The 144,179-nt window shown below is 46.2% G+C and overlaps 1 protein-coding gene across 1 annotated transcript; it reads right to left on the reverse strand.

Moving 5' to 3' along the window:
- Window positions 1-30,266: 30,266 nt before the first annotated feature.
- Window positions 30,267-79,663, reverse strand: SSR3 (signal sequence receptor subunit 3). The gene is made up of 5 exons (XM_069618432.1): window positions 79,324-79,663; window positions 60,508-60,634; window positions 58,419-58,517; window positions 50,320-50,451; window positions 30,267-30,483 (listed from the first exon to the last, which is right to left on the reverse strand). Exons 1-5 carry the CDS (start codon window positions 79,454-79,456, stop codon window positions 30,417-30,419), a joined length of 558 nt encoding a protein of 185 aa, XP_069474533.1. The 5' UTR covers window positions 79,457-79,663; the 3' UTR covers window positions 30,267-30,416.
- Window positions 79,664-144,179: the final 64,516 nt, after the last annotated feature.

The raw sequence follows: 144,179 nt of genomic DNA on the forward strand, positions 1-144,179 counted from the left end.
AAGGTGATATTCATGCCAGTAATCCAGTAAATGATATGTCCCCCTGAATGGGTTGGCTCGGGGTTCAGTATTTTGAAGTTGGTGGCATCTAGTGGCTTTTCCTGCTTCCAAGCATCCTTGTCACTTGCCACCCCAAACCACTGATTCATATCAGGTCCCAAGCATCCCTGTCACTTGCCACCCCAAACCACTGATTCATATCAGGTCCCAAGCCTCCCTGTCACTTGCCACCCCAAACCACTTATTCATATCTCCAAGTATGATAGGTGAGCTGTTGGGGGGTGTTGAGTGATGCCAAAATGCTCAGTAGTTTCTTGTTAAAATGTGGCATAAAGTCAGGTTAACGATACACAGGTACGAAATTAATGGAGCAATTAGTATTAGGCGTGAACTTTAGGGGAATAATGTCACAGCTAGTAAATGGGTACCTTATAAACTTGCCATTCTGACAACAAGAGCTACCCCTCCCCATGACCTTGGCCAAGAATCTTATTGAAAGGATGGTAGCCCGATGGTACAGCAAGGCTTATTTTAGGGCCACATGAGTCAATGACCCAGGATTCTGTAAAGCACAAAATATCAAGGTTATTTTCTACTGTATAGTCATGGATGTCGGTAGCATGTTTTGGTAACACCCTCGTATTTAATAAGGCGATTTTGATGGTATTGGGGGTTGTAGGAGGGCACACAGGTGGGGGTGACTTATTTGTAATAGTCGGGGCACCCAAAACAGGGGCCTCCCCTTTCACGCCATCTATTTGGTTACCATCTACACCGCATAGGGTAGAAACATTTGCAGCAAGGAGTTGTACATTAGGGCTGCCCGCTTCTGTCTCTCCTAGTTCAGTTAAGGTCAAGCAGGGGTTTGCCTCTTGGAGCTGTCTCCTAGGGTCCATTAGGGGGAGGGGGTCCTGATGTTATGAGGGGCGGGTCATGGCTAGAGAAGGTGGTAGGATTGTTAATGACAGTGCTTGTCTCCTAGGCTAGCATTTCCTTCATCAGTGCCATCTGGGCCAAGAAGTTAAAAACTGCACGTATGCGCAGATGTTTCTGCACATTGAGAAGCAACATATATTGTGGAAGTCGTCCCATGATGAGCACAGGGGCCTACCTGACAGCAAAGGGTACGGTCTCCGGGGCGCCGCACGTCCGGCGCTGACCAGGCTTGACTCGGGTGCGCCGGTGCTAGTGCACCTGGTCACCCGATTTGTAAGATGCTGGGGCTGCTGGGGGATGTAGTTCCCTGACCAGCACAATGTGTCTATAGCTGGAGGTAGGAACTTAAAAGCTGCATTAAAAGCAAGTTTCCAGCGGCTCACATGCCGCAAAAGCGTATATATTTCAGTAACAAGCAAAAGAGGTGTGCTAAGCAACAGTAAGTATTATTTCAAACACGCTACAATAGCACCTGCGCACAGTGTGAGCACTCAGGAAATGACAACCAGATTTTGCACGCACACTTCCCTTCTGCAAGCAGGTTTCTATATACAAGGTTGGCTGTCTATGGCACGCACAATAGTTGCTTTCGTGCTAACAAAGGCTTCCTTCCTAAAACCACATGTCTGGTCCACCATCCGTCTTCTCACATACCTTCATGTTTTGTCAGAGATGGAAGTTGTCCCCTTCTTCCCCTCTTTGTTCTGGGGGCTGCCTTCAGTCCCCTGCTGCAATGATCACATCACCCCAATGCTCATATATCCACAAGATTCAGCGCACAATTGCTCAAGCCAGTACAGCAGGCATGCACGGCCAACTATGGCATCTGAAGATGCTGGGCAAATACAAGTTCTCCATATCCAGTGGTGCAAGCCATCTGCACAGGCAATACAAATAGCAGAAACCCTTCAATGATCCTTCACCAGCTTGGTCTCAAAATGTTGCACTCTCTTCTGGTATCATTTCCTAGAAGTGCCAAACCAGTAATTCTGAAATCTCAAGCTCAGTTCAGGAAGCTCTCAGGTGATAAGAAAAATGCTCATACCAATAAGATACATATTTTTTTTAATTGGTTTTTATTGGCTTTTGTTAAAACAAGAGCAGGGGGCCAATTGCCCAACAATATGGGCCGAAGTTCCCCGTAACATTTCAAACAACAATAAACCCCTCCATCATTCAACCCCCTCAGCTCCCCCTCCCCGCCTGTCAGGGGAGCAGACCCAGGAAGGACGGACCTGGGAAATCTGTAAGTAATTGAGTCTCGTGGGGCATTGGCTGGGCTCTTCAACCACCAATTACCTCCACTGTGGTCCGCGTATGAAGACAGAGTCAAAATAAAATGTCTGATGGGTCCGGGTCCGAATGTCCATCCAAAGCCCACCTCAGGGTTCTGTTGTACTGAAGACCTCCAAAAATTGGGACCATTCTGCCTCCACGGGCAGGCTGCTACTCTGGGTGGCTGCTGTAATTCTTTTCCATCAAATATATTTCTCTGGCCGTCCCCACCCATTTACTCAGTGTTGAGAGCGCCAATCACTTCCAATGCCTGGCCCGGCGGGCTCTCGCCGCTAGAAGTAAGAAATGTGCCAGGGGTGGGAGCTTTCTCCATTGTTCCTCTCTCCTCTGTAGGCCAAAGAGTACTAGGATCAGATCCAGGCTATAGCCCCCCCCTCCTCCTCCACGTCTCGGATCCACCTCAAAACCTCTGTCCAGTACAACTGTACCTTACGGCAGGACCACCACATATGCCAATATTCCGCTCTCCCCACACCCATGCCAACAGTGGGGGTCAACTGCCATAAACATCCTAGCAAGCGAGACTTGGTCGTGCTGCCATCTGTGTAAAAGTTTTATGGCGTGTATCTTATATTGGCAGGCTAGCGTTGTCTTGAAGGTCCTCCCGCAAATCCGAGCCTAGAGTCCATCTCCCAAATCCATGCCCAGGTCCCTTCCCCATTTAAATCTAATACTTCTGGTTGCAACTTCTCTCTGTACCAGTAATGCCCTATAAAGCACTGAAATAAGACCCCTCATATCAGTGTCGGTGTCTAGGACTTTCGCCACTGGAGTGAGGTCTCTCCGAATCCAGGGTTTCAACTGTACGGACATGAGTACCCCTTTGACTCGACGATAAAGTAGGGGAGAGAGGGTACCAATGCCCAGTGCTTCCTCTAGGTCCTGGATGCCTATAAACTCCTCACCCCGAAACAGTTGGCCCACTCTAGCGAGCCCCGCCTCAAACTAAGCCTGATATTGCCCCACTTCAGGGATAGCGTCTCTCACTTGTGGGGACCAGGTATGGCTCAATGGTGAGGACCAGGTCATAATCTGACCCGTTCTACCTCCTTCCCCTAGGGCCTTCCACATAGTCCTCAGGTAAGGGTGTTCTCTGATGCGTTCGGCAGCTTGGGGAGAGGGACCCACAGCCATTCCCCCCACCGTAACAGGGCAAAGATGGACATTTTCAAGGTAGACCCATTGCTTGTCCTGGTCTTCTTCAAGATGAGGGATCAGTGTTCTGAGTTGTGAGGCCCTATAATACGCCTGTAGGTCTGGGAGGCCTACCCCACCCTTTTCCTTAGGGAGCGTTAGTATCTCATAACCCACCCTGAGTTTCTTGCCCTGCCATATAAATCTCCCTATGTGTCATTTGGCTTCTTTTAAGTAGTATACCGGGCCCCCAAAGGGAAGCACCTGGAAAAGGTAAAGCACTCTGGGAAAAAGTTCATTTTGACTACGTTGAGTCTACCCATCCACGATATCTGACCTCTGCTCCAGTTTTCCATCTCCTGAAATAATCTATAAAACAGCTGGGGGTAATTGGCTTGACCTATATCTCTAAAGGGTCATACTATATTCACACCCAAATACTTTAACTCCTCTGTTTGGATGTGAAGGCCCAGGGGTTCCAATTCCTCCAAATCTCTGGCTGGATCGGGGGCAAAGGGAAAAATCACTGATTTGCTCACATTGACCTTAAACCCAGAGAAACCACCAAATCTACGGATTACCTGGAGGGCTGCCGGGACGGACCGTGCTGGGTGGCACAGGTGGAGCATTATGTCATCCGCGTAAAGGCCAATTTGAAAAGTTCTGTCTCCCAGTTCAATACCTCTCACCTCTATCGCCCTCCTAAATTCTTCCACCAACAATTCCACGGTCAAGGCAAAAAGAAGTGGGGACAGTGCACAGCCTTGTCTCGCCCCCCGATGGAGTCGGAATGAATGGGAAAAGTGCCCATTAACCGTGAGCCTAGCTGATGGGTCCTTATAGAGGGCCCGGATGGCCTGGCGAAGTCCCAACCCCAATCCAACTTTCTCAAGAACCTTATGCAGGAAGTCCCAGGCTACCCGATCGAAGGCCTTCTCTGTGTCTATGGCCACCAGGACCAGGTTACCCACGCCACCCACTGACTCCCTCATGAGATGCAGGGTCTTTCGCATTGTGTCGGCCCCTTGCCTCCCTCTTATAAAACCAACCTGATCCAAATGAATGAGCTTCGGCATCCAGACATCCAGTCTTGTGGCAATTATCCTGGTAAACAAATATGCATCTACGTTCAGGAGGGAGATGGGTCTATAGGACCGGCAGTCGGAGGGGTCCTTCCCTTCTTTAAGAATTAACAGTAATTAAAGCTTTACCAAACGAGGGGTGAGCCCTCCCAGGCACCATTATATAGGTGAATAATCCGGCCAATAATCCCATCAGCTGGCCAGAGAAGGCTTTATAAAATCCTGGTGTAAAACCATCCTCACCCGGGGCTTTTCCCAACTTCAAACCCGCTATCGCTACAAGGACCTCCTCTGCTGTGATTGGGGTGTCCAACGTGAGGGCCTCACCATTCACCAGCCTGGGCAGGGGTATCCCCTCCAAGTAGTCATCCATGGTCACTCCGTCGGGTCTGCCTTCTGCGGCATAGAGGGATTAATAGAAATTGGCAAATTCGCCAGCTATCACATTCGGTTCTGACTCCAACCTGCCTCCCTCCCCCTGGACCCTATCAACCCATATATCTGCCCGTTGACCACGAAGCCTAGCTGCCTGCATAGCATCAGCCTTATCCCCTTTCTCCTAATATCGTTGTCTCAAATACTGGAAGCTAGAGATTACTTTCCCCATCTCTAATTCCTTCAGCTTGAGTCTCTTACCAGTGGCAGTCTCCCGGTCTCTCTTTCTCTCCTCCAACCCCTTCCCCTCTGCCTTTTCCAGGTTGCGTATCTCTCCCCTCAGGTTCTGTGCTATAAGTGACCTAATTCTCTTCTTCGCCGTTCCTTCTCTTTTTAGGGTGCTCCGCCAGGTTGCTTTGGCCGCATCCCATACCATCCCCTTCTCAACTTCCCCTGTGTCATTAATGGCAAAGTATTCCCTGTTATTACCTTCCATCTCCTTCTTAAAGAGCGGGTCCCTCAGAAGGAGATTGTTGCAGCGCCAGAGTGACTCCCTGGATTTTAGCCCGGACATTATTTCTACCCCCACCAAATCGTGATCTGACCAGCTAACCGGTTGGATCTCTAATCTAGCAGCTTACTGGCCTGTTGATGTTCCATAAAGAAGTAATCTATTCTCGTGTTGGTACCATGGGGTGCGGAATAGAAAGTAAATCCCCTGCTCGTCGCGTGGTTATCTCTCCAGACATCCACCAGGCCCTGGTTCCACATGAAGTCGACAAAATCGTGGTTCGCCCGCCCTTCTCTACCACCTGGTGAGGTGAATCCATCACTATGGTCTATCGTCCAGTTTGCCCACATGTTAAAATCACCTCCCAATACAAGAAACCCCTCCACCCTTTCCAGAATCTCCCTCAGGGTCTCCTTCGGAAATTGCATCTGGCCTACGCTAGGACAGTATAGGGCTGCAAAAGTTATCCTGAAACTACCAGCGCCCTCCCATCCGCTCTGCTCCAGGTCGACACTTCTGAGAGTCTATGCTTCTGCCGGATTAAGATCCCAACCCCCCCACCCTCTTAGTAGGGCCTGAAGCCCTGAAAGTTTGGCCCACGTGGGGCCTGGAATACGCCTCTCCTCCCCCGCCACCAACCTAGTCTCCTGGACGAAGAGGGCGTCCAGGCCTGCATTTATCATTTCCCTACCCAGCAGGGTGTGTTTCGTGGGTGAATTGAGGCCCTTAACATTAAGAGTCCTGACCTTAAACATCTTGGCCCGGGCCATCTTTCTCAGAAGCAGCCATCACGGAGCACTAGGTTGTAGAAGTCTGCGCCAGACATGAGTTGCCCCTCCTTTTCAGGCTCAGTCCCTTGTCCATCGCATGTCCTGTTCCAGGTTCCCTCCCCATCCCCACCCACCTGCCTCCCTCCCTCCCCCCCTGTTTGAGACGCCTGTCCAAGAGCAGGCCACCATGGGTCTCGGAACAGTGGTCCTCAGTCGTTCTCTCTATCTCCACTTCTCCCCCACCAGGGGTCCATCTTTTCTGGCTGTGACTATGGGAAGCTTTCCGGGCTGCCATCCGTACCTCTTAGTCCATTCCATCTCCATGTGTCGACATATTAGGTTTCTTGAATTTTCTCTTCCCCTTCAACTTCTTTTTGAGGGCCCAGGGGCCTTCCGGGGCACTGGGAGGATTGAGTGGCATGGGGCGTTGCCCCCAGTCTCCCCAGGGTGGTCTTGTTGCCCCTGAGGACCAGGAGCACTTGCATAGCTTCCTTCCCACTCGTTACCCTGTAGTTGACTCCATTTCTTTCAAAGGACAGGGCAAAGGGATATGACCACCGATACCTGATCTCCTGTCCGGTGAGCCACAGTGTGAGGGGGCGGCATTCTCTGCAGCGGGTGAGAGTTAGGGTTGAAAAGTCCTGATAGGTCTTGATTCTATCCCCTATCCCCTTCGTATGCAAAGCTGTCCAACCTCCTTGCTTTCTTAAGTACCACCATTTTTTCTCTGTAACGGAGGAACCGCACTACTATGGAGCGTGGGGCACCCCCACCTCCGGCCCTATTGGCCCTCCCGAGCTGGACCTGTTTGCCCCCCTCCATGGTAAACAGTTGGTTTATTAGCCCTTGAACCTTCCTTCCGACCTCTGCTGCCGTCTCTCCCCTCTGTTGCGTAACCCCAAGGATGCAGAGATTATTACGGCGTTCCCTATTTTCAAGGTCATCCATTTTTAGGACCATGTCCTCCTTTCTCATTTCTAAATCAATCAGCCTTGCCTCATACTTCATGTCCAGGAGGACTGTCTGGAGATGATTGTTCTCCATTCCCTCCATCTTTTCTTCCAGTGTACCCACCCTCCCCCTCATCACATAAGGAGGCTTAATGTCGGTCCTGATTGTCTTGATTTCCTGTAGTATGTCCTTAATGTCATCTCTGGTAAGGGCAGGGGCCATGGGAGCGTCTGCTGCCAACATATTGGGAGCTCCCTCCCTCTGCGAGATACCGAGGCCAGGTGGAGTCCTCCTAAAGCACTGTAAGGACAGGAGTGCCTGGGTGGGGGCCCTATAGTCTGAAGAGACTGTGGGCCCCTGCGCCAGATACACCGGATGCATTGCCAAGTCCCTCCAATGGCTTGGACCAGATTCCGGATCCCTCTGTTTGGGGTATCTACCCCCACGTCATTCGGCTGTCATCTTGTTAGATCATATGAAAGCGCAGTGAGGCCACCGAAAGGGCGGCAGACTCCGCTGCATCAGAGGTTCCTGGAGCAGTGCACCGGGGTCCCCTCAGGGAGTCAATGGGCTTGACCCGCTCTGCCTTAGGGGCAGAACCTTCTCTCATCTGTCCCAATCCACCAGGTCCTTTGCCTCTGCAAGGAGATGTCAAGGTTCAGGGGCATTGAAAGTCTCACCCTCTCATAGGGCTGGGGCACAAGAGAAATCTGCAGGGGATTACGGCTCCCCCTACGTTCGTGCCCTAGATTTTGCTGTGGGGGGGCGATTCAATTATAGGAGGTCGTGTGCGGGGTCAAGGCCATTTCACATCCAACAGGAAACCGGGGCTGCGCACAGACCCCCCCCAACCCCGGCCGGCGAGCGATCCCATGTCCGGGGAAGCTTGCGTACTTGAAAGTCTTCAATCACCCCCTCACAGGCAGTCCGTTGGCCCAGACGACGCCTCCAGTGGCGACGGATTCCAGCTTCCCCCCCTCTCCGTACCTTCTCACGCTGTTGTGTTGTCCGCTCCATGAGGAGGGAGGGGGGGACCGCACCCACTTCAAGGAGCCCTGCGGCGGATCTCCCAGTCTGCTCGGGAGGACATGCCCACAAGGGAGGGCCCAGCTGCGCTCCTCGCCACAAACTCTGTGACGTTCAACGTCGATGAGGCTGCGGCACCCCTCTCCCTGGGGGGCTCCGCGTGGTTCAGGTCCTCGTTTGCCAGGGGCCCTCGGGCGAGCACAGAACGCCTGGTGCCACAGATCAGAATGATGGGACCCCTGCTCTTCACAGTGTGCTGGGGGTGTTCGGGGACCCACTCACGTCACACCGGTGATGCAGAACCTGCTCCGGGTGCTCCAAAAGCCCAGGGGGAGATTCGCTCTGGCTCTCCCTGGGCCCCCTTCAGCAGAGCACAGGCCGTGGAGCAGGGTCCGCGCACTCCTTGGGGCCTGCAAGGAGCCCAACAGGGCTCGGTCGCCGCTCTCCTATCTGTAGACTCCGGGGGAAGGCCACAGTAGCCTCATGCCAAGACGTGACCGGGATAACCAGATTCACCATCACAGCCGCACTGGCTCCTCTCCTGCAGTCGGAGGGGGGAAGGCTACCCCTGCCTCCACAACCAGCCCCAAAGGCAGGCGGGGGGTAGACTCAGGCAAAGCGTTGTTTCAGGACCCCCACTGGGAAATACATTGCACTGTAGGCCCAACAGAGGAGGACGGAGCTAGGTCCTCACACGCCCACCATCCTCCGTGCCCCCTGGCGCTCTCCACCAATAAGATTCTTAAAGAGAATTTCATGCCAGATTCTGCCAGTTTCTAAGTACTAAAACAATATATTACTTTTACATGGTATTCAATTGATCAACCTTGAGAGGAAGGGTCGCGGGCCCAGTTTGGATACGGACATGGCAAGTGCACACTGGCCCTTTCTTAGGAGGGTGCTCAACTTGGGAGGTATTAAACCATATCATGTCTGTATCCCTGGGATTTGTTTTGATCTCTTAGATCTTCATGAATCTACAAGTGTCTAACCTGGCAAAGTGTGGCAAATTCAATCTCGCCTCAGTTAAAGCTAATCATAGACCCCACCAGTGCATGCTCGTCAGTTCTATGTGTGGACTATGAAAACTATTCACTGGCCTTCCAAATTCATCCCTGTTAAAGAAAGAACTTCATTGCCCTGCCAAACGGGGATCAGAGAAAAAAAGAAACACGGTCATAATAACCGAACTAAAACAGTTATACCACGTGCTTCATCTCAACTGAAATTGGCCTGCATGCCACAAAATAGTTGACCTGCCCAAAAGACTTTACATGGCAGGTAAATTGGAACTTTTGCGAGGGATCAGCAATCTAAAGGGCCCGGCTGTTCAGGTATCAGAGCAATCGATAACCTCTGATGCTCAAAAGGGGATTTTCCAGCTATTTATATTGTTATTAGGCCAGAAAAAGCAGTTGCCTTGCTTTCCATGAATTCAAATACAGTGCAAAAGGCTGCACTGTTTAAGTTATCATTTTGTGTTATTCAGTTCACATCATTTTGCCCAGCTATCTGTTGTATCAAATGCCAGTTTCATGCTTAGCAGTTGGGCTGGGGAAGCTGTGCTTCCCTCGCCACCAAGATCCAGGTCCTCTTGAGAAAACGTAGTATCCCAGCACTCTGGCCCACTATTTGGCAACCACTTAAAATGTGAAACAAGCCCACACAGCCCTCTCCCAAAAATCCACTCTTCCAAAAATTTAAATAATATTAAGAATATAAATGATGCCCCACGCCCCATCACTTGTACACCCCTTTAAAAATCTGCAACTTGTTAACGGTGGGTCCTTCAAGTGCCAGGATAAAACTATTACATTTGACTTCTTTTAAACACAGTCTTGGGGTGGCCTAGGACACAGATATTAGTAATAATACTAAGTGTATTACACGGTCCACGGTAGCGGCCATGTAGTTATGGTTAAGTTGCTAAACTCATAGGAAAAGCACTTTTGCGGCTGCTCATAACTTTGCTCCCCCTGGAGGAATCCTCACCAAACTTTGCAAAAAAAGTACATGGCCGGCTCTGAATTTTTACACCAAATTGGGTGAGGTTTTGTGCAGGAGGGCAAAGACATAGGAGGGGTCACAATTCTTTTTTTCCGTAGGCTGAATGGGCAAAAACATTGCGCATGGTTACAGCCCAAATGGTTGGAAGGCTTTGCACCAAATTTGCGGCAGGAGCAGGGGGGTCAGAAAGCTTGCTTTTGTGTGTTTGGTGGAAATCCGATCAATACTTTTGTTGCTAATGACTGAAATGTACGTCTCTAAAAATTATTGATAGCTGGGTCCACTCCGTGGACCCATTTTCCTGTTCGCTCCACGGACCGAAATCTCATTGGCCTGCAGTACGCCGTGCTGTCGGTGAACATTGGACGCGGCCGGTGGTTGGCTGGAGTGAAGCATGCTGTGCATCAGAGGTTTTGGGAAACACTGCCATGGTGTATCGGAGGAGAGTGCCCCGGCAGAAGGGTCTGGAAAATATACTGTACGCCATGTGTTGGCGGCAAGAAGGGAGGGAAAGGGTGGGGGAATGAGAAGTGGTTCATGTAAGATATGTTAATAGGTGGAAGAAGACGGAGGAGTGGCTGCAGCATTTGCAGCATTTGTGCATATTGCGCCAAATCACGGGTACCTAGACAGACAACTACTTTGTGTGGTAATTGAAGGCAGCTGTCGTAACGGCCCAATAGCTTGTGCCGTGACCTGTTTGCGCGGACCTCTTTCTGTGGTGAGTGGAGTGATTTGCACATGACATAGGTTGGGTGGGAGCGCGGGTGGCTATGCTAATGGATTGCGGTAGTTGGGCACATGGTGGCATGCATGGGTGTATGAAGTTGCGGTGAGTCTGTTGAAGGGTTAGACTATCGGGTGCATGGCAGAAGGCCGTAGGCCATGCAATGAAGAGCCTAGGGCTTGAGCACACTCATGGCAGCAATGCATGTCTGACTCTGCATTCGGTAGAGGGTGGGGATTCCATAGTGTGGTGTGTGCAGATAGGCTGGAGTAGGGTCAATGTTGCGAACAGTATCTGGGTAGGTTGGCAGTGACAGAATACTTTATGAATGGAAGTGGGTACAACCATAGTATGTGAATGAAAGTGCACAGGGGTGCAGAAGACAGTGGTTTCTTTCTACATTATGGCAACGGTTCTACTTTTTTGCTGCATAGCTCCATGGTGGTGCACAGGTTGGGTAGGAGTGCTGGCGGCAGTGGTGTGTATGTGGATTGTCGTACTTGGTGACATGCATGCTAGCATTATGTTGCGGTGGGTGTGTTCAAGGCCTAGACTATTGGGTGCATGGCAGAAGGCCATAGGCCATGCAATGAAGAGCCTAGGGCTTGAGCACACTCATGGCAGTAATGAATTTGTGACTCTGCAGTAGAACGTGGCAGGCCAAGCACTCAAGAGCCTAGGGCTTGAGCACACTCACGGCAGTAATGCATTTGTGACTCTGCATCAGTTAGAGGGTGGTGACTTGTACGAATTGGTTGTGGAGCAGATTTCAGACACAATACAGCAGCAGAAGTGAGCTGGCATGCGCGTACGTTTGGTTGCGCAGGTGAGGTCACTGTTAGAACATGTTTTTCATGTGTGGTTGGAGATGGTGCAGTGAAAAGTCACGCAGTGTGGGCACTGGGTGTAGTTTTCCTACTGTCAGTATGGAAGAGGGTTTGGTTGAAGTGCACCTTATATGTGTTTGGATAGTGTGCTGTGTGCAGATTGCTTGGAGTAGGAGCAATGTTGTGAACAGTTTGTGGTTAGGTTGGCAGTGACAATACTTTGAGTGGAAGTGGGTAAGACCATAGTATGTGAATGAAAGGATGTAGGGGTGCCGGAGACAGTATAATGTTTGTAGAATATGGTAACTTGCATTTAACGCAGTATAGCTCTATTTTGGTGCCGGTGGGTAGGAGTGCTGGTGCCAGTGGTGCGTATGTGCACAGTGGTAGCTGGTGACATGCTGACATGCATGGATGGATGGATGCATTACGGTGTTGGGAATTTTGGCAAGGAGCACACCCACTGCAGCAATGCAGGTTTGACAGTGCATGAGGCGCAGGGTGGTGATCTTTGGAAAATGGATGTGGAGCACATTTTAGCCGTGCTACAGCAGCACATGGTTGTGGTGATAGTTGCAACAGCCTACAGTATTTGGTGTGCGGCAGGAGATGGTGCAGTGAGAAGGTGTGCATTGTGTGCAGTGTTTATATAATAAGAGTATCGAAGAGGGTATGGTCGAAGTGCATCTTATATGTGCTTAGTTAGTGTGCTGTGTGCAGATTTATTGAAGTAGGCCCAATGTTGTGAAGCTGATGTGCTTAGGTTGCCAGTGACACAATACTTTGTGAATGGCAGTGGGTATGGGTGGTGCAGGCTGTGGTATGTTTGTGGGTTCTGCTAATTGGGACAGGTTTTCGTGAATGGATGTTCTATGGTGTGGGGGGAGTTGGGTTGAAGTGCCAGTACATATGTTACATTTTGCATAATGTTAGCGGCCCACATGGTCACATGCATGTATCCATGGTGTTGTGGTGGGTGTGGGCAAGGGCTGCACTGTTGTGTGCATGGCCAAAGGTGTGCTGGGTGTGCCGCAGGATCTTTGGTTATGCTGCAATCATGCATTCGTTAGCAGAAGTTTCTGGTGGAGGGGTTTTGGAATCAAACGGAATGTGCACTGACAGGGTGTAACGGTAAATATGGAGTGGTGTACAGAAATGATAGTGCGCAATGCAGAGTACTGTGATTGCTGCATGCATGTTTAGGGCGGTACCATATCTTCCCAATACTGTGTTGTGAGGATGGTGGAAATGGAGAAACGCACAGTGTTTATCGGGCATGCTAGCCATGCAAATGGAATTGTGGGAAATAGGCAATTAGGTGTTCAGGGTGTGGTTGCCAGGAAGGGGCGGTACCATATCTTCCCAATACTGTGTTGCGAGGTTGGTGGAGATGGGAGAAACGCACAGTGTTTATCAGGCATGCTGGCGATACCTTTGTGCGCCATCTGCACAGGTGTTGTGTGCAAAGAGGCGTTGCTCGTAATTTCGGGTTGGAAGGAGCAGACGCTTTCTGGGGCTGTCAGGGTGACTTCAGTTTTGGTGGGATGGTTCGGCTTTGCAGATGTGTGGCCTCTGTCACAAACGTAGACTTTGTCGTGGTGCACTAGGGAAGTGTACATTTGGGTTACATGTCATGTGGACGTTTAATCCGTCACCTGAAGAGGTTGCTGAACGCAGTGATGCAAATGTTTCCTACTGCAAGGTCGTTTTCTGATGCACAACACCAAGAGGAGAATGGGCCCATGCCGGTGCAAATTGTCCCCAGCCAGAGGTCGGAAGGTGCGTTATAAACAGCTGCATGTGTGAATTTATGCAGACTGTTGGCATGTTCTCCACCCACTATGAGATCATGAGGTGGCAAAATATGCAGTTGTTCCGTAGAAATGGCATTTATTTGAGCGCCATTGACAATGTCATTTTCTTTTACACTGTGCAAGAAGCATTGACCAGAATGTGGTAAAAATGTGAGAGGCAAACAGAAATGCATATAAAGAGGAAAAACAAAAAAGCTGCACGTAAAAAAATAAGAAAAAAAAACATTGTACTTCTACGATGGAAGATTCAATCCCCTACCCAGCTTGATATTGCTTCCCCCGCCTCCCCTGTCACTATCACGAAAAGGTAGTGGATTGTACGGTACCCGTGCCACATCCTCGGTGGCCATGTGGATGTATGCGAATGGAGAAAACGTGCATACTTTTACTGAAGTTTACAGTGGACGTGCTTTGGAATGGCACGACACTTGTACTGTAAATGTGTAACGGTACATTTGAAGTGTTGCACAGGAGTGACAGTGATGGATGATAGCGGCTTCAATGCGATTGGTGGATGTGTGTGTGCCTATTTACGCGTAACCCAATGAGGTAGTACTGCAGAGAAGATAGTGGAAAGGTAAGGAGGGCTGCTCCAGTTTTACAGGGGTACTTTGGGAGACACACATGCCACAATTTGCCATTCCCACCATGTTGCCCAATTGAAATGGGACTGTGGGGAATGTCCAATCAGGTGATTAGGGTGTGCGGCAATAGGAAGGACTCCTCCTGCTCCACTCAAGCCCGGCCCTCGCCGTACTTGGGGGAAGCACACGTGCCACATTCTGCGCTTCTCGCTATGCTGGCCTATGGAAATGGGACTGTAAGGATTGTCCTATCAGGTGCTTACGCACCAATAGGAAGAAGGTCTCCCCCTGCTTCACTGGGGTGCGGACCTTGTGCTAGTACAGAAAGCGCACTTGCCACATTCTGCCCTTCTAAGCATGCTGTCCAATGGCAATATGACTGTGGGGATTATCCAATTACCTGCTAAGGTTCTGCTTCATAGGAAGGGGCGGTAACACTTTCTTACATTACTTCATGCACTCAGACTGGCAGAAATGGAGAGACTTGGGGTGCTGTTACTGGGTGATGCCTTTGACGTGCATTGCACAGGTATGCCCAGGAAAGAGTTATGGGTTGGAAGGAGTGGAGGCATTGTGGTGCGCTGCCGATGTCTGCAATTTCGGCGTTGTCCTTGACCTTCGCAAAGAAGTGATCTCTTTCATGCCATTTCATGTTTTCGTGGTACAGTACGGAGCTCAGCATTTGGGTTACGCGCCTTGTTCATATGTGTTGCATCAACTCAAGAGATTGATGAAAGCAGTGAAGTGTTTTTTCCCACTGCAAACATTCTATTCTCATCTATACCACCAAGAAGAGTATGCAACTGTTCTATTGCAGTTTGTTCACACCCAGAGGACCGAAGGTGTATCATCAATGGAAGCAGGTCTACTTTTTTGTACGATGCTGCAGTGTTATTCTGCAACAATGACATTGATTCGAAAAATGCAGACTTATTCCATGACAATGGCATTTCTTTGTCCAATATTGGCAATGGTATTTTGTTTGTTCCATCTACAGGTTGTGGTGAAGAGCTTACTCCAAGAGTGGGCAGGGTGCAGAAAAAAAAAAATCTCTAAAAACCACAAAAAGAGCATTTCCTTAAAAGCATCTAAAAAAACAAAACCACAGTATGCTCTTTTTAGAGCCACCACTACATATGGAATCCGCTGCCCTGTCCCGGTTGATTGACACTGTATTCCTTCCGGGATTTCACATGCCACATCCGGCCCATTTGCAGAGTGGCGCACATGGAAATGGGTCTGTGGAAGCTAGGAGATTGTGCAATAAGGCTTATGGGTGTTGTATGAGCAAGAATGTGTTGAAAGCATAACATTTGCAAAATAGTCACCAATTAAATATTATAGAACTGTATATAATCTTGCTAACAGGTAATTGCAATGGGTGGGCACTGATGCCATCACATGTGCCTTTAGTTTGTATAACAAGCCTCCACAAGGGATTGCTAATAGAATGTTGCCACAAAACTATCAGGGGTCATTGGGAGAAAAGTCATGTGATACATAATTCAATATCCAATCCATTGCTATAAACACAGTTGCACTACAGACTTCTTTCCAGTATAGCAACCACCTCATCCAGAAACGTAGTCATTGTCTTCAGCATGCACCATAGGTCCAATATTCAAATTTTTGCCATGTGACATAGTACAATGCTGAATGCTTTATTTTCAGTGTTTCATACTGTGAAACATGTAATAAGTACCTAATAACCCCTCACTTACTTCATATTTGTACTACTACACACAAACATAAAGAGAGCACAATGCACACAAATATGCCCGCATATCGGGAAGGTAAAGAAAAAAAAAAGCAGCTGTGTTGCCAGAAAGTGTTCATAACCTAACTGATTATCTTCATGCACATAAATGATTGCTGTTTTTCAGGCCTGCTTCTTCCCGTATGTACATGTATCACATGATGTGACTTAAAGAGTGTAAGGACATATGAGACATAGTAAGGTCTACAAATATAGTACATTTTGAATGTTCAGTTCCTGCCTGTCAGTGAATAAAACCACCTGCCCTACATATGTCTGAACAAAAGAAATTTAAAAAAAGCGAACCAGACATGTGATGGCATCAGTGATGTCATCAATGACATTTGTGATGTCATCTTTGAGGTCATGGGTGTTAGTCCTTGCAGTTCACAGTGGTAGCGCAAGTTATGGTTGCGTACCTTACCATAACTGGCAACTTTCTGGGGGTTTTCGGTTTTACTTGTAACCATAACGTCCCTGTAGCATTGTTTTTCCATTGAATTTCATAGGTTTTTTAGTAGTGCAACTTAACCATAACATCCCTTTAACAACGTTTTTAGTAGGGCAGTGGATCCATAAAGTTAATTCAGTATAGATTTTTCAGTGAAGGTGACAGGTTTTTAGTAGCGCAACTTAACCATTACGTCCCGTTAACAATGTTTTTTGCTGGTATATATATACACCAAGAAAGTTATGGTGGGTTTAAAAAGGTTTGGGGAAGAAAAAAAAACCTTTCCCTGAAATGTGAAAGGGAGGAAAATCCATGTGAGCCAAGTCACACACTCCACCACGCCCCTAGTAGCCATCACTGGAAGTTCGCCTCCAGTTACAAAGAACATTTCCTGGAGAAAAGCTTTGCATTTGGGCTATTTTGCATACCCACAATGCCTTGCTTTTGTGGCTCAGAACTGAAGAAACTTCCAGCGATCATTACTAGGGGTGCTGCGGAGTGTGTGACTTGGCTCAATGGATTTTCATATTTATATTCACTATAAAACATAGTTAAAAAGGCACATTATGGTTAAGTTGCACTAATAAAAACCTATGAAATTCAATGTAAAGGACATTATTGGTTACAAGTAAAACCGAAAAACCTCAGGAATCCGCCTGTTCTGGTAAGCTAAGCAACCATAACACGTGCCACCACCGTGCACTGCTAGGACACCCAGGACATCAAAGATGACATCACATATCTGGGCCACTTGTTTTTGTTTACTGACATGATTAGGCTAGTTTTTTGTTTTTACTGACAATGAGAATGTCCAAAGTTTAAAAGATGCTATATATCTACACATGAACCTTTTTGTGTTCTTAAAGTACTTTCCTTAGGGTTTGGTCTCCACTCACGGTGCACATACATAGAGAAATAAGCAGGCCTCAAACAAACAATTCATTTGTATACATGAAGATAAATATTTTCTGGTGATGCGGTTTCTTTCTTCCTTACTTACGTTAGTTTCCCTGGATGTGCCTCTGATTTGCATGCATTCTGGATCTTCGTATGTATTGTTTGTACTAGCACAAGGCTTGAATTGTTAGCTATTGACTACATGTTAAGTTATTTTGCATTTATATAGCGTCTTATATACTATTGGTATGGTCTGAAGGCGCTGGTAGGTTGAACGCCCTTGGGAACCGAAGTTAGGGTCAGTAGAGAGAGTCCAAAGGTGCGTGTGCACACCAGGTATGTGTGCAGCTGGTGCGGAATTCGTGTAGTAGCTGCTTCATAGCGGTAGGTGTGGTGGTTGAGAGATCAGGAGTATGTGTTCGCCCTGGCAGGATTTATCCAGACCGAGTGTGGCTGCGTTAGGCCTGAGGAGAACGCCTGGCCGGTTGTAACCAGCAGTATTACATAGAGTGATGGGGAGTGAGCGGGAGATGTTGATATGAGAACAGTTATACCAAATGGTGTCATAGTATCTCTGTGTTCTAGTTGAGTGGTGGTGTAAAGAAGAGAGTAAGCGTGGGGTGTGGTATGATGGGATATATGCTCCTTCAAATGTTCCCTGCATTCCAAGGCATATTACGTATGTTACGCAATTCTATGCGATCAAGTCCGTTCTATGCACTTTTATTCGTTTCAGGCATTCGAGATCAGGCGTCTCACTCATCCACTCTGTACGCTCATCCGTTCTGTACGCACATCCGCTCTGTGCACTCATCCATTCTATACACTCATCCAATCTATACAATAATCTAGACTGCACACTCATCCGCCCCACACACTCATCCGCTCCACACACTCATCCGCTCTACGTACTCATCCGCTCTATTTAATCATCCGCTCTTCGTGCTAATCCACTCCACGTACTCATCCGTTCTTCGTACTAATCTGCTCTATACACTCATCCGCTCTACACACTCATCCGCTCCACACTCTCATCCGCTCCACACACTTATCCGCTCTACACACTCATCCGCTCCACACACTCATCCGCTCCACACACTCATCCAATGTTTAACATTACTAAAAACAAGGTAGCATTCATTATTTCACCATCCAAAATTACAAGATTACAAATATTGTACTTCCATGGTGCATGCTGCAGCCATTGCATATGAATGATTAGGTTTCTGTATTAACGGCACGCCAATATAATGTTTTGCTTAGAGGAGTACATTCTTTAATAGATTCAGTAATTCATGATAGGTCCCCCGATCGATCACCTGTGACGTCTTGTTACCAATATTATAAACACAACCCCTTGTAAGGAATTTAATAAAAATGAATTACATATGGGATGACATTTGTGATGTCATCTTTGATGTCCTGGGTGTTCGTTTTAGAAGTGCACCATGGTGGATCAAGTTATGGGTGCTTAGCTTACCATAACTGGGGAATGTCTGAGGTTTTACTTGTAACCATAATGACCCTTTAACAACGTTTTTTCAGTGAATTATATGGGTTTTTACTAGTGCATGCTAATTTCCTACAACTCATACTTACCCCAATATAGCAACATCTTTGTCCAATTTAGAAAGTTGCACCTGTCCCACCTTTTACCAACATTTTTAACACTTCCAAACACTTTTTCCACTGTTTTTGCATCTGTCTGCGAACGTCTGAAGTCATTGCAGACTTTCCAGACAGTCTCACGTGTCCTCACACACACAGCATGACATGTTCGCAAACACATCTGCACTTCTCAATTGGGTCGGTGCTTCACGGACAGTTTGGAACTGCACTTTCAGCTGATCTAGCAACTTTCAAGCTCAGAATGTACTCCTGCACAGCTCCTACACTTATTCTTACTCATTATCCATGAACAATCTAGTACACAGCACATACCTGTAGGAATATTAGCAAAACTGCTATTTATTTTAAAAATATCAGTTATTGCCATCCCTCCTCCCCAAGAGCCACCACCAGCTGGAGTACCTAGACAACAAAAAAAGCACAGTACTTCCAAAGACAATGAAGAGGACCAAGAAAATGAGAGAATCATGGTGTGTCAGTTCTTTACCACTGTTGGGAATGTACCAAACGCTAAAGCTGACAAAGTGAAATTCACTGAGTGCAACATACTCTGTCGCGGACTACCTAGACAGTACTCCTATGGGACCGCCACACCCAATCCAACCACTGCAATGCTCTCAGCAAGGTTATTCCTTTCTTAGCAAGTAGTAGGCCATCTCCCTCCACCTCATCTTCCTCAACCAATACTGTAATCACACACCCTACTCCTCTGGGGACACAAAATCCCACCAGCTACATTGCAAGCAATAAAAGAGGCTGTTGCTCCAGATCTTTCGAAGACAACAGTCCTCTGTATATACTGCAACACACCACTCTGCAGGTGAGAGCAGTTTTGAAGTGCTTTTGAAGCTGTAATCAAGGAGCGTGAGAAACACTGCCCCCTACCTTAGATCTAACACACACACACACCTTCCCGTCCACATTAGAGCTTTTGTGCCTCTTCCCTCATTTCCTTCCCCACTTTACTTTCTAACCTCTCCTGCAAAAAAAAAAAAAATACAAACAGTTCCTTTAAGAACCACCTTTCACAATAAAAAAAATAGAACAAAAAAAAATTAATAGACTTCATCTACTTTACATTTCTCAGTAAAGTACACAGACTCAATAACATTTTCCACCATTTCCATTAGCATTTTCCAGAGACTGTAACATGGGATAACGGCCCAGGAGAACAAGTTATCGGTCCTATCAGTCCAAGCGAACCAAGCGCGTATAACAAGGGCTCCATACAGTTGTCCCCTGTTCCAACGGGCGATGAAGGCCATTAGCACCCCAGGTTGCCAAAGCGGTAACCGTACAGAGCCCATGTTCCCTTTCCATGGCAACCTGCAGAAGGCAAAGAGAGAACCCTACGACAATATTAAGCTACCACACACCAATTGCCATGTACAATCTTTTACAAACCTTTACCATCTACATTTCTCTTACTTATCCAAAAGAATTGTACACAATGTTCCTATAAATGCACATGTGCATTATGCAGTGAGAGAAGTGCATAAATAGAAGAGGCAGTACGGATGGGCAAGTGCTCATGAGAATCCACGAGGGAAATGCCAAGGTGGGACGCCACTGGGTAATTATTGGAGCAGAGGTGTCCCAAGGGTGGGATGCATCCTAACCAGAACATTCCTTTACCAAACTTTTTCTGTCAATTTAATAGATTTTTATAAGTAAAGGTTTTTCATGGTGTTACATCGCTGTATATAAGTTTTTAATAATTCCTCTTTTTACATACATGAAAGAGCTACAAAGCTCCTTTAAGAAACATATTTTGTGCAGCCCATGTCTTATCAGCAGTGCATGCTGGGAATGGAAATCATCGCTCAATTGCCTATGGCTTAAGGCTGCACCCGGACTCCAGCCGAACCAAACCATCCCTATTTACTACACCTACCCTGCACCCTAGTTCAGTGTCCACTATACCATAATAATGCAACCAATGGCCAGTGCTCATGGGCAGTCTCCAAACCCATTGCTGGTCCCTACTGGTCATGCCATGACCCAAAAAATCAGGCCACTGCCCATGGGCACAGGCTATATCTCAGTCACCAAAAGATAGATCACTATTTTTGCACCTACATTATGATACCTGTCAAAAAATAAAACATGGAATTTGCAAAACTATGTTTTTGGGTGCTTGCCAATGCTCCTTACACGAGTTTGCTGGAAATCCGCCCAGGTTTTATTTTTTCAAGTGTCAAAATATAGTCCTATGACTTAGACCCCACTTGACAAAATCATTTGCAAAAACATTCATGGTTGGGTGTATAATCTTTTAGAAAACTTTTCTCCATATTCACCAAACGGCAACAAAGTTATAAGCCAAGAATGTCGAGACCCCTTCTTATTTAGCCCCCTTTTGACAAATTCCCACCAAACTTTAAAAAAAATGTATATATAAACATACATCTAAAATCTTTCGGAAAACATTTGTGCAGATTCGTCACATGGCGCCACATTTATAAACCTTTACAATATTTTGGGACCCCTTCTCCAATTGTCTTCACTCTTGACAAAACAGCACCACACTTTTCAGCATCATTCTGGGTAGGGTCTAGAATTAAATTCCAAAATTTCACACAGTTTCAATGAGTGGTGCCAGAGTTATAAACCATCGAAAAACTGCTTTTCACCAACACTGTAATGAACAAATAAGCACAGATGCACCCGTTTTCTGGCTTTTTAAGGCCATTTCCCCTCCCATTCTCAACACCCCTTAGCTCCCCAGAGATTGTTTGATAAGTTTGACAAATGCAATGTTGTGTTTTTTCGTATGTTGTTTACCGCAAAGTTCACGGACTAAGGGCGCTGTCCGTGAATCCAACATGGCAGTAGTTTCCTGGCACACCTCACGCTTTTCACCATCCAATCAGCCGGCACGTCAGATGTCCACGGAACTCATGTCGGCCCCTGAGCCAGTCAGCGGTCCCGAAACCAGATATCACAGTTCTTTTTTTGCCTACTTTTAAGTCATTTAAAAAAAAATACTACTGGACGTATTCCACCAAATTTACAAAAGCACGCTTTCGGGACCAAGCGGCCTCTCCTGCCGCAAATTTGGTGAAAATCCGTCCAGTTTTTTGGGCTTTAGGTGTGAGCAAACATTTTTTTTTCCATCAAGTCTATGGGGAAAAACCACACATTTTGGCACCCCAACTTTGCCCCTCCCCTTGACAAAACCTCACCAAACTTTCCAGAATAAATCTGATGGGGCCATATACTTTTTTGGCAAAGTATCATTAGGATTAGTCTGGGGGGCCCAAGTTATAAGCCACCCAAAAAGTGCTCTTCCTATAGGTTGAGCAACTTAACCATAACTACAGGGCCACTGCTACAGGCCCCGATATTTATTTATATATATATATATATATATATATATATATATATACACATATATTTTATATATATATTAATTTTCTCTCTCTCTCCCCGCTCCCCCCCTCCCCCCTCCTCCCTTCTGTATGTTTTTTTGTATCATAACTTCCTATTTTTGAAAAATTGCAAAATCGCTAATCTCCCGGAATCACCTATACTCACAGCACAGGGCTGGAACCCAAACTGTGCCGGGTGATTGGGTGGGTCTGGTTAGATTTCACAAACGCCAGTAATCCCAAGACTGTTATGCCGACCTCTGGCCGAAGCCCACCAACTGTTATTGTTTGGATTTTCACAAGTTTCATACCTAGTCTTTTATCATTGAACATATTAAATCATAGGCAAAGTATAAAATGTATGCCCCATGAAGCACCAAGCCATTGTGGCCTAGCAGTTAAATGCTGGGCCTCGAACTCTGGCAGAGCAGGGTTCAAGGCTGTAATTCTTTTTATTTTTTATTTAACTCATTTAATTAAAAGAAAAGAAACAAATGTGGGAGGTGGCGAAGTTTGTTGCAGTGCAATCCTGTGATCTTATTTAGCATGAGGGAATTTAGATGTGGCTACAGTGTCAGCCACGTCCAAACATCCATTGGCCAAAATAACTGCGCGGAATGGCTTTCGTGCCAAAAAGGGCTTGCCGAAATGGGCGCTGCAGTGGCATGGGCGTGCCAAATCAGCCCACGCTGAAAATGGGTGTAACCAAAGTGTGTGCTCCATGGTAAATAATTTCATCTCACTGCGCATTGCATAAAAAACACTGAGTACTCAAAGCCTGCAAACTGAAGGCCATAGCTAGTGGACTTGTAGCGTTTTAAAATGAACATTGGTCAAAGACCATGCCAGTGGTCTGAAGCGTTCTAAAGTCTATGGAATAACAAAACCCTTTAAATTCAAGGAAAAAAACTTAGTTGCAGCAACGTTGAGTTGAGCAGTACTTTTGTAACCAAGCCTTTGCAATTCAAAGAAAAAAAAAACCTTAGTTGCAGGGACATTAAGGTGAGAACTTAATGCGACAAAACCCTGGAAATTCACCACCTTAACTTCGCACCCCCTGTTGCGCAGACTATGACTGCAATGAAACATCACTAATTACATTACAACGGTATTAAGCATGGCCTTCAGTCATGGTCAGTGAGCACGGACAAATATATTTTAAACACATAAACGGGTACTAGCCATGGCCTTCAGTTATGGACAGTGGTCACAACCCATGTGCACTGAATATTTTAAAACCCTAACAAGCTACCAACCATACATGTTGGGCTTTACCAGTGGATGCAGCTTTCAACAGTGTCCCCTGTATATTATATACACACACTAAACAGGCACTAGCCATGGACTGAAGCACAATACTGGCCAGTGGCCATAATCTTTGATTGGCCCACTATATATTCTAACATCTAAATGGGTCATTAGCCATGGCCTTTGACCTTGATCAGTTTGTACATCTTTTTGGCCATGTTCATGGTTTTAAATGATAAAATACAATAAGCAATGGCCTTCGGCCGTGCCCACTGTGTATTAAACAACACTAACCAACCACTAGTCATGGCCTTCGACCGTGCCCACTGTATGTGGCTACGGCCTTTGGCTGTAACGACTGTATATTCTGACGTATTGATGGGCACTCGCTATGGCCTTTAGCCATGGCAACTGACTACAGTTTTCAACGTTGCCCACTGTATATTTTATAACAGTGACGGGCTACTATGCATGGCTTTTAACCATGCACATGTGGTATTTTTGAACAGTAACAGACCACTAGCTATGGCCTTTGGTGCTGGCCAGTGACCTCAGCCTTTGTCATGGCCAAGTCCAAAGCCTAAATTGTTATTAAGGCAATCAATTTTTTCATGATCTAACTTATAATTGATGTTATGTCTAATTCCATTATTGATGTAATCAAATGTAATTAGTGTGGTCACCAGTAATATCATTGTGGTTATAGTTTCACAAAAGCTTGGCTACGCTGGTCAGGTCTAACATGGCGACATATTTCTTCTGACGAATAAGTAATAAGAAGTGTTTCTTTCTGTTGAATTTTACTTTTGGACGCGTCCCCTTGGGTAGTGGTTAAGCCAAGTGAAAACCACATGTAAAATGGTTAAGGCAAAAAAGAAGAGTCCCAGTTTTGAGACTGCGCCCAATTTTTAAAACATAATTTATTAGTTAAAGGCCCTTTCGGATGACACGTGTTTCGGTCCTTTATGGACCTTTTTCAAATCAGGGCTTATTTTCCCTTTAATCAATTAAAGTAAATGGTAGTCGCTCTTCTTTTTTGCCTTAATCATTGTGGTTATAGTCTGCGCAACAGGGGGTACGCAGTTAAGGTGGCTTTAGCTGAATATCCAGGGTTTTGTTGCATTACGTTCTCACCTTAACGTCCCTGCACCTAAAGGTTTTTCCATATATTATATATATATATTTAGATGTGACATACATTACCTACCGTAATCATATTTATGATGCTTGTATCTGCTTAGATTCACATGCTATGCATGGGCCGACATCTAGTGGTAGTCGTGGAGTATTGAAAGATCTGCTTTCGAAACTCGAAAAAAGGGACGTCGACTAGGCGCGTTAGTTCCTTAATGTATTGAGGTCCCTCAGAAGGTTTTGTTTCTGACATGAGGCTGCATGAAGTGCAGCGTGAGTACAGAGATAAGAGAGCAGTAAAAGTAGTCCTATGCACCTTCGACCAAAGGGTGAGCGTATGTGAATCTAAGCAGATACAAGCATCAGAAATATGATTATGGTGAGTTGTGTATGCCTTCTGAGGACTGCAGATCTGCTTAGATCACATGCTATGCATAGATTAGCAAGCAGTACCCGGAGAAGGAGGTGGGTTGTGCGATGGTACAGCAGCAAATAGATGTTTTAGCACTGCTTGTTCCACCTGCGAGTCTGCTTTAGAGTGTCGGTGTCAATGCAGTAATAGTATGTATGGAGCTCCAAGTAGCTGCTTTGCAAATTGAGTCTAAGGGCACATTTGCAATAAATGCTAACGTAGCTCCTGTACCTCTGGTAGCGTGAGCTCTTGGTGTAAAAGGTAGAGTCCTTTTTGACAGTGGGTAGCAAAGCTGTATGCACTGGACCATCCATTTGGAGAAAGCATTTTTTTTAGTTTTTTTTTTAAAATATGATCTCCTTCCCTACTGGGTGCTATGAAAACAAAGGCTTGGTCTGTTTTCATTAGGGGTTCAGTTTAATGTAGTACAAGACTTCCCTCGAGTTACATGGTTTTTGGAAAAAAGTAGGTAGTTCAATGGACCGCTTAACATGAACTTGTTTCTGAATTTAGGTGAGAACCTAGGGTGTATTCTAAGAACCATCTTGTCCTTGTGGATGACAATGAAAACGTTGTGTACTGATAGTGCCTGTAGCTCACCGACTCGTCTTTTAGAGGTGATAGTTAATAGAATAACTAAGTGTTTTAGGCTGGACTTGTGCATTGGCCCAAAAGGCAGATCCATGAGCTTTGAGAGTACCACATTAAGGTCCCAACGTGGGGGAGGGTTTGCAATGGGAGGGTATAGTCTCTTTATTCCTTCCATGAATGCTTTGATAACAGGTACCTTCCACCAAGGTACTTTCTTTTAAGAAGTAGTGTAAGCAAACAGGGCAGCTAGGTGTACTTTGATGGAATTAAATACTAAACCAGAGTCTACTAGGTAAAGTATATAGTGGAGAATGTTAGATGGTGAACATTCAATTGGATTTAAGTGTTGTGATATGCACAAGACAACAAACCTTGTCCACTTGTTAAAGTAACAGTGTAAAGTATTGGATTTCCGTGCTTCCTTGAGGATATCCATACAACTTTATTGAAAGGTTTAAGTGCCCAAACTCTATGACTTCAGGAGCGAAGCTGCCAAGTTCATAGACTGAGGGTGTGGATAGAGTGTTGTCCCCTCCTGCCGGGACAGCATGTTGAAGGGGCACGAAGTTTGATGAGTTTGCACATTGCTAGTTTGAGTAGGTGTGGAAACCATGGTTTTTGTGCCCACATTGGAGTGATTGGGATCAGAGTGACTTGTCCCTGGTGCACCCTGTGCGCTATCCTGCTGTGGAGTGGTGTTGGTGGAAAAGCGCAAGCAAATTTCCCTGACCAGAGCATTCACAGGGCATTCCCATCGGACCCTAGTTGGGTAACCCTGGATACACAGTCTGTGCATTTAGGTTTGTTGAAAACAAATCTAGAGATGGTTGTCCCCACCGGGTGAAGATATTGTGGATTTGCCACTCTGTTCCTCGGGTAGAGAAAGAGTGTTTCCTAGAGCATCGAGTTCTCCTGGAACTTGTTGAGAGACTAGGAACATGTTCCGCTTGAGTGCCCACTTGCACATTTTCAGGCTAGCCTGGACAGACAGTGTGTAGATAAAACATGACAGTGGTGCTGTATGTGAGGACTTGCACTGGTTGACCTACTAGATGCTGTTGAAAAGCTTGCAGTGCTAAGAGTACTTCTAGGAGTTGCTTTACTTGACTGGGGACGAGACTTGATTGGTTGTCGTTGATGGAGAATCCCAATTGGAACAGTAGATTATTCTTTGGGTGTTGTATTTGCATATTTGAGGAGTCTCTCCTGTTATTAACCAGTCATCTATATAAGGGTACACTGGGGTTGACTTTCTGTGTAGGAGCGCCGCTACCACTGCTAGTACCTTTGTGAAAACTGTTGGAGCTGAGGCTTTAATGAAGGGAAGTACCTTGAATTGGTAGTGTTCTGCTGCTATTTGGAAGCGCAGATACTTTCTGCGCACTGGGAACATTGAAATATGAAGTATGCATCTTTCATATCCAATTTTGCAATGAAATCCTGTTTTAAGAGAAGAATTACCTCCTGAAGCATTGTCATGTGAAATGTTTGTACATGTACGCTGTGTGCAGGTTCTAGTGCAGGGTGCATGGTTAAGTCTTTCTTTGGTCCAAGGAAGTATGTTAAATAGATACTCTAGTTTGCTGGGACTATTTCTATGGTGTCTTTTTCCAGATGGGTCTTTACTTCAAGTAACAAGTTTTTCTTCTGGTGTACATTTTTCTGTGTCTTGGCAGATGGTTGAGTGGTTTTCTGGAGAAGTACTATGCAGTACCCTCCTGCCACGGTGGACAACACCCATTTGTCCAAAGTGATCCCCTCCCATGCGTGGGTGATTTGAGAGAGGCGAACTCCTACTGGAGTAGCATTGGAGGGGACCTGAAGCAGGGCATTATTGTTTGAGGTACTGGAGCCTCTGGTGGTGGAGGCCCTACCTCTAGTCCTGAATATTTTATATCCTCTTTGAAAGTCGCCAGGAGACTGTCCCTGTGAGTTACCCCACAATGGTGACTGGTTTCTCTGATCATAGTTTGAGAAGCATTGTGGAAGAAATCTTCTAGTGTTAAAGGCCCCTCTTTGGACAAAGGTTTATTGGACAGTTGATTTTAAAGTGTCATATTCTTCATTGGCACTTCAGCGCATCCTCAACTTCCTTGCCAAACAAAGCATTAGGTTCAATGAGCAGGTTAAGTAATGCGGCCTGTGTTTTCAGCTTGAAGCCTTCCTGCCTTAACCAGGCACAGCGTTTAATCAAAGTGCCTGCACTGTCAGCAGCGTCCAAACGATTTTTTAGAAAGCAATTGGCAATTGCTTTTGCAAGCTGAGATTTGAGTGGCTTGGGGACAGCTTCAATCTGCTGTTCTAATGAGTCCCAAACATGACAACCAAAACTAGTTAGAACAGTGGTATTATTGTCGATTCTGGTTTGATAGGCAGCCAAGGATGCCACTTTCCTGCCGAAGGTATAAATATTTTTACTTTCTTTGTCATATGGTGCCTCAGCAGAATCCAGGGGTGTGCCTGCTCTCTTCCTGGTTGTGGTGACGACTAGGGAGTCTGGTTTTAGTTGACCTCAGATATACAGTGGGGGGGGGGGGGGGGGGTGGGTTGAGTTGTGTTGCAGACTTCTCGTCTCCCAGAATGTCGTTCAGAAACTCTTGAGTATCTATTTTGAAGTGTTTGGCGACCCTCAGAAGCAGCTGGTTATTCTGGAGCTGATTATCTGTGGTTGAGTCAGTCACTGGTTGATCCCAATTGCCTGGGGACTGGATGATGTACATATTGGTCCTGCTATACGGATCACCATGGGCATCTGAAGGGTCCACAATCTACAGATCTTGGGGAGGGGAGGAGAGGGGGGGGGGGGAGAGAGAAGGAGGGAAAGCCAGAACTACTATGCAACTTGCGACCGACTAAGACAATCTAAGGGACCCCAACGCGTGAAGGACCATCGGAACAGTAGATGTCACACTAGGGATAGTATTACTAACATGCACAGTCGAATTCCCTTTGAGTTTCGAAAGCAAATCGTGTAATACTCTGTGACTACCCCTAGATGTCAGCCTATGCATAGCATGTGAATCTGAGCAGATGCAAGCATCAGAAATACAATTACAGTGAGTAATTCATATATATATATTTTTTTGTTTATGTTCAGAATTGGCTCCAGCCCCATAAGAGTTGGTGGGCTTAAATCATGTAATATTCCACGACTACCACCAGATGTCAGCAGATCCACAAGCCTCAGAAATGTATAGATTGGAGCAGCCTACCGTTCCTTTCTGAACATCAGGTGTTGGGGGGGGGGGACATACAGAGCAGAGTGTCCCTTCATGCAAAGTCCTGCTCCCCGGGAAAAGAGGCCCATGATGCAACCTTCTTCGGCTGTGTCTGTTGCTCTTTTGGGAAAATAAAGTCAGGAGTCCTTCTGGCGGGGTATAAAGTGTGGAGAAGGGCAAGTTATCCTAAACACCCGAGATGAAGGAAACATTTTCTAGTGAGATTCATTGTTTAACAACTTAATGCAAGGAAATGGCTGTCCACACTTTGGCTAGCTCCGTGTTGTACAGGATGTGAATGACAATGTCCAAGCAGCACCTGTTTTGATTGTGGCACCACAGTTCAGGTAGAAGCTAGGCATTTAAAACCAACACAGATATAAAAACGAGCCTGGCGGTCTTGTACTGCAATGCACTGAAGAAGAAAAATTCTTGGAAAGATTTAACAATTGCATATCTCCAGAAATATTGCAGTACGGCTGTTTGCAAATAGAAAGATTCCAGCACAAAAACAGTAATAGAAGCACCACAACTGACTTGCTTTGCAGAGACATTGCCTATTAAGAGATCTAGAAACAAAGCAAATATAACAAAAGACACAAGCCACGTGAAAAGAGCACAGACACCACCTGCAACTGCACGGTTGAAATTAGCTGATGGGCCTCGTTTAAGTGCAAAACCTTTACTCACTCTTCGGTGCATTCAGTCGGACAAAGATGTGGACAGCTCATTCACGGGCATTGAAGAAAATTAGGAACTGTAAACTTTTCAGAAAGCTGTGAAGAAATGGTGCTCAGAATATCCCATTTTGCTTAATCTACTTCCTTACAAGCACTTTCACCGACTAACCCAAAGTGGCCCGAATCGGTCAATATGCAAAGGAGGCAGACAGACCCTGAAGTGTATTCAACTGGAATGGCTGCATTTGGAGAGGATGTCTGTCTTTTCCCCCTTGCCAGCTGCTCTAAACGCCTGAATGCTATTATTGTTTTCTGCCTTCGAGGCTCTCCCGTTGGTTCAGTTCATCACTCACACTTCTGCCCAGCAACTACCACTTGCTTTACCTCTTCCAACGTGCACTCTCCCTTTGCCCTTGTCACCAACTATGATCTGAAGGGACTAAAACCTGTGAATAATCAACTCTCGATTGCCCACCTTTGTTTTGGCTCCCCCTCCCCACCACCATCTCAGGGGAGTCACAAAGTAACTTTTTTTTTGCAGAGGTCACTGTACAAATCAACAATCTGTCAAAAGGTGTGTACATTCCCAAAAGTGTAAAGTAGTGTGAGGGTACAACATTTTGCAATGTGCATTTTATCCAGCTCCATAATTAGACTGAATCCAGGTAAAGTGTCATGAAGAGTCTCTGAAACCAGCATCATCGACCATCGTAATGTATCTTTTGCACCACACCTCCCTTCTCTAAACACAAACTTCTCAATTAAGACAGTCCGTGCCCAGGTGCTCATTTTCCTACTATGAAACAGGAATGTTAGGTTTGGTAGATACAGTAATTAAATTTGTAGCAAAAAAAACTTAGGTTTATTGAACAACTTCAGTTGTTAAAAAGAGCCCTCAATTTACAGACTCTGGAAATCCCTGATGTTGTCAATGGGAGATCTCCAGTACATACATGATCCACAAACACTTTTGCTGGCATTGCTTCAGTCTATTTAGATCCAGTAGAGAGTAGAGCGATTAATCCCGAAGATGCACTGATTGACAGGATGTAGTTTCTGCAAAAATTTGTGTTAAGGCAAAAAGATTGTTTAGCAAAGATAACAAACCTACTCAATTTCCCATTCCCACGCACCTCAGTCATGGGTAACAATGGGTTCCCACATATACCAGCAAATAGGCATTTCCTAAAATATCTCCTTGTACCATTTTGGCCTTGCATTACAAAACAGCACACACACAATGTTCTCAAACCATCAGTGCGAGTGCGCAGTGTTTACAAATCATGCTCCTATCCATAACAAGGCAGCAGAACATTCCAAAATGGTACATAATTAATGGGCACAAAAGATAATGTCAGAAGTGGTTTAATGTTCCCTGAATTCAGAATTAGACAGTATACTGTACTGCAGCAGAGTCCATGCTCTTAGGATCTTACAAAGATGATCAACGTTGGATATGTAGAGATCAGAGAGTAGAAATGGAAGCTGTAGTGAATTGGGGATAGTGTGGCTCCTGACAATACTGTTGCACTCAACTTTTCAGACATTTTTGCATATCTGGAGGAACTTGAAAATGTCAATAAGGAGCCAGATGTTCAAATGGAAGTACATTTATAAAAACACACTACCTTGGGGGCACTAATAAAAGACAGAGGATTGTAGTCAGTTCTAGATAACTTTTCATTTTGAAATGATTGAATAAGAGGACTGCTAATACGTTTGTATTGTACCAACAGATTGGTACATGGACAGTACAGAACTAGAGACTACTGTTTCCCTTCAGCAGGTATGTTCCAGCTAGTAGTTTTTACATATAATGTACCCAAGAGGTGCAAGAATGCTTAAAAAGGAATATTTCTCAATGTTTTGCATTCTCAAATAGATTGGACAAATAAAAAGACTGAGCAGTGTAGTCCCATAGCCAGAGTGACCACAATAAATCCAGCATTCATTACAACCATAAATAATTTTGATACAATCAATAAGTGGGGGTGGTGGGGGGGGGTGAAAGTCATGAATCCTAAATCACAATTTAGCTTCATTTATCAACCATCTAGTGACTAAGACACTACTGCGTGAATTTAAGCCTGTCGATGGTTCAGCTGCTTCAATATGCAAAAGAGGTATCTAAATGAAGTAAATCATATTTTTGAGATACTTAGCTAAATGTTATCTTTGTATGAACTCAGAAAAAAATAAAAACAACATCTTTGATTAGGATATATTATTTTTCGTAAGATGTATACAACTTTTTTTTTCCTTTTTTATTAGAGGCGTAAAGGATTTCACTTTTTTTAGACTGAAAAATCAATACCTTTCTAGTAGCAAGCTAAAGAGCAGAACGGCCCCAATGATACCCCACTCAGGCAAGAAGAGCTCATCAACCGAGGCACCTCTTGAAGTGGCACAAGATGCCAAGGAGTTTACTGATCTAATCAGGACAAAAGAAACAAGATACTGACGTTATAAAGAGGCACTCGTCCCATTCCGGTCATTGGCAAGAGTGCAAAATCTCTCTTGATGGTAAGAAGTTGGAGCGGCCAGGAACACCTAGAGAACATGGCCTCATTAGCTAAATTAACATCAAAACTTCGTGGAATTATAAATGTGCCTGGCATTAAGGCCAAAAGAGCAGTGTCCCAAACTGTATCACAGCTGCATCTCTAGAACCCCATCATCGAGAAAACCTATTCAGCCAACGGCGCAGGGATCCACCATGAAAGGTAAAACTCTTCTTCCTAGTGTAATCTGGAAGTGTGTGTCGAGTATAGACATGCTGATAGACCCCTCAGCAGCTTTCAACATGACCGATCACCAGGACCGGTTAGATAACTTGCCACAGACAGACGACTAGACTCCAGCACAAATACATGAGTTTCATCACTCTTTACATAACCGGACATCCATTGTAAACATTGAAAGCTATGAATCTTTCTCCGGAACAGTTGTTGGGCCCGTCACCTATGCTGTTCAATCTGTACATCAAGTACCTCGAGAATTGATTGGCTAGTTTAGTGAAAAAACTATGCCGATAATACCCAGATCCTTTTACAATAAGCATGCAACTCGGAGGACAACGTGGAGCATATTCGAATTATCTTCAACCCTATTGATACATGGATGAGAGAAACGATTTATTCACCCAATCCAAAACCGAACTGCTCCTTGTATGCACTGACCACTTAAAATGTAAGATGTCCTCCATCTATACCTTTATCCCTCTCCCCAACGGGAATTTCTTTTCTTTTAAAACTAGTCAAATCACCTCGTGTCATGTTTGTTGCCACCCTGTCAACGACCCTGCACGTAAAAACTTTTGTAAGCCCCCCCACCTACGCCTATCTTGTTAAGACAAAATCAGGCCTTTCAATCTGAAGAAAACTGTGCCATCATTATCCAGGAATTATCGGTGCCAACCTTGACCACTGCTGAAAGGTCTTATTTGTAGACGTAAACAAGACCATCAACAACTTTAGTCCTTTTTTAAAATGCTGCAATCACTGTATCCAACGCACTGGGGCGGCACACATCTCACCAATCCTCAAGAGACTCACTGGCTCCCAGCACTGGCTGGTGGTTATTTATAACAAGCTTGATACCCAGAGGTTTCTAAGCGCGGACACGAGGATTGAACCTGTGTTGCTCCGCGTCGTCTTGCTACCAAGGCGCGCGTTGCCCCGTAAGATATCCTCCCGAGACGTTATGCACAAAACCCTCTATGGTCGTGCCATGCTACACACACAAAAGATAGCTTGACGTGTGCTGGTAAGAAAATGGAGTAAACAAATTTAGTCATCTTGCCTCGTTATAAATGCAAAAACAAACGTAGGTTTCACTTTCCAGGTATTGGCTTCATCGCTCTGAAACTCTTTGCTGCTAGAGATTCTTAACATACGCTTTGATGGCCTCCCGAAAGAAATTAAAGACCACCTTATTTCACTAGCGGCTTCCGACGAACCCGACTGCTCTTCTGAATTTAGTGTATACTACTTAAAAACCTATCAATAGCGCAAGGCAAATCAAACCTATGCTTGGGCTGGGAAAGGTCTATAGAGTAATTGCCACTACTAAGAGGCAGATTTTGGAACTAACTGCTATGCAGAGGATGATTTATTAAAAACCACTAGTCACGAAAAGGGAAGCATGCATTTCTTCAGCTAGCCAATATGACCGACTACCAGGATAAATATAAAAGGGCACCTGGCTATGTCCTGATAGGCCCAGGAGGGTAAATAATAATAAACAAAAAACAAAAACAAAATAAATCAGGATGGGAAATCAACACAACCAGGTTTTGGATTAATTTATTTAATCTCATATAGTGGCATAAAATGTATTTTGCTAAATCATAAGTAAACAGACAACGGACATGATTTTGATTAACAGTGAGAGATACTGCCAAGTACCACCCTCTTAGATGTGTGAGCGTATTATCTACAACATGGTCGCAATCTCAAAAAACACATTTCGGACATTTTAGTACAGACAGAAGTAAGTGCTGCCCAGGACTGCTAATGGTCCCTGGGTTTTATACAAGATAACACAAAACAACAAATGTGAACATAAAGATGACACAATGGTATTGTGTCATTGATCGACACTGTAGTGTTTCGGCCAACTGTAGCGGTTGCTGGGAGCAATTGTTGGCGTGGCCTTCTTCAGGACGGGGTTGAAGGGTAACACTGTCCGTGTGGAATCGTCCAAAGAACGATGCGGCGGTAAAGCTTCTCACAGTTTCCAAATGAAAAGTAAAGTGGAGCTTGTTGGAGCGGTGTGTTGAGTACACTGCCCTGTGGACGGGAGTGCAAATCACTTCGCCGATATGGGGTATGATTGGTAATTCAGGATACGGCAACGCCCATAAATGGCGTGTATCTCTCAGTAGTCTTGTAGGGACTGCACTGTCCTCTCGGTGTCACTCACCGAAAGTGTAATGATCTGAGATTGGGATGTTTGTGCTTTCTGGGGGAAGACTGTGTAGGGAGGGAGAAATGTCATGATCTGTGTTAGGAGTTCTTAGTAGAACCTTTAAGGTTCCTGGAACATGAGCATGCTCAGGCTTCTGAGATGTGAGTGTGAGAGAGATAGAATATATGGGATACATTACTCACCGTAATCGTATTTCTGATGCTTGTATCTGCTTAGATTCACATGCTGTGCATAGGCCGACATCTAGTGGAAGCTGCGGAGTATTACAGTTTGTTTTTCGAAACTCGAAAATGGGCGTCGACACAGGCGTGCCAGTAATACTATCCCTAGTGTGACGTCCACTGTACCCAAGATCCCTCACGCGTCTAGGATCCTCAGATTGTATTTTTTCTGACATGAGGAAGCATGAGGAGTAGCGTGAGTACTGATAATCCAAGCAGATAAACAGAAAGGTAAGACTACCAGCAATCATGCGCCTTCTCTCGGAGGGGAGGAAGGGTGGGTCGCATGTGAATCTAAGCAGATACAAGCATCAGAAATACGATTACGGTGAGTAATGTATCCCTTCTGAGGCTTGTGGAATCTGCTTAGATCACATGCTGTGCATAGATTAGCGAGCAGTACCAGAAGAAGGAGGTGGGATGTGAGAAGAGTCATGAGCAAACAGGTGTCTCAGAACCGCTTGTCCCACTTGTGTATCTGTCTTGGAATGAGTGTCAATGCAGTAATGCTGAGTAAAAGTGTGAATAGAGCTCCAAGTAGCTGCTTTGCAAATGGTGTCGAGGGGAACATTTGCAATGAAAGCCAGAGTGGCCCCAATGCCTCTAGTAGAGTGGGCTCTTGGCGTAAAAGGCAGAGTTTTTTCAGAAAGAGAGTAACACAGCTGTATACAGTTGATAATCCACTTCGAGATAGCGCCTTTAGAGACGCGATCTCCCTCTCTGCCTGTAGCTACAGAGACAAACAGTTGATCTGTTTTCCTTAGCGGTCTGGTTTTGTTTACATAGTAGAGGACCGCCCTACGCACATCTAGGGTGTGTAGTTTCACCTCAGCCGAGCTTTGCGGGTTCTGGAAGAAAGCCGGAAGCTCGATGGACTGGTTTACATGGAATTTAGATATAAATTTAGGTGAGAACCTAGGGTGTGTGCGTAAAACCAGTTTGTCTTTGTGGATAGTAAAGAAAGGATCCTGCACTGACAGAGCCTGAATTTCACTGACCCTTCTTATAGAGGTAATGGCTACTAAGAAGGCCGTTTTATAAGTCAGGTGTTTGAGACTACTTTTATGCATGGGTTCGAAAGGGGGGCCCATGAGCTTAGCTAGCACCACATTGAGGTCCCATCCTGGCGGTGGGTTCGAAATAGGAGGGTGAAGTCTCTTTACTCCTTCCATGAAGGCTTTAACTACTGGTACTTTCCACCACGATACCTTGTTATGGGATGTGGTGTACTCCGAGAGGGCTGCCAGGTGTACTTTCAGAGAGTTAAAAACCAAACCTGCGTCCAGCAGGTGGAGCATGTATGTTACAACGTTGGAAGGAGTGCAATCAACTGGGTTGATTTGTTTATTCTGGCACCAAATAACGAATCTCTTCCACTTGTCAAAGTAACAGTGCCTTGTGTTTGGTTTCCTGGATTCTTTTAGGATGTCCATGCACCTCTGTGGTAAATTGAGATGCCCAAACTCTATGACTTCAGGAGCCATGCTGCCAGGTTCATTGAGTTGGGTTCCTGGTGCACTGTTTGACCTTGTTGCTGGGACAGTAGGTTGTACCAGGCTGGGAGTTTGATGGGCTCGCACACCGCCATCCTGCGTAGGTGTGGAAACCATGGTTGTCTCGCCCACATGGGAGCAACTAGGATGAGCGTCATCGATTCCTTGTTCATCTTGTACACCACCTTCCTGATGAGGAGTTGGTGGAAAAGCGTACGCAAACATCCCTGACCAGTTCATCCACAGGGCGTTCCCTTGGGAGTCTGGCTGGGGGAACCTGGATGCAAATCCTGGGCATTGTTTGTTTTTGCTTGTGGCGAATAGGTCTATAGTGGGGAAACCCCACTGAGAGAAGAGATCTTCTACGATATCTCTGTGAAGGACCCATTCGTGTTCTTCTGGGAGGGAGTCTCTGCTTAGGGCATCCGCTAGGGAATTGAGCTCCCCTGGAACATGTTGTGATGACAGGAAGATGTTCCGTCTGAGTGCCCATATCCAGATTTTCTGGGCAAGCTTGGACAGATTTGGCGAACGAGTCCCTCCTTGTTTGTTCAGATAGAACATGGCTGTTGTGCTGTCCGTCCGGATCTGCACCGACAAGTTTAGCAGATGGGGCTCGAACGCCCGAAGCGCTCGGAATACTGCCAGAAGCTCCAGCAGGTTGATGTGGTTCTTGGCTACTGAGTGAGACCAGAGACCCTGAGCTGTGTGGTGGAGATGGTGAGCTCCCCACCCAGTCAGGCATGCATCTGTAGTCACCACTGCTTGTACTTCGGGATCGTAAAAGGGTTTTCCCCTTGCGAGATTCTCTCTTGTCCACCAGTGTAAGCTCTGTACGAGTGTTGGCGAAACGACCACTAGATCGTCCCACTGACCACTTGCCTGAGACCACTGTTTCGCCAACCATTCCTGCATGGGACGCATGCGCAGACGCGCGTGGGGGACCAGGTAAATGCATGACGCCATCATGCCCAGTAACCGCATTGCTTTGCGTACCGTTATTTGTTGACCTGACTGATAATGTGGAATCTGCAGTAGTATATTCCGAATTCTCTCTTCCGAAGGGAAGGTCAACCCTTTCTGAGTATCTAGGATTGCTCCTAGGAACTGTTTTGAGGTGCTTGGCACCAGACTTGACTTCTTCTCGTTGATCGAGAAGCCTAATTCGTGGAGGAGGTCGATAGTCCTCTGAATGTTTGACCTGCAAATTCCTGGGGTTTCCCCCGTTATGAGCCAGTCGTCCAGATAAGGGTACACTGGGATTGCCTCCCTGCGTAGGTGTGCAGCTGCCACCGCCAGTACCTTGGTGAATACCCTTGGTGCTGAAGCTATCCCGAAGGGCAGTACCTTGAATTGGTAGTGGCGACTGTTTACCTTGAAGCGCAAGTATTTTCTGTGGGCTGGGAGCATGGAAATATGAAAATAAGCATCTTTCATGTCCAAGGTTGCCATGTACTCCCCCCTTTTTTAGGAGGGGGATTACCTCTTGTAGCGTGGTCATACGGAATTTTTGGGGCTTGACATACTTGTTGGCAGGCCGTAAATCCAATACTGGGCGCATTGTCAAATCTTTCTTTGGCACAAGGAAGTAAGTTGAATAGATACCCTTGTTTACCTGGTGTCCTGGGACGAGTTCTATCGCGTCCTTTTCTAGCAGAATGGCGATCTCCTCGAGAAGGATCTTCTGATGTTCTAAGGAGTGTATTCTTTGTCGTGGAGGGTGGTTCCGGGGACGCTGCAGTAATTCTATACAATATCCTGTGGACACTGTTGACAGCACCCATCTGTCTGAGGTGATCCCTTCCCAAGCCTGGGTGAAGTTGGAAATGCGTCCCCCTACTGGGGTTGCGTGAGAAGGGACCCTGAACTGAGCGTCACTGCTTTGGTGGAGGCGTGCCCCCTCCCTTGTTGGGGCTGCCTCTGCCTCTTCCACGACCTCTCTTGTTACCCCTGCCGTAACTTTGGGTAGACTGCTGGTTGTTGTTCCATTGTGTACCCTGTCCTTGGGCATAGTTGCCTCTTTGTGAATTTTGGCCGCGTGGGCGACGAAAATTACTGTTCCCCCTCTGGTTAGGGGGTTTGTTGGTAAGCTGGCCAAGGGATTTGAGAGTCTCGTACTCGTCCTTGGCATTCTTAAGTGCGTCTTCGACCGCTTTCCCAAACAATAGATCGGGTTCCACCGGCTTGTCTATTAATGAAGCCTGGGTTTCTGTTTTGAACCCCGACTGCCGTAACCACGCATGTCTCTTGATAACAGTACCTTCTGCTATCAATCTTCCTGCGTTGTCCGCGGCGTCGAAAGTTGCTTTTAATATGCAACCAGACACGGCTCTCCCTTCTGCCGAGATCCGAGCCAACTGGCCCTTTAACGGTTCAGGAGCAGAGGCTATGAGCGCCGCGACCTCTTCCCATTGATGGCAGTTGTAACTTGCCAACAGGGTGGTGGAGTTTGCGATCCTTGCTTGGTAGGCGGACGTTGAGGCTACCTTCCTGCCAAACCCGTACAGTCTTTTGCTCTCCTTGTCGGGAGGAGCTTCTGACGACGATAAGGGTATCCCAGCCCTCTTCCGAGTGTTGGTAACCACTAGGGAGTCTGGTTTAAGATGTCCTCTTATATAAAGAGGGTCAGACTGGGCTGCCCGAAAAAGTTTTTCGACTCTGGGGTTGACGGCTCTGGTGAGGTTAGGATTCACCAGGGATGGATCTATTCTACGTTGGATGGATTTAAGGATAGGGATGGTCTGAGCGACCGGCCTCCTCTCTCCCACCAACTCTTCTGCGAAGTCCCTTTCCTCCTGTACACCGTGGGTGTCGATGTGAAAATGTTCTGCTGCGCGAGCGAGAACTTCATTAAGGAGGGGCTGATTATCAACTGGCGAGTCGGTAACTGGGGCTTCGCTCTCTACCGGGGAATCTACTCTGTAAATTTCCTGCTCATCTTCTACCTCCTCTAGGTCCTCATCATCCGCATAGTATTCAGTCCCGGTTTGTTCCTCCATAATTGTAAACTCCTTGTCCCCTTCAGGGAAAGGCTGTCCTTGGTATCTGGGGTATGGAGTAGAGTATTGAGTAGAGTAAGGCTGCACCTCGAAGGGTTCAGGTCTTTCGAACCGGGCCTTTTTACTTAGGGGGATAGGATCAGAGGAGCCTGAGGGTGTGGCCCCTTGAGGGTCATATGAAAGGAAATGTTCTGGGTTTTTGTCATAAAAATCAGCTAAGGAAGACATCCTTGACATGACCCTGTCTATGTCTTCACTGGACCATTCTTTGGAACAGGGTATGACTTTAGTAGGCAACTTAGGGGACTTATCAAGGGTACCCTTGCTGGATGTTGATGTCCCAGTAGATTTATGTGTGTCTGTCTGCTTAGGGTGGAAGGATGGTCTTACAGGAGTGGAAGGCTGTGCTTTCCGCTGTTTCCCCCCCCTCCCCGTGCGTGGAAAAATGTTTTCCCTGCCCCTTGGAGGCCCCAGAGACTTTCGACGCCTGGCGTCGGGAGAGGTATCTTGTTTCGAGCGTGGGGCCTCGCTGGTGTTAACTGCGGCCTCGGTCTCCTGGAGCGCGGCCTGGGGGTGGAAGTCGTCTTCGTCTTCCGACGATCGAACTTCCGTTAATCTAGGGAGCGAGGCACTCTTGGCAAGAGTGGATGATTGCCTTGCGTCATGAGGCGATCTCGATCGAGAGCGCCCAGAGGACACCGAGTCGGACCGTTCTATCTGTACCTCTTTCCGAGAAGTCGACGTCGTCGAGGTTCGGTTGGGCTTAGTGTGTTTAGTGTGTGTAGGGTGTGTAGCGCTTGCGTCGCCGGGGGTCTTCCCCATAGCCGCCCTGCCAGACAACCTTCCGAGGTCGGGGACCTGCGCTCGGCAGTCTTTCGATGCCGTAATGCCCTCGCCGTCCGAAAGTACGGCGTCGCTGCCATCGCTGAAGGCGCCCTCCGCTGCCATGGCCGCCTGCCTGGCGTGGTGGGCCCAACGCTTTGCCGAACGGTCCTTAAGTGTCTTAGGCTTAAACCTACTACACGCTCTGCAGTTCGCTTCGGGGTGGTCCCTCGGCACGCAGAGATTGCACGTGGCGTGCCTGTCGACCCAAGGGTATTTGCGGTTGCACTTGGGGCAGAATTGGAAAGGGGTACCCTCCATACGCACCTTGAGGCAGCGGGCTGGTAAGTGTAGGAAATATATAAGGTGTACCTATATACCAAGAGTGAAGAGTATGTACCACCCCCCACTCTCCCTACTTGCAGGGCCGAGGCCAGCGGCCTACTAGGCCCGGGCCGAGGCCAGCGGCCTTCCGAGGCCCAGATCCGTCGTGCAGCAGCCGACGGTCGATGTCTTCTCCAGCCGTCGTCGAGTGTCGACGTTGGGGTGGGGAAGGATGTCAATAAATAATTTTAAACTTCAATAATTAGCAAAAGTATGGCTAAGGCCAGGGGACTCCGCAAGATGCTTCCGACCAGTATGGCGGAAAAAAACAATCTGAGGATCCTAGACGCGTGAGGGATCTTGGGTACAGTGGACGTCACACTAGGGATAGTATTACTGGCACGCCTGTGTCGACGCCCATTTTCGAGTTTTGAAAAACAAACTGTAATACTCCGCAGCTTCCACTAGATGTCGGCCTATGCACAGCATGTGATCTAAGCAGATTCCACAAGCCTCAGAAATATATATATATATATATATATATATAATGTGTGTCCTGGTATTCTTCCATCTATGTGACTTATCAATAAACCCACAATTATAACTTACCTTATAATAGTTAAATCAATATCACTCCGAGCCACTGGTGGGCGAGACTGCTCTCTCAGTCAAGCGGACTTTGCAGCTGTTGGCATCTCCCAACAGTATTTTGCCCCTTGGTGCCGTGGGAAGAAAATGTCTCAGTAGGCAGCCAAGAGACATGTCCCGCATTCTTGGGCAATGCCTGCAAACAGCAGTGTTATGTTATTTGGTTTTGTACCGTGCTCTGCTGCCAGGTGCCCTGGCAGATCTGAAACAGGAGGGATGGGGGTTTTGGGGGGTGGCGCTTGTTAGTGGGATTGAGAGGGAAAGTGCAAGAGCTTTGATGTGCTGTTGTAGCTTCAGTTACTAAAAACCAGACACGGTGTGCTCGTTTGTGATCTTTGGCAGTTATATTGTGCTTGGTTTGTGTGTGGGGCGGAGGGTGTAGTTTGTGTGGCTGGCTTATTCTTGTTTGGTGTTGTGTTTGTGTATGATTTGTTGTAGTTTTTTGAAATTCTTAGGTTTGCTTGTGGTAAAGGTATGTTGTATATTGTTTAGGGTGAGTACGCAAAATATTTGAGAGTGGTTAGTGGGCATGTAGACAGTTCTTCCAAATCCGATATATTGGCTACCCTTCAAACACGATTCTTCTTAGTGCAATACATGGGTTAACCTACACAATTCTACAAAATGCAGAATTCTGGCTGACCTACACAATGTTGTACACCAATAAAAAGGCAAATGCATCAGAAGTGAGAACCATGGTCCGACATGTTCGTTTTAAACTGCTCTCAGTTTGAGGTCTGCAACCAAGTCTGTAAAGGCAGTGAAGGTGACTCAATACCTGCTCCTTACAGGATAAAGCCTAAAGTAGGAGTGAGAAATGGTAGGGAGGTATACAAAGGTCTCTGGCACATTATAGACAACATCAAATACCAACTTGGTGAAAGCATAGGTGAGAAAAAAAGATATATACGCATTGATTGCTCAGGATGTGCTCGCCAGCCACAGTGCCAAACATTCTGCCACCCACCAAGAAGACTACCAGAAAATTAAAGAGTACCTTTGAATCTTTAAATTTACAAATTCAATTTTTAGCTCCATTTAGTTCAGAATGTTTAAGAATAGGGTTGCAGGGTATTGCCGTGTACCTGGGACTATTCAAACAACTACGAAACAACTTGAAGCTAATCAGCCTTATTTGCACCTTTCTGCAGTTATATTTATAATCAACAGTCCAGGTTTTAGATGTGAAATCCATTTTTTGGGGGGTTCCTTTTGCAAACCTGAACAGCCCTGGACATTTTGGTTTCCTAAGCTTTTTTGTCAGTCATCAGGAGGATATCTACCCAGTTCCCCCTGCAGCTGTAAAACATTTTTATGGTGTGCTGCCCTTACTGCCCCATGTGACCCCGAGGAATGGGGAGCTCACAAAGCACCCCATTTGCTCCCTGGTTAAGTTCTCAAGCAGTCTGCTGGCAGCCCCAGGATTTACTATGTGCTACACCACTCAGCCTTTTTACTGTGTTGGTAGCCATTTGTACCTTATGGTGGAAACACAACTACCACTCCATGCTGTGAAATCTAGCCACAAGCACTCCCATCCCACACCAGTGCTGGAACATCCATGTCTACAGCCTCTGCAGTTGTCATAGTGTTGGCATTCATCTGTAGCATTTAGAAGAGTTGAAGTGGGAGCCCATGCTGCATGGTTGGAATCCGAGTTGTCCATTACTGCTCTGCCAATGTTCATGCTCCATCGTGGGACATCCTGACTCACACTTGAATGCTTCCATGATAAGGAACGACTGCAAGTCGCCACATGAAGCTTCCATGATCTGCCTGAATGCAATCTTGTTTCCATAGTAGTCTCGACCTGCAAGTGGAGGCAGAAGATCTCAACTAAGAGACTATATTTCTAGTTTGAAAACTGACGAAGCAGGTTACAGTATTCTTGCTTTCAAACATGAAGTACTCTATTCTCGACATTATGAGAGAGATGACGAGTGTTCTGGGTGGGAAGGTGAGAAAGTGTAGTTCCAGTGTGTGTAGGAGAAGCATTTCTTCACTACTACGTTGACTTGGGGTTCTAGTATCAGGTCACTGTCCATAAATGTTCAGAGATTTTTTTTGTATTACTTTCGATGGTTGCAGTGCGTTTCCCATTTTGGTAGGCCATAGAACGTACTGTTTAATGGAGAAGTTGTAATTTCTGTTTTGTCCAGTTTGAGGATAAGGTTGTTGCTGCTCAACTATCTATTGATTTGTGAGAGGCAATTGGTCAGGTTTGGTCTCTCTCCTCAGTGGCGTTTATTTTGTAGAGGATTGTTAGACTGGAATTCTACACTTTGGCCAGGTGAACAGATGTGTAGGAGGCCTACCTAATCAGGGAACGGGGACAACTCTACGGAGATGTAGCCAAACCAATCAAGGCAGCATGAAGAGTGGTCAGTCTCGGGAAGGTGTGAGCCTGATAAAGGGTCCACAAGGTAAGTAATCAAGGATTACACTTGGACCAGTAGTAATACTATATTTATGGCCAAGCACACACTGTGAAAATGACCATACGCAGGTAACAATATCACACAACATTCATGATAAAATACATATATACAGCCCCTGTAGCAAGTGCAATAAAACCACATAGCCCCCACTGCAATATACTGTAAGGAAAGGTAACCCAACATTAGATTTGCAAAGGGAGTCCAAAGGAACACAACCCTAACATTAGAAGTCCAATTCTAAGTTGTCTGCGGCCTTGTGCCCTGAAATTTCATAAAGTTCCAAAATGTTTTGGACGCTGGGAAAGTTTAGAGGAGGCTCTTGTGGGTGGAGAAAGGTTCCAAAAGCCAAGTAGAAAAAGTAAAACTTTTTTAAGTGTTCAAAAACTTTTACAAATGGAGATTGGGGGTTCGAGGGCGTAAGTATTGCTGTTACCTACCCCGCACTCCAGTTTCTCTTCAGACTTGGCAGGTCATCAGAGGTTGGATTTCCCACTGTTGATTCCAGTCATAGCCCAGAAATCTCAGCTGCAAGAGATGTCCCAGTTAGATCCAGAACTGGTGCAACCTGTTCTGGTCGATAAATGCAACTCACAGCGATACAGCACTCCCTCTAGGCAGTGGACTAGATGCGCGGAAGTTGGTTTCGATGATAGTCACCCGTGCACGGCAACACAAAGATACACAGCTATCGCAGTGTCTCCCATCTCGGGTCCCATTGAAGCTGGAATGCCAGTATTTCACGTGTAACTCGTGTAGCACAAGCTGAGGGTCTCCAAAGTTCCAAGCAGTGCGTTTCCCATTTTGGTAGGCCATAGAACGTACTGTTTAATGGAGAAGTTGTAATTTCTGTTTTGTCCAGTTTGAGGATAAGGTTGTTGCTGCTCAACTATCTATTGATTTGTGAGAGGCAATTGGTCAGGTTTGGTCTCTCTCCTCAGTGGCGTTTATTTTGTAGAGGATTGTTAGACTGGAATTCTACACTTTGGCCAGGTGGACAGATGTGTAGGAGGCCTACCTAATCAGGGAACGGGGACAACTCTACGGAGATGTAGCCAAACCAATCAAGGCAGCATGAAGAGCGGTCAGTCTCGGGAAGGTGTGAGCCTGATAAAGGGTCCACAAGGTAAGTAATCAAGGATTACACTTGGACCAGTAGTAATACTATATTTATGGCCAAGCACACACTGTGAAAATGACCATACGCAGGTAACAATATCACACAACATTCATGATAAAATACATATATACAGCCCCTGTAGCAAGTGCAATAAAACCACATAGCCCCACCGCAATATACTGTAAGGTAAGGTAACCCAACATTAGATTTGCAAAGGGAGTCCAAAGGAACACAACCCTAACATTAGAAGTCCAATTCTAAGTTGTCTGCGGCCTTGTGCCCTGAAATTTCATAAAGTTCCAAAATGTTTTGGACGCTGGGAAAGTTTAGAGGAGGCTCTTGTGGATGGAGAAAGGTTCCAAAAGCTAAGTAGAAAAAGTAAAACTTTTTTAAGTGTTCAAAAACTTTTACAAATGGAGATTGGGGGTTCGAGGGCGTAAGTATTGCTGTTACCTACCCCGCACTCCAGTTTCTCTTCAGACTTGGCAGGTCGTCAGAGGTTGGATTTCCCACTGTTGATTCCAGTCATAGCCCAGAAATCTCAGCTGCAAGAGATGTCCCAGTTAGATCCAGAACTGGTGCAACCTGTTCTGGTCAATAAATGCAACTCACAGCGATACAGCACTCCCTCTAGGCAGTGGACTAGATGCGCGGAAGTTGGTTTCGATGAGTCACCCGTGCACGGCAACACAAAGATACACAGCTATCGCAGTGTCTCCCATCTCGGGTCCCATTGAAGCTGGAATGCCAGTATTTCATGTGTAACTCGTGCAGCACAAGCTGAGGGTCTCCAAAGTTCCAAGCCAAAACACTGAACCACAACAACTATACTGCGGTAGCCCAAAAATTGGTGAGTCCACAGGATGGTTCCAGGAACGCTTCCAAAGACGCCAGGAATGGTTGGTGCCACCACTCCAAGGGTTGAAGTACCACAAAGGCCTTCTAAAGATCACTGACCAAACAGGGCTCCTCTGAAACGGCATAACAAGTTGGTCGCTAGGCCTTCTTAGGATGGTCCATGGGTCTTTCACAGTCTTCTCAGCTGGGCAGGATACTTGCTCCTTGCAGGATTTCTCTAGGATCTCTGGGGCATGGCTGCAGGACTTCACATCTTATGCAGAAACTAGGCTCACCCAATGGAAGATCTGCTCCTCTCACCAGCCACCCCCGTGGTTCAATTAGGACCGCTGATGGTGAAACTCCTGAAACCAGTTTGTGGCTTTGGGACAGACAGACACCAACCCACTTCCTAGGAGAGAGAGAGAGAGAGAAAGAGAAAAAAAAAAACACACACACACAAACACGTAAAACAAGGCTTACACGAGCAGTGCACAAACCTAAAACTAGTTTCCTGACCTGACAAATCAGGAAAAAGGCCACAGAACAAGATGGCCAAAAGAACATTCAAAAACCTCGTGGCACGGCCATTTTGGAACACTAGCCACAGTTAGAAACCAACCATGGTAAATGCAACAAGGCTAACAAATAGTATTGCAAAAATAGTAAAACTGTAACTGCTGCCTCTAGCTTGTCTTTAGGCACACTTAAAGTAACCAAAGAAATCCCTTTGAGTGTAGCCTAGGGTCATACAAAAGAAACCCCTTTGCACATAAGATGCATTGTTACCCAGAAAATTGATAACATGTATAAAGAAAAGAGGAAGTTTCCCCAAGACTGACTGTTTCCCAATAACAATGAGCAAATGTGTAGTGGAGTGAAGCTGAAGGCTTCACAGCACTGTAAAAAGTCAAGACAAAGCACAAAAACAAAACCACAAAGTGTGGTGATCCATAGACATTGAGGCATGTTGCTAAAAAGAGAAAACTTTCCTTAGTTGTGTGCCATCTGCATAGTTGTGGCAAGCGGGACCATGTCCCATGAGGAGTTTCGTGAGGGAGGTCATGTGGATGTTGAATAGTGTTGGGGGTGGGAGGGATGAGCCTTCTGGAACCCCCACAGCTGAGTGTGAGGTGTTGAGCTGAAGAATTGCAACTAGGTGGTTGCCATCGTGGCAGGAATAATTTTATCCAAAGTAGGTCAGTGTTGCTTAATCATATTTTTTTAATTCTTTTGATGAGGGTTGCATGTTCGACTGTGTCAAAAGCTGCCGAAGGGTCTAGTAGAATCAGTGCAGAAGCAATGTTGGAGTTAATTTTTTGATCGTCCCAGATGGAGAGTAGTGCTAATTCCATTCCCGTCATAGATGGCTTCTACATGTGTCAGAATGTATCCATGTACGTGTCTTCTAGAACTTGACCGGGTAGGGGATGTTTGAAATAGGCCATTAGTTGGTGGGGCTGTCTGGTTCTTTGAGAAGTTGTTTCATGTGGGCCATGCTGTAAGTTCCTCCTTGGTAGGGTTCCTGTCGCCAATGAGTGGCCCCTGAGGTAGGGGATATATTCTGCAGGTGTCCCTTTGCAGAGTATGTCCTGGGGATGTCTTGTGGGCAAGGGTCTACTAGCGATCCAGCTTTGTTGCTTTCCTTCACTAGCTCAGTGAAGTCTTCTGTAGAAATCGGTGTGAAGTAGTCCATACTTGCCTCTGGTGTTGTGCCATTGGCAAAGTTGTTGCGTGAGTCCTGGGGCATAACGTTGATGACTTGTTGGATGTTCATGACTCAGTGCTTTGTAAGATCACCACATGGTTTCTGAGAGGGAGTATGTGTGCTATTGCAGGCCTTCAGGTTTTTTAGCTCATGAATGATGTTGAGAATCTCTATTTCTATGTGGGGCTTGCTCTTGAGATTCTTTTGGCATAGTGTTTTTTTCTCTCTCAAAATGTCAGCTTTATCGAGCTGCTTCAGTTTCTGTCATGAAGAACTACTATCTGGCAGCCATTTTCTTTCATGGCGGGGAAAGGTTTCTTCGATGCAACAGCATCAGAATCAGAGCTTCGGTGATCCATTTTTGGTGTGTCTTAATTCTTTCTTCTGTTGGGGGTGTCCAGGAGGGCATTTGGTGGTAGTTTTCTAGACACCAGTGGAAAACCTGGTGTTGAGGAATTGGCAGTTTCTTTTCTGGCTAGGAGTTATGTGGGAGGTCTGTACTCATGTTGCAGTGTGGATCACGAAAGGGATCATACGGTGGTTGCTCCAACGTGTAATGGGGTGTAGTTGTGGCTAGGATTTTGGCAGAAAACTGCGTGCCAGGCATGTACACGCAAGTAGGTTGCTTCTTTCACAAATTGTTGTAGATGCATCATGGATAGTTGTGATGTTAGTGATTTGGCAGAGTTGCTGTATTATTCTTCAATCAGATATTAACATCTCATAAAATGATCAGCAATGCTGGCTAGGAAGTCTACAAATGTAACTGTAAAAGATTAATTGTAAGTGGATGATACTTAGACAAGTAGGAATTAAAGATTGGTTTGATGGTCCGTACTAGTGAGTCACAATTCTGGATATTTAATGAGCGTGCCCTTGTGATGTTCAGGTGGTCTTTGTATGCAACAAGGCAAACTACTCTATGTCCTGGTCTATTTGCTTGCCTGAGATTGAATTTGTTTTGGAACGGCCTTGTGCTACCTTGACGTACTCAATTAGGCAGGTTTCTGGGAGGACGAGGTTGTCAGTTCCACATTCTGTCAGCCCCCTGGGGCTGAACCTCCCACAACTCAGACTTTCCCTCTTCCTCCCCCTCCTCACCTGACAAATAGTCCAGAACTGAAGAAATCTGCGGTCAGCGGGCTCGATAATCCTGCTTCTTCTTCTCTTTTTTTTTTGAGTAAGAGTCTCTCTCCTGGAAGGAAGCCACAGTGCTATGCTGTTAACTAGCACCACCTGTGGCCCCTCTCCCGAAAGGGACGGGAAGGGGAAAAAGCCTGCAGGGCACAAAAAACCCCAACTGTAGGTAAGCAGTAGCTGATGTCCGTTCTGGAGGATGCAGAGCGGAATGCGGACTCCAAGGATGCCGTGGACAGGGCCAGGAGCCAGCGGAGTGTTGACACCAGGTAAGGGAACCAACCAATAGCTCCAGAGAGCAAACGGGGAAAGGGGTATGGAAACCAAGCGCGGAAGTACGGGAACAGAGCGAGGGAAAGAGGCGGGGTAGAGACCCCAGAGAAAGAGAGAGTATTTTGTAGCGGTGCCTAGAGGAGGCAGTACCCAGAGAGAAAGCACAGGAAAAGAGATAAACTAGCGTTGTAGCAACCGAGAGAGAGCAGCCGCAGGGAGGCTGACCGAAGCGGGTTGCAACGCACAGTCAACAGGGAGGGCGTGGCTAATAAGCCTCCCTGTCCGCTGTTGCCGCAACGCTAGACCGCTGCCGTCAACGTCGGAGAAACGTGACGGTCAATTCAATGGCGGCCTGTAAGCCGCAATCTGGACCCCAAGGTCCACGGAAGGCGGCGGCGCGTGACACATTCACAAACATAGTACATCTATGTGCTGCGTTTTGACATTGATCTGACATTAACCAGGTTGCAGTGAATCTTTTTTTCAGTATGTGTCCGTCCTATGAAGGTTCTAACGATGTGCTGATATGCGATTGGTTTTTACTTTTGTTGGATCCTGTGGTGGTCTTTGGTGAGTTAGTTGCAGTGAGGGCCTCAATTGTTTCCAGTTCCTCATTTGAGTAGCTCAAGTAGGTTGCACGTCGATGTCGTCGAGGGTGGCTGTTGGTTCATACTGTTGAATCTGTCAGTTCACTAGTTTCTGGTTATCAACAGTGAGCGATTCTATTCCACTTCTTTGTTGCGAGTTAGATCCTTCAATGTTGTACGCTTCGTCTCTTCCTCTGTGGTAGAAATGCATTTGGATTGCTGGGTGAGATGATTTGTACTTAGACGGTACCGGGAAGGCAGAGATTTTGGTTGTGTTCTCGCAAATGGGCGGTTTTCCATGAAAATATTTTGTACAGGATTTCTCTGCGGTTTGTGGTGGTTTCTTGTCTTGCGGTCTTTCTGGGATTGAGGCATTTTGGTGAAGTTTGTGCGGTTGCCGGTGTGTCGTCAATTATCTTTTTTTGGTTTAGGGTGTCTACATTTTTCAGTTAACCTCAGTAAACCTTTGTGTTCTCATCTCCATCAGTTCCCTCCCTCCTACGATAGGAGCCATACTGCTTGGCCATTTTCACCACGGGTTTGGACTAAATTAATGCAAGCCATGTACACACACACACAGATGGTCTTCAACACTGCACCAGAACCCCAAACCATCTCCACACCCATTACAGTGGAGAAAGGGTTGGAAATGCTTTAAGCATTGCAGGATTCCATGTGCTGGAACAATGGGGAGAGCGCATAGGTCTATCACTTGGATCTGTCTGCAACTTTTAAGCAAGTCAGCAATGACACAGATATGCATTCTGGCCACAAGCAACTGGTTGCTGATCTTTACTCTCTCGATGTATTCATTAGAACTAGTTGGTTTAGCCCAAGGTTAAGCATGTCACCCATATCATACAAAATATCAGAGGGTTCAAGTCGGTCCCCAGTGCTCTTTAACATCTACATGAAACTGCTGTGAATTGTGTGTCCGGTTGGCCATCTAGATCCGGTAATAAGCAGATGCCACTAAATTAACCATACTGTCATCTTTGGTGGATATTCATTGCTTATGTGTCTACCCCACAATATTAAGGACTTGATGTGGTAACGCTCTTCGAAACTCTGTTGCATTAAATGTTCTCATCTCCCTTCTCCGACTTACTCTTTTCCTGTCCAGAGCTGGCCATCTCATCTTTTAGCATTAGATAGCTGCACAATGTTCTCTGCCAAATCAGTTGGGCACACAGTTTCAAGGTGTGATTACACCCATCTTGGACATTGGAAATACAGTTATAGGTGGTTCATTTGCCATTTCCTTGGTATGCCTTAAGGGTACCACACAATAATTAACAAACCACACAATAAGTTACAAAGCGAATTAGAAGTGTGTAACTAGTTTTACAAAAAGGATACACAGTGGGATTGAAGTTCCTCAAAAGAAAGAACGACGCAACGATGACCAGGACCAGGAAAAGCGTGTTGTTATAGAAGATGGAGAAGGTTGTGGCCTCATAGTCTGCAACTTCATTCTTCTTCCAGAGAATTCTAAATATTGGAGAAAGAAAAAAGATACAAGTTTAAAAAAAAAAATAAATAAAAAAAAAAAAAAAAGGGTGAGCATGACATTCCAATTGCAATTTGTAAGCTACAGACTGAGAACGTTCACTGACCCCTGTTCAGTAATGTGCCTCTACAAAAGTACCATTTACCCATCTGTAGTTATACAATAAAAGGTATCTCTTTATCCAAAGTACACCGTACTTCAGCCATTCGGCATCCTACTACCCCCTCAACCCCTGTATCAAGAGTCAACAGCAGACTAACAACGTGACATAACATATATGAAAACAACATAGAATGGTGGAAAAACATAGCAAAGTCAAATCCTTAACTGGGAAGCGAGGAATGACAGGCGAGTGGTATTTTGAAGTGCACAGGTCTGTAAGCAGGCGTTTCCACGTCTCTTACTACATGGCCACCTGCCCACTAAGGTTAGAAAGCCAGAATCAGCAACTCTGTGGCACCTACCTTTTGTCCAACAGGTCAATAGAATGCATTTAGCCACTCAACAAAACATTCTGCCCCTGAAATCCAGGAAGGCATGGGCAGAGTCCTGCACTTACAACATTTATGAACAGACCCAGGCCCTCTTCAATGTACAGCCTTCATTGAGCCAATTACTGTAGCCACAAATGGAGCAGACAATTTAGCAGCACGACTGCTGCTCAGTTTACAATCTAGCTCTGGAGGCTCAAGCTAGAGGGGGCTAAAGGGTTGTCATGGCATGTCCCTTATTGCGCCCAATGGAGGGTGGGACTACAGCACAAGCCTTTATGTATAAGGACTCAAGATGACCCAAGCAGCTAGGGAAAAGGAAGGTATGTACTGCGGAGTGGCCCTCCAACCCCGACAACCAGTCTCTCCAATTTTCTCTGACATCTACAAGCAAAAAAGTATTGATCATGGATAGGAATGGTTTAGTTCTGTGTGGTTGTGGGCGGGGAGGACAGGAGCAAAGAGCACAGTACTTCCCTAGGATCTCTCTGCCATGTCGTGCATGGTACCTCTTCGGCCCACTGTTAAGGCCACAATCTTCCAGTCTCAACCTCTAATTTTCAACCAATTCCACTCTCAACCCAGATTTCTAGGGCCACACCTAGAGATTGGTATTCATTTGAAGAACAGGGATGTCAATTTTACTCAAAATTAATTACAATAACACATTTACGGATGGCAGAGGCATTCTCACTAAGGGTGCCTGTACCATAGCACAAAGTTGATAGGAAGAGGAGAGCCAGTTTACAAGGGTGTACATTTTTTTAAAGGGCATATACCTGTGATGAAACAAACAAAAATGATATAAGAAAAGTGACCGTGTAACATTAGTGACCGTGTAACATTATATTAGTGACCGTGTAACATTAACCAAAGGGGGCAATTTCTTCAAACTAAAGAAGAGGGCTGCATAAATCGACAAAATTCCTGTATAAGTGGTGGGGTAAAGAAGGGAGGTAGGGGGTGGGAGGGCACACATGGACTTCCTCCTTAGCAAACAGGTGAGGTTTCAGCCGAGCTTTGAAGAGATCCAGTTTTGCTGGCTTTTAATCTTTTTGAGCAGTGGATCCCAGTAGACCGCTGCACGCCTGGAGAAAGAGCAATAGTGAGAGGAGGCATAGGGGTTATGGGAGGTTGATTGCCGAGAAGGATCAGAGTAAAAGAGATGGTGAATAAACGGAGACTAAACTGGACAGATACTGAGAATCAAGACTATTGAAAGCTTTGTACACTAGGAGAAGTAACTTTGAAAAGAAAGCCGTTCTGCATGGAGAGCCAAACAGAATGTTGTCCGTAGGCAGAAGTGGGGGAGGATCTGGGTAGTTTGTAGACAGTGCGGGTAGCTAAGTTGAGGACTTTGTGGAGAGGGAGGAAGGAGTAGAGAAGAAGGCCAAGGAGTAGGCAGTAGTCCAGTATGCTGAGCATGAGCGCGGAGATTAAGAGTTTTTGGAGAGTGCTTCCAGAGTGCTTCGTAAGAAAAGAATGAACATTTCAAATGTTGGAGGTTAGTATGAGCAGTAGAGGTAGGAACAGTGATGAATTGGTGCAGTCTGATGTGATCACGAATTGCAGTGCAACCATTTGTAATCTGTTCCAAGATGGTAGGCGTCAAGGCAGGAGTGGAAATGTGTGTGCGTCATCAACAAAAAGGTGATGGTGAATGCCAAAAGGACGAGATAAAGCCTTCCTAGGGCAGAGGTACTGAGGATGAAGAGCAGAGTTTCAAGCACTGATCCTTGGGTGATGTGGACAGGGAGAGGTTTGGGGGGCGGGGGCTGAGGGGCTCAGAGATTTGTGTGTTTAAGCAATTATAAAGTATCACCCTTCCAGGTAGGGGGCGATGCAGGCAAGAGCAGATTTGAGAAACCCCAGGTCCTGGAGAGTGAGAAAGAGTGGGGTGTGGTCAACTTTGTCCAAAGTGGCAGATCGGTCCGAAAGGATGAGTACAGAAGAGTTTGGAGTAGTGAGCATTAGAGAGGGGATCCGGGGAAGGGGATGGGACGGTATCAAGGTGTGAGCAGGATCGGGTTGTCATATGGAGTCAAAAGTGCAGAAGCGCATAGAGAAAGTCACAAAGCATTGTTCATGGAGGTATGAATAGGGGAAAGAGAAATGCGAAATGCCCTCACATCAAGGTAAGGGGCAAGTGTATCTGGTCTGAATAGAGGGACAAGATGTTAAAGCAAACAATAGATTGATCAGAGAGCGGGGTCGGAGGAGGAGAGCCAGAGAGAGAGACAATATCAAGAGTTTCCACAAGAGTGGGTAAGCTGGTTGTGGAGAGAGTAATGGTAGTGGTCAGATAGTAGGGAGTGAAGTTCGAGCTATGCGACTACAGACGATTTGGGAAGTTAAAGTCCCCAACATGACAATAGGGATGTCGGTTGGAAGTGACTCAAGGAGAAAGTTCAGATCAGGGAAAAAGTTGAGGACCAGGGGCTGGGAGGGTGAGTCCATTGAGTCAGAAATGTAAGAAATGTAAGAAGAGTAAGAGCGAGGTGTTGAATGGTGGCATATTCAAAAATGGAAAAGGTGAGGTCCGACAGGAGTAGATTGACATTGTTGAGGGCCTTATTGAAAGTAACCCCACACCGCCACCCTTCCCAACAGGTCTGGGAGAGCGGGGTAAGGGAGCAGAGTCACTGGAGAGCTGCTAGTGCAGCAAAGCCATTAGGAGAGATTCATTTTTCTGTGATAACAAGAAGAGAAAACTGAGGAGAGTAGTCGAAGTGGACAGTGATGTGGGAAGACTTGTTGCAGAGGGGTTGTGCATTCTAGAGGCCAAGTAGATATTTAAGTTCCTACTGTGCATGTTACATACAACCAACATTATAATGTTAGGGAACTTTTATCACAGATCTCTGGCGAGGGGTGTAGAAATGCTTCGTCTAAACGGAAAACAAGGTGTCGAAGTTAGAACAAAACTTTGATTGGGTAGAGCTACGCTGCAATAGACACAGACACATACCGATGTATTAGTATTGCAATATGGTCAAAAGCACAGTCAAATAAGCAGTTGGGAAGAATACATCACAAGGGGTTAGTATGTAAATATACAATAAGGAATGAAAGCATTGGTTCTACAACACTCACATGACATAACATAGCAGGATAACCAGATAGACGTACAAATTAGGCAGACAGGGATTAATGCAATTAGAAAGCAGGCCCAGAGACAGTACTGGGCCTGGAAAAGCCCCAGTTCAGTCTTAAAATCGGGAAGATACGTTTTACACCATCCACTTGTGGAAACTATCAATTGCTAGTGAACAGAGTAAGCTTCAATGATTTATTATAATAACAGAATAAATGAGTGGTACATTTTAAAATTCTAGTCTTTGCTCTTATACTCTGGGGCCCTTGTGGGGGCACCATGAACAAATGCTGCAGTTCAGGTCACTTTACTTACAAGGAGTTTGTAGATGTTCTAAACGCTGTTCCCCTGGAAACAATGGGGCTAAATCCCCAAATCCTGCCGCGGTTTTGGGTAAGAGTAAGAAGTCCTCTTATACCACAGACGCAGCATACAGAGGAACCAGCAAAAGGGACACCAGAGGGAAGGCCCAGTAGTTCCAGGCCAGGGTTTGAGAAACAACAGGCCAGGAAGAGCTGGTTGGAGAGAAGACAAGAGGCCAGCTTGAATCAATGAAAAACCAGTGTAGAAATAAGAACTATAAAATCCCCAATACTCCCAGACTCAGGGGACGCTTGAAGTATAAACTAAATATCTCTGGATGTGGGGACAAGTACTCGCAGTGCAGATCATAGCAGTTTCACCTTGAAACGGCAGGAAACTCAGGTACGTACAGGAGTTTTTTTTATAGCAGACTAGTAACAGTTGAACAGTCTGGGAGAAAGGGACTTAAACCAGCGAGGAGTACTGCGGGAGAAGGCTAGGAAGAGAAAAGGATGGGATTCCAGCAGCATAGTACAAAAGGGGTAGCCAGTGTCGAGCCAATATGAATAAAATAATTCCTCAGCAGCAGCCCATCAACAGGAACAGGGTTTCCACAATTCAGGTAAAAATCTGAAGATTGATGGGACCTTCACCCAGGACAGCCCTCTAATCACACCACAGAGCAGGCTACCCCACATAGGAGGAGTGTTGGGGCTGAAAACAAGGACAACTTTTTAAAATGCAAAGGAGGGTGCAGGACTGTGCACAGAATGAACTGGTATCAGCAGAGCAGCCTTTGTAGGCCTGCCTCGTGGGCCACAGAGAAAGGGGTGGCTTCACAAATGGCTGTGAGCAACTGCGGTACTAGTACCCCAGCGGCTACCTTTTAGCAAAGTAAACTGGTCTACTAAAGAACGTCTGCACCCTTGGTGAAGCACAAACTAAATTACACCTACCACCAGCCTACACAAAAACTAAAACACACACCACACACAGCGTGCATTGATGGAATTAACTTGGGATTTAAATGCGGCGCTAAAAAGGCACCAATGGGCAGATAGCCATATGGCCTACTAGGGCAGCATATTAGGAAAAGAAAATGTCACAAAGGCGGGGAATCTGGAAACATTTTTAGGAATCCACACAGCTGGTTTAGAGTATGCCAAAAATGCAGTTCTGCCCCGACATATTATCAAGTTGCGCCTTTCCCCCTTCTGCTTCCCCCTCTTCTTTTTCCCCCTCTTCTTTTTGCCCACCAGAACACTGGAGCAGCCTTGTGGCATTAAAAGCCTTATAAAACAGCAAACATTTTAACATGACCCCCATGGACATCATTTCACCAAAATGCCAGGGGTAGCGGAAGTGACATCACACGAACCTTGACCCCCTGATGACATCACAGGAAGTGATGTAATTTGACCCCACCCCGAAGTGATATCACGGGAAGCGATGGAACTCAACCTTTCACCGGTTGACAAAACAGGAAGTGGCATCACATAGTATTGTACACTCCAAAAAATATGGTGATATCACTATAATGTGATGTACATTTCATACAAGAATGGATCGCCATAGGTATCGTTAAGATCAGCGTGTATAGGCCCATAGTACCAAATTACTGCGAATGCAAGCAGATGTCCATGGCCAAATGATAATGATGTGTTAGTATATAGCACTTACGTTTAGGCGCTTTATATAGAAAAAATATACACCTAATATCACCCAACCTGTGTTGGTACTCATTTATCGACCTCAAAAGGATGAAAGGCTAAAAAAAATAAAAAATAAAAAATGGATGAAAGGCTGAGTTTAGGTATTTAAGACCAGACTAAATCAGTGACTCACCCCCTGAAGTGTGCCTGAAATAAACCTTTAATGAGTCTTGCAATTATTGTGTAGAATTCCAGAAAGACACACTATTTGGTATTCCTATTCTTTCTTATTTAGGGTTAGTGCTGAAAGCGTTAGACTTGTGGCACTCCTGTTCTTATTTTTTTTACGGGACCTGAACAAGAAAGCCAGCCACTCCAGAAGTAAAGAGCTACATGGTGCTGGCCACAGCCCAGGAACTTGCATTCCCAAAAAACAAAACAAAAAACAAAAAAGACTCGTTTTTTTTCAATTTCTTTTTTTTTTTTTTTTGAGGTCGCAATGGAGACCACAGAGGTCTCAAGGGAGACCCCTAAATGACGTCCCTGACGACCCCTACTGTCAGGTACCCCGCCCCCAAAGAATTGTATTCAGAGAAGTTTGAATATTATATCCACCCAACCAATCAACCATACCACCTTTGTGACCTTGATGGGGGGGATGAGGGAAAGGTCTGCAGATGCACAATGGTTGTGTGGGTATACAATACATTATTCGCCTGTGTTTTAAAGGCACTTCCCACAAACGGTTGTGTCTTAGAAGGGTTTGGTCTGCACCCTTACATGACAAGGAGCCAGTAAATCTGTTTTGGAAGTGAAGGTGATTTAGCCCTACCACGATTCTGGCCTGTTCATCTGGCATGTCAGTTTACTTTTTATTGTTTTTATTTTTATTGCAAGACCCAGGTACAAGAAGCAATGAGCAATTCAATACTATTAATGCTGTCATACCATAATGTCAAAATGGATTCCACCATAAATTGTGCCGGCATCTCTAAAACATTGTTGATCCAGATGATGGCCCTGCCACTCCAAATCCATCAGCAACCCGGTGGAATGAAAGGATGTATCCTGTGGCCGTTCATGGTACTCACCAAATCTAAAATACCTTAGGAAGCAATCACAGTACTCGAAACAAACAGGGTTTATAGAAGGAACTAGGGTTTTAATGTCATACAACTTATGAAAAAAACTGGACACATTTAATTAGAAACCAGAGCACAACAGGTCCGAAAAAAAATGTAAGATCTTAGATTCTTGCCATCCTTTGCTAGTGTTTTTACAGAAATAAGAAGTACTGACAAAGGATAATTCCCCATTGCAAGATTGAACAAGTACTAAAGAGGAAGAAGATCCTGCACAAAGTCCGCAGGGATACATTTTAAGGATTCCCTGGTTTGCAACATTGCCCTCGTTTTTTTCTAGGTATGCCCCAAAAACTCTCAGACAGGACATTTCATTAGTATCTAGTGTCCATGGGAGCAGTGATACTGCCCAGGGTTTTAATAGACCAAGGTCATTTGCACCTTGGAGGGCTCGGACCATAAGAAAAAAAATGACTTTTGGTGAGAATATCACCAGAAGGTTACAACGGCTCCGTGATAGGAAAGAAGAGTTCCTCGAAACATTAGAGTGCCCGAGTGCCCTGCATGGAGTACCAGACAGATCCCTCTGTCCAACGGAAATAAGCAAAAAGCGGAATACAGTAACTGAATTGTATGGTATTATGGGACCACATTGGGATGCCAATGCAACGTCTATGCCTACCTTTCATCTGGTCAGAGGTTAGCGTATTTTCAGTTAACTTGCATAACATTTATAACGCAGAACTGATAGACAAAACACTGACTATTTGCAGCGCTTCTGGTGTCTCTGAAAGTAGAGTTCTCATTTGCTTATTGTGGTTTCAATGGTTATATGTGATTTTACTGACAGACACAGAGTGGTACATTTCATTGCAGTCAAAATTTTAGTTTATTATTTAATTTGGGGGTCCCTCCAAACCTCCAGATTTTCCAGCCAGCCCAACCGCATACTGACCCATTTTAACTCATTACCCCACTACCCTTTATATATTTAATGTTTTCGGTGTTCTAGTGTGCGGTGAAATGTACCACTCTGTATTGCCATGTCAATAGGTAAGAGTACATGATATCAGTTCTTGCAATTCCGTCAGCCCAAACCTTACATGAGATTATTTCACATTAGGAGTAAGTGTATCTTTCGCTGGCTTGAGTGACAACTTTCTCCAGGCACAAGTCCCTGTTTCTCTGCAGGTAATTTGGGTTTATAAATTTTGGGTGATTAATTGGCACTTGGCAAGAAAAGAAATCGGCCCCTCCTCCGCTGAATCGCTGACAGGAATGGAGTGTCAGAACAGCAATCTACAGTACAGCAAACTAGCCAATTACCTTTCATCCTTTTCTTTTCGAGACATCTTCCGGTTGTCAGCCTCAGAAAGCTTGCGAGTCACTTCTTTGGAAACTGCATCTTCTCTTTTCTGCGCAACTCTAATTTGGTGAAAAAAAAAAAATGTTTTCTTGTGGAGCGGTAAGTAATGAGGAAGGAGAAGCACAAGAAAGGCAGTAGATGGAACATGACCAGGAGAGGGGTTAAAAAAAGTCGGAGTACATGGGAAAGTGTGGCAACCATTCACAGTACAAGCGAGTATGGTCTCAAATGTGAGATAGAAGATGTGAATAAAATACGCACAGGTCAATAAAGCATTTATTTTCTCCTTGAGAGCAGAGCAAACCTACTCGCACTTCAGACGTAATATTACCAACTGGATCAAAGAAATTACTGCTAAATATTTTATACCCAGCATTGTATATTCCTCTGCATTTGTGAATATATTACTTTTCGACTCCCAACCTGCCTGTATATAATACAAGATTTTTTTCACTTCTCAATTGTACCTGTAGAAAATATGCTGACTGTATTCCATTGTATATATAAAGCGTTGTATATTTTTCACAGCCCTGTAACCTAAGTTGAAAAATGTCTCGTTTCCTCTGCAGCCTGACCTTGGGTCTGGCACGCATTATAAATAATAAAACAAACATTTAAGAATGAAGATCAAAGCAAAGTTAATTTTCAGAAGATGCGATAGTTCATGATTGTTTTCAAACATGAAACGGCCACATCTCAACTCCTGAGAAATAGGTTATAGATTTCTTCTATGGAAAACATATTGCCGTTTATTCTAGTTAATCTTTTCAAACCTTCGGCATTGCTCACTATGGGGTGTGATGCTGTATTGCAAAAAGTCCACCTCAAAACCAGTGCCGTTTTAGTTTGTGGCCCTGAAAGGGTTCAGAACACAGAATAGCTACTTCTTGGCCTCCATTTAGGGTGATATACACATAAACGGTCCTGTGCTAACCGGGATTAGCGAGAAGACCGTTGGGGTGGGGAGCACAGGTTCACACAAACATGACAAATAACTGCCAAACCTTGTTTATCATCTTTCTAACATTAAGAATACGTTCTACGCCACCAGGAAGGAATTTTATAATGCACCGCCACCCGGGTGGATGACGATAAAGCTCTAACGAGATTTTACACCACGGCTGGGCAATCTTGCTCTGTTTGGCAAAGCATTTCTTCTCGCCAAACCCAACTGGTACATATGGTGCATGCATTAACGCAGATGTGTTGAAAGGGGGCACTTGGCATTTACTAGTGTTTGTACTTCTAGATGAAAAGTGCACAAAAGAAAATCGTGGCCGTGTTAATCCAATTTGTAAAAAAAAAAAATAATCTAATCTCACGAGGATCTATGTGGCTTTGAATGCTCGTGCATTATTCCATCTCGGCATATTTTCAGTTAGTCCAATAAAAGAAATCCAAAAGGAGCGATTTTTTTTTTTTTCACATCAGAAGGCAAATTCCAAGAGTACTACAGAGGGACTAGTTAGATGGACCATTTCACTCCAGTTTAGCTTACTATCAAGGTAAAAGGCGCAGATGGAGTGCCATTTATTGCAGTCTGTCATTTGAAAGAGAAACCGAACTAACAACTTTAGCGGGAAAGAGAATGAAGGGTTGTAATGGCAAAAATGTATGTAATTTCATAATGACTTAACAGTTATTGATTAAACATATACACAGGTCTGAGACACTAACACAGTGACTAAACACTGAAATCTATCTAAAGACTGTCCTCATTACAAGGTCCTTCCAAGTTTGGGTGGGGAGGCGAACTCATTCTTAATGTTACTGCTCAGGTGGCCGACAGGCAGATTTGATCTCAATGGTGTGGTGATGCAGTAATAAGGCATTGCTCTGGGAAATGATCTAGTGAATCTAGATCTCTTGGTGGATCTCAATGAGAGGAAAAACAAGTTTACATGCATTTCACAAATAAGAATGTTGAATGTTCTCGGACGCACACAGTACACATAAGGGATCTCTGGGAAACTCATACCCTGAATAGTTTTCTGAATATTAAAAGATTGACAGGAAATACAGATTTAAACATGCAGCGGCCACACTTACTTGTGCTTGAGAACAAACTTGACATTTTTGTAGGCGAATGCTACCAGATAGGTGCTGACTAGAGTCATGACACCGTACAGAACTGCAGACTGGACGAGATCCATGTGCCATATCCTCCAGTATAACCCTTGAGGGAAAAAAAAGATCATTAAAACTCATGGTGGAGAGGGAAGTAAAGAAAATTGAATACAAATGTTCATGGACGTTATACAGAGGATGTAAAGAACTTCAAGCATAACAAAGTGAAGTATGCCCTTTACACAAATGAAAAGGTACAGGAAAACGCAACATTCTCAATTGTGACCTCCATAATGGGGTGAAAGGCCCGACTGAAAGGAATCCCTCGTGTAAATTCACATTAGTCAATTTACCCCTTAGGCCTTTCACCAAGCTACGCCAGACCATTGATTTTGACAAATTTGAGAAAAAGAACGGACAATCGTTATGTAGTTATATAGTTAATAGTTCAATTTCATTGCCTGCTGCCAATTCAAAATTATGTTTATTTAAATTATAATTTCAGCAATACATAACAACTGAAGAGCTTGTACCTGGAGACTTACCACTAACAATTAAGATGTAATTGGGGTGAGGCACTCCAAGAATCGAATTAATTCGATCTTCAAACGACATTGTCATTCCACCAAAAGTAAGTCAGAACCTAGATATACTTAACCAAGGAATGCAGACCAAATCCAAAATATTAATGAGTTCAATTCTTGAAATTATATTTTTCAAAAGGATGGCTGCATTCCTGGTTTGGTCATTTTTTAACCTTCACGATTATTAGGATTTCTTTTTCCACTGCAAGTGTCCAAGCTCCCTGCTGTCATATTATAAAGTTGGTGTTTAAGAACCAGTGCTTTAAGGATCACTGCTTGGTACAAGTTGCGTATCCATAATTTGGTTTAACTGCACAACAGAAATATGAAATGGTAAACTAGACATACTGCGAAAATGCAAGTTGCCGGTTGCTGTAAACCATGGGTGCACAACATACGGCCCGCGGGCCAGTTGCGGCCCGCCATGCCCTTTTGACCGGCCCGCGAGGCACAAAGACTTTCCTAATGGAGGGCGGCCCACGGCCGCCCTCCATTAGGAAAGTCTTTGTTGTCTTCCGGGCCGGTGAAAACACTGGCCCTCATTGACTCAGCACACACACGCATCACGTCGCTCCTACGAGCCACGTAATGCGTGTGTGCTGCACCAATGGAGGGCCAGCACTACGGCTGGCGTGGCCCATAAGGCTTGATGCCGGAAGGCATTTCAGCCTTGGACCATGCCAGCCGTAGTGCGATTCCAGCGACTTCCAGCTTGCCTGCCTGCCTGCCTTCCAGCACGTCTCCGGTAAGTGGTCTGTTTGTGTTTGTGTGTCGGGTTTGTTTTGCTTTATGTTTGTGTGTATGAATGTTTGTGTTTGAATGTATTTTGAGTGTATGTTGAGATGTGGGGGTGAGGGGGTGTGTCGGATGTGTATGAATGTTTGTGTTTGAATGTATTTTGTGTATATGTTGAGGTGAGGGGGTGTGTATGAATGTATTTTGTGTATATGTCGAGATGCGGGGGTGAGGGGGGGGTGTCGGATGTGTATGAATGTTTGTGTTTGAATGTATTTTGAGTGTATGTTGAGATGCGAGGGTGGGGGGTGTGTCGGATGTGTATGAATGTTTGTGTTTGAATGTATTTTGTGTATATGTTGAGATGCGGGGGTGAGGGGGTGTGTCAGATGTGTATGAATGTTTGTGTTTGAATGTATTTGGGTGTATGTTGAGATGCGGGGGTGGGGGGGTGTCGGATGTGTATGAATGTTTGTGTTTGAATGTATTTTGAGTATATGTTGAGATGCAGGGGTGAGGGGGTGTGTCGGATGTGTATGAATGTTTGTGTTTGAATGTATTTGAGAGTATGTTGAGATGCGGGGGTGGGGGGGTGTGTCGGATGTGTATGAATGTTTGTGTTTGAATGTATTTTGAGTGTATGTTGAGATGCGGGGGTGTGTCGGATGTGTATGAATGTTTGTGTTTGAATGTATTTTGTGTATATGTTGAGGTGAGGGGGTGTGTCGGATGGTGTCCAGTCATTTGGTAGACTGAAAACTGGTCGAATGACATTTGGTCGACGCAATTTGGTCGAAAACCAAATGGTCGAATTCTTTTTTTTATTTATATATTTATTTTTCGGGTTTTCGTTTTTTTAAAAAAAAGGGGGTCAGGGGGGACCCCCCCAAAAAATTTAAAAAAAGGGGTGAAAATAAAAAAAATAAAAAAATTCGACCATTTGGTTTTCGACCAAATTGGTTCGACCATTTGTCTGGTCGACCAATTTTTTTCGACCAAATGTCTGGTAACCGTGTCGGATGTGTATGAATGTTTGTGTTTGAATGTATTTTGAGTGTATGTTGAGGTGGGGGGGTGTGTCGGATGTGTATGAATGTTTGTATTTGAATGTATTTTGTGTGTATGTTGAGATGCGGGGGTGGGGGGGTGTGTCGGATGTGTATGAATGTTTGTGTTTGAATGTATTTTGTGTATATGTTGAGATGCGGGGGGGGTGGCGGATGTGTATGAATGCTTGTGTTTGAATGTATTTTGAGTGTATGTTGAGGTGGGGGGGTGTGTCGGATGTGTATGAATGTTTGTATTTGAATGTATTTTGTGTGTATGTTGAGATGCGGGGGTGGGGGGGTGTGTCGGATGTGTATGAATGTTTGTGTTTGAATGTATTTTGTGTGTATGTTGAGATGCGGGGGTGGGGGGTGTGTCGGATGTGTATGAATGTTTGTATTTGAATGTATTTTGTGTGTATGTTGAGATGTGGGGGGTGTGAATGTTTGTATTTGAATGTATTTTGTGTGTATGTTGAGATGCGGGGGTTGGGGGTGTCGGATGTGTATGAATGTTTTGATTTGAATGTTTTTTGTGTGCTGAGTTGGGGGGTGGGGGTTCGGGTCTGTATGGGTGCTTGTTTGAGAGTTTGCTGATTTGGGGGGTTGGGGGGTTCGGGTCTGTATGGGTGCATGTTTGTGTGCTGAGTTGGGGGGTGGGGGTTCGGGTCTGTATGGGTGCATGTTTGTGTGTGTGCTGAGTTGGGGTTCGGGTCTGTATGGGTGCATGTTTGTGTGTGTGCTTGCTGAGTTGGGGGGTGGGGGGTTCGGGTTGTATGGGTGCATGTTTGTGTGTGTGTTGATTTGGGGGGTGGGGGGGTCGGGTCTGTATGGGTGCATGTTTGTGTGTGTGCTGATTTGGGGGGTGGGGGTTTCAGGTCTGTATGGGTGCATGCTTGAGTGTGTTTGGGGCATAGTGTTTGGTTGGGGGTGAGGGGGCCATGGGGCATAGTGTTTGCTTGGGGGGTGAGGGACAGGGGGCATAGTGTTTGGTTGGTGGTGAGGGACAGGGGGCATAGTGTTTGGTTGGTGGTGAGGGACAGGGGGCATAGTGTTTGCTTGGAGGTGGGAGCCATGGGGCATAGTGTTTGGTTGGGGGTTAGGGGGTGAGGAGGCCATGGGGCATAGTGTTTGGTTGGGGTGAGGGAGCCATGGGGCATAGTGTTTGGTTGGGGGTGAGGGGGCCATGGGGCATAGTGTTTGGTTGGGGGTGAGGGGCCCATGGGGCATAGTGTTTGGTTGGGGGTGAGGGGGCCATGGGGCATAGTGTTTGGTTGGGGGTGAGGGGGTTACGGGGCATAGTGTTTGTTTGGGGTTGGGGGCCATGGGGCATAGTGTTTGGGGGTGAGGGGGCCATGGGGCATAGTGTTTGTTTGGGGTTGGGAGCCATGGGGCATAGTGTTTGGTTGGGGGTGAGGGGGCCATGGGGCATAGTGTTTGTTTGGGGGTGGGGGCCATGGGGCATAGTGTTTGGTTGGCGGTGAGAGACAGGGGGCATAGTGTTTGCTTGGGGGGTGAGGGAAAGGGGGCATAGTGTTTGTTTGGAGGTGGGAGCCATGGGGCATAGTGTTTGGTTGGGGGTTAGGGTGGTGAGGGGGCCATGGGGCATAGTGTTTGGTTGGGGGTGAGGGGACCATGGGGCATAGTGTTTGGTTGGGGGTGAGGGACAGGGGGCATAGTGTTTGGTTGGGGGTGAGGGACAGGGGGCATAGTGTTTGATTGGGGGTGGGGGCCATGGGGCATAGTGTTTGATTGGGGGTGGGGGCCATGGGGCATAGTGTTTGGTTGGGGGCCATGGGGCATAGTGTTTGGTTGGGGGTGAGGGGGCCATGGGGCATAGTGTTGGTTGGGGGTGAGGGAGCCACGGGGCATAGTGTTTGGTTGGGGATGGGAGCCATGGGGCATAGTGTTTGGTTGGGGGTGATGGGAGCCATGGGGCATAGTGTTTGGTTGGGGGTGAGGGGACCATGGGGCATAGTGTTGCACTCCAAGAGTGAACTCAATAATAAAGCTAAAAACAGGCACAGTTAGGAGATGTACATCCTTTGCTTTTTTGGGGAAACCTGACTCAACGAAGGCCATACTCCTCTTGGGTAACCCAAACAGCAAACTATAGCAGTCCAAAATAACGGAATGTCCAATCAAGGGTCAATAAAATATATATAATTTAATTAAACAGACGATATACAATAACTAAATCAAAATAAATGATAGCAATGGAAAATGTGTAGTACAAAATGTAAGTTTGAAATGCAATAAAAATCGTTACCCCTCAAAAACATTTTTTTCCATGTGTTTATTAAATTGGGGGTTGAAAAAGCCTCCTGACATGTCCCGCCTACCGCCCCGCCCACTTTTCGGCCCACTATAGCCCTCATGTAAGGTACTTTCGGCCCTCTGTCAAAATCAGTTGTGCACCCCTGCTGTAAGCAGTCAATGTACTGATGAACCGCCTATTGAGCGTGGACAACGTGGCCATTAAATATTTTCTTTTCCAACAGGACTGAAAACGAAACTGAAAATTGGTCATCTTATTCTAAATCAAACACTGCTTTCTTCCACAACCTTTCAATTCAAATTCGCAAAAGTGAAAAATGAGGGAGCGGTCAAGCATGTGTTGTCAGACCAGGTGGCAAACCTTTGAAATGCTTGCTCAGTCAAGGCAAGACCTACAGTGAAAATTCAGGAATCTATTGAAAATCAAACTGTCACAATTGAGTCAAGTTATTCTGCGTTTCTGTGTACATTTCCCTTGGCACTAGCACAGAGACCACATATGTGACAGTTGATCTTTAAAAGTACTGGTTGACAGAGCGTGGTAGGGGCCCCATAGGCCATAGCCTTTCAAAACACACAACAGCATTATCTTTGTCGAGTGACCAAATTTACAAAGATCAACAACACCTCGGTGGCAGGGTCTGAACCTAGTGGGAAACAGTAAACTGTTAGACCAAGTTGGGATATGTGGGAATGGACGGTTGTTAATTTTCTTTATATGGTTGCACAAGGACCAAAAGCATCATGGCGGAGAGAATTTGAAACATTTCAGGATCTAACATGTATTTGGGTTTACACGTGGATCCCCCCCCCCCACGTGTAAACACAAGTATCATGCCAACCTGCAGTCATGGTTTCGCATCTCTGGTCTGCTCTGCAGGGTTCAAAATTACAGGGCGCTAAATAGCTCCTAGTATAGTTTATTCAGCGCCTGCCAATGATGTTTTAAATTGCATGCAGGAGTCGTTATCAGCGCCTAGCGTTTTACTGACTGTTTCCACTAATTTATTTGCATTTATAAAGCGCACACACAGCCCAAGGCATCGAGGTGCTGTTACAAGATATTGATTTATAATACATAGAAAGGCGGCTAGGTTACATTAGCTCAGAGATAACATGGCTTGGTTGAATTACTTGGGTAGGAGACTACGTTACATTAGCCCATACCCAAGTTTGGATCTGAAGGATTGTTTACAAATGTGTTAGTGCAGCCAGGGTTACATCTTGAGCTGCAGATCATGCTTCATTGTCAGTAGGATACAGTTGTTTGGCACATGACAAACGTAGTTCAATGTCAATAGGATACATTAGTTTGGCATACATATAGCGGTCGCAGGGTAAGGGCCTTAGACCCGGTGTCAAATGTGCAATGCTTGAAGCATACAGATCTGCTTTAAATTTAGATTAAAATGCTGAAGTAAATTTGAAAAAGCTGTGCTGCACTGGTGCATCGGTCAATTTTGGCCACAAAAAAAAAGGAATGATGACTTTGCTCAAGAAGCATTGCCCATGGCTAATAGCTGTCCACTGTGTCTCCCATAGACTAGAGTTGGCTGCGAAAGATGCATTAAAACATACTTTGAAATTGATGAACTCCAACTATTTAGATTTTACTTTTATGAAAAGTCTCCAAAGTGCTAGAGAGAAGAGTTTCTGAAGCACGAAACACTTCCTTAAAAAAATTCAAACAATCCCTTGGGACTCGCTGGCTTACACACAAGAGGGATTCCATACAAGCTTGTTGCATAATTATGGGTCCATTCTTGGCCACTGGGATGAAGCTGCCAGTGAACGCAGACGGGACATTCCACAAGCAGATAAGGCAAAGAAGATGGCCTGGAAGAAGTAGTTAACTGACTTCCCAGTTTCTTTTATTCTCTCACTTCTACCTGGATGTACTAGTTCACATGTCCGATATCTCTGGGGCTCTCCAGCAAGAAGGCCTCTCACTCCTATTCCTGAAGGATCTGGTCAAAAATGTTCTTGTTGAGAAACTTACTCAAAAACAAATGGCACCAGACTTGATGCATTCCTAAAACATGCAATTACTGGAGGAGGTGATGCTTATTTTCATGACGTGCAACTCACCAAAGTGAGCAATGCATTGGCAGCCCTACAAAAAGAATGGGAGTAGATAATCCCAGCATGGATGGCTTACCTCAATCAGCGTTTCTCGATGACCCCTTGTTAGGCAAAGTTTGCATGAAGTACCCTTGGGGAACACTACAAACAACTACGACTACAGGTATAGGCAACCCAACCTTTGGTATAAGCTTGTACTACACAGTTTTGGTAGTGTGTTGAGCAGCCAGGCTTATCTCAAGAGGGGAAAATGTGAGCTCTAGTGCAAAGATTCACAGTTACAGGTATTTAAAATAACTCTTACACACTTGCATAAACAATAATGTATTTATCAGTCAGTTATAAAGCCTTCTTCAGAAGGGAGCAATAGAATAGTAAGACACAAATATACTTCAATACTGTACACTTTGAGTTTCTGAATCAGACAAGGCTCTTTTGGGATGGCCCACAGACAACCTACACCCACAGGTGACTTCAGTAACAAGGGTGCTGGGGACATTAATACCTTACTGTTGGCATTCAGAATACTCTAAATATTCATAAGCGGGGCAAATACTTTTAAATATCACTGAGAAGAGTAATTCAATTCAATAGGCTAAGCCAAAGTCAATAGGCCAAAGTCTTTGTATATGATGCAGCACTTCAAGTAAGTAAATGGAAAAGTCTTTGCACAAGTTCTTCTGAGTCTTTGATAAAAAGAAGAACCAAATGTAGGGCCAAAAGCTGATTCGACTTGTGAGTTTCAGAAGTTACAAGCACTTCCACAGTAAGAGGCAAGTTCTCTTAGTAGTAACCTGTAAAGAAGAAAAAGATGCAGCTGAAGACTTCTGTTCCTGTACAGCTCTGGAGATCACACTGTTCCTGGGCCTCAGTCATGGGGACAAGAGGGAGGATGTCAAGGGGCTATAGCACTTTACTGGCACTGTCAAAGCTGCTAACCGGAAAACTTTACTTTCAGTGGATGTTTCGCGTTTCAGCTCCTTGCGGTTCAGCAAATAGCAATAAGTGCAGTTCCTGGCTGTCAAGTTAGACTTTCCTCACATTTGAGGTCCGCACTCGACTGAGGGGAGTCAGGCTTGGTCAGTCCTGCTTCGTGGGAGTCCAAAGAATCTTCCAAAAGCTTTAGGGCACCTAACAAGCAACGCAGACAATCTGGTGTCCCTCTCCCGGGCTTTTCGGTTTCCTGCAGCAACTCTGAGGAAATTCAACCAGCTCCGAGATGAGTGTCCAGGGGGCTTACTTGGGAGTTGATTGGTCCCACCAACTCAAAGGGAGAAGTCGTCCTTGCAGGGCTTCTCTGTCGAAGCGAACTTGGCAATTCGGACCTACAGCAGGGCTTCACTGGGCAAACCAACGGTCCAGGAGTTGCAGCAGCCATCCTCTTCAAGCTCTTCAGTTCCTTCGTCCAGTGGTCGACTGCCTTCCAAGCCAAGAGACTCGCCTTTTATTCAGTTCTCTCCCATTCATTCCAGCCTAGCTGCCACTCACCCAGCACGGTAGCTTTACTTGCTGGACAGTCAGCCAGCCAATCGTCACAGAGTGCATTTGGGTCTCCTAGGAGACTAAGCATCGGGCACCTCCCTCACTTCCTGCCTACCCCAGACACTCTGGAGCCAGGTGGTGGGTTTCACTCCTGAAGCCCGCCAAAGGCGAATGAACAAAGAGACCAAACCTAGTTTGGCGTGCAGGGAAAAACTCTAGAAGGACCTTTCCACAAAGATATGGCGAAAAAAGAAGACCGGGCACCATTTTAACAACGATGGCTCAGCACCATTTTGAGAAACATGGCCCCCGCGATTTAACATTACCCGAGCTGCGAACCGTTCACGGTCGGGGTAAATCATGGTAGTTCATTGCAAAACCACTGCCACCAGACATTCTGAGAGGAAAGGGTATCATACAAGATTTTACATGAGCATTTAGAAACAGGGGATACTAAGTAACCCCTCCAGCACTCTATTGTAAGATGGGGTGTGCTGGGTCTAGCAAGTACAATGCTAAGTAGAGTCAATCTCACTGTACTGCTCTGGGAAACGGTAGTTTACCCCAGAGAAGGTATTTAAAGCTTGGGAAACCTGAAAGACTTCCCTGTGTCACTGCACCAAAGGTGTTTTGTGGCAATTATAAAAGATGATGCCTATGGAGTTTGTTAGACTCCATAACCAAAAAGAAACAGTGTATAAAATTACATAAAATACATGAGAGTGGGAAAAGGGTCTCACTCTCTCCAGGTTAAAAAAATGAAGTTCTCAAAATCCAGCAAAGTTGCTGGTGGTCTCCAAGGTAGAGGGAATTAGCACATTTTGAGAATTCTCCTTAACACCCCTTGCTAGACAAGAGCTGTGTATTTGACACAGCTATTTGACCGGAAAATGAATCCAGCCCCTCTGCCTACGGTAATGAGGCTTTGTTTCTCCCAAATCATTTTTCTGCTGTAATCAGAGAATGGCTGTGACAAACCATGTAATTCAAGAATAGAAGCTGCTAAAAGTAAATGTATGTACGCACCACATTAAAATCCCATTCCTTGAAATGGGGAGTCTAGTGTTCCAAAGGAAATCTCACTTATTTCCAAATAATTTGCATATCAATCACTCTGGTCTACCCTTTACCTAACATGCGAGAGAGCTTTCCCATACATGAAGAGAATCTTTTCTGATTGGATAGCTAATCTAAAGACCAGCACTATTGAGCATTGCTTCCGATTTCCATGGCGGGTCCAAATCCTCAGGAATATTGTAGCAATTCCATCAGTCAAAGAGGGACTTGTAGGTTGCCAAACACAACATCGCCATTTTGCATATGGCATTACTCCCCAAACAGAAATTATTACAGAAGATTCTGATGATTAATATCCGAGCTTTCTTCCTCCCAATTCGCATGATGAAAGTCATAGCCTTCCTCCTGAGCCTAACATCAGCTCCGTTCCATCAACATCTGATGTAGTCATGGCCACTCAACTTGCCATTGATGCAAAGTGATACAACTGAGGCAAGCCTTCCCACTCCGTTAGCCCTCTGAAGGAAGCATGTATAAGCGATGATCAGTCCAAAATAATGCAATATTTTTGTCCCATCATCCTAGTTCAGAATTACTTCGGGTGCTTTGAAATCTGTGTCGTGTTGCAATCTTCCCTTAAGCTTGTGAGCCCACTTCTCATACAAGTGCCCAACTCTGGTGCCCATCATCAGAGCAGTCTTAACTTGAACGAGCTCAGGATTAATAATGCGGCGAGTTTCTACCTCCATGAAGACGTATTTTGTGGAACTTGGTATTGAGGTTCCAAATGCCCTAATTTACTAACATGGCCTCGCTGCTGCTATGGTTACAAATAAGAGTTTCAAGGTTTTTCTAACACCATGTGTAAGCACTGTTATTTTAAAAGGTCATTTAATTTAACAAGTTCAGGAATTGGTTTCACCTCTTTGCATCTATGAAGTTTGTTTACATCAACTGACCTAATGCTAAATGTGGTTAATATTGTTTGCAGTTGCTGTACCATTTGAATATTTTAAAAAAAGTCTACATCCAACTGAGGATACCTCAGCAACCCCTGCACAAAGTGCCTGATAGCGTTGACCTGTTGTATGGTTGAAGGAGTTTCTAGAAAATATACAGTATTTTTTTTTAAGCCGATTTGTTTTGATGTGGTCATTTCAAAGCATGTGGTGTGGTTATTTCATGCTTAGGCAGGTTTTCTCAAGTAAATTTGAATGACAAAATCGCAACACAAAAAATGCAAAAAAATAAAAATAAAATCCATGTGTCTTTTCTTCCTTTTGTGCTGATCGTGTTGCTTCTTCACCAAGACGAAATATATACAATGTATTCATGGGACTGAATTTAATAGCTCCTGGTTAAGTCATGTGGCTCCTGGTCGGAGTAATATTCCAGACAAACCAGAAATTGCTTTCAGCTCCTGCTCTATGAATCCCAATTCCGACCCCTGCGCTCTGGTTGATCAAAGGTGGTGCCAGTGTTAAGGTGCATACGATTAGAAATGCTGCTGACAGATCCGAGACAAACTATTTGGCTGAAGTGGGTGCATTCAACTACCCGCAGTCCTCTGTACACCATTAATGCCTACACACTATTACATCTATGGTAAAAGGGGGGGGCAACCCATCATAAAGAAGGTATAAGCAGCTTCATAAGGATAGTTCTATACACTTTTCTCCCTCTCCCCATTGTATCGCCCTTCTCCCATTTCCTCTTACACCCACACTTACTGGTATGTTCAGCAGATTCCCACATTGGAGAGCATGTCCCTCTCCAAAGCAAGTAGTGATCGATTTGTTTGGTTATGTGAGCACTGCTCTTGATTTAGTCTAATCTTTAATTACCTTCCTTTACCCCATTGTCATCCATGTTAGAATAAGACTCTCCTAAATTAGTCTGTTTTTTGCATTAGAGATACTTTTCTGGCAGGGGCCGCCAGAAAGGGTGACCATTCTCACAGGGGGTGGGAGGAGCAGCTGAGAATCAGATGCTCGCAATCATCTGCAGTTGGCACGTGAGCAGAAGATACAGTCACTGCAGACTGTACGAGCAGAAGGGATCACTGTGGCATCAGGAGAGACGGCTCTGGTCAGGTCGGTGGCCCTTTGCAGCTGGGACCGATTCCCAGGCACCCGTCGAGCGCAACAGCAGAGTGGGACAGGAGCAAAGTGGCAGCTCTTCTCCTCGAGCAACAGGCAGCCGGTAATCGCTCGTCAGTGCACATCACAAGTGCACACCTACAGTCAGTGCTCACCGCCCCCCCCCCCTGACTCCCCACCCCCAAGCGACTGCAGGAACCGAGCAGAGTACGGGCTGAGCAGTGGCGGATCCATCGAGTGACAGTTGGCTGGCTTCTGGCTAAGCAGATCACAGCCCATACCAGTAAAGGTGGGCTGCAGCAGCTCAGCTCAGCCCCCATCCCCATGCAGCAGGAGACTGCACTGCAAGTGGGGTGCAAAGCGTTCTTCTGCCCCTCTCCCCATCCCCATCAGGAGAAGGATCTGGGTGGGGTGCAGCATCATTAAGGATCAGCGTCCAACAAGTGGTTGGGCCTTTGGATCTTCCCAGAACCACCAGCTCCATGGGAGGTGGGCTCATGGCAGGAAGCCACAGCTTCACAACGTGGGGTGGTGAAAGAGCAGGAAGCAAGCTACCAACCCTCCTCTGATCCCTTGGGGTTGGAGGAGTTAGGGGTGGGGGTTCAGCCTCAACAAGCTGCATCTCCGAGCAGGAGCAGCAGAGCCGAGTGGGCAGAGGGAGCGGAGGTCAACATGATGACCGGGAGGGGGGAAACTTTTTTTTTTTAAATACTTTTTTTTAAATTAAATACCATTTAAAACAATCACCATCAACCTCCACCAGGTCATAGAGCCGTTGTGGTTAGCCATGGCCCTACATGGCACGGTTGTCTGCAGTGGTGGCTTGTTGAGACAGACATGGTGGATGCCATGCCAACACAGCCACCATTAAAAAGCATGAAGCAGCCTAACAGAAAATGTGCAGCTACAAGCCTCTAAACAGCAGAAAGATCAACGCCAGAAAGCAGTAGTACACTCCCGGCTACTAATGTCACTGGCCACAGTGGTCAGCCCACGGAGCTTGCTGCGAAGATGGCTCCAGAAACACAGCAGGCGATTGGGGCCACGACAGCTGACCAGGAACAGAAGATGAACGCGGCCCAAGTTACAGGTATTGTGCTACAATGCTTACTGGTGTGAGGCGGCAATGGTAACAGGGGGCAGAGTGGGATTCAAATGATTAATATTAATTCTTTTAACAATAACATGTTTAACAGGGGTTGCGTTGAGGGGGCAGGGATGTCAGCAGAGGACAGGCTGGGGTCAAAATGCAGTACCATAACACCACCTGTAACAGGCGCTGCTGGGGCGGATCTGACCAGGGAGGCCCATAAGGAGAAGCGTGCATGGTAGTAGCCATGGGAACTCCTTAGTGAGGCATATACAGTTACAGGTGAAGGGGAGGAGATAGAAAAAGAATGTATGGATATCTACACGCTGTTGGAACTAGAGCAGGAGGGGTTGAATCTTACCCAACTGACCAAGAAAGATGAGGAAAAGGAGAAGAGAAGAGAGGCCTAAGAAGGAAAATAACATTGATAATTTGTTTGATAAGTTCCGCATGTTGGCATAAGTGATTGTTGGCTGATGCCTGGTTGCAGTATGGCCTAGGATTCAGATTTAAAATGCATATTTGGCCCAGCATGTTGTTGGACGACTAAATCATCTCTGGGAACATTCAACGACCGCGGCTAGGGAAGCCACCCTCCCGGCTGAGGGGTGCGTTACCAATAATAAGCATGACCCATCCTTTCGCACTAAGGAAAGGTCGTAGTTGTACAACAAAATACAGTGGCTCGGTCAAGAGCAGGTGGGTAGGGGGTTGATTGGTACCACGTAAGTGAACATTAGCAGACGATTTGAGCCGGTTTCTACAATTTTGTGGGAAACTGTAAATTCAAGCATGCTTGTGCAAACTGCGGGGGGTGGGGGTCCCATGCCACGGGAAATGCAACCAGAAGCCCAACGGAGGAAGCTGTAAGGGAAGCGATATGGCCAAGCAGCCCTAGTGCAGGCAGCCCGTCCACAACTATGGATCAAACTCTGGTTAACGTTCCATGCTTGTCCAGCTGTTAGATATCATAATAAAACTGCTGCATGCACATTGTGGGATGGTTTTTCCTCACGATTTCCGAATCCCATACAACGGCTGCAGGGAGGCTGAGAATTTGATAACCGCATTGGAGAACCACTGCATTGTCCTAAAATAATTTGCAAGGAACTGGGATTAGGCAGGAAGGCAATTTTGGGGTTCCACCATTGGCCAGCTATTTTTCCTGGTATGGGGTGGTTTCCACAAAGGAGCTGGGTGCATTCTCGCCGATTAACATCTCGCCTTCTGGTAAAGGGACTTTGTGACTGAACGGCTGGATGAGGGTCTTTCCACAGTGAACTATGCCTCGTTTAATGATGCAGTGCATTTGGTGAGAATGGCCGGGTGCCGTGCACATTCCGGCTATTGGCCGTTCACTCCAAATGCTTCAACCTCCTAGGCTTGAAGTGTGCGCGAGTCTCGTACTTAAAATTCATGCCAATGAGATGCTCACTTTCATGCACGCACTTTATGAGATCTTCGGCACATTCTTGGATTGGGTACTGCATGCCATGTGTTCAATACATTACCTGGATGATTTTCTTTTTCTCATATATGCTGGCACAACACACGTTCAAACAAATGGCTGTTGATTTCGGAGTCCCCTTAGAAAGTGAAAAAAGAACGTGACCATGTAGCACGTTGACATTATTGGGTATCGGAATTGACTCAGCAGAGGGCGAAGGTCTGTGGCTTCCGCAGGTCCATTGCAGCACTAGTTGGGAAAGAGAAAGCCACAATGAAAGAGCTGCAGGAAGTTATGCTAAAGATGAATTTCATGGACGGGTTATCCTGGCCGAGAGAGCCTATGCCAGGTGCTAAAAGCAGTCAAACTGCAACGCAGCCATCATACCTGTGGCTGGGGAATGGGATCAGGGCTGTCCTCGAGATGCGACAGAGATTTCTGTTAGATTTCAATGACGTGATCATGTGGAAAGATCTGTGGTTTGAGCGACACTCTGGCATTGTTCACAATAGGTAGGGAGGATTTTGTTGCAGTGTTGGGCACAGAATGGTGTGCACAGACTGGGCAAGGAAGCTGGGAAAGCTGCAGCCTTCCAACAAACACCACCTTGCTGGAGCCTTTCCCAATAGTTGTGACTTTTCAGCTGTGGAGAACCCTTCAAGTTGTGGTCAGAAAACTGAGCGGTGGTACAGGTGGTGAATTCAGGTTCCACATCTTGCACCCTCATCCTCACGCTTTTACAACAATTGATTTGGCAAACGTTGACTTTGAACACCGAGATAAGAGCTAGGCATATTCTGGGTGTTAAGAACAGTGTGGCTGACACCCTTTCTCATTTTCAGTGCGTCAGGTTCTGGAAACTGGCATCATAGCCATGCGAGAAGATGACACGTTCCCCTGGAAGCTAAGGGGCATGATTGGGGCGATTGGAGCTGCCTCATCAGTATGGCCCTAGTGCCGACCACAGCCTGGCGATACAGAAAAAACTGGAAGAACTACCTTGCCAGCATCAGCTCAGTAAGCACCTGCGGGGTGGAATTCTTTGGGGCCTGGGCATCCCACAAGGGTAAGACCAGAAACAGGGCAGCTGCACAATTCTGCAAGCTTCACTGGTCTCCTGACCCTAACAAATCACACAAAGTAAGAATGGTACTGAAGGGATGGGAAAGGCTGTAGGTGAAAAAAGGTGATGGTAAGCGTCCCATAGATCTTCAAAGCAGCAATCGCCCTGGCTTTCTTTGGCGCACTCAGGCTGAGCCAAAGATGGTGAGGGACAGCCAGAAGATGGGCACCTCTGGAGGCTTGGGCGCTTCAGATGTTGACTTGAGCTTGCAAGGGCTGACCCTGTCAATCCGGCACTCAAAGACAAATCAGGACAGTCGAGGGGCCTGAGTCAGCATAGCTAGTTTGGAGGAACCCAGCTGTTGCCGAGTCCAGCTGGTGCAGCACTACTCCTCCGATGCCCCGTCCACCTCCAGCGCTTTCCTGTCGCACCACGACGGGACGCTTCCTAGTCGCTTCCAGTTTCAGGAAGTCCTACGTAAAGTTCTGCGGGATCGTCAGCCTGATTAAAAGCATGGACAACAAGAACATCACAAAGCTGGGTAGATCGCATTACAGGAGATACACGAGGATCCATAAGATATTACTGCAGGATCAAGGAAGGTATGGATGATTGGGCATTCCTATGCCGGACAGAGGGGGAACTCGAGCCAGCATATTATGCAGCAAATTTGGCACATGGCGGAAATCTGATGGATTGGCAGGCCCGGCATGCTTTGGCATCAGCTCGAATAATGCATCTTCTCCCTAGTATGCAAGAAGGGGAAGCCTGGTATCTTAGTGGTGCACCTAGGGGGCAAAAATCTAACTACCTTGGGGACAGGGCCCCTTATGGGGTCACAAACCAGGATGGCGGCTGATTTGGGCTACAGGGGGTTGGTATGGTCCGAGCTGGTGCCCAGGGCATCATGGCATGTACACCCGAACGTTGAAGAAATCATGAAGAAAAGTGAACAAGGCAATGGCCCTTTTTTGTGAAGGAACAGGTTTCACCAGCATAAGGGACAGGCTGATAGACTACCCAGGCTACTATGCATCGAACCGGGTGCAATGATCCAATGTTGGGTTGGGCTTGTTTCTGCATGACATATTTGGGGTCCTGGACAGTTAAAATAACAGTTAAGGGAACAGGGGGTGGCACGATAGGGAGAAACCCCCCTTGTGGTGTGGCAGTACACAAGCGACCAGTATGGATTACGTACTTTTGACACAGTATGGGGCAGAGGGTACGCCCACAACGCAAGCAAACTGTTGATACCCCTTTGTATGCTCACGGCTAAGGGGTGTGAGGAGAAAGAAAGGCTGCTCCTCCTCCCGTCATTCAGAACATACAGCACTCCTTTAGCCATAGCAGATGTTTCACACCAACAAATGCATGTCAATTTTCTAAGCAGTTTTGGCCTATAAAAAAGCATGGAAAGGGGAAAGCAAATGGAGCATGCAGTTGGATAGAAATACCTGTGCTCCCCCCCTCCCACGTGACAGGGCGGGAGGGGAGTTAATGTTACTGGCTAACTGGTTGCTTGCTTCACACCCCTTTTTTCTGCAGCATATGTTGATTTATTGTCAGTTTTTGGCCAAAACATTCTGCAGCCTGTTTTATCCGATGTTATTTCTACGACACTTATTTCAATTAGTCACTTTGGTGGAATAAAGTTGGGATACTGCATGGGGTATGGGTAAGAACATTTAAGTAAGCAGGTCATGGAGGGGACGAGTTATTTGTTTTGTAACCTTGTATTGTGCTACCACAAGACCAGCTGCGCCTATAACAGTATCCATCTAATAATTATTTATGTGTGGTGAAAAAAAAAAGCACAGTATGCTTTTAAATACTCGAATAGCAGAAAAGTGCAATCTATGGTGGGCTAGTATCATTTTTAAAGACGGGACTAGTTAGAAAATGAGCACTGAAGAAGCAAATACTTTAGCTTTATGCAATAAATGGCTTCTCTTTGTTCACAAAAGCACACGTATAGGGGTGCAGATTTACCTCCCGATTCTTGACATGCATTGCCCTTACTATAAAATCCAAAACATGCATGCAAAGCTTAAATACAACTGCTCATTCTTCTGGGCAGTTTCCTATTCCATTGTTTTAGTCAGCCTTACCTTTACAATACAAAAGGTGGGTGGGCGAGTCCCAGACAGGACATTATCTGTACAAAAACACACAACTGTGCAAGTTTTAATCTTGCTGATTTTCGAAAGCGAGGAGTAGCTTGGTATCCATAGGCACTGCAAGCAAGGGACCCACGTAGGCAGTGGCGTCGCTTGGGGGTGGGGGGGGGCCTGGGTCCCCCCTGTAAAACCCTGTGCCCCCCTACCTAAGACGAGCAGTGACCATGTTCTCCCCCCACTTTTGTCTGTGCCCCCCTACTTTTGTCTTTGGCCCCCTCTGTGCCGCTCCTAAATTTGATTCCTGGCGACACCACTGCACGTAGGAGTGGGGAGACTCATCCCAAACAAAATGATAGACGGTAAACGTTCAAGTCAAATAACCTGTGGGCATCCTCTAGTCAGATACCATTGTTTACAGTGCGTATTTACTGTTACAGATGATTCAAACCATATGCACACAAATCTTGGTGGGATGCAGCTCAACACAAAGTGCCAGGCCACATCGATATACGGAGCATAACCTGCTTCGATTAATGCTAGCATAAATACCCAAATGAACATGCCCATACAGTGCTTAATTTGTCCAAAACAAGTAAGTGCCTGTGCCCAATTATTTTCTAGCACCCCCGAGACACTGCGTATGGGCAGTTCCCCAAAAGTGCTGCCACCACCCACAGCTGCTCCCCAGAGTATCAACATATTTGGGGATTACACTTCAACTCGCACCTGGTCGTTGTGGTTGATAGAGGCACCGACTGTCACCACTTCATAATTAAAGTGAGTCTGAGACCATAAGTGCCGGGCTAAGCGCTGGCAAACACCCCCACAAATTGAGCACTGCCCATACACCATAATGCCAGCCTCTCCGTCTGGACACAGACTGAAACCTGTTCTGCCAACACAACTTCATTTCAGACTGCAGCACCGCTGCTATTCCAGAGCTATAATGCATAGCTCTACTACAGTACAACAATGCTGCTCTGAGACAGTTGCCCCAAATCCAGTTCACACACATTGACATAGTTGGTTGAAGTTCCATCGTGTGATAGGAGAGAGCGAGAGCAGACTCGTGGGCAAAAGGGTTGCAGGGATACATGTACCAGAGAGTTCAGGCTCTCCCACGTAAGCGACGGTTATTTAGTCTGCACGGTTTTCGTGGTTGCATTCTGGGACGCGCAGATTTGCCCTTCCTCGTTATCAGCCCCTGACAAGAATCGGAGTGGAAAACACAACGAAAAGTAATAAGGACATGTGTTCCACCTCTGCGACATTGTCGAACGAGGCAGGTAAAACTGGGATATTCCTTGAAAGATCAGAAATCCACATGGGTCTAGTACTAGGCAGCTACGGTTCATGCGAGGGATGTTGAAGGTGTGGTAGTGGTGCACTTATGGGTCGCTGGCTACCATGCCACCCTGCAATCCCTTCGCATTTCCCGGAATTGTGAATACTTTAGTAAACGTTGGTAGAAAGCACCACCACATAAACATATGAAAGTGCCGTTTGGGCGTTGTGCGCAGGAATCTATTGCCACTTGAAGACCGGTGCCCTTCTTGAAGTATATATTAAGAAGTACCTTATGACATTCAATTTGGGTAAATGCAAAGAAATGCTCAGTGACCCGTGCCCGCACCCATGCTATATAAAATAAAGTGGCATTTCACGGTACGACAGTCTGTAAGCAGAGTCGGAACAATGAATTTGAAAATATTCATGCATTACGAAAACAGCAAAAAGTCGAATCTCTGGCGCTTACAGATGGGGATGGCAGACACAATGAACGCGTTGCCGAAGAAGAGAGCCGATGATTTCGCTGAAAGGTTCCGGCTGAAGTCCTGCAGCAGCAGGTCCTCTTCGGTCTGCAGTTTGCTGCTGCCTTTGGGAGCCATTGTAATTGAGAAAGAGAGCGCTGCAGAGCTGGAAAGAGAGGAAGTGTGACCCACTCGAGCACCCGTCAGAGGCAGCTAGACTAAAGCAACGTCAGCATTGAGGCGGAAGAGGAAACGCGATGAACGGCTTCAGTCTACGTGGAGACGCTAATCACAACGTTCCCACTTGAATCACACGTATGCAAGTGTAGCAAGCATTAGCAAAGCCAATAGATCTTGTTGTTGGTGTGTAATATAAGATGTACACAGTGCGCTCAAATTCCCTGTAGGAAAACGACTAATTAAATCCCAGAATTATAAGCAAAAATGGGATTGTGTGGCCTACTCACGCATGACCAAGGGAAACTTGAGAGCTCTGGATGTGTTGTGTATATGTTGTTACATTGTTTGTGGAGAGGATACTGGCATGTGTTCGTACATGCCAACCCTATTTATATGGGAGACCCACGATTTCTTTAACAAAAATATTTATATTTTTTAAAGCTGCCCTCCTAAAATAATTCTAACCACATATAAATCGAATGGGGAAATTCAATGCTCCGATTTCTCTGAATTTCGCTACCAATGATGGCATGCATGCGTGTTGATAGTTTCATCATAAAGGCATACCTGCCAACATTTTGAAGGACCTGCAAGGGAGATTTTGTAGGCAAAAGCCTGAGGATTGAATTTTCCCAATGGATTTTGTCATAATGATGTTGCGTGCCTGGAATGTTGGCTCGTTTTGTCATACTTGCCAACCCTACTGATTTAGGCAGTAGGCTACTGCTTTTTAAGCAGTCCTGCCGCCTACAGATTTGGGTGACAGATCCTACTGCTTTTTACAAGGGCAAGTAATTTATGTGACTCTAAGGCAGGCTGCTTGATGTGACGTCCCAGTAGTGGGCAGCGCATGCGCGAGCCTCGTTCCCGGCCGCGCATGCGCAGTAGAATAAACGGCGCCCGTGCGGCAGTTCCCGCCGGGACGCGGACCAAGCAACAACGCGTCCCGCGTCGTCCTTGCATGTGTGCCGAGTGTGCGTGCGTGCATGCCGGAGTGAGTGCAGGCCCCTCACCCGACCATCCGGGGTGAGGACACAACAACTGGCGACGAGGAGGAGCGCCACGATTACGCTCGCCCCGACGTATGATGAACGTCGGATCTGCGTTGCTGCGTATCATGGCATGACACGGACCCGGCACGAACGCCACGATTAAGCAGCAGTAGCGGCCTGCACAGGTGCTCGTGCGCTGCTGCGCTTCCGCCACACGGAAATATTTGGAACCCTGGTCGTTCCCACCCACCTGGGGACGACCCTCTACTTTTGACACAGAAAGGAGTGGCCAAGACACGTCGTTGGGGATCCACACATCAGGTTTGCGGCCTCTGTGACACCAAGAGGTGCCTGTGCGACCTGCACCAATGGCAGACAGTGATGGGGAAGCGGAGAATGCACATGGCACAACGGGGCCACAACAAGGATCTCTGTTACCGATGCAGGAGTTTGACGTATCGAGACCCCCATCCAAATTGGGGCCAAGATGGTTGCTCTGGATTAAAAGACTTGAAATGTACTTCGCAGCGACCGGCATCACCGATGATGCCGCGAAAAGGGCGACTTTGCTGTACTCGGCAGGGCTGGACATCATCCGCATTTTTGAGGCATGCAATCTGCAGGTGGTCACATATGCTACGGTCAAGACTGCTTTGGAAAACCACTTCATACCTCAGTCGAATATGGACTATGAGAGATTCCTGTTCTGTGGTGAGAAGCAGAAAGATGAAGAACCTCTTGATCAGTTTTGTGCCAGGTTGAGAATGATGGCCACGGCATGCCGCTGGGACAATGATGAGTCTATGATACGGAACCAGGTAATACAGGGCTGTAGCTCGAGCAAGCTAAGGAGACAAGTATTGCGAGAACCGGGATGGACACTGGCACAAATACTGGACAGTGGCAGGACGTTTGAACTGGCGGAGTCGAGAGACGCAAAGATGGACGCAGCCAGGCGCCCAGGTATGGCGGACGAGGCGGATGCCATCAGCAGACGTGGGGACACAAAAGAAAAGTGGGGCCAGAAAAAGCTAGAAACTCGCAATCCTCCAGGATCGGAGTCAATATGTCAATACTGCGGTTATGACCTGCCACATTCAGAGGAATGCCCGGCCAAATCAAGATCGTGTGGCCGGTGCGATAGACCAGGGCACTATGCCCGTATGTGCCGTGCCCCAGCCCCCGTATCTGTACAGAGAGGCCCAGCAAGAAGTCGCGGAGGCGCATCCAGAAGACTCCAAAGTATTGCCGCTCTCGAACAGGAAATACAAAGGCTGCAGCTAGCTGAGGAGGAGGAGGATGAAGAAGTGTTCTTCATATCCAACCTAGCGTCGGGGACCAGGAAGAAGAGGCAACCCAAATGCATGGTGGACATACAAGGTGTGCCGACACAGGTTCTAATTGACACTGGGGCCTCCGTATGTGTATTGGCCGAAGAACAATACCAAAAACTTCCGGGACCTCCCGCGCTAGACAGCTCTGCGGCTAAAATATTCACGTTTGGAGGCGCCACCTCGTTACCTATCAAGGGTGTGTTCGTCACGCCGGTCACCAAGGGTGACAAAGCAATCAAAGCACGTTTTTTTGTCACGGACATGAGTCTTCATTCATTACTCAGCTGCGCAGCATCTGAGGCCCTTGGTTTGGTGCATTTCGCACTGGAGGTGCATCAAATAGACATTGAGTGCCTGCTGGACAAATATGCAGGCATTTTTGAAGGAGTAGGGAAACTGAAGGCATCCCCGATAAGGCTGCACATCGACGACACCATCAGACCAACCGCTCTGAAACACAGACGAATTCCGTTCCATCTCAGGGAAAAAGTAGAAGAGCTGCGGTCGCTTGTTAACATGGATATCATTGAGAGGGTGGAAGGGCCCACACCATGGGTTTCACCAATTGTAGTCGCCCCCAAACCTAAGCAGCCGGGAGCAGTGAGGATCTGCGTAGACATGCGCCTCCCCAATGCGGCAATTAAGAAGGAGAGACATCTAACGCCAACCCTCGACGACATCGTAGGCGAGCTTCAAGGGGCACGTGTGTTCTCCAAGCTGGATCTACAAGCGGGATATCACCAACTGGAGCTCCACCCCGACTCAAGATTCATTACAACTTTCACAACACACGAGGGCCTATACCAATTCAAACGTTTGAGTTTCGGGATATCATCTGCGGCTGAAGTGTTCCAGAACACGATTAGGGGAGCATTGGCGGGGCTGACAGGTGTCCTAAACATGAGTGATGACATTTTGGTATTTGCAAACTCAGAAGCAGAGCACCTAAAACGTCTAGAAAGTACTCTAAAGAGATTGAAGGACCTGGGGCTCACGTTACACTGCCAAAAGTGCAAATTCTTCAAGGACCGGATAGGGTTTTTCGGCTTCATCTTTCAGGCCGCAGGAATATCACCGGACCCGGAAAAAGTCAGAGACATTCGGGAAGCAGCGGCACAACAATCCCCTACGGAAGTGAGGAGCTTCTTAGGGATGGTGACGTACTGCGGGCGTTTCATAAAGGGACTGGCGTCGATGGCGGAACCTCTCAGGGCCCTAACAAAAAATTATGCAATGTGGAAGTGGGAGTCACGTGAACAAGAGGCTTTCCAGGCCCTAAAGAATGCCTTGTCGGATGGAGACACCATGGCATATTTCAACCTAGCGGTGGAGTCAGAGGTAGTGGTGGATGCGAGCCCAGTCGGTGTGGGAGCAGTGCTGTTACAACCCGATGAGCGTGGAGATATGAGACCGATTGCCTACGCAAGCAAAGCACTATCCAGCACAGAGATGAGATACTCCCAGATAGAAAGGGAAGCCCTGGCTATCCTATGGGGCTGTCGCCATTTTCGCCTGTACATATTGGGCAAACCTGTAGTGGTGGTCACCGACCACAAGCCGCTGCTGCCAATACTCGCAGGTGCGTCAATAAAACCCCCACCCCGCATTGAGAGATGGATGCTGGCCTTAATGGAGTACGGGGTGAAGCTGGTATACCGACCCGGGACCAATAATCCCGCGGACTATTTGTCAAGGCATCCCAACAAAGAGAGTGCAGAAGGAGACGGCAGTGAAATGGAATGCAACAGTCTACTCTGCCAGGTAGTGGAAGGTGCGCTCCCCAGGGCGCTGTCGAGGTTGGCGATCGCCACAGAGTCATAGAAAGATGAGGTCTTCGACATCATCAAGGCTGCGGTGAGAAGTGGAGACTGGAGGGAAGTCCTGCGCAATAACTCGCTACGCCAGGAGGAGGCCCAGAAAGACCTACAGGCACTCTGGAGGGTGAGAGATGAGTTATCGATCTCCGATGACGGGCTGTTACTCAGGGGCCGACAGATCGTCATCCCGCAAGAGCTCAGGCTGAGGATACTGGAGTTGGTGCACATTGGACACCAGGGTGTCGTGAAGACAAAGGCCAGGTTAAGGCCAAAAGTATGGTTTCCAGGTCTGGAAGAAAGGGTGGAGCGTTTTGTAAAGAGATGTCTGGTCTGCCAAGCTGCCACGCCAGGGGACAAAGCACCACCAATCAGCTCGATGGAACGCAGCACAAAGCCGTGGAGTACGGTACACATGGACTTTGGCGCAACGGGTCGGGGAATGTATTTTCTGGTAGCAGTGGATCAATGGTCGAGGTACCCGGAGGTGGAGGTGGTCGAGTCGACGGCTACCGAGTACACCACGGCGGCGTTGGACAGAATGTTCGCAACGCATGGGTTTCCCGACATCGTGTGCTCAGACAACGGACCACCTTTTACAGGCCGCCAATTTGCCCAGTACCTGAGTGAGAGGGGGATTAAACATCGGAGAGTGTCCCCGCTATGGCCGCGTGCAAATGGTGAGGCCGAAAGAATGATGCGTACGCTCAATAAGGTGATGCGAATCTCAGCTAGCAATGGGGAGCCTCTAAAAAAAGAGAATTGTGGAATTCCTTTGAGTGTACCGCACAACCCCTCACCAGTCCACCGGGGTTGCCCCGGCCGAGGCACTCTTCGGGCGCTGCCCGAGAGGGATGATACCGGAAGTGGATAACCGAAGACCCGGATTCATAGACGATGAAAGAGTCCGAGAGGAACGGGCGGAACGCAACGAGAAGGAGAGCGAACGGAGAGGGCTGCAAGAAAAGGAGGTACAAGTCGGAGGCTCCGTGCTCGTCAAGAATCGGCACCCGGAAGGGAAACTATCCTTGCCATTTGAACCACGCCCCTGGAAGGTGACCCATGTGAAAGGCACTATGGTGACTGCAGCCAGTGAACGCGTCACCGTCACCCGCAATCGATCGTTCTTCAAGAAAGTGGACATCGTGCCTGAAGCTCGGACATCAGGGGAGTTCTCAATGCGGGAATCAAGCCCGGAGATCCAGGAGAGCGAGCCGTCGAGAGATCCGGACCCTACCAGTGGCGCTGACTGTCTAGTGCCCAAGGTTATGCCAAGATATCCAGTTCGAGGAGGCAGGAGACTTACGGCTCATTTCAAAGACTATGTTATGGACTCGGGTGACTGACCGAGGTAATCCTGAAGCCTACACTTGATGGGTGCAATGTTTGTATTACTGTTACGTTGATCCCGTGAGTACAATTTGTTCGTACTACACTGCTGTTTGTTGTTACAAAAAAAAGAAGGGATGTGACGTCCCAGTAGTGGGCAGCGCATGCGCGAGCCTCGTTCCCGGCCACGCATGCGCAGGAGAATAAACGGCGCCCGTGCGGCAGTTCCCGCCGGGACGCGGACCAAGCAACAACGCGTCCCGCGTCGTCCTTGCATGTGTGCCGAGTGTGCGTGCGTGCATGCCGGAGTGAGTGCGGGCCCCTCACCCAACCATCCGGGGTGAGGACACAACACTTGAGGCCAGCCCATGTCAAAGCATGCAACACATTAGTTAGTCTGTGCGGTGGGTGGGTAAGTGATTACTTTGAGTGATGGGCTCAGACCAATCCAGTGATCTGACAGCTACATGACTGTGCCCTGCACTCTGGCCAAGACAGGCCGAAGGTGAACCACCAGCGAAGTCACGTGGCAGAGCGTACCACAATCACACAGTATCTGCATATCAGACTGAGGAAGGTATCGGTCTCCATGTTGTTCAGTTATTCATCTCGCACTGCAGGAATAATTGAATTCAGTGTTTACTTACCATTACATTTGACATTTTTTCCATGTTGTGCTGTTTGATGGGTTGTCTATTTTAGAATGCTCTACTGGTGCCAATAATGTATTTTTTGTATCTTCCTGTGATGTAATTGTTATGTGAAGTATTATTTATGAAACTTGAAAAATCCTACATCTTTTTGGTCACCGAATGTTGGCAAGTATGTTTTGTGAGACAATATACCAGGTTGGCGCAGTAGGCGGTTATGCTGGTCTTGGTGGCGGTTTGCTGCGGGGGTCTGTCAATGATAGCTCTCAACCATTTGTGTCCCAAAGGCGGGTGAAAACACCCGATTTTGTTTTTGGTGGGTGAGAGCCCATTGAAGAGAGTGGGCATGCAGGAGGCTTGGCAGGTGAGTCAGATGTTTACAAGGCGGGTGACACCCGCCAAAAGCGTGTGAGTTGAGAGCTATGGTCAATAAAGGCACTTACCGTCTGTATCTACAAGGTGTCTTACTTTTCTTCACTGGCAACGAGGATCCGTTCAGAGGGTCAGACCCCGCACAGCGACCTGCGTGTGCAAGTCCTCGGCATAGGCGGATCGAGGAGCGAGGGCATGATCCCTGTCCTTCCGCGGCAGACTGCACCCAGCACCCCTCCATCTTAGGCGAGGTGTCAGGTGTTTCCTGGGTGGCGTGAGCCGCAGAGTATTGGCGGCCAGAGCCCTGTTCCGAGCATTTTGAGGTGCGCAAGACGGAGCTGCAGCGCACGTTGAGGCTCGAGGAAGGGACCCAGCAACGTGCACATGCCAACAGCGCACACCGTTGTTGCTTAGCAACGGGAAACAAAGACCGCGCTGAGGGGAGCACGAGCACAGGGACGGCATCCATGGAAGCAAGGCTGTTCGGCAAAGGACCGAGGTGAGAGGGATCAGCAGCCTCAGGGGCAGAATGCACTACAGCTGGGACAACAGGAAATATTAATGTGAAGGCACGTCCTTCAGCTGGGAACTGTCGGGCGGAAAGTATTACTTTGAAGGCGCGTTACTGTGAAGGCACGTCCTTCAGCTGTGCACTGTTGGTCACAGGGAGAGAGTCCAGTCCAGGGCTACAGTACTTTCTTTGCTGCTTTGGGCAGCAGGTATGGAGGAGGGCTGCACCTGGTTCCTGCAGGGAGAACCACCACCAGGGAACACGTGATTAGCTGGGGTTCCAGTCAAGGAGAGTGAAGTGAACCACACTGCTACCATGCAACACACCAATGCCAGACCCCCTCCGGCTTTCCTAATGGCCGCTGGTGAGCAGCCAGTTTCTTGGGAACAGTGGGTGGATGCTTTCAAGGTGTATTTGAGGGCGGCTGGTGGAGCCAGGTATAGTGATGACGAGAAGGAGGCGGCACTCTTGAATTGCATCGGATCAGTGGGTTTGCAGATTTTCAGACATTTACCAGGGGAGAGGGAGAGTGGTGAGCGTCAATGAGACTGCCCTGAGGAAGTTGGAGGGGCGGTTTGGTAAAAGGATTAATGTGGTGCTCGAGCGTTACTTCTCCAGAGCACAGGGGCTTGGGGAGAGCATTGACTCATACGTCACCGCACTGAGGACATTGTTGGCCACATGCAGGTTCACTGGATCCCAGGATGAGTATATGTTATGAAGACCAGCAACCCCAAGGTCAGGGCGAGGCTGTGGATAGAGAGCGATTCCCCCCTGGAGAAGGTGATAGAGATCGCCAGGGCAAAAGAGGCGTCACGTGCGAGCATCCAGATTGTCACAGAGAAGGCGAGAGGCATGTTCTGGGGCAATTTGTACAGGCGGTCTTGCCATCGTACCGGAGGGGCGGCGGCGATGTCAGAAGGAAAGCAGAAAAAGCGGAAAGTCAGGGGTCCAGGATGAACAAAGGGAACTGGAGTGGCAGTTTAAAGGAGGCCTGCAAGAGGTGCGGTGGTCCAGTCATCCCAGGGGGCCAAGGATTGTCCGGCTGGAGCGGTCGAGTGCAGGCGATGCAGGACCAGAGGACACTATGCTAGGATGCGCAGAGCAAATCTGGGTGAAGGGAGTGCTCAAGGAAAACAGACAATAGGGATGATTGAATCTGAAGGGAGTGCAGTGTGTCAAGAGGTGGTTGAGAGCAACAAAATTAATCAAGGGTGAATTTGCATGTTGAAGGCCTGACCAAACAAAGGCCATTGGAAGTGTTAACAGTGAATGGTGAACGTCTGGAGATGTTGGTGGACTCAGGGTCCCCATAGACCATGATTTCTCCTGAGTTGTATGAGGAGAAGTACGGAAAAAATGTGGCAGATCTCTGTCCTCCTGATATTAACTCCAGTGCTTATGGGCATGTGCCCATTAAGGTTATGGGATATGTGTGGGCGCAGATTGAGTTTAAGGGGTGCAGCACACAGGGAAAGCTCTATGTGGCGCATAAGGGTGCCAGTGTTTTGGGTTGGGATGAGCAGGCTGCTTTGGACATTGAAATACGTCCAGGCAAGAAGGTACTGGTTTTGAGTGTGGAGGAAGGGCCTGAAGTGGGGTTGTCTGCGCAGTATTTGCAGGGTAAATATCCTGAGGGGTTTGCTGAGAAGTTGGAGATGCTACATGGATTCTCTCATCAAATTGTGCTGAAGAGGGGGGCTGTACCCAAGGTGCATAAGGTCAGAGGAGTCCCTGTGTTGGCCAGGGAAGGGTTGAAGTCTGAACTGGCAAAGTTGAAGGTTGCAGGTGTGATAGAGGAAATTGAGAGCTCAGAGTGGCTATTTCCTGTTGTGTTGGCCAGGAAACAGGACGGAGGTTTGAGGATGTGCGTCGATCTAAGGGAACTTAATGCCAACATTTGGGTTGATCGCCATCCTTTACCTAACATTAATGAGTTGCTTCTGATGATGAGTCAGGCCAAATGGTTTTATACCTTTGACCTGTCATCAGCCTACCAACAAAATGATTTGCATGTCGAGTTGCGACCGTTGACCTCTTTTGTGACACCGTTTGGCGCTTACAGGTTCTGCCACATGCCTTTTGGTTTGGCTTCGGCCTCTGCTGTTTTTCAGGGACTAATGCAAGAGTTGTTTGGTGATGTTCCTGGGGTCAGTTACTTCCAGGATGACATTTTGGTCTGGGGCAGGAGTAGGAGCGAACATGATGAGAGGGTGCACCGGGTAATGCGGATCCTGCAGCAGAGAGGGTGAACAGTGAAGATGTCCAAGTGTCAGGTGGGGGTGCCTAGTGTGTCATACCTGGAGCATACCTTGGGCGCTGATGGGGTAAGGCCCAAGGAGGAGCTTGTCAGGGTCATGAGGGAAGCTCTGTCTCCCACGAACAAGGAGCAACTTAGGTCCTTTTTGGGTTTGACCGAAAACTATGTAAAATTCATTCCATTTTAAGCGGAAAAGACGGTGTGCATGAGGGCACTATTGAAAAAGAATGTCAGATTTGAGTGGTCCCAGGAGTGCCAGCATGAATTCGAATTGTTGAAGAGGGATGTGGACCAGGCTCCGTCCTTGAGATCTTTTGATCCGAGGAATAGGGCCGTGCTTACAGTGGATGCTAGTGAGGTGGGTGTCGGTGTAGTGTTAGAACAGTGGCAGGTGGGTGTGTGCAAGCTCATCGCTTTTGCATCTAGGGCTTTGCGGGAGGCGGAGGGGAGATATCTGGTCATCGAAAGAGAAGCCTTGGTTGGCGGTGTGGTCCATTTCAGGACGTTTTTGTGGGAGATCCCGTACGTGATTAGGACGGATCATAAGCCTTTGGTACATCTGCTCATGACCAGGGGGATGGCGTCAGTGTCTCCTAGGATAGCTAGATGGGTGGTGGACTTACAGGAATTCATTTTTAGAGTAGAGTATCTCAACGGGAATGAGAATCTTCTGGGAGATTGTTTGTCACGGTTACTGGTGGTGGCACGCGGTGCGGCGGCAGGTTGCATGCGTCCTTCCTGCTGTTGATCAGGCGGAGTGGGAGGGTGAGGCCACCAAGGATGCAGAACTCATTCGGATTAAGGAAGGTTTAAGGAGAGGTTGGGACGCTGTCAAAGGCAGGGTGGAAGGGAAGGGATACGCTCAGGTGCTCTCTGAGTTGGCAGAGGGACCGTGGGGCATCTCAAGGGGGGAGAGGTTAGTCCCTACTGTGAGTATGAGGTCTAGGTTAGTAGAGCTGGCTCATGAGGGGCATTTGAGTAGGTCCCTAACAAAGAGGAAGTTGTGGGAGGATTACTGGTGGCCCGTGATGGATGATGATGTGGAGGCTGAGGGGAAAGAGTGTGTGGCCTGTGCAGTCAGTGATAAGGTGATGCACCCCCAGCTTGTATATCCGGTGGATGTGCCTGACGAGGTGTGGTCGAAGGTGGCTTTGGATATTATGGGGTCAATGGATTGTTTGCAGGGGGGTTCGAGATTTTTGGTTGTGTTGGTGGATTACACTTCACGTTGGGTGAAGATTGCTGCTTTTGAAAGTGTTACCTCTGAGATGGTGATTGGTTTTCTCAAGAACATTTTTGACAGGGAAGGGGTGCCGGCGAGTCTTGTGATGGATAATGGAGTACAATTTGTTTCCCAGCAGATGCAGGATTTTCTGAAGTTCTACGGTATCAGGCATCATCGTACCGCGTTGTACAATCCTTGGGCTAATCATTTAGTTGAAAGGGTGAATGGTTTCATTAAAGGGTCTATCCAATTGGCTTTGGCAAATGGTTTGTTGTGGCAGGATGTATTATCTGTGTCCATGTCGGCGTGCAGAGGGACTCCGTCCGTGATGATGGGTAAGACCCCTTTTGAATTGATGAGGGTTAGGAAGGCAGGGTCGAAGCTGAGGATGGTGGCCTTGGGGGTGGTGGAGCCATCGAGATGAATATGGCTGGAGTGTTGCAGAGGGTGCAGGCGCATCAGGACGGGGTGAGGTCTCAGCAGGTTGGGTGGAAGCCGGTTGAGGTCAGGGTGGTGGACCTGGTGTGTGTGAAGAATCCTAGGTTTGATCCCCAGGGGGGCAGCGCTTTCATGTCTCCTCGTGTGGTGGCAAGAGTCAGAACGGGTTATGTGGTTCTTGATAATGGGTCGAGGTGGTGTAAAAGGAGAATTGCAGTGCTAGACAAGGGTGTGGTACCCTTGTTCCACCAACGAGAGAGTGTTCTTCATGGTGTTTCATGTGATTTTCTAGTACAACAGCGGGCACACCAATGCAGTGAGGAGAGGTTCGCTGTGTATGGTGTGGAGACTGTTGCAAGTGCTGTGTTGAGCGATGGTGACGTTCATTCAGAAGCCGGGGGTGGTGGTCGCCGGGCGAGGGTGTGTAGGCCACCTGCAAGGTTGAGGGATTATGTATGGTAGGAATGGTGTGGATAGTGTGAAAGTGTTTTTCCACAGACAGCTATAGTTTGATGTTTTGATGTGAAGGGTTTTCCTCAGCTCTAGTTTGACGTTTTGATGTGTTTTCCTTTTTGAGTGTCTTCTCTTTATTTGCTAAGCCCTTCTTGGATTACTGTATTTGTCTAAGGAGGGGAGATGTGTCTTAAGGATGTTGCGTGCCTGGACTGTTGGCTCGTTTTGTGAGACAGCATTCCAGGTCGGCGCAGTAGGCGGTTATGCTGGGCTCGGTGGTGGTGTGCTGCGGGGTCCGTCAATAAAGGCACTTACTGTCTGTATCTACAAGGTGTCTTACTTTTCTTCAGATTGCATCAGAGTTAGAATTACTTTAGAAGGGAGAAAGTAAAAATAGCAGCATTTTTAATAGAAAAGTCAGAAGCCTTCCGCTTAAATGGGGAGGATTATAGCATGTATGTAAAGGCCTAGTTCTCAAATGTTTATGTCTCATGGGCGGCTCAAAACAGCCAATTTTGTTTTTGGTGGGTGAGAGCCCATTGAAGTGTTTAGGCATGGAAAAGTATGGGTGGGTCATTACAAGTTGTGCGGTATCCCAGTGGTAAATCCCCCGGGATACAGCCCAACGCAATTAACGTTACTGCAACTTGGTCCAGCTCTTTTAGTGGTGGATCCTAAGTTGCGGTGGCGCGGTAAGTCGCCATTTATTCTGTGTCCCTGGCCGCAAATATAAGTCAATGGACTTTCACGGGCCAAAAATTACATCTGGTGTTTTCATCCGCTTTGGGGCCATAAAACATTGAGAGCTAAGAGTTATGGTAAAGAGGAAAGGATATAATGACCAAGGAGAATCAAGCCTCTCTTCAGGACCAGCTACAAGCAAGTACGACCCGTTTGGTTGCCCTCTACCCAGGAACCCACCACAGCAGCAATAACCCTGCATAACTATGTTTGCTAGCCTCAAAATCGGAGTGTGGGGGGCTTGCTTCCCACTTCAGTTCCTTTCTTCCTGTTGTGCTCGTGCTGAGAAGCTGAGCATTGGTCGCAGTGCAAAAGTGTGCGCGGCTAGCAATTTATAATGACACACGGGCACCAGTATTAGTTTTGGCAGCTGCACATGGACTGCCCAAGGCACGCCTTATGCACCCTTTAATTATCTGAGCATGATGACGCAACAAGCGTCATCTTACTCAAAAGTACACACACTATAACACTTCCTCACCGTGACCTTTTGTGAGGCCCTGCATATGCCCCACCAGCCCCTTCGAGGCCCTGGACATACACTTAAATGCCTTTCTTTAAACAACAAAATGTGGCACTGACGTGCCTCTTAGTGGGTGGAAGGCTTGAACTGGCCTATAAGACAATAGGCCTATGACTGAACCAAAAATGCCAGTCCCAAGGGGGTCTGAGGGACAGGGGGTGAGACCCTGACCTCGATCCCATATGCCCTGAGAGGACCGTTCGCAAGCGCAGTGCTACCCAGTGGGTTGCTCTCAGCGTTTCACATGGGGCATACGAGCTATGGGAACGCTTCCCATTGCTTTGGCAACGCTAGAAGTTAGTGGGCCAATCCAAGATGGCCACCATATGCAATATGTGTTGTGCATTTTACGGGCAACATGTAGGGACAACAAAAACGATGTATAGGATGCTGGACTGGTGCGCTGCCACTTTGCTCTTTCCCGTTGCAGTGGTGCTGTTTTCCCTTGCTATTCTTCTGCTTGGTAAGTTTCCCCCCCCCGCTCCCTTGTCTTCTGTCCTGCTGTGCTCTCTTTGTGATGAGGAGAGAAAGAGGAGACATCAAGGGGGCCGATCTATGTATTGTGGGTCGCCAGGACATTTGGTTTGCGCTTATCCTCTGGCACCCCCTAGGCGGGTGGAAAACGCCAGCTCCCGTTCTTAGGAGGGATAAGAGTTCGGGAGATTGTAGGCAGTAGTCCCCAAGTTTTGGGGATGACTCCCCAAGGAGAGAAAAACTGAGTGACTAAATCAGACTCTAGAGCTATACCTACTTTGTTTCACAAATGAAGTACAGGTCAATTGGGTTTCCTTGTTACCATTGGCAGAGTTTTTTTTACAATAATGCTCAACACTCAGCTATACATCAAACACCTTTCTATGCCACCTATGGTTTTTACCCGAGATGGTTGACTATGATCCCCTCCGTATGTTTTAACGTACTGTCGGTGGAAGCTGTCATTCCTCCTTCATGGCGTTGCATGCATCCAGTGTTTCGTGTTTCCCTCCTTAAATCATACCTTGGAAAGATGAATGCAGTGTCTCGTCTGTCGATAGTTGACATCTCGTCTGGCGAATACGAAGTGGAGGCTATCTGTGATTCCAGGTTTCATAGGGGAATTTTGCAGTACCTTGTGTATTGGAAAGGGTACCCCATCTCAGAACGTCCTTGCGAGCCCCTGCAAAACATACATGCCCCTAGCTTACTTTTGCAGTTCCATCGCCAGCACCCCTGGAAGCGGGGGGGTTCCCCGGCGGGAAGACGGCATACTGTCAGAGTTTCACATGGGGCATACAAGCGATGGAAACACTTCCCATTGCTATGGCAATGCTGGAAGTTAGTGGCCCAATCCAAGATGGCCGCCATAGGCAATGCGCGTTGTGCACGTTACGCGGCAACACATAGGGACAACAAAACAGTGTTTAGGACACCGGACCGGTACATCACAACTTTGCTCTTTCCCGTTGTAGTGGCGCTGTTTTACCTTGCTGACCTTGTGCTTGGTAAGCTTCCCCTCTGGCTCCCTTATCTTCTGTCTTGCTGTGCTCTCTTTGTGATTTTCCCCCACAGCTTCCTTCCTGTTACCTACGTTCCATTTTTCCTTCATTCTTGTCGGATTCAGGGGAGGTCTTAGACCAGATTGCACCCCTGGCAGGAATCATTGCTGGCACCCCCCAATCCCTCTCCCTCCCCCAAAATGACAACAATAATTGCATGTTACAAATGGTGTAAATAGAGCACTCAATAAAGAACTAGATAGACATGCAATACAAAATGCGTACATTAGATACTAGGTGAAATTGTACCTGTACTATGTGTTCAAAAAGAAACCGTGTAACTGACTTCCTCTTGTAAGTGGTTTCAATCAAACGCATTGTAATCCCTCTTTCCCCCTAATACTACTCAATTCCCTCTAATATGCAATATAGAGATGGAAGGAGAGAAAACAGGTTTCAGGAATAAACACTCTTAAATGCAGTTTCAATCCCAATTCCCCCAGCAAGCAGAGAGAAACAGGAATGATTTTGAAACAAGTCAATTGCTTTTCAATGTGGCTTGTAATGAATGGGAAAAATGCTAAAAAATGACTTTTAATTCACTAAATTGGATTCAGAATTAGTGGTAGCTGCTTTGGATAGCTTCAGGTAAACACTAGCAATGATGATTGAATGACTGGCAGATAGGAAACGGAATTCAGAGGTTGAATGCAAAGAAATAGCTGTTTTACATGGAATGAAATTGAGCCAAATGCAGAATTGCGGCAAACTTTTCCGCACGCGTTAAGCGCGATTGCGGCAAAACTATAATTTCTGAGTTTGTTGGAAAGCTGAGGATGTTAGCTTCAATTTTGAACCGTTCCTAGCATGTACAGTTCAAAAGTTATGAAGGTTTTAGTAAAGGTCGATTTTTCTCAAAAAGAGTCAATATTTCAAATGAAAGATGCGCTTTTGAAGATTACAAACAAGGATTGGCTTTACACTAAGGGGCTATGAAGATGCGAGATACCAACGGTACAGCCACCAGTCCAGAGGCGCCTCTGTCTGATCTTTGCCTGCTGCGACACTTGCCTTTCTTCAGCAACTATATTAGCGCAAAGATGATTTATCACTACAATTATCACAGGACTATATGGATGAGAGAAGGATTCAGGACAGACAAAAGAGGTTCTACAATGCAGTTCTGGATATGATAGAATGGGTTGGATCGGATTACTTAAGGCTACGAGATTGGCTATGGACAATTCTATGTTAAATACTCACAACTATGGTTTTGGAATAGGCCCGTCTGGATCTGGTCAAAGGGTTTCGGACTGGAATCTGCTAGCCACCGGACAGGATTCAGGAGCTTGGTTCTGCACTCAGCAAGGCACTCTGGTCTCTGCACGGCCTCTTGGACTGGATCTGATGGGTTGGTTCTGGGTTACAGCTCTGCTCTACTGGTTTGGATCTCTGGGTTCTAGGAAGGGTTCTTGGCAAGAACCAGAAAAACAGCACAGCCCGGCTGTTGAATTTGTTATGCACCTTGGAAGTTTGGGGTTAAAATCAGGTTGCAAGATTTTAAAGGCCAGCTGAGAAGGGTTCAGCTTTGAATGGGCCTTCTGCTTTCAGAGTTCTGGAGTCTGGATCTGGGTTCTTCCTGCAGAGCGCTTCGCCAGTAAATCAGTTGATGGGTGAATGTGTGTCTGTCTAGGTCCTCAACAGTCCCTATTTATGTATTTCCCAAGGGGGTGGATAGGCTGATCATACTAAGCCCACCCTCTAGGATACTGATTGGTCAAAGAATTCCCTCTCTCCTGATTTGAGAAGGAAACCAGAGTGTCATGATGTGTCATGATGACACTGTGTTTATGGCCCAGGGGAAAACCTCCCCTTCGTTTCTACACAGAAAATATATTTTTCATATAAAGCATATTTACAATATCACCAATTTACTAATAATACATATTTACATCCCAAATTAAATAAGGCATGTATCTGTCCAAGTCCCATCTTCTTAAGGGTTTCGGTTCACAATTGACAGATTTTCGCGCTTTTGGTTGGTTACCCAGTATCAGATCTGTACATATTTTTCCACATACATGTGCATAACATCGGGGCATAATCCTGTAGATTTTCATATTCCTAGCATTATCACAATTACTACAATATCAACATTTTTAGTGGTCCAGTCTCTGAACATCGCACAAATTCTAGAGTAGTTTTAAACTGTGAGCAACATTTTCATTTTAACAACCTATAAATTCCAGATTTTTACAAGTTTGGCACAGTTTTCAATGAGTCTTTTTCTCAAAAATATATTTTCTCCAGATACACAATTCAGTCTAGCCCGGCCTCCAAGGTTTGGCTGAGCCAAGAGCATCCCGAGCCTCTTCCTGCCAGCAGCTGGTTTCTGTTGACGCCGAATTTGCATTTCCTTTCAGTCAAGGGAGCCTTTTGTCCATACTCAGAGCAACAGGCCAAAATCCCCTCCCACTTCCCTTCACAACTCAATGCCAGTTCCTCAGCAGAGAGCAGGGGGGGAGATTCCTTTGTTTGGGGAAGCTGTGGAATGTCTCTGAAGCCCAGTGTGGCTGGCTTTAACTCACTTTTAAAAGAATGTTTAAAATAGTCTTTTTCTGGAATACAATTTACATTTTTAACAAATATAGCCACAAATCTCTTAATTCCAGCCTTTTTAAAATATAGAGATTGAATTTTATCAACCTATATTGATTTTGATGGGAAGTCTCTTTTTTTCCACACTTTGATTTTAATGTACAAGTTTAAATGACAGTATAGGTAAATGCCAGCTTCTGACACAGGCGAGCGGCGGTACTGCGCCCATTTCTGACATATTTTTCCCATGCAAGCACCTTTGAATGTGGATTTTCTTATGATGAAATGTGCTTCTCATGACATGGTGGTTGATTGGATTCTTTAAATAAAGCAATGTTTCACACCCAACAAGGATGCTGGATCTTTTGTGATGTTTGGGAACCATGATTTTGCAAATTTACCAGCCAAGGAAAAACAGATTTTAAAGCAGTTCTGGTTTTCCCTTGCAATGCAGCACTGCTTTTTCAAGTTGTTTCATTTTACTCTGTGGGCAGCCCAATGATAGGTTTTGGCAGTGGTCTCCTGTGTTACCACTGACATAGGCAAAATGGATTGGCGGCCTATTTTTCAGGTTTCCCTGCGCATTTTCCAGAGGTTTTTAGCACATATAAGGCTTTTCGGCGGCCATTCTGTTGTTTTGATGAACACAGCACACAGTGATGTTGCAGAGCATAGACTAGTGGGTTAGAACATTCCACACTCTGTTGCTTCTAGTATCAAAGAATGAGGGCACTCACTGGAAGATAATTTTCTGTGATGTCAATACAAATGCAAAATAGGGGACCCTGGAAGTATTTGCCAAACAGCACCTCACAAAACCTAAAATCATCCCTGTGTATTTCAACCTACACCTAGAGCCACATTTAATTCCATCCAATGTCCTACAAACTATCTGAACCGAAATCACCACACTTTCATTTGTGTTTTTTTGGCTCAGAAGGGGTCATTGTACAGGCTCAGAAAAAGGCCTCTGACAGTCTCAGAAAGGGGCTACTTGCAGTTTCATATAGACAGGGCTGCATTGGGAACCAAAAGCGGCCCTGGACATTTTGTTCAAAGTGGCTCCATGTTGCACCGATCAGGTAAGCATAGCAACCAAGCCTAAAACACTGTAAGGAGTGATTGGGCAATCTCCCAAGAATAATGTTTGCATATGGACTAAAAGGGTGCATTATAGAACACTTTTTCTTAATGCTGGTGTTATACCTGCCCAGTGTACACAGCCCAAAATCCATGCCTGGCATCCTTCTTCCTAACAAAACGAGACCCTCAACTGTCATCCACCTACGCCTAACATAAACACGTACCTGCTGCTGTCGTGCCTACCACAACACACAATCCATGCGTGACATCCCAATTTTGGCAGACACAGCACAATGAGATGGATGCATGGCCCAGTATCATGGAGGTTAATTAGGAGGTGAATCGTAAATGTAAGCCCAGTTTCAATTCAGACACCTTGGGCCTCATTATGAGGTAGGAGGTAGCCATGGTGCTATGAGCACCATGGCTACCCCCTTACCGCATACTGGGTCCGGGTTCTCGGAATGGGTACTTACCGGGTCATTCCAACCTTGGGGGACCCGGTAAGTCTCCATTTTGAGAACCATTCCCCATTCCCATTTGAGCCCCATGAGGCTCAATGGGAATGGGGAAGTAGCTAATAACGGTACCACAATTTGTGGTACCGTTATTAGCTCTGAAGTCCCTTAGCGGGTCCCGTAATTAACACCTGGTCAGACCAGGCATTAAGGAAGGGACCCGCTAAGGGACCTTGGAATATGGAGGTACGGGATTACCGGCACCGGCACCCTTACCGGTGCCGGTAATCCCTTACCTCCTACCTCGTAATGAGGCCCATTTGTCTCAGCACTTGCTGACAAATGTGTGTTCATGCAGCTTTACAGTGATGAATTGAAACGTGCACAAAGCACATTATAAACCAACCAAATATATACACTTTTAAATTAAGCAAAAGGTTTATGATTGCGTTACCACCATGACCCTGCCATGTGTTCCAAGCATTTATTCTAAAAGCTGGGGTTCTCGGTGCTTTTGGAAAAGTTGCTAGTTCCTGGTGCCAGTACTATTAAAACATCCTTATGTTGCATTCATCCCCCAGTGCCATTGCCCTCTCCCGAGCTTAGTGTCTACCTACAAACACATGTTGTCTTACTCAGCAGGTAGACGGTTTTAAATGGAGCCAAGTGCTTTTTGGAGCTGCAAGATTTAATCGTACAAAACTGTGTTGCAGGATAATGGAATGCCGCTGCTCATCTCTGTTCAACTCTAAGCCATCAAAATACCAGCTCTCATCAGCTCTCTTGCAATGGGGCTTGTAAATAGGGAAGGGCTTACACAAACAAGACCAAACACCTAAGCAAGCTCCTGCTCTCTTTGTATAACATTTATAACACCTAAGCAAGCTCCTGCTCTCATTTTATAACATTTATAACACCTGAGCAAGCTCCTGCTCTCATTTTATAACATTTATAACACCTAAGCAAGCTCCTGCTCTCATTTTTTAACATTTATATAACAATGCAATTGGTCAAGTTTTTCCCCGAACCCCAAGTGAACATCGACCAGACCAACACATATTGTTACAAATCAGTACCAATAAAAGATGGCTGTGATACAAGTGCCAGTGATGTAACATAAATTTCCCACCACAGATTACTCAATGTTTCGTCATCATTTTGGTTTGGCCTTTTCATCTTGCCCCATATCTGATGCCCTCCGTGCTATTGTTATTGCCCAACTTTTTGATGTGCAGTGTGGTATTCTATTTAGCAAGGAAAGATGTTTTTTGTTGTTGCTGTCTCTGCATTCTGTGCTGCCTCTGCACCGTTCCCTCTTTCACTGCCCCATTCATTTATGTATTTAAATTGTTGTAGCGTGCAATGCACACACTCATACAGCCATTAGGACAAGAGACAGAGAGTCTGTCTGGGTGTCCAAATTAGGCTATGTGTGCCCAGCCCCAGACCACTTAGTCTCGGGGAGATGATGAAGAGATGCGCTGCACATTCACAGCTCTTCCCCACACGAGGGGGGCCCTAGGGCTACATTTTCAGGGGCGCATAACCCTTCAAATGTTGGGAGAGGTAATAACTTCAGAACCTGTGGGGGAAGGGTAAACGTATTGGTGTGTGGGCGCATCTATCCTCTTTACACATTTTGAGACTATTCTAGTGAAGTTTCAATGTTACGAACCATTAACTCTCTCCTTCACGCCTGAAACCACACACTTAAGCACTGCTGTGAGAATGAATGGTCTCCTGCCCCTACGCTCCAATCACTCTCCTGACATGCAAGTGCTAACACCCCATCACAATTTCAATTCCCTAAAAATGTATGCATGCGAAAGCAGGGTGCAGCTGAGTTACTAACAATAAAACATTGTACATTAGTAATTGCCGGTCATTTGTTAACTGTGCACCATATCTGTGTCCTGCTCCGTTCGTCTACAGCTCTGTTCCTATTACCAAACATGATGGACGGAGAGGGGTGATAGCTGGAGTCTGATATGTACTACTAAGATACAGGGTGGCTGGCAGGCGGTCATGGGGTTTGATGTGCTTTCTTAAGATTCCAGGTGTCTCATCTGAGAGAACAAAGGAACCACTGAGTGGCCATTCGAGACACAAGTTCTCTGTTTGGGTAGCTTAGATATGGTTGAGAAGTGGCCATCCTCAATTACAGCCCTAAATGTCTCGCCAACAAGCCCTTGGCCTCAGCAAATACATGTTTGCCAGCTCTGTCACTGAAAAGGCGCCAGGGGCAGAGAGTGGGTTATCCTGAGCAGATAATGGAGGGTTCATCTAATGCTCCCCTCTTCATCTGGGAGTCAGACCCTAGATAAACTGATTTCAAATAATGTCCATGTGTTGGCCACTCTGTCAGGCCGCGCACTTCAAAGGGGACTCACTGCCATTCTGCCATTATTGCACTCGCTGAGAATCAACGACATGCTTACCTGATTCACTCAAGGTGGGCGGTTGGAGGGAGCAAGAGGGAGCGATGGGTGGATCTGGCCGTTCTTACTAAAGCATTAAACATAATATAAGAGCCTACCGGTGGTCAGATTTCTCTTACCGCAAATGTGAGTGGCTCGTCTTTCAGTGACAACACAAATGTTCGCCTTCTAAATATTTTTTGCTTTTGCGGTCGGTAACCTAACCCGTTCCAAACCTTACCGTAGTATTAGTAACTCAAGCACAACTTTGCAAGTGCCGCCTATATCCAGCCAGCCCAATCAATCACCCCAACTCTGACTTTCTCTGCACATGCGCTGACGAGGAGGCACGTGCAGTCAGACTAGGCCTGGGAAATTATAAGCAGCACATGTTGATTTTAATTCACGGCTTCTGAGGCTTGCTTGCAGAGAACCCAGGGGGAGCTAGCCTGGATTTGCCCACACTGCTGCAGTGACAGACATGCTGCTCAGACTGAGTGATTGCTGAAGAGTCTGATGATTTAAGATAGCAGCACTTTACTGTATTACCAAATACCAATAATTAAATGATGCATAATGCATGATGACTGTCACAATGGTGTTGTTGGAGTCGGACTGCTGGTGTCCCCTAGAGGTTGGCACCTCAGGCAGCCGCCTGCACTGCCTGATGCAAAGACTGGCCCTGCATCCTGATACCCCCCACCCATACACCATGCCCATTAGCGAACTCCCAAGCCAGAGAAGCCCTCTGGGGTTTATAGTCATAAAATCGAAAATCAAAATGTCGAAAGACAAAAAATCGAAAAAAAATGTTGGAAAAAAAAGTCACATTTCTTTTTTATTACGTGTTTTATTCGAAATGGGGGGGTTCGCCCCCAAACCCCCCCTTTTTTTTTTTTTTTTGCTCTTACCTTTTTTTTTTTACATGCGGGACCCAAAAAAGAAATATAAATAAAAAAAGAAATCATTCGACTTTTTTTTTTTTGACATTCTTTTTTCGATTTTTGTGTAATTCGACATTTTTTTTCAATGTCATGACTGCACACCGCTCTCTGGCACTCCAAAAAGTGAAAATCCTCCTCCACTCCCACACCATCCTTGTGCCCACTGAGGAACTCCCCACCACTCAACCTACCTCCCATGCCACCCTCTCCCTCTCCCTTAGCCCACTGGGGAACTCACCACCCTCTCAACACACCTCCCATGCCGCTCTCTCCCTCCCCATTTGCACAGCGAGGGGAACTCACCATTCTCTCAACCCACCTCCCATGCCGCCCTCTCCCTCCCCCTTAACCCCTACTCGACCATTGCCAACAGACCACCCCCCTTCATTTCCCTTCCCTTCTCTAAAATTAGCTTGTCTTGCACTTGCTAGAATGGTAGCCTCATCTCCCTCCCACTCTGACCTTCCCCACCCTCTCTCCCACCCCTATGGCACCAAAACCCACAAAATGCTGAAAAAGTAACTGGTCTTCTCCCTCGACCCTCCACCCCTCACCACTTCTGCTTCAGTCCAACCTCCCAGCCTCTCGCTCCCCTACCCCCAGACACTTCCCTCTCCCAGTTTCCACCCCTTTCTCTTGACTTCTCACACAGTACACCTTCTCACCCAGCGCCCTCCAGACTCAATCCAAAAACAACCCATCTAATCCCCCACACCTCAAATGATCCATTCACCACCCTCCAAACCCCCCATTGACCCACCCCTTGTCTCTCACATACCTACCTCCCGCGCCTACTTTTCCCGCCCCCATCGGCGTAACCCTCTCACCTGACCCTCAAAGTCCACAGACATCCAGCGCCCTCTACCCCACCTCAACCGGTCTCAACCTCCCTGAATGATTCTACCACACCCACCACCCCATTAGGGACCCATGTCCGCCAAGCTCCCAGTTCGATGAACATCACAAAAATCACCTCCCCTCACAAAGTCACATGCATCCTTTTTAATGCCCACTCGGTAGGAAGAAACAGACACAGCATCTTTGACCTCCTATACTCTGACAATCCCAACCTCATTTTTATCACCGAAACCTGGTTCTCTGATGACTTTGCTCCAGTAGCAAACAAAGCCTTCCCCCTGGCAACTCACTTATCACCCACAATAGACCCTCCAGAGGTGTCGGATGGTAATCCTCTTCAAACCCATTTCTCCGTCTCAATCGTTGAATCCCAGACATGCAATGCCTCTTGTGAATCCCTTCTGGAAAAACTCTTGCTACCATCGACTTTCACCCAGAGCTTCCTACTCATCTACAGGCCCCCTGGATATGACAGACATTTCGCCAACAACCTCTGTGACTCAATAGCTACCATTCAGGTTCAGGTAAATCACCCTTCTCTTACGCTCCTAGGAGACTTCAATATCTGGATCGAGATGTCCAACAACCCCATGACTGGTCAGCTCGTTGGCAGCCTTGAAGCGCTCAACCTCTCCCAACATACCACTGGTCCAACCCACTCATGTGGGCACATCCTTGATGCAATTTTCAGCTCCCATGACCTGGTTTATATATCCTGTCCCAAACCGCTCATCTGGGCCGACCACTTTGCCATCCCTTTCTCTATCCACACACCTGGCCCTCCTCCTTCAGCTCCCCTGCACCCTACCCCTAATCTCAAATGCTGGAACAAAGTCAAGATACTTCCCAACCTAGCCGAAGCCCTGCTTCTCCATCCCCCTGCTATACTGCACTTTGATAGACCCTTAACCATCGATCTCTTTGACTCCTGGCTTAAAGACTCACTAATTCCTATCACCCCCTCGCACCCTGCATTCTCACGCAAAGGACCGCCCCTCGAAATGGTTCACGCCCCACTTCAGGAATGCCAAAAAACAAAATAACTCTCTTGAATGCAAATGGCGAGCATCTAAAACCTATCTCAGCAGATCCATTTCCGCCCTGCACTACCGTAACTACAAATCCGAAATCCGAAAGGCCAAAAAAGCCTATTACAATAAATGAATTCTCAACTGTGGCAACCGCAGCAAAGAACTCCACATGACCATATCAGAATTTGTGAAACCTACGTGCACCTCTACCCAATCCACCCCCACACAATCACTCTGTGACTCCCTCTTGCTGCACTACTACAACAGAGCACTTGACAGGACGGCAACCCTTAACACCAAACTGTCCTTGCTCGCCCCCTTCCCTTCAACCAACCCCTCCCGATCCCATTGCCCCGACGCCCACTTGACCTAATTTCGACTCCTTCAAACACATCTCCAGAGACGAGTTCCTTGACCTATTATCAGCCAGCAAACCCTCCGGGTTACCCCTCGTCCCCTGCCCCGCCTCTGTCCAGAAAGAAATATTCTCCTCTACCTGCGCAGGAGAACACACAAGAGCCATACTAAACGACTCCCTCACCCCTCACCTCTGGCATCTTCCCTGAAGCCTTCAAAATAGCGCATCTCAAGCCACTTCGAAAAAAGGCATCCCTTGACCTCCTATATCCCAAGATTTACAGGCCGAACTCCAACAGCAGATTTCTTGAGAAACTCATTGACCGGACAGCATACTCCCAGCTCAACTCCTTTGTAGAATCGAAGAGTCTACTCAACCCTGCACAATCAGGCTTCAGACCGCAACATGGAACAGAAACGACTCTGTTCTCGATCTGGGATGATCTCAAGGTCACTGCAGACTCTGAAGGTTGCGCAGCACTGATTCGCCTCGATCTCTCTGCAGCCTTTGACACGGTTAACCACTCAGTCCTCCTTGACCGCCTTCACTCCCTGTGAATCCGTGTCACTGCTCTCAAATGGATTGCCTCCTTCCTCAGCAACAGGAAACAAATAACCTTGTTCTCCCCTTTTGTCTCAACTGCTCGCTCTGTGAACACTGGAGTACCCCAAGGCGCATGCCTATCTGCTCTCCTGTTCAACCGCTATATGATCACTCTACCAAGAATCATCCACATGCACAACCTCTCCTGTTACAACTGCGCTGACGATACCCAAATTATCCTGAGCATCACCAAGACAACCACCAACCCTCGTCCCAATCTTGAAGCTTGTCTCCACGAGATAGACCGATGGATGACAAAAAAAACACGTCCTTTTGAACCTGATAAAACTGAAATCATGGTGTGCGGCAATGCTGCCCTTCTCCCACATCCGCTACCATGGCCCTCCTCACTCTGCGCACCCCGGCCCCTCCAATATAGTCAAAAAGCTAGGCTGCAATATGGACCCAGGCCTAACCCTCTCCCGTCAGACCAACAACGTGTCAAAATGCTGTCACTACCACATCAAACTTCTCAGACGCATTTTCCCGACCTCTCCTACCTGAACAGACTTGCCGCAGTAATGTCTATTGTGATGTCGAGACTGAACTGTGCCAACTCCCTATACCTGGGAGTACCGGCATAGCAACTCAAAAAACTCCAAAGAGCCCAAAACACTGCCGCAAAACTGCTCCTCGCCCTGGGTCAAAGGAACGACATCTCACCCGCCCTCCGAACCCTCCACTGGCTCCCAGTCGGACGAAGGGCCACCTTCAAGACCCTATGCATCACTCACCGAGCAGTGCACAAGACCAGCCCAACGTACCTACAAGAGAAGATAAAACCCTACCTCCCATCTCTCACCCTAAAATCAAGCACTGCCCTCTTTCTAGTGATTCCAACCTCTAACTCTATCAGTATCGGAGGATCTGCCTTCTCAACCTTGGCCCCAACTCTGTGGTACTCACTCCTCCCACATATTCGACACATCCAAGACTATGGGGGTTATTACGACCCTGGCGTTAAGGGTTTAACGGCGCCGTAAAAGGTGTCGGCGCCGTTAACCCCTTAACGCCTGATTACGAGGTCCCTTTCGTGACCCGACCTTAACGGCTGGTTTTACCAGCCGTTAAAGTAGGGTGCCGCAAAGGGACCTCGGTGCTAATTACGGTACCGCAACTTGCGGTACCGTACTTAGCGCCTTCCCAAGTCCCATTGAGCCCTATGGGGCGAAAATGGGAATGGGGAAGGGCCATGGTGAAATGGGGAAATACCGCCCCGCCAACCTTGGATTGGGGCGGTATTTCCCCATTCCACCATGGCGGACTCTTTACAACACCAGCACCAAACATGGTGCTAATAGCGCCATGGTTTAGCGCCGGGGTTGTAATGAGGGCCTATATGACCTTCCGCAAAGCTGTAAAAACATGGCTCTTTCCGTAACACTGATTATGACCATCTGAGGCGACTAAGACCTGCCACCCGATGACACATGCTCAATGAAATCCCGAGCAATGACGCCAGTGAATACGCTTATTAAGTCACTATTAAGCAAACTCACGCTGGAAATCCAGAATAGCGAGCTCCTTAGATCATACCTCCACCCAAACACTCACCTCCCTTATCACCATGCTTACTCTCTACTCTACACCGACACACGATTAGAGTGCAGGTACACCCCTCATTCAATTTCGGCCTAGCTGCTCACATACGAACATTACTCCATGAACATCTCATCATTTTAATAAAACTCAGCTATATCCCATGACAACCGGCCTAGCTGCACACTTAAGCATCCTACACAGGCTTAACGCAGCCAGAACCCAGTCTTGGGAGGTCATTACGACCCAGGCGGTAAGTACACCAACTTTACCACCATGGTGTAAACTATGTTTACACCATGGTGGATGGCGGATTTACCGCCCCATTCCAAGGTGAGTGGGGCGGTAAATCCCCATTTCCCATTTACCCATAGGGCATAATGGGAGTGGGGAAGGCGCTAATTACGGCACTGTAAATTACGGTGCCGTAATTAGCACCAAGGCGGTTTAGCGCCATGGATTTTAACGCCTGCTAAAAGCAGGCGTTAATATTGGAGTCAGGCGTTAAGGGTTAACGACGGCGTTAACCCTTGACGCCTGAGTAGTAATGAGGGCCTTGGTGTCCATCCTCCAGACTGCACACATTCAACTAATATCAATACCACCACACCTAATGCTAGGCTGCAGCTACCATCAGGGAATTGCATCGGTTGCGCACATAATTGGTGCACCCAAGCACCCCATGACACCTTACTCTCTCAACTGACCTGGACTACGGACCTCGAGGGCATTTTGAGGGCATACCAATTATATATAGAGTGCTATATAAATGCCAAATAACATAACAATAATCAATCAAAGCACTGGGGTCAGGCACATGGGAGCAGCAGTAGTTAACCTTGAAGTAGGGGAATACTGTGCGGTAGCACATGTACAATTGCCCATGCACTATTTGATACAAGTGGCAGAGCTCGTGGCCCTCATATTTTATCTCAGGGGTGCCATTTACTAAGATTAAGCATATGTCACATCCACAGTGCACTTCGGTCTCCCCAGATGGCGGAGGTGAGGCTTTAAAAAAACAGATGGTATGCCAGTGCAGCATGCTGCACTATTTTGAAGGTTAATAGATGCATTATCACTCCCTGAAATAGCAGCGCTAATAAAATGTACAGCTCACACAAACAACACCAACCCAATTGTTTATGGCAACCGTGCAGCCGATTTAGCAACAAAAGAAGCAGTATATTTAGAAAACCCTGCTAACATATCAGACTCTGCAGATATGGCCACAAAAGAGGCAGCATACTTAGCAGATTCCGATGACATAAAATCCACTGAATTCTCATCACATTTAGTAGAAATTGCAGTTCCCTTCAGCACCCTTCCGATCCAGACTAATGAACTATAGACATAAGGTCCACCGTAGGAAAATGAATTGTGGACAAAAAGGTGGTGTTCTGTATCTCCTACAGACCTCATCTGGAGTCAAAACATTTCAGAAAAAACAGTTATGCCCCAAAAGCTGCTCACAATTGCCCTCAAGCAGCTGCACTTTTCCTCGCACACCTCCAAGGAATATATTGCAGCTGACTTGCAGCAGGAGTGGTTCATTCCCAACCAACAAGAAATCATAGTGATTTTTTTATCAAATTGCATGACCTTTCAAATGCATAATATTGGTCACACTCTTAAGTGTAAGTGATATCAATCCAGCACACACCCAAGTCAATGCCTAGCGTGTAATGCACAACTGAAATCCTTATTTATTTTTGTCTAAAAGTTCTTTTATTCTGAACGATGTACCACTCATATCATGCCCCTCTTCTGGACCCCACCCCACCCCCCGGTCATTCTGAACCAGGAATCAGGCTGGTTTGCAAAGTTAAAATATGTATTTATGTATTTACAATTTAATCACACTGGCCCTCATTACGACCCTGGCGGAGAGGGGTTTACGCCAGCGTAATGCATGGCGTACCTCTCCGCCAGACTACGACATTCCGTAGCGCCATGGTGATTTTTACGCCTGCTTTTTGCAGGCGGAAATATCCATGGCGCTACGGGACTTGTTGTTAATAACGCCACCGTAATTTACGGTGGCGTAATTAACGCCTTCCCCACTCCCATTATACCCTATGGGGCAAAAATGGGAATGGGGAAGGGTAAATGGGGATTGGGGACTTACCGCCCCGCCAACCTCGGAATGGGGCGGTAAGTCCGCCAACCCCCATGGCGGTGTTGGCAGCTCTGCGCCATGGTCCATGGTGCAAATTGCACCATGGACCTCCGCCAGGGTCGTAATGAGGGCCACTATGTTTTAATGGGTATACAATAATCACTGATGGGGTGATGTAACAGTGAATAATCTCTTTAATACGCAAGGAGTAATAATGAGCAAAACAATTCAGCACAGAAATAATACTTTTGTGTGTGTGTTCAGAACAGATAGCACTGTGGTTAAAGGTTCCCCCTGCACACCCCTCAACCCCCCAATAGGCAATGTAACGAGGTAGGAGGAGAGAGCAGGTATTCAGGAATGGTAGAATTCAAGCAAAATATCAATCCCACTTTTCCTCAGCAACACAAGAGAAAAACGGAATTGACTGTCAAGCTGTCAGAATGGCTTTTGGAGTTATCTTAAAAATGGATTGGGCAAAAACACTAAATATGGTTTAAATTGCTGAAATTGTTATAATTCTTATGGGAGCCACTTTGGATAGTTGTACACAAACACAAGAAATTATTTAATAACAAGAATCAATTTGAAATCTTAAAATTAAGGTCGGGAGCAATCATTAGCTGTTTTAAATGTGTAAGAATTTCCCTAAATGAAAATTTGCGGCAAACTGTTCACTGCGTGATAATCATGATAACGGGAGAACTGTAAGGATTTGGGATGCGGTTTTGGATGTGATTTAAAGCTGTGGATGTTAGCTACAAGCGGAAGTTGTTTCTAGCACACAAACTGAGGAAGTTATGGACGTTTTAGTGGAGGTTGTTTTTTTCGAATAGGCACGAGAAGGAAACACAGAAATGCACTTTTAAAAATGACAAATGAGTTTGCTTACACTAGGGGATGACTATGAAGAAGTGAATACCACACAGGGATTACAATCACTGGATCAGGGTGACCACCTGATAAGGAAACTCGACTTCTTCAGATGAGAGAAGATCAGCCAAAGATAGTTTTAGCAATACTAGCCCACGAGGAAAGATTGGATAGAGAGTTTCGACAATTCAACAATACTCCTAACAATATCAGGTTCTGCAGACAAGATAGGATGGATTTAAGATAGGGATTGGACTAAGCAAGCTACATATGCTAGGGACACAGTTCTATCTATAGATACTCACGAGATATGTTTCAAACAGAACCGTCAGGATTCTGGTAATGGATTCTGGTCAGGGATTCTGGTCAGGACAGACTGGGCAGTTTCAAGGCACTCTGGAAACCGCACGCCACAGGACTGGATCTGATCTGCAATGCACTTTGGTCAAAGCATGGCACCGGACTGGATTGGATCTGCCCTTTTTGGTTCTGATGATAATTATTTCAGCAGGCAAGCAGTACAGTGCAGCCCGGCTGTATTTTAGTTCTCCTTAGGTTTGTGGGGTTGGTTCTGGAAGTTGAGGCCTAGCTGAAAGTGGTTCAGCTATGCAATGGGTTCTGCTTTGTCAAGTTTCTGGAGTCTGGAGCAAGGAAGATGGAGAGTTCTGCAACAGGGTGCTCCACCAGCATTCAGATAGTGGGTGAATCTGTCTGTCTTTTTCTGCCCTCTGCTGTCTCTATTTACCTATGATAAAAGGGTGCATGTGTGCTGATTTAGGCTAAGCTCACCACTTTGAGAAGGATTGGTCAGAATCTCCTCTCTGCCTTGATAGGAGGAGAAAAACAGGGTGTCACCTTTATGGTGTGGGTTTATGAGGCTTGGAGTCCACCCCTAGCCTCTTGGACACAAAATCTACTTTTGACACAATACATATTTACACATATGCAACCTCTACAACAACCACATATATAGGTCACATATTTTGTACAGCAGCTATCCCTCCAAACCCCGTAGCTGTGGGATTTTGTGTCTGCTCTTCCCAGAATTTTGCCCTTTTCATCAGGAACACAATGGGCCTCATTACACGGTAGGCGGTGGACCAAGGCGCTATTAGCACCTTGGTCCATGCCAGTAAAATACTGGCACCGCCTTGGAGGAAAGGGGAATTACCGCCCTATTCCAAGGTCGGTGGGGCGGTAATTCCCCCTTCCCCCATTGCCCTTCCCCATTCCCATTTTTGCCCCATAGAAAGCAGGCGTTAAAGTACCAACCCGCAAAGGGACCTCGTAATCAGGCGGTAAGGGTTAACGGTCACCGGTACCATTAGCAGTGACCGTTAACCCTTACCGCCTACCGTGTAATGAGGCCCAATGTCCCATTTATCAGCACATTTCTACAAGTGTGCGCGTATAACGTGGGCATAACTGTATACCTTCTCATACTTCTAGCAGAAATACATTTGGTATAAAATCACATTTTCTGCTGTTTCCTTCCACAATATGTCACACGATCTTGCCGCCTCTTGAAATGTGCAGGTAAAAATTAGATTTACAATTCCGTTACTTTTGTGTTTTTGACCATTTTAAGTGGCAAGTCATATGTATTTAAACAAAATGTTCTTTGTGAATGTCCAGCCACAGATGGCTGTTTGTCTCCACCTCTTTTTGTCTCTCTTCAGTTCAGGAGCAGTCTCCTCCCAGTTCTCTTGGCAGAGGCCATTTTACGACGGTCCTCACACTTAGCCTTGCCTGCTTTGCAGCTGTTCATTGTTTCCTTACCCACTGCAGACCAGGTTCTCCCCACACCCTATAATTATCATTTAGGTGTGATTTCCAGGTGGAGGGAGCTGGAGGGCGAGGCCTTGCTTCTGTGAGGAAAGCTGTTATTCCAGTTTGGTAGCTTTGGCCAAGCTTTATTTTAATTGTTAATTCTGTTGAATTTTCCCTTAGCATACAACAAACTTGTAGGATCAAATCACAGCTAAATAATTCAAGATTTTAAACCATGGAATCAAAACAATTACAAGATGGGTTACTCTCAACAACAGGCCTCTTAGCTTGCAAACATTTCATTTTAGTTTATACATGTTTAAAGTTTTAATCCTGCAGCCCCTGACAGCTGTCATTCAGGCGGCCGAGGGTACGGCGCCCAGATTCTGACAGATCCACAGACAAACCACTTTTGCTGTGGAAATCCCTTGATGCTTTCAGCTTTTCAGGACATTGTAAGTTCACAATGCTTCTTATACTAAGTAAATTGTATTACTCAGTAAGAATTTTGGATGTGTGAGGGTGTTTTGTACCGACATTCTGCAGTTTCAGCAACCAAGAAAAAGGATTTAAAGCAAGATCTTGGGGTTTCCTTCAGCCAAGCACTGCTTTTCCTTCTGTACTTCATCTTCACATGTTGTGGAGCCCAGTGACATGTTTCAGGAGTGAGATCTCTGTTCCACCACTGACAACATGCATGGCAGATTGGGCAGCCATCTTTTTGTGTTTTATAAAGCGCGATTTTCAGAGGTTTTGGCGCGCACAAGGGTTTTGCGGCCATTTTGATGCTTCTGGCACCATCAGAACACAGTGATGCTGCATGGCAGAGCAAAAGTGGGTTGAATCATCCCACAGAGCCCCCCTCACGACTTGAGGTTGACCGCTCGTCAAGGGGAAGTCGGGAGATTGGGATGTTCTTTCTTTTTTTGGTTTGGTCCAGGTTCAGAAAGTCGTCTGCTTCTCCCATCAGTGCTGGATCGACATGCTCTCCTCGCCGGTTCTGGATGGGAGTATGGAGCGATACTCCGGGCCCCTTGGGTCTTTCCTCCCGGTCCCCAAGTGGTCCTCCTTGGTACTTAGAATCCTTGGTTTCAGTGCTATGAGACAGAACAGAGCATGGTTATGGAAATTTTCCCCACTACTATTCAAGTTGTGGGGCAGATGCATATATTGAATACAATTTACAATCTTCCCCGCCTGTAATTCCTAATGATTTTGACAGGTGGAATGGTTTTAACAGTTGGATTCTCCTAGGTGTCCGGAATGTCCCCCTCTGGGTTTCCGGTTGGCTCCTCTATTTGCTGCAAATTATGCCTGGGATGGCAACACTTAAGCTGGTTGATGTGGACCTACTTGTCTTCCCTTTCTGCCAAACTGCCCTTGGGGATGCAGATTTTGTAGGCCACTGATGAAATTCTGTCTACAATTTCAAAAGGACCCCACCACCTTGGGAGAAATTTTTGCTGTTTGGCTTGGTTCCTTTGGAAATTGTACAAGTAGACCGGATCCCCTACTTGGTATTCTTTTTTAGTTGTTTTGAGGTCATAGTGTGTCTTCATACTGTCTGCAGATCTTTCTAGATTTCGCTGAGCATAGGCAAAAGCACGTTGAAGGTGTTTTTTTCAGATTCTCAGCATACTCATGAGTTGTGGAGGCATTTATCAAGGTCTGCTCTTGGGTTCTGTAGAGCAGAAGCTGGGAAAGCACCATCCTTCGTCCAGTCATAAGCTCAAACTGAGACATTTTTGTTGCAGAAGAAGGGGTAGATCTGATGGCCATCAGGACAAGAGGTAATCGAATGTCCCAACTTGGCCCAGAATCTGCCACAAACTTTTTTAATATGCTCACAATAGTTTGTTGTATCGCACAACTCCACCACTAGAGGCTAGTCGGTAGGCAATATGTAGTTTCCTTTTGACCCCAAGTATCTGTCACATCTTTGTCATCACTTTGCTAGTGAAATGGCTCCCTCGGTCTGACTCAATCCTTTGGGGTAGTCCAAAACGCGAGAAGATGTGATTGATCATCAGGGAAGATGCTGTTTCTGCCTTGCAATTTGGGGCCAGGAGACATTCCACCCATTTAGTGAATAAGCATGTTACGGTCAACATTTACTTGTTCCCCCTAGAGGAGCGAATCACGGGCCCAATGAAATCGACTTGTAAATCTGACCAAGGCAGTGTCACCCCCCTCTTTTGGAGGGGAGCACGGTGTGTGAGTGATGTTGGATGAAATTGTGCACACACAAGACACCCCTTCAAGTATTGGTCGAGGTCCTGCCCCATGTGTGGCAAGTATGCAACCTCTCAAGATTTCTAATGTCGTATGAAACCCCCGATGACCGGCTGTGGCCGCATCATGGGCGTGACTTAGCATCAGGCTTTGGAATGAGGTAGGGACCACTCACTGGTCATGGCAGCTATGGCCAGCTATGGATCTCTTTACCAGAAAACTGTCTTGGATTGGGAACATTTTTTGGACATTTCATCCACACTCTGAGTTCCTCTTTCCCTACGTAATCGGTATCCATCAGGGGAAAGTTCTCAGGGTCCTCAATGTGTTGATAAAACTTACCAATTATTGGATCCCCTTTTTGAGCCGTAATCAAATCAGCATCTGGGGTCCACTTACTCCATTGTGCAGTTGAGAGTTTATTGTGAGCATTTGTCTGGGACCTAGTGATAGCAGTGACCTGGATTTCCCCCAACAGGGACACGACCTCAAGTAGATCCCCTTGGATGGCTCCAGTTTTGGCCAGCTGATCAGCTAGGTCAATTCCAGTTTTGTCTGATCACTCTACTTTAGAATGACCCTTGATCTTTTTCCAGTAGATGGTCATCCCATTCGAGGTGACCAGATCATCAATATTTCATATTAATTTCCCATGTTTCAATGGTTTGTTATTAGCACATAGCATGCCTCTGGTTTTCCAGTTAACCATGTGCTCCAGGAACCTGTTCCGTACATAATCTGAATCGGTGATTATGACCAGTTCGTGGAGTTGGTGTTGGACAGCAGTGAGGATGGCTTGATGCACAGCCATCAGCTCTGCCACTTGACTACTTCGGGGACCGATTTTGTACCCAGCGGAGGGTTCTGGGGCAATATTCACCCATGCATTCCCTACGCTGGCCACAAGTTCCTTTTCCCCATTGTTGTCAACATGGTAGGAGCACCCATCCACATAGACAGTGGGCATTCCCTCACACTGGTCTTCTTCATAGACTTTGTGTGGGGAATTAAAGTAGGCCTCCATGTTGTCCTTGATTTTAAGACTTTCGTCCTCGAGACAGTTTTCTCTGGCACAATCATGCAAGTCAGCTAGACCTTGCGCGAGGGGACTCTTCTTGTTTTGGCCATATCTGACCTCCACAGGAAAGCCATTGACAGAATCCAGGAAGTAATTCAGGAATTACTCACATTTCCGGCCCGGATTCTGTCACTTTGAAGATATTGCAAAGGTTGGTGTGTAGTCTCCACTATGATGTGTTCCCCCTGGATGAACGGGCGGTAATTCTTCAATGTCCACACTGTTGCCACGAGTGCCTTCTCCCAATCATTGAATTTTTCCTCTACAGAGGATAAAGTCTTACTCGCATAGGAGATTACTTTATTGACTTTGTCATGCTTTTGATATAATACTGCAGTCAAGCATGTATTTGAGAACCCTGTCTCCAAGAAGAACTCCTTGTTATTGACAGGGTAAGCTAGGCAAGGCGCTTGTGAGAGGCTTCTTTTGAGTTGTCTTACAGCCTCGGCTTGTTCTGGAACCCACTCCCACTTGACCCCCCCTTCAAAAGATGGATATGGGGTCTTGTGATCTCTGCGTAGTCCTCAATGAACTTTCTGTTGTAATTAGTTAGTCCAAGAAGGCTCCTTAGTTCCTGCAGAATTGTGGGGTCTTTTATTTTCTGGGGGGCTTCTACTTTCTTTTCCTGGGGACAGAGACCCTGAGGAGTTATCTCATGCCCCAAGAAATTGACACAGGTTCTGCACCACTGTACCTTTTGAAAGGAGAGTTTTGCTCCGGCAGCCCTCAACTGGGTAAGGACATAATGGATCTCCGCTATGTGTTCCTCCACAGTCGAGCTTTTGACTAGAACATCATCTTCATAGGCCAGGTTACCCCTCTCACCCAGGTCGGGCATGGCCTTATGTAGAAAGATATTAAATTAATTGCCGGAGTTGATGTATTCGAAGGGAGTCCGGGTACAAATGTACTGCTGCCCCCGAAGGTAAAGGCCAGCTTGTATTGGTCCTCCCTACTGACAGGTACAGTCCAGTACCCATTGGTCAGGTTTATTGCAGTGAATACCTTTGACCCCTGGATCTGGGCCAGCCCTTGGTCCATGTAGGGAAGAGGCCATCGGGAAGTATGGACCAGTTTGTTGAGCTCCCTTAGGTCAGCACAGAGGCTCCACTGGCCGTTTGGTTTCAAAATCCCCAGCACCGGAATATTGAAGGTGCTGTGGACTGGACGAATTATCCCACGCGACTCAAGGTTCTTAATTATTTCAGTAAGGGACTCCATTGATGCGAGAGGCAAGCGATATTGCTTCACAAACACTGGAGTCATGCCAGGGTCCGTGGGAATTATTGTTGTGTGGATGTCGGTGTGGCCACAGTCATATCAGTCTACCGCAAAGAGATCTTAAAAATCTAAGAAAACATGTTTAAATGTTTGCTTTTGCTCCAGAGTCTCACAGGCATCAGCTAGGTTGACTCTCTCTTCAACCATCTGCCTGAAGCCTGGAAAGACGTCCGGTTTGGCTATCTCAGCGGCCTCCTCCAGCTGGGCAGAGAAGTCCCTGGTCAAAGGGCTGATTTGGACTAATGGCTTCAGGAGAGGGAGGCAATCCTGGTGGACCTGAAAGATCACCTCATCCCGTCTGAAGTCACAGGTCACATCTTCCTTAACATAAGGGCAGGAAGAGTACACCAGGAAAAATTCCCCCCATGCCGGGTGAAGATCCTGTCTGGTGTTGCGTCATCGTCGCTATCACTGTCAAAACAGTCCTTGGGGATTGGTCCTAACAGTTCATTACCTAAATCTATGGAGAAATGTTGGTCATTAACCGCCATTCCAATAATGGTGCCTGCGCCCAGGGTGACACTCTTTAGGTCGCTGTTATCCACCTCTATTGGAATGGTGTTGTGTTCTATGTTGACTAGTGGTGTTGAGTTTACCCCCAACCCTTGCTGTTGGAAATGAGCATTAAGGTGGACATAGGCATCAGGACTTTTCAGTTTCTGTCCTCTTTTAATTTTTACTTCCAGTGAGAATTGTCGGGTCCGTTCTGGGATGGTGACTTCCTCTCCAATCTGAATTTAACTGCATATGGCAGCAGTTGTGCTGACCGAAATGCTTTCTCTGGGTCATCAAAGTCCATGGGATTACCCGCTAATCGGGACCAAGCTTTGACGTTTATTAGGTCCAAACTAATGCCAAAGCGATTGAGAATGTCACTGCCTAAGTAAAATGCAGCAGGGACATCTCGCACTACCCAACAATTATGGACTATGCTCTTGTTGCCTATGGACATTTTGAGCATACACCTGCTTGGCAGGAGATGTTTGGAATTGTGTGTTTCCAAGTCCATTTCCCATGTGTCTAAAAGTTTAAATGTGGGAATGGCTGGATCTTTTGGGAGTTTGCGGAACATGGCCTCGCTGATGAAGCTCTTACCGTTGTTCACACACACTCGGGCGAGAACAGAGTCCTTCCCATCATTTAACTGAATAGGGATGAATAACTGCTCTCCATTTTTCTGAATGTCAGCCAAGCTTTGAGCTGATTTCTCATCTTTTTGGACTATAGGAATGGGCTTTTCTGATTGTGAATTTGTATGCCACCTTAGACTGGAAGGAAGATTGATTTTCAGAAATAGAGAGGACTCGCCATCAACAGTTTGTTGGTCCTACTGCAATTACTGTCACGTCTGGGATTTGATTATTCTGGAAGTGAAATTCAATTTGGTCAGGTTTTTGTTCAACCATGAGGCATGTGTCATTTAAACTAGCATGGTTGACACTATGTTTCAATTTTATTGGTCGGCTAGTCTTGGCTCAGAGGACCTTGTTTACACAATCTACGAGGGGAGACAACCTACGCAGGAGGTAATTCCCTAGTAAACAAGGTGTGCCCTCTGGAGTCACAACTATGACCGGGTGCTTCACCTTGTGTCACCCAATTTTAATGTCCAAATCCGCAGTCCCCTCGATGGGAATTTCCTTCCCGTCGAAGTTCTGAAGTTGTCCAGGAAGAGGGGTGAGAGGAATTTGGTATTTCTCCCCCCTTCCCGAATTCAGTTGATCAAAGGCCCTTTTTGACAGAAGGGAAGCTTGGGATCCAGTGTCCACCAGTGCCAAAATTCTACATTGCCCCTGTATTTGGTCCGGGGCATAAAATCTTCCCTCCTTTTCCTGAATGGGGCAAAGATAATGCACATTTTTGGCCAACTGGTGGGTTAACTTCCTTGCTTTGGATACCGACAGAGAGGTGATTTGGGCAGGATTCTGTTTGGGATCTTGGGAACCTGTAATAAAAAGGTGACAGCTGGATATGGGGGACGTTTTGGGTTCCCCTGGTTCTGATTCTGGGCTGCCCCCCCCCTTTTTGGAGGCAGTCACCAGAATGGGTTTGAACCAGGGGATTTTCGTGCTGGTCATTCTGGGGTTTTATGATGGGCGGTTCTAATTCGGTCCCCACATCTACCCAGTCTGGATTTGCATCTTTTGGGACCCATTTCTCTTTGGGAGGAGTTGCCCCATCCCTGACGGAGAAAATCCTTTTCCCAGGATCCTATGAGGATCCCTCTCCTTCAAACTGGAAGATTTGCACCTCCTCCACAAAATGGGCCTTCTTAGGCTCTTTATTTCTCCTACCCGCCCTCTGCTCCTTGGGTTGCAGACTTTCGGGGGCAGGAGATTTTGGTTCCGGTTCCTGGGTTTCCAGGGGCTTTTCACAAGTGGGGAAGGAAGCTTCCTCTAAGGCTTTACACCCCCCTTCCCCTTTCGTCTCCTCCCTGGGAACCGGTGGGTTGTCTGGGTTCTTCCCCCATCATTGTTCTGGAGCACCAGACCCTGGATTTGAGGAATTCTGAGCCGCCATGCTCATCTGAGGGTTCTTTTGAGCCCTCAGCATGCGACCCATATCCTGTGCCATGTTCTGGACCTGGCGCTCTAGTTAGGACACCCACTCTGGCTGGTACGGGGTCCTCAAATCTACCCTGGGTTGATCCCGGGAAGGGTAACTATCCCTTCTCGCAAAATACCCCTGGTTAGGAAAGTTTGGGTACCCCTCCAACCTTGGCCTCCCCACTCCCGGATTGGGCTGTCTGGGGTCATGAAAGTGGGGAAAGAAAGACGGGTTGTTTTGGGGGTTGAAGTTTGGCAGGTACCGGTGAAAGAAATTTGGTCCGGCATTTGGGGTATTACTGCCCTCCTGGGGAAAGTGAGGAGGGAAGTTCCCTGGGTTGGCAGCTGCTTGGTTGGACCCCCCCCTTGGGCTGGTGGAGTCCACACATAGCTCAGGATGGGTTTATTTCCCTTGTAGCATGGGCTGATGTAGTTGGGGAAGTTAGGGGTCCCATTTGTGGGGTTACCTCCCTGGCTCCCTGTTTGGGATTGGCCCGAGGGCCTTCTGGGTTAGGGGTTGGTCGGATATTGCGCGGGAAAGTTTTTAGGCCCCACCATCTCCAAATCTAAAATGGGGGCAACCTTCACCTCCGCCACCTTAGCAGCAGCAGGAGTGTTGGTCACTTTGGGGCTTTTGCTAAGTTTTTTATTTTCCAATGGCCTCTGTACTTCATAGAAGCGTGTTGCTTGTTCAACGACCCAGTCTAGTGATCTTTTCTTATGAAAGTTCCTCACTAGCTGGGTCATAATGTACTTAGGGAGAGCATGAAAGAAGGTGTTCACAAATTCCTTACTGTCAGTGCGCACCCTTCTAGTGGTCTGCGTAAAGGTGCGTTTCAATTCCTGAACAAATTCTTGTGGGGCCTGGTCTTCCCCACATTGTAAGTTGTAGGCTGCCTTGCAAGCCTCTTGAGGGTTCCTATGAATGGAAAAATGTTTCAGGATGGCCGCCCTATAGGTGGACCATCTGGAATGGTTCTGATCCTCCAGCCCCGCAAAGAAGCTGGAGTGCTCAGGAGAAAATGTCCACTTTACATACTGAATACTGCTTTGGCTGTCCTTCAGATGGAAAATTTCCATCATCTGCTCAAATTATTCAAGATGCTCCCAAACCGAATATTTGGCATTTCTGTGGTAGGGCATGATGATGCTCCTAATGGCATTTTTGTTTTGTTTCAGGGGATCCTTGAGGAAAGCCCTCTTGACTTTGTTGGCCTTTCTAGTTCTTGTCACCCTGATCCACTCATCCTCTGACTCAGAGACACTGCTACCAGAGGTGGCTGTCTGGTCTTCTAGACTCTCCTGGATTCTGCGAACTTGGGAATGGCTGGCAGAATGTGGGGGCCTAGTTCCTTGGGTCCTGTGGTGCTCAGAAGAGTCTTCGGTTTGGTTGAGTACCCCCCACTGTCCTACCTGGGAAGAGGTTTTTAGTATGCTCTTAGTGGGCCTAATCTTATGGAATTCCCCACCAAATTTCACTGCCTGATCTCTTGATGAGTTACATTTCTGAGGATCCATTTCTCTGATTCTCCCCTCACTGGAGTCTCCCTGATCAGAGAAGATGGCCCTAGCACTTGGGAACCTGTACATAGATGCCCGCCCATGCATTTCTGGGAGGCGCTGACCTATTAGCCCCATATTCCCCATTGGGTTGAAGTCCACCATCCCCATGGCCCTTGGATCATGTGAGCCAGTGGACATGGGGGTGGCAGAGTCCATGGAATTTAAGAGATTAAAGTCTCTGGTGCCAGGGTTCCTGAGGTTATGCTCAGGGGTTTCCCTCTCCCATCTGACCTCATCTCTCTCAGCTCCTACTCCCTGATGGCATGCACAAATCTCACCCTTTTGTTCTTCTATTAAGGCCTTACTGGTCTCTATTAGTTGTTCCTGCATGGCTATTTGTCTATGGAGCCTGTCATTTTTCTCACAGAGAGCCCCCTTGTCTCTCTGTGCTTCCTGTCTGATTTGGGAGTATTTGGCCAATTTTTGCTGCAGGAGGTTCACCTCCTGAGTTCTGTCCTTACTGGCCTTGTCATTCGTTGCCAGAGCATCTTCCACCCTCCTGGTGTGCTCTAACAGCTTTTCATAGTCCATTTTGAGTTCACCCAGTCCCTGAAGGGCCAGGTGATTTTCTTCCACCTTGGTTTTTAAATGGCTGACTTTCTGGTCTAAGGCGTCCCTTTCCTGAATTAGAGTGCCCCTCCGTGTAGCCAGGTCATCCCTCTGTTTTTTGAATGCACCAGCTTTCTGGCGCTCTTCATCAAACTCTGTTTTGGATTCAAGGTCTTTAAGAATTAATTTATTATTTTCTTCTTTTAATTGGTCTATCTGGTCTTGTAAGACGACCATCTGTTCTTCGCAAACTCTATTAAAAGTTAATTGTTGCGCCAGTTTTTTCTGGCTCTGTTTTAAAGAGTCCAACCTTTCTTGACACTCTTGTTGTAGTATCAGTAATTTGGTGTCTTGCACTACCCTCTCTTGGTGCAGGAGATCCAGATCTTCTTTTACTTTTGTCAGGTACTGTCTGGTTTCACTCTCTGATTCTTGGCTCTTTCGTAGCTTTGGCTCTGCAGAGTCCAGATCAGTTTGGGTCTTCTCTAGGGATTGTACCTGCCTTTTTGGCAGGTCTATGTTTTCGGCATTTTTCCCTCTATTACTCCAATGTGGAGGTACAGGTACGCTGCTATTTTGGCAATTTTACATTGCTCTTCTTTTACCCTTGGGGCCATATACAGTTCACAAAGTGCCTGGTGTAATGGACCCTGGTCCTGCCATGTATCTAATTCTTTGGCAGTGGCTTGTTGTTTGATTTCCTGCAGCCAAACATTCTCATCCTGCTCAATCCATTCACCCCTGACAAACAATTTGTGCAGTAGGTGTTTCTTTTGCCATATTAATTTCCACTGGGGTCGCGATTCCGGAAATATTAATTTCCTTCTGACTTATCTCAGGGTTACTTTTACCTTTGCAAAACAGGCCCAACTCCTTTGAATATTTCTATTGAAAGGTGTTTTTACAGTGTAGCACAGTGTGGTAGCCCAACAATGTGTATGTACCTCGTCAGTTAGCACTCTGTGTTAGACTGGCACAAGTGGTATATCTAATTCAGAATCCCGGACGAGCCCCCAAGCTGTAAGTGATTTCAATCCGGCACACACCCAAGTCAATGCCTAGCGTGTAATGCACAACTGAAATCCTTATTTATTTTTGTCTAAAAGTTCTTTTATTCTGAACGATGTACCACTCATATCACACCCCTCTTCTGGATCCCCCCGGTCACACTGAACCAGGAATCAGGCTCGCTTGCAAAGTTAAAATATTTATTTATGTATTTACAATTTAATCACACTATGTTTTAATGGGTATACAATAATCACCGATGGGGTGATGTAACAGTGAATAATCTCTTTAATACGCAAGGAGTAATAATGAGCAAAACAATTCAGCACAGAAATAATACTTTTGTGTGTGTGTTCAGAACAGATAGAACTTTGGTTAAAGGTTCCCCCTGCACACCCCTCATCCCCAATAGGCAATGTAAAGAGATAGGAGGAGAGAGGAGGTATTCAGGAATAGTAGAATTCAAACAAAATATCAATCCCACTTTCCCCCAGCAACACAAGAGAAAAATGGAATTGACTGTCAAGCTGTCAGAATGACTTTTGGAGTCATCTTAAAAATGGATTGGGCAAAAACACTAAATATGGTTTAAATTGCTGAAATTGTTATAATTCTTATGGGAGCTACTTTGGATAGTTGCACACAAACACAAGTAAAGTTTTAATACCAAGAAACAATTTGAAATCTTAAAATTAAGGTCGGGAGCACTCATAAGCTGTTTTACACGTGTAAGAATTTATCTAAATGAACATTTGCGGCAAACTTTTCACTGCACAATAATCATGATAACGGGAGAACTGTAAGGATTTGGGATACGGTTTTAGATTCAATTTAAAGCTGTGGATGTTAGCTATAAGAACAAGTTGAAATTTAGTTTCTAGCACAAAGAGGAAGATATGGAGGTTTTAGTGGAGGTTGTTTTTTCGAATAGGCATGAGAAGGAAAAACAGAAATGCACTTTTAAAAATGACAAATGAGTTTGCTTACACTAGGGGATGACTATGAAGAAGCGAATACCACACAGGGATTACAATCACTGGATCAGGGTGACCACCTGATAAGGAAACTCGACTTCTTCAGATGAGAGAAGATCAGCGCAAAGATAGTTTTACCAATACTAGCCCAGGAGGAAAGATAGAAGGGATTGGATAGAGAGTTTAGACAATTCAACAATACTCCTAACAATATAAGGTTCTGAAGACAAGATAGAATGGATTTAAGATAGGGATTGGAATAAGCAAGGTACACATGCTAGGGACACAGTTCTATCTATAGATACTCACAAGATATGTTTCAAATGGAACCGTCAGGATTCTGGTCAGGGATTCTGGTCAGGACAGACTGCTGGGCACATCGGATTCGGGCAGGGTCAAGGCGCTCTGGACACGGCACGGCACAGGACTGGATCTGATCTGCAATGCACTCTGGTCACAGCACGGCACCAGACTGGATTGGATCTGCCCTCTTTGGTTCTGATGATAATTATTTCAGCAGGCAAGCAGTGCAGCGCAGCCCGGCTGTATTTTAGTTCCCCTTAGGTTTGTGGGGTTGGTTCTGGTTCCGGAAGTTGAGGCCTAGCTGAAAGTAGTTTAGCCTAAGCTCACCCCTTTGAGAAGGATTGGTCAGAATCTCCCCTCTACCTTGATAGGAGGAGAACAACAGGGTGTCACCTTTATGGTGTGGCTTTATTAGGCTTAGAGTCCACCCCTAGCCTCTTGAACACAAAATCTACTTTTGACACAATACATATTTACACATATGCAACCTCCATAACAACCACATATATAGGTCACATATTTTGTACAACAGCTATCCCTCCAAACCCCGTAGCTGTGGGATCTTGTGTCTGCTTTTCCCCGAATTTCGCCCTTTTCATCATCAGCAAATTTCTACAAGTGTGTGCGTACAATGTGGGCATAAGTGTATAAAGTTTCATACTTCTAGCAGAAATACATTTGGTCTAAAATCACATTTTCTGCCATTTCCTTCCACAATATGTGACACGATCTTGCTGCCTCTTGAAATGTGCAGGCAAAAATTAGATTTACAATTCTGTTACTTTTGTGTTTTTGACAATTTTAAGTGGCAAGTTATATGTATTTAAACAAAATGTTCTTTGTGAATATCCAGCCACAGATGGCTGTTTTTCACCGCCTCTTTTTGTCTCCCTTCAGTTCAGGAGCAGTCTCCTGCCAGTTCTCTTGGCAGAGGCCATTTTACGATGGTCCTCACACTTAGCCTTTCCTGCTTTGCAGCTGTTCATTGTTTCCTTCCCCACTGCAGACCAGGTTCTCCCCACACCCTATAATTATCATTTAGGTGTTATTTCCTGGTGTAGGGAGCTGGAGGGGGAGGCCTTGCTTCTGTGATGAAATCTGTTATTCCGGTTTGGTAGCTTTGAACAAGCATTATTTTAATTGTTAATTCTGTTGAATATTCCCTTAGCATACTTAGCATAACTTGTGGGATCAAATCACAGCTAAATACTTCAAGATTTTAAACCATGGAATCAAAACAATTACAAGATGGGTTACTCTCAATAACAGGCCTCTTAGCTTGCAAACATTTGATTTTAGTTTATACATGTTTAAAGTTTTAATCCTGCAGGCCCCTGACAGCTGTCATTCAGGTGGCCGAGGGTGCTGCGCCCAGATTCTGACAGATCCACAGACAACCACTTTTGCTGTGGAAATCCCTTGATGCTTTCAGCTTTTCAGGACATTGTAAGTTCACAATGGTTTCTTATACTAAGTAAATTGTAGCTCCCAGTAAGAATTTTGGATGTTGAGGGTGTTTTGTACCGACATTCTGCAGTTTCAGCAACCAAGAAAAAGGATTTAAAGCAAGATTTTCCGGTTTCCTTCTGCCAAGCACTGCTTTTCCTTCTGTACTTCATCTTCACATGTTGTGGAGCCCAGTGACATATTTCAGGAGTGAGATCTCTGTTTCACCACTGACAACATGCATGACAGTTTGGGCAGCCATCTTTTTGTATTTTACGAAGCACGATTTTCAGAGGTTTTGGTGCGCACAAGGGTTTTGAAGCCATTTTGATGGTTCTGGCACCATCAGAACACAGTGATGCTGCATGGCAGAGCAAAAGTGGGTTGAATCATCCCAACTTTAACGGCTGGTCTACACCAGAATAGAAGACGAGACTGGTTAAAGACAGTCTTAATTGAATTAGCTTAAGTTCCAATAGGAGCAGATTTAGAGGGTAAGACAAGTCCTTAGAGAGGATTGTGAGTAGTACATGTGGCCGGTCAAGTCTGTCAGTTTGTTTTATGTGAGTGAAAGGTGTGATGACATCAGAATTGAAAGGAAAAAATATTTTAAGTAAGAGAAAAGCTTGAAGTTGAGATGTGAAAATTGATTGCTTTAAAGTTGAACTTTGATGGGTTTTTTTTAGCAAGATGAACTTAAAAAATGGTGTTGTGACGGGATTGGAGCTTGCAACGATTGGTGCTCGCTCATAAGTGTATCTTGATTGAGACATAAATTGGAAACTGTAGCTAAAACATAAAGGAGTGGTAGCAAAGAGATAGGTGAAGGTTAGAAATGGAAGAGGTTACTCCATTAGTGCAACCCTGCAAACAACTACGAAACATGCGCTTAAGCTTAAACAGTACAGTTCAGAGTGGGTTAAGGGGACCGCAGACACAATGTTTATGCCATGGCCACAAGGCGGATCATTATCGAGGGCATATGACAACATATTTGCATGCTGCGTACACAGGAAAAAAGTTAGAAAAGCGCCTAGCAAGTCTAGAGCTTTGGAAAATGAATGAACACGAAAAGGAGGAGGAGCCTCCTTTAGATTGGATACTTAACATATGCAAAGAGGGGGTGAAGAGCCTTCTGCTCCGCCCGCCCCATTTGAAATAAAAGACGAAACCAAGAATGTCGAAGGGTTATGCCCATTAAGGGAACTTAAAGCAGTGAAGGGATATAGCAATCGGTCATATAAGTCACCTACACAAAGTAGTGATGAGGGCCCAGAGAAAGATACTGAGAAAGAAATAACCTCCAAAGTCCTGTGGGATAAGGGGAGACGTGACAAGGAGAAAAGTGATCGAGCAAGTATATCTCTAGATACAAGGAGAGAAATAAAGAGATGGAAAGGAGATAAGGATAAAACTGATCAGATGGTGCTCTTATAGAACGAATGGATGGGAGGTCAGATTTTACATAAACTCGATGGTAAAGGCATTGAGGATGTAAGACAAAGGGGAGATCAAGACGAACAAGACAGAAAAGACAAAGAACGGGAGGAACGAGTGAAAGATGAAGGAGCAAAAAGAAAAGATAGACAAAGACGAGAACAGTTATAGCAATATGAGCAGGCTAAAAAACAGGAGAGAGCAGAAGAGCAAAGAAAATGTGACAATAGACAAAGAACAGCGGATGAAAAGGAAAGGCTAGGAAGCAAAAGGAGATACAAAGGGAGATACAAAGGGCATATGAACGAAGGGATATGAAAAGAAAGAGGAAGACAGAGTAAGAGAGGAAGCGAGAAAGTGCAGAGAAGTCAATGACGACACGGAACGTAAAAGAAGGCAGAGAGCATGCGATCTTGAGTATTTGGAAAGAGAAGTAAGAGATCCCAATCCACAGGTATCATGGGAAGACATAGAGGAATTTTTTCCCGAATCCGAGCCATTACTAGGTACGTCTAGTGTGAATCTAGAAGACGAGTTTGACTCGCGACGTATTGGGGAAACGATCAACAGAGTATACCATGAAACTTACCTGGAACAGTATCCTGTCTTCAATCCATCGCCAACTTCAGTTCCACTCACCTGAAGGTACGAACTCCATCATCCGGCACAGCATGCATCCCAGAATACCATAACCTGGAAAGAGGAGAAAAAAAGACAGCATTAGTAAGTGTTTACTCACGTTTACTCCCGAATGAAGAAAGCCACACAATTCTTACCTGGGTAGTCATCTCCTGGTCAGTATCATTGCTGGAACATTACGGTGCTCAGCGAGGAACATCGCAACCTGCAAGGAGAGAAAATACACAGGTTAGCAATATAAAAGGTGAAACAGAGCCCCGCATCGCGCATTACTCACCGGACAGCATCGCGCACACCGTGCTTTCGCCACCCGGCCCATGCTCATCTTCAAACTGCATGACAACACCAAAATACCTTTCCATACCTAAAAGGAAAGAAGCAAGACATTATTATTCGAACTAAGAGGAACATAAGAACTGCATTTAAAGACTGTAAAGCAGCAAACCTACAGAGTCTCAGCAGGCCTGGATTCCCACAGGGGGGGGCTTGCACCAGTGAAGTAACTTGGTCGCTGCTCGCCCCCCACATCTACGCACCCCTGCCACAAGGAGCAGGACGGAGAATCCACCTTTTACAATATTAAGGTGAGGAGAGGGCCCAAGGAGGAGGAAGGAGTTGAGGCCAAGGGAGGTGGGAAAACAAAGACAATCTGGTATTGAATTCAGCTCTCTTATATTGAAGACCCATCTTTAACCAAAGGCTTTACCAAGGGACCGGGAGAGGGTTTGAGAGTGCAAATCATCCAACCAGGGCTGGGTGGCGTCCCCGTGGATACCAGGTGAGCGTAACACTGACAAGTGGAAAGCGTGAAGAACCCTTTTGGCTTGATTTTGGACACTCCCTTTTGAGCTATAAATAAAAGGTAAAAGGACACCTTCGAACACTGTGTCCATCTTAGTTGCAGAGTTAAGGGAAGATCTGCATGCTTAAAAGCCACAGTAGTTTATTGACTTGGGACTGAGGCATACTTAAGTCTTGATAAGAATAAGGATATGCCAGATTCTGATAGTGGACACAGCAATTGGAAGAGGGTACAATACCCCAATTTCTTCTACAAAGAGTTCTTGTTTGGTTCTACTCATGGTGTTACCCAGTGATGCCCTTTCTAGGCACGTACTTATGTATTTTGAGTTGGTGTTACGCTCTTATCCTACGTGGGTGGGGAGAACTTGCTGCATTCCAGCTTTTATTCAAAATCCTGACAATGAAAAGCTCATAAGAAGATTGTTCATAATCATTACTGAAGAATTTTTGAAGTTGCCTGAGTACAGTGAAGGAAACACAAATGCCCTTATCAAGCGACACAGCATATAGACTGGTGTTCTTTCGTCTAATTGAAGAATACCCGCTCCTTGTTGGCAGAAACACATACGTGGTAACTTTTCTGAGAGATCCAAGAAACACTGCAAACTTGAATGTGATCCTGGAAGGAATAATAATCCAGGTGACCATCTATACTGAGAGAAATCACAGAGCAGTGTAGAAACTTTCCTCTCAGGGATAGATCAAGGAAGTGAAAAAAAGAACATACTTTTTGCTCATGCTGACAGGGAAGCAACATGTCATCCGGACGGAAGCAGATTCGAGGCATTGATTGGGATGAATGATAAATGAAGCAGAGCTTGTAGAGGCTTGCAGAGGACATTTTTCTTCACGATAAAGAAACATTTGAATCCCGACTGGTGAAAAAACTGGTTCCAGAAAGAAAGACAAAGTCATTTCATAAACATCCAGAAGGCAGATAGTTGATTGAGGACACATGCTGAAGAAGACAGCAGCTTCTAGAAAGCAATCAAAAGTGCAGAGCCATTAAAGTTTGTTTTTCTTTAGCATCAAATGATCGAGATGGGGATCTTTAACAGCAAAATTGTGTTGCCCCATGAGAACAGACACACACATTGTCCAAGAAGTAGATGCTGTAGGCTCACGTATCACTGTATTATCTACACATGCATTATACTCATACTCGTGTTGCTTTCACTGACAGTAAGAACTGCATTTTATATAGGAGCACATGGGGCAATGAATCTTGTATATGTTTCTGAGCAAAAGGAAAGGGTGAGATTGGCAACTGCAAGGCAGCCTAGACCACACATAGTTATTCCTGTCCCAAGAAAAGATGGGAAGATACCTGAGCTTGAAATGGATGTTGTTAGTAATCAGTCACACACAGCACTTGTTTCAGAAATTGCTTTTAAACGCCAGAGACAGGGTCGGTGGATCAGGCAAGGTAAGGTGTTAGTAAAGGTTGGACCTACACAGATAATGCATGCAGACTCACCTGGCCTAGTGACAAGAGGACCAAGCACAAGTCCCAAGGAAAGGTTACACGCAGAGATTATAGCAGAATCTTTATGGCCGTTTTTAGCTGTTGCTAGAAAAAGACAGATGGATAAAGAAAGACTTGCTGACTTCCCTATGCAGGGAACCCAGATGGATGTTCCTGCAAACAAATCATCTAGAAAAAGCTATGTGGATACATTTTGAGATGTGGTCATAGAAAACTACATGAAAGGTTTGAGAACCAAAAGAAGCTCCCAAGAAGATAATTATGAAATGATGATTATCTGGACAGCACAGCACACTTGGGAAACAACATATGGTACCAACACATGACAAAAGTTGGAAGAAGGACGTCAGATGAAGAATGCTTCATATGTGCACTCCTGCCATACAGCATGGGGAAGTTGAAGATCTTCATAGCTATAGAAATAGATGTTCTAACAGCACACTGTATAGTGCAGCTAGATTTCTGTAGTACAAGAGGCCAGTTCATGGGCCGAACAGCCTCTCTCAAATGGGCAACTGAAGGGACAGATCCAAATGAAGATGACTATGTTCAAGACATAAAGGCAAGAAACAATGCCAAGACAAAGAAAATTGTGATCAGATATGAGAAACCTGGGGTAAAAGGAACTGGAATAAGAAGAGAATTAAATCAAAAACTGAAAGTTCCAGGACAATCTACAGAAGACATCCGCAAATGGAAAAACAGAGGCCAGATGTAGATTTGGTGAACTGTCTTATCACCAGATGGCTGGGAAGAAGAAGTAGTAATCTGCAGAGACTTGGTAATAATGGGTCAATACCAACCAACAATCGAGAATGCACAAATGTTGTGTACACCATTATGGCCAAACCTTACTAAACTACTGACATGGGTCGAAGACAGAGGAGGACCCCTGCAGATAATACAATTGGAGAGTTCTAAATTGTGCTTCAGGAACAATGGTACAAGAAAAATGAGGGAGACTCAGAACTGTGGACGAATCTTCGATGCACCAGGAATGAACATCGGAACAACAGTCATCATGGATCATTATTGGGCTTGTGGATCAATGGCCTACATCAGACTGCCTAAAGATTGGGGAGCAATCTGCACATTGGTGAATGTCCATGCTCCTGCGTTGGTGATTCCTAAAGGTGACCTGAACATGAATAGTTTCCCGAAAGCAGATGCACATCTGAGGAAGAAAAGATCTGTAAAACGGATAAATCGAATAAAGAGAGAGAACTACTTCTCTGCCAAATCAATAAAAGCCTTTGATGCTATTCTATATGAACATAGATTGTTCAGCCAGACTTCTTCGGTGTTCACGTTGATCTTTATACCAAGGATCAAGGTTGAAGCAAATAGCAAGTGGCTTCATATCACCAGATAGGAATTACTACAGGCAATTAATATGGCTATAAAAGGATTCAATGCCATCAGAGAAGAGATGAGAGCCATACCACGGATGACTCTCCTGAATAGGTATGTCCTGGACATGATCACAGCTATGGATGGAGGTGTTTGTGCCAAAATCAGAGAATCATGTTGCACATTTAAACCTTCTCATGATGATGAGAATGGAACCTTGACAGAGGCCATAGACATGCTGACGAAGCTCCATAGCCAGCTGATAGAAGAGGTTGAAGACATTGCTGATGACAGCTGGTTTGGATCACTCTTTTTGTGGGTTCCACAATGGATGGCAGATATGTTCAAATTTCTTGGAGCTTTGTTATTATTAGTGATGCTCGGATTCGGTGTGATCGAGATAATAATCTCACAATTCAAGAAGACAGCAAAGAAAGCCATACGGATGAAGATTATGATTGATGTTGAACCAGGATGAAAGCCTAAAGATCTGATTGATGAAGAAATCAGAGACTTCGTGAAGGCCAGTATCCATCCAGTATCCATGCACCCGAGGGAAAAAAAGTTCCTGTGTCCAAAGGACCATACGAAGTATGTGGGAAGATGGATCTATTGCAGTCCAAGTGGACAGTGAATCCTGATCCATTTATACTCAGAGGCACATGCCCACATGCTCTTCCTGACCATTCTGAACATTTACCTTGAGCTACAGTGCATACACATACACCTTCTCCTTAGGTCACCTCACCCCTAGGAGAGCAGCAGTGGCACTAACTGTAAGTCCGGACTTTCGAGTCCCTGTGTTCTGATTGTATTTACCATCTGGAGCTGTTTGCAGGTGGTCCCTCTGTTTTTTTGCACTTTTAGCATTTTCAGAACTTTTTAGGCGTGGCCCCCTCCAACAGGGCTTTTTTTCTTTGGGAGGTGGCCTGTTTTTCGATTGCAATATTCATGATGTTGCTTGATCTCAGAATGGTCGAATCCATTTTGTACTTTTGCTTATTTTTTCCTTGTTCTTTGTCCTTCTGTTAGATTTTGTTTATTGACTTGTCATATCATTGTTTTACCATTTCATCAATTTTTTGTAAAGCACTTTAGGACAAGGTTCTACAGCAGTAAAATAAAACCAACACATTCTGACTGCCAATGCTTTGCTCTATGAGCAGTGCAGTACTCTTGCTCCCGAACCAGATTTGTACTACACAAGCATATAACAACAATAATAATACTACTAATACTACTGCTAATAACAATAATAATACCTCTGTTGCACCCACTTTACTTAGTCGGTTCAGAGCAGGCCTGAGTAAGCAGCCTGCCATCCCAGAACTGAGCCTCCTTTTTAAGTAGTTCAGTCCTCAGTCAATAAGTCTACATTCAGACCAAACAAACGGACCGTTCACTTCGTGGAACTCCCACTATTCACCCGTAACTTGTGCAGTAGGGTTTGATTTCGAAACACTGTGCCGGTTTTCAGATTAATAATCGTCATCTAATATGGCGTCTATATTTCTAACACTAGATGGCGCAATTTCATCACTTAACATAATTTCTAGTGACAAAAAAATATAATTAGTTTCATGTTTCCATGTCAAAACTGCATATTTTAGCACCGCGCTGCTATCTATTGGATAGTTGCATTTGTTTAGTGTTAAGTTCACCTCTAGATGAAAAGAGGCTAATAAATAGAACACAACAAATGCAAACACCCCGTGCACACGGGGTGGAGCAAGGAGTGGCTGGGATTTAGAGATAGGCGAAGAGTGCTTTTACCGGAAATACGTTGCAAAAGTCATCAAATAGTATACACAGAAATTACACAAGCGTGCCTTACCTTGGTAGGGGGCACAACGGGCCACAAACGCGTAATGTTGTTGAGTCCGAAGGAACATTGGTAAATAATAATGGTTGCTGGCTAACACATTTATTGGGAAGCAACTATAACCAGTAATGTAACATTATTTACAGTGACACACATAGGCTGTGAGGGGCGAGTGGGTGATGTTGAACAACAAATGTAGTGGTGCACCTGCCTTTCTTATTAAAGGTAATTTAAAACCCTAAACCAGTGGTCTTCAAACTTGTTTGCCCTGGGCCCACCTGAGCAAAATATCGGCAGGCCGGGCCACCCCAAAAATGTCAAATGGACAGTATCTACAAATGGCTATGAACTATTGTGTGCCGTCACCGCACCCTACTCACAGTATAGTCCCTGGGCTGCCCCACCTGCTGCCATCAGAGTCTCTGGGCTCCCTCATCCCACTTCTACTCAGTCCCTCAGAATCTCCCTACCCCATCACAGACCCTGGGCTCTCTCCATCTTGCTCCCACCACTATCCCATGGCTCCCGCCCATCCTGTTCCCACCACAGTCCCTGGGCTCCCTGCACCCTGTTCCCAACACAGTCCGTGGGCCAGTGTCGGCTGGTGAATTTTTTAAGTGGAGGGGCATGCATATTTCCCCCAAAAATGCCATAACGACCAGGTGCAGCGAGGGAGCCTGAACCAATTAAGGAGTATTTTGGGGAGATCTCCCCCCAAGATATTTTTAAAAAAATGGGTTAAAATGTTGCATTGTAGAGCATACTTTAATTTTAAAAAATGGGTAAAAAGCCAAACAGTTTGCAATTGGTGCTGGGGGACAAGGGGGCATGCATGACATTTTTTATACCATCCCTATCCCCTAGACTCCACTGGGCCTAACACAATCAACATGATTATGTGTGTATGCAAGGCGCTGGGATTCCAAGGGGGAAAGAATGGTATTTTTGACTGGACATCTATGATAGATATCCAGTAAAAAGAAAATACCATCCCTGTCCCCCACATCACCTCAGAAGGAGAGCTGATATTGGCAGGTGAGTATGGGGGTTGTGCAACAAAGGCATTTTTTTAAATGCCTTTGTTGTACGCCCCTCATTCCACCTTCAACACCCCACTCACCAAAATCAGCTCAACTGACCAAAACAAACACACACACATACACATTCAGACAGGAATCACTCTATCATTCACACAAGCACCCATCACCATACACTCACTCATAACACAACCATACACGCATCCATACACATATTTAAATAAAAAATAAATTAACATAAATGTACCTTCTGCAGAGACCTGTGTGTGAGTGCTAAAACGCCCAGCTCCAGGCTGCTCTGTCCATATATGCGAGGACGTGCAGGAGCTCCCCCTCGCACATACAGATATGCAGTACCGCAGCCAGAATTTCCAATGAGCTATGCAAGGCTGTCGAAGCAAAAGGCCTCCAGCCTTGCATGGCTCAGTGAGCATGTGCGGCTGGGCAACTGAACTGAACTGTCAAAAGGAAACAGTGTTTGCCTTTGACAGTTCTGCCAGCTCAGGAGCACTCCCTCAGAAAAAGCAGCTCAGGGAGTGCTCAGTGCTTCACTACACTGGCTCCTCGGCTCTTCCATAATGAGTGACGGGGCCACAGGATGAGCCGCCAGGCTTGGACTGGCCTTTACGGCCACTTGTTTGAAGGACTGTGCGTAAACGGGGACTTTGTAACATTGTGGGTGTTACGAGGAACGACCCGCAGGCAGTCCATCTTGCGCCCATTATTGCGCGGAACTATACGTATTCATGGATCCAACCCTGCAACCTCTCAGTGGAGAAATGGCCATGCAAAGCCCTCATCCGATCTGCCACCCGAAGGCAGGCATGCAGACACTTTCGCATGGGAATCACTGCACGGAGGTAAAATGGGGTGTCGGGTTTAGGGGTGCGTACGCAGTGTAGTGAGGTGCAAGAAGGGTTTACGGGGGTTCAAGCACAGATTTTCAGAGTTCTACCCGAGTTACAACAAATCGTACACATGTTGTCGGGGTGGTGGTAAAAGTTATGGGTGATCCTGTGCAGGGTCCCCGAGATGTAGGCCTGCTTGCACGGGTCCCGACACACTGTTTTAATGGTGCAAGCACCCCGGGAGCCCGTAAAGGTAGCAGTTTCTGGCTGTTTTTGCTTCGTGTGGGTGCGTGGAGGCCCTAAGTATACAGGAATCAGGGATGAGAAGGAGCAGAAACTGGAGGCAGCAGAGAGGGGGCGGGGAAGATGCTTCGAGAAGTGCTAGCTCGTGTACATCTGGGCCACCAGTTCCCACTGTTTCTTGAGGTCTATAGAGTGGCCTCAGCATTCACAGCCCTTCCTTCAAGGAAATGTACATGTGTGCGACCAAAGAAGTGAACAAGAGATGATGGAAGCCTGGGATAAAGGGCTGACATTTCCTATGGGAAAGTGACTGGATGCCTACAAATGTTGGTTCCATGTCATTTCATCGCCTGTAATTTCATCCCCTGTCATTTTAACGTGCACATTCCATCGGAAATGCTCATAGTTTTTTGTTTTTTTGGGGGGTTTTGGGGGGTTCCCCCCATGCTCACCTCCCACACTTATTTTTGCTATTGCCTACCCGCCCAAACCCTTATCTGTCCTTTCCCACCCCCCTAAAAAATGTAATGAGCACATTCGATGGAATATGCACGTTAAAATGCCTGGGGATGAACATGCAGGTGAAGAAAGGACATCGTACCCAAATGTTACCACAGGGCTTAAAACCATGAGCGGTATGAATAATCGGCGTGCAGAACGTGGAACTCCACAGGAAGTGACATCAGAGCACCTGGAGTCGCAGCAAGGCAATGCTACATCCTTTCAATTAATAGGTGGGGGGTGCCTTTCCTCTCAGGACAACTTCACTTGGCTAGTAGAAGAGTATAGCTTTAGCGTACATCATGTTTGACTACAATTACCAGAATACAAATGATATAAGTGTAAAAGCCAGGATGGCCACACAGATAACAACTGACAAGTGACCACCAAAGATCTCTGTGAACTGATCTTCCAGGCTAATATTAAATACTGTAAAGGTACACTTCAAAAAGCCTGTGAAATAGTCACTTGCGTTTAGTCATTAATCAACAGCTTGTTATGCGTGGTGCGATTATGGGCCTGGTCCATAGAATTTTTAGCGCAGTGCAAAGTGACTTTGCACTGCCAATAAACACCCTGATTCATGGAGAAATGCAAAGTGTATTTTTGCAGTGCAAAGTGACTTTGAACCAGTACAAAGTCAAGGCAAAGACACTTTGCACTACAAAAATACACTCTGCACCGCTTTGTGAATCAGGGTGTTTGTTGGGAGTGTAATGTCACTTTAAAATATTGTTGTCAGACAAGCAGTATCACCACGGAAATGAGAGGATAGCACAGGAGCAACGCACTTGCCTTGAAAACCAAACGACGAAGACGACACAGGTTCGATTCTGGGTCTGTGCTTAGAAACCTCTGGGTATTAAGTGCATTACTAATAACAATTTACCATGCCGTTTGAATGTTTATTACTTTTATTCAGTCATTTGTCTTCTTAAAGAATATTGAGCATCCAACTTGGAGCTATGTCAGGTTTTGGCCTTGAGATGCAGGTTTGCAAATAACAAACATAACTCACAGAAAACAGAGACATAATGATAACAGTTGCAGCCCAGCATAATTCCCTGCTTCAGGTGCTTGACTCCACAGATTCACACTAAACACGGATCCCTCCTCCCTTTGCTAGCCTGAGAGGAAAGGATTCCTGCCTCTAAAAATAGTAAGGGGACTTTGTCCGCTCCCTTGGCGTGTGCCCTGAATACTACATTTACAAAACCCAACCTGGACACCTAGCGAACACTCTTCAACCCCACCTCAGTCCACACACCGTCCCAAAACCACACCTCGTTCAAGTATATCTGTTTGTTACCCGTGTTGTGACGTCATACTCGTGTGTGACCCATAGCGCTACATTGCTCACAAAATGCCAATGGAGGCAGGTGGGTATTGACCCACTACTGCTGGGAAGTGTCTGGTTTTAGATGAATCCCTGTGCCTCTGGATGTGTCAGCTTAAACTCCTTAACACATTGACAAATTAAAGGAATAGTGCCACCAAAAATGTTATTGGCTCAAAAGATAGGCCATGATCAAAAATATATATAAAAAATATTAATTAATTAGAAAGTTCTTATGTAAACTTTTGAGAAAATCAGGCTCAAATTCACACATTTAAAGCACTAGGCGGCATCCATTTTGTGAAATGGATGAGCCTCCAGCATCATCCACTGGTAAATAGCCAGGGAGACCAGAGGTCCATATTACTCATATACTACATTCTAATAAGTGCAAAGCAGTAACTTCTGCAGGTTTTCTGAAGGCTTTCTGAAGGCTCACGTCATTGTATCCGGTTGGGGGTAACATTTCATTGGCTACTTTGCCGGAATTCGGCAACACAATCATAGTTGAGGTAACAGAGACAAATCATGTTCATGCATGTTACACATTGTATGCAGAAATAATTCGACCAGAAAGAAAACAGAATGCTCATGTGATGTAATTGAACATATACAAGGGCATCTTAGGCACCAAGCGATTGTTCTTTGCCTGCATAGCTAGCCTGCATAATAATAATCTAATCTAACAATATAATAAAAGGCCAGATGTATGTTTGCCCAATGCAGTAGCTTTGCCTGTTGTCACCGCTAGAGGGAGCTGTTGCCTTAGAATATATAGTGGTCCTACTCTGTTAATGTAAACCCGCACTTTGGCCCGGGCACACAGGCTTCTACACTAGTACTACTAATTACCTGCAATTTGTATGATGCCTCATGTGGGCCCGCTTTGAACCACTGTAATAATCAGTGTCAGTAGTAGTACTCACTTCGGGAACTCGCTCTCTACGAGATGCGCTTCATTTGTCCCTGACAGATTCTTCCTTATTTAGGAGTAGGCATGCATGATGCATGCATGATGCATGGTATGGGACAGCCACTTATGGTGCCAACGTGTGCCTACATACCACCCAGGCCTGGACTTTGCCAATCACTAAACAGGACACTGCAAGGAGGTCATGTAATTGTACAGTGGCAGTTTGGCGGTGTTAGTCCCCATTGATGGAGTCCATGGGACTTAATGGGGGATTTCAGCAGTAAATACTGCCAAAATGGGTGCATTTTGTCAGTAAGGTAGTGGAATTACCCCCAGCATTTTGATGGAGGTTTTACCTCCATCTCACCACCAAAATGGAAATTGGGTGGTGCAGTAATGTGGCGGTAACAGTATTACTGCTGGATTTTTACCGCAGTGCCCAACTTACAATGAGGCCCAAAGTAAGTGAAACTCTACTTCAGCACTTCTGGGAACAGCTATGCAAGAAGCGCAATGACCCCCAGCGTTCTTAACAAGCATGAGAGAACCATCCATATCATGGGGGAGGTGGATTAAATTCTTTGACTCATACATATAGGTTTGAGATGGGCCAAGTTACACAAATACCAGGAACAGAGCTGTGCTACTTAGTGATCTGGGAGTGGAAGGACACTGGGTTCTCAAAGGCCTTCCCATCCGCCCTCCCGATGAAGCATACACGGCTCTGGATGTTTTACCTGAGGTCAAGCTGTGCATGCAAAAGAGGTTTGGAGACATGCAGAACATAATGATGCAAAAGACTGAAATTTGACATCAGAAGGCAAGCAACAATGGAACCAATGTCACTGTAAGCCTTCATAAAATGGTAATTCCAGGTGATGTTGAGGCAACTGCTGACAACAGAATTAAGGACATGTTGATCACTGGTTGCAGAGATCATAAGATCTACAAAAAGATGTTAACTGCAAAGAACCTAGTTTGTAGAGGAGGCACCAGTCATACATAACCAGAGCTGCTGAGGAAACACTGATCAGGTGTTGCACAAAGACCACACAAGTTCTGCTGATGTAAAGGCAGTATCACAGAAAAGAAGGCAACACCCAAGAAGGTAACAAATATACAATCACCCACAAAGAAGCACCTTTGCAGGGACAGGTGAACGCAACAAGTGTGGCTGTAAACTGCTCCTAGCAAATTATCCCAAATTCCCAGCAAGAGAAGCAAGATGTTCTAATTGCAAGAAGCAGGGCCACTCCACCAAGAACTGCACATTCAAGTAAAGGTGCAAAGTGAGTGTGGTTGCAGCTTCCTCCAGGAAGACCGATGTCGAACCACCAGACGAACCAACAGTTCTGCCTGCACAGAACTCAAATGCTAAATGTGAAACAAAGCCATACTTCACAGTAAGAGTAAAGGACCACCAAGAGTCGATGCTTGCAGACGCAGGATCAGATTTCACAAGCTTACCAATAAATACCCTTAAAACATACATGCAGAGCAAACATCTGCACCTGAGACTCAAACCTTCAACTGTCAGACCTAGAGCAAATGGAGGAAACGCAATTGCTCTCGTGGGTTACACCAAATGCAATCTGTAATTTACAGGAACATGAGGAACATTGTATGCTGCAGATCCTGGGATCTGGATACTAGGATGACACGTACGGAGAAAGCTCAACATTTTATGGATCTTTGCAGGAAGGAACAAGTCTATTCTTGGAACACATAATTGATCAAAAAGATAATCAATAACCATAGAGAAATCTTCAAGAATAAACGGGGCTGTGTAAAGCACTACACACATCGCATAGTTCTTCAAGAAGGGGCAAATTCAATAAATCACAGAGTACGCCCAATTCTGATCACAGCTCAAAAAGAACTAAGGAACGTTTTGGTGAACATCGTGAAGGATAGAAGCATTGAAGTGGTAGAAGACACATAATGGCTAAGTCCTGTGGTACTGATGAAAAAAGAAACTGGTTATCTGTGTATGTGCATCGACGTGAGTAGCCTAAACAAGCATATCGTAACTGATAATAACTCACTACGTAAAATCCCGTAGCTACTGCAACTGTTAAGCAATGCCAAAATATCCTTGAAATTAAGCACCAAATACCGCAGCAAAATTACTCATAAGATCTCATTGCATTCATAATGACATTAGCTATCAATGTGCGGTTTCAACAAAATGCCTTTTGGTCTCTCTTCAGGCACCTCAGTCTTCATACGGATGATGAATTATTTACTCAAGAAGAAAAGCAATGTCATATACTTCTAAGGCGATGTAGTGGTGTATGCAAAGGACTAGGAAGATAAAAAAACTGCACTACAAATGGTGTTGAAAACCTTGAAGAGAGACGAGTGGGGACAGTGCAGAGAGAAATGTGGTTTCAGAGTGACAGTAGTGGAATATTTTGGGTACACTGCAATCAAAAAAGCATCAAGCCAAAGGAAACCCTAGTTCAGAGGATAGAACAAGCACCTACCCCAGAAAACAAAGAACAGGTCAAATCATGCATTGAGGTTTTTGGAAAACTTCTCAACCAAAACTCAACAAATGAGGCAGCTGCTAAAGAAAGGAATCCCCTTCAAATTGTCAGAAGCCCGCAGAAATCCTTTGAACAAATCAAGCATGACATTATGAATCAAAGCCTTTTACAATTCTATGGACATGTACATCATGGTTGATTCCGGTGCATATGGCATTGGAGCCAAAATTATGCTGAAGCAGAGCAACTGCAGGTTTTAGCTTAGGCCTGAAAAACTCTGACCAAGGAAATGCTAGTCTGTTCCTAGGCCACTCAGCATTTCTGAAGATACCTATGGGGCAGATGGTTTCACCTCTTAACCAATCACAAAAATCCTGAAGCCAGGGGAAATACAACTTCAACTCCACTGCTACCTGGGCTAGCTGCCAAGCTGCGAGAATACACAATAAGAGGTTGCACATATCCCAGGATGGAAGAAGGAGCAGGTGGATTGCATGTCTCAGCTACACATGAAGGTGAGACAAGAGACTGACTACCTCATTGATAAGTGCATAGTGACAACCATACAAGGCTTGAGAGAAGAATTGGACAGCATAATCAGGCCGGAATGCTAACCTTCACCTCTCTGTCTCCAATACCCTGGACATCCTTGCCCCTGTCATGAGGATCCGCATGAAGCCTGACTCCAGGTGCAACACCTGGTATGACTCTGACCTAGCCTCTCTGAAATGCAAATGCAGAGTTGATGAACGGAAGTGGCTGGCGTGAAGAACATCCACTGACAGACTGGCCTGCCGCCTGCTCCAAAGGGAGTACAGACTCTCCATTCGCTCGAAGAAGAGGGCCCATATCCAAAACTGCTCAAAATATGCAAGGAACTCACCAATCCTACTGCAGTCTCCACTTCTCCTCTGCCACCTCAGGCCCTCTGCACTGCACTGACCTCCCAAAACCAAATCTCAGGACATCTTGTCCTCACTCTCCTCTACTCCCCTCCCTCCTCCCTCACCCGCTCTCAGGCCTCCCTTGGCCCCCCTCTCTGCTTCCCTCCTACACTCCTGCTTCTCGCCCATAGGACCGGAGGAGGTTTCTAAACAAGTCCTCCCTATGAAAGTCTCCTTCAAACATGTGCTACCATGCTCATCCGGAACTATCAAGGACAACATTGCCTCCCTTGCTCCAGCCTTGGCTGATTTCTGCAATCACTCATTTGCCACTGGCTCCTTCCCACTACCCCTCAAGCACTCCCCTCTGCACCCACTCCTTAAAAAGCCTTGTGCCAACCCTTCCTGCTCATCTAACTACTGCCCTATGTCCATTACCCCTTTACTGGGCAAACTCTTGGAGATGTTGGTCATCTCCCAACTGATCCACCACACTGAATCTGCTGGTTGTCTCCACGACCATCAGTCTGGCTTCAGAGCAGCCACAGGAACGGAAACTGCTCTACTGAACACCCGAGACTTGCTATCACATCTCGATTCCAACTCTACTTCTGCTTTTATCCTTCTCAATCTTTCCTCTGCATTTGAGACGTTGGCATCACAGACCTGTCACTAGACCAGTTGACTTCCTCCCTATCAAACGGACTTTCCCAGTTTTGACTGGGCCCTTTCCTCTCCTCCACAACACTCTCCACCGTCAGCGTCCGAGACGGCTCTATCCTCTCGCCGTGGTTCTTCAACATCTACCTTGCCCCTCGGGCCCACTTGATCTCCACCTCCTCTCCTCACTTCCAGTGCTATACGGATGACATGCAGCTCTCCTTCAAGCTTCCCTCCACTTCCTCCTCTTCTTCCTCTCTCATTACTGACTGTTTTACTGCCATTCAGGCATGGTGTGCTGTAAATGATCTCTGTCTTAATGCCAGTAAGACAGAGATCCTTCTCATTGGAACCCCTGCTCCCTCCTTCTCTCCTACTTGCTGGCCAGCAGCCATGGGTCTCCTCCCCACACCCTCTTATGATGAAGAAAACCTTGGCGTCATCTTCGACTCCTCTCTCATCTTCTCTCCTCACATTGTGGACCATGCCAAGAAGGCCTACTTTCAGCTGCACTTCCTGAGAGGCATTCTCCCTTTCCTCACCTTCCCCCAGAATCTCAATGTCTCCAGAGCTCTAGTCCTGTCGTAGCTGGACTACTGCAACAGCATCTTCCTCATTCTGCCATTATCCTCTCTTCTCTATCTTCAACTGATCTAGAATGGGACTCTGAGACGTATCCTTGGCATCAAGCACAGGGAGTGCACATCTCCAGACCTAAAATCTCTCCACTGGCTCCAGGTGGCTGTAAGGATCAAGTTCAAGACCCTCTGCATCATCCACAAGGCTTTCTGGGGCCTGTGGCCCCGCTACATCTAACTCTCTCTCCCTAAATACCTCCCTGCCAGAGCACTCTGGTCTTCTAGTTCCAACTCTGTGCAGATCAGGTGCTTTTCCAAGCAGAGTGTGGGGGTAAATCTCTCTCTTTAGCGGGAGCCTCCCCCTGGAATGGCCTCCCTGCCTCTCTCAGACTTGACAAAAACCAAGAAGGGGGGTCACATGGATGAGTACTGGATTAGTAGAAAGTACTCAAATCGTGGAAAAGAGGTGGACAGATAAGAGGCCCAGTCATAACAACTTCATATTTTCATATTTTAATATTTATCAAAAAACACTATAAAATGACATACAATACAATAATGAAATATCAACATTAAAAAATTCATTATAAGTCGATATTAGTACAAACAATTCTTGTATCAAACACATTTACATATGTAACAGCAATTTAGATCACACATTTCTTGACCAAATATTAATGGTGGTCATACATATCCATCTCATATTCTGAGGTATCATTCAGTAATAGAGATGCAAAAAAAGTACTGCAAACAAAATAAAGTGCTTAATGCAAAAGGTGCTGAGCCACATCTCATTAAGTTCTGGCAGCTTCTGAAGAACCTCCTTTTCTCTTCTCCCGTCCCTCTCCCCCTCCCCTGATAATGTCCCCCTCTACCGCATTGACTGGCTGCCTGGTCCCTTCTGAGACTTAAAGGGCACCAGGCCATCCTCGCCCAGTCTATCCCAGTTCCCCGGTCTCTCTTACCCCACCCACCCCCAACCTGCACTTGTCCTTCCGGGCCCACTTCCCCTGACGAGGCTGGTGGGGTGTGCATCTCTACTGAGCCCGGTCCACCCCCGTCCTCGCCATTAGCATGTGGTTCTCACTCCCAGCATCCCTGGCACTTGCCCACCTGGCCTCCCCTTAGCACTTGCTTATCCCCAAGGGCCCTCTTCTAACCCTCCTCCCCCCTGCATTTGTATGCCTCCACTCTGCCCCTCACGTCCCTCCCACCCTAGCATTATCCCTTCCTCCCAACCGGCACCGCCCATTCTCCTCCCCCTTGCACTTCTTGTTACTGCACTTGCATGATCCAAATGACACACGGGCTTGTAGAAAAGTTATTGTTGTTTTCTTCCCTGTGCCCTTTCCCCCTTTTTCTTGTAGTGCCTTGAAACGCCATTTCCTGTATAGGTGCTTTACAAATATCCAATAAATAAATAAATACATAAATAAATACAATAAATGCTGAATGCAGCAGGACAGTAAAGATCCAGGAGAAATTAAGACAATTCATGACCATTGCATGGACAGATGAGAGGAAACTGTTACAGTTCTACCAACCCTTTTGGGAAATTACAAAACAAATCACCGCCCTAGGGAAATTTATCATGATAAATGATAAATGCTCGCCTCATTTGGATCTAAGCGGCAACATTATTAATAAGCTACATTAGGGACACCGGAGAGTCACCATTACAAAGAAAAGGATCTGTGATGCTTATTCGTGGCCCTCCATGGATGCAGACATAGATATCAAAGTCAGCAATTATCACAGCTGTGCACTGAACAAGAGGCTCTGCATCTGGGAAACTCCAGTGAGTATTATAGACATTCCAGGACAAGCCTGGAATAAGTTAGGCTTGGACTTCATTGGAGCTTTATAGTGCATGAGCCAGGAACCCAGGTATGTGATAGTGGCAGTATACTCTATGTTGAAATGGATTAAATTAAAGTTTGTGCATGAAACCTCTACGCGGCCCACCATTGATTCTTTTGAAGAAATGTTCAGGGGAGAAGGACAACCTCTTGAACTAGTAGCAGCCATTATCATTCAACTTAAATCATATCAAATGCAGAAATATATAGTGCAGAGGTGCATATTATCACCCACAGGCCAATTGCCAAGTAGAAAGGTCCAATTGATTCGCAACTTGCGGCAGCCAATGGAATGGAAAGGAATCGCATGGCCCTGGAAGCACTTGCTGGACACAGAAGCGCCTGCTGCTCCATCACAATAGTGACACACTTTTATAATATGAGGGGGGGGGGGGTTGAGAATGAACAACGGACTGTAGCCTTAGTGGCTAACACAGATTAGAGATAGACCACGTGAACTGTGCCAAGACCTTTCACTTAGGGTGAGATATAAACAGGTTAAATGAAGAGAGATATATGATATGAGGAAGTCTGAAGTAACACCCAGAGTCCAGCAAGGCTACTTGATAAAGATGAAGATGAACAATAAAGACGAAGAGGCTCTTTCCAAGTACAGTCAGCCCGAGAGAGCAGAGAAAGCAGGAATGACGCATGACGGGAAGAGATGCCACGCAGAAAGAGTGGCAGCGTTCAGAACTATAGAAAGCAATCTATCTCTAGAAGACCAACATGACAGGCTATCGGAAGACTCAAGAATGGTTGAACCGAGCACAGGTGGCGTGAGTGTGAATTAAGAGTTGAAACGTAACATTAACCGAGCATCCTCAGCCGAGCAAGCAGTACAAGGCATCAGGGAACCTGCAAATGGTCGAGAAAAGGAATGAGAAAACCAGGGACGCGTCTCGGAGAGACAGGATGGTGGAAGGAGACCCCAGAGAAACCGAAAAATCCAGCAAAGATACCTGACTATAAACTCTTTAGATGTGGCCTTGTTTCCTTGGGAAAGGACAGGTGAAGCACGCGATCCTCTCTCTCCCTGGTGAGGGGGGACATGGGACACACGAGGGAATGCATGCATAGGTGTTGCACAGAGAGACTCAAAAGCATGGGGAAAGTGAACAGAGGAGATGCCACCTAGCTTCCCCATAGCAGCACCCCGTAAATGCTAGCAGTGATGAGGAGTTCTTTTCAGTTTTAGTAAGTAATCTTGCACTGAAGTGTTTATTGATTAGCGCCTTCCTTCAAATTACCACAATAGTGCAAATAATAATCTCTACAATATTATAGTGACTCAAAATGACTTTCTTCAGCAATTATTTAATGAGATACTGATAACTTGTATTGATTTTCAATCATAACAAACACTGAAAAATGCGTCCTCGTTTCCACCGCAAGTGGCAGTGGTTTGGCAAAACCTTTTGCATATGCAGTTGTTGGGCTGAGCAGGTGTTGATTGACACGCGCAGCCCCTCCCACTAGAGCAGAGCCCCTCTCCTATGTAAGATGGCGGCACAGAACACATGTTCAGATCGATCTATGAAGCGGTTATGTGGGTACTCTATTACGCTATTTCAAATGCCTGCACGTGGTGAGTGGCCCGCATTGGTATGTCTGCTATCTATGTAGGAACCAGAAAGGTTCTTGTGTTTCTTCTTGCAGCCTGTATTCAGAATAAAATCTGTTGAGTCATAGCTCTCAACCATTTGCGATGCAAAGGCGGGTGAAATCACCCGATTTTGTGTTTGGCGGGTGAGAGGCCCATTGAAATGAATGGGCGTGTCAGAGGCTTGGCGGGTGAGTCTGCTGTTTCCAAGGCGGGTGACACCCGCCAAAAGCGTGTGAGTTGAGAGCTATGGTTGAGTCCATCAATTGCGAATGCAGAACTGCATGCAGCCTTTTGTTGCTATTAAATCTCTTGCGATGACACCTCTAGGCTGTATGTAGACCTGTAGCCTTGGTTGCTGTGAAGATCGCATGTGTTTTAACCAACACCAACTGGTCACCTTTTCTTATCACTTCTTTTACAGTGTTATTAATGCCGGAAATG

The sequence above is a fragment of the Ambystoma mexicanum genome, chromosome 10 (assembly GCF_040938575.1).
Source record: "Ambystoma mexicanum isolate Mex_15411 chromosome 10, UKY_AmexF1_1, whole genome shotgun sequence".
NCBI classification, from domain to species: domain Eukaryota; kingdom Metazoa; phylum Chordata; class Amphibia; order Caudata; family Ambystomatidae; genus Ambystoma; species Ambystoma mexicanum.

Excerpts from the sequence above, each read along its gene's own strand:
- SSR3 (XM_069618432.1), bottom strand. The coding sequence starts at position 79,456 with ATGGCTCCCAAAGGCAGCAGCAAACTGCAGACCGAAGAGGACCTGCTG. Across the intron at positions 60,635-79,323 it reads TGTGTCTGCCATCCCCATCT|GGTTATACTGGAGGATATGG; the intron begins GTAAGCGCCAGA and ends TTTTCCCTCAAG. Across the intron at positions 50,452-58,418 it reads CGAAAAGAAAAGGATGAAAG|AATTCTCTGGAAGAAGAATG; the intron begins GTAATTGGCTAG and ends TCCAATATTTAG.